The sequence below is a fragment of the Macaca fascicularis genome, chromosome 11, assembly GCF_037993035.2.
Source record: "Macaca fascicularis isolate 582-1 chromosome 11, T2T-MFA8v1.1".
In the NCBI taxonomy this organism is placed as follows: Eukaryota; Metazoa; Chordata; class Mammalia; order Primates; family Cercopithecidae; genus Macaca; species Macaca fascicularis.
The window spans coordinates 52608569-52752747 of NC_088385.1; the positions used below are offsets into that span (position 1 = coordinate 52608569).

The window sequence follows — 144179 nt, forward strand, 5'->3', positions numbered from 1 at the left end:
CTGCTAGTATAAACACTATGTACCCCTAGTTTTGGTGCAGATCTTTTCATTTGTATTTGCCTCATTGTTACTCGTATTTTCTTTCTTTGCATTTTGTCTTTTAAGATTTTCCATAATTCTTCAGATTTCCCAAGTATTTCATTCATTAACTTGGCACCACTTCGTAAAACTAGAATAACTTTCTGGAAATACCCTTGACAAAGGGCCATTTCTAAGACAAAACATTTATAGTAAGTTGAAACCACAGTTTGTAATCAGCTATCTGTCTGGTGCCTAGTTCAAACAACCATCTGCTGACTCCTTTGGAAAGAGTCGTTCCTCCTCAACATTAGTATGATGTTAATGGGATTTTCCCCAGCGTACACTCTTAAATCACCTTCAGCCTGCAATACTGTTGGAGTACCTATGCTGCTGCTTCGGAAGGCGGAGACGTCCTGCTCTGAGGGTAGGCCAGACTTACAAATAATACCCAATGCAATAAAAGGTAAAAACATGTGCCATAAGGAAATTATAAAGACTTTGGGAGTTTAATCATGTAGCAGGCTTCATTTGATGCTGAGTTGGAAAGGGAAAATAGGAAGGGCTTTATGGAGAAGGCAGAATGTCTTTTTTATAAGTACTTTGTATTATTTTTTATCTTTTACTTATTTATTTTTAAGACAGAGTCTGGCTCTGTCACCCAGACTGGAGTGCAGTGGTGCAATCTCGGCTCACTGCAACCTCCACCTCCCAGGCTCAAGTGGTCCTCCCGCTTCAGCCTCCTGAGTTAGCTGGGATTACAGGTGCAAGCTATCATGCCAGGCTAATTTTTGTATTTATTTATTTATTTATTTATTTATTTAATTTTTGTAGAGATGGGGTTTTGCCATGTTGCCCATGCTCATCTCGAACTCCTGAGCTCAAGCAATCCACCCACCTCGGCCTTCCAACGTGCTGGGATTACAGGTGTGAACCACTGCGCCCCACTCCTGAGAAGGGAAAATGTCTTTTAATGAGAGATTCTAAGGGCCAGTAGAAATTTGACACACCTCAGCCAGGCATCTATAATTCCAGCACTTTGGGAGGCTGAAGCAGGAAGATTGCTTGAGCTCAGGAATTTGAGACCAACTTGGTCAACATGGCCAGACTTTGCCTCTACAAAAAAGAAAATTAGCTGGGTGTGGTGGCGCATGCCTGTGGTCCCAACTACTGGAGAGGCTGAAGCATGAGGATATTTGAGTCCAGGAGGTTGAAGCTACAGTGAACTGTATTCGTGCCACTGCACTCCAGCCTGGGCAACAGAGTGAGACCCTGTCTCAAAATAATAATAACATAGAAATGGACAGACCTAATGGTAGAGAGTTTGAGTTTGGAGAGGTCTGTTCAGGATAAGAGGAGGTTATAGGTTGACAAGTGCAGGGGTTAACTAACTAGTAAGAGATCAAAGCTATACACATTCTCCACAAACAAAATATACAAAAATGAAACTCAACAATTTCAGGGAGGAGCAGAGGTGACAGAAATGGCTTGGCCACCAAGTAAACGGAACTAACAGGCCCCACAAAGTGTAGTTTTGAAATCAAATGTAATAAGTTTGACCAACACATTTGGTTGACAGGGGCTTCAGAATCTCTGGACTAGACATTATGACTTCCCTAAACTGCAGAAAACGTTTAGCCTTTGCTTTTGAGAAGATGTATTGATTTGAATTATCAAATATGCGCTGTTTATAGCTAAACTGTGAAAGACAAAACTAGACTGGCTTTCAGGTTGACCTTTTAAACAAAATCACTTTTGCAAGGCAGCTGCCTGGGACAGGCAATTTTCTAACTTGTACAACCATTGAAAATGAGTTTGTTTTTCATCTTTAGGTAAAAATGGCATGGTTAAAGTAACTTAGAAAAACAAAGGACCTGAAAGTTGGTGCAATCTAATACAGAAAGCACTGTTTTCAATTGATTGATTGGCTATAGAGACAAGGTCTCACTATGTTGCCCAGGCTGGTCTGAACTCCTGGACTCAAGCAATCCTACTGCCTTGGCATCCCAAAGTGCTGGGATTTATAGGCGTGAGCCACCATGCCTGGCTGAGCACTATTGGAAATGAACACACAACTTCACTCTTGTGCAGAGTAGGCCCTTGCATGTTTGTTGCTTTATACTTATTTCTGGTTCCAAACAGATGTATGTCTTAATGTGATGCAAAATTATTCTTTGAATGGAGATTTCTTTTTTTCCCCCTTCAAGTTCATGGATTTTCTTTTTCCCACTGGGACTGGATTGAGAGAATGGGAAAATGTAGATTTGACTATCAAATCTAAAACAATGGCTTTGGGTTAACTGCTAGCCCCTTGATACTTTCTTTAAAAACTTTTAAATTATGAAATATAACACATATAACAAAGTGAGTAAAATGTAGAGTAGAGCTTTATTTTTATTTTTTTAGAGACAGGGTCTTGCTATGTTGCTCAGGCTGATCTTGAACTCCTGGCCTGAAGCAATCCTCCTGCCTCAACCTCCCAAGTAGCTGGGATTACAGGCATGATTCACAGTGCCTGGCTTATTATTTTACTGCAAACCCTACGTACCCACTGCCCAGATCAAGAAAAGACCTTGATAGTCCCCCTAGAAGCCTCTCATGTCCCATCTCCATCAAAGCCCCTAAACCCCCATCAGTAACCACTATCTGGATTTTCAAAGCAATTGCTTCTATTCTTTATGGTTTTTTAACTTTTACTATGTCATTATGGATCTCTAAACACTATAATTTAGTTTCGTCAGTTTTTGAACTATTACAGAAATACAGTATTGGATTTATATTTTTTGTCTTTCACCCAGCTTGGTTGTGAGATTCACCTATATTGTTGGATGCAGCAATGGTTCCCTTATTTTTATTGCTGAATATTCCCAACACTGATGGCATTTAGATTGTTTCTAGTTTGGGGCAACTACATATGATGCTATAAACATTCTGCTCTTGTCTCTTGATGCACTGGGGCATGTGTTTCTGTTGGACATTAACTTAGGAGTTGAATTTCCCTTATTATCTAGTAAGATAGTTCCACAGAGCAGTCTGGGAGGGTGCAAATGGCAAGTACAAATACAGTCCAAATTAGGTTCTGAGGGTGAATGGGACTAACCAGAAGTGCCTCAAAGGAAGTCAGATTGAGAGTCATAGGCAAGAGGATGGCTGAGCAGGTGTGCAGTCCTTACCTTCAGCCTGAGCAGACTTATTCCTTTTTAATTAAGATTTTGTTTGGAGTTCTGTAAAGTTTGTTGGCAATGTGGCATATAGGAGTTAAGTGGCTCATAACAAGTACATAATTAATATTAGATAATTAGTAGAAGTCTGCAGGATGATCTGAAAGACTAAATAGGGTGACCACTTAGTTTGTTATAGTTATAATATTTGACTGATTATGAGGATTTCACACACTTTGGAGCAGGATAATGGAAACAGAAATATACTAGAAGTTATTTCTAGTGCCCAAACTGCTAGATAGGTTGGAGGAAGGGTCAGTGTTAGGACCTGGATACTTCACAAAGGAAATATCACTGGGCAGACCATGTAATGAGCTGAGAGGAATATTATAAGATGGTTGAGAGCATTTTTTCCATTCTAAAATGAAGTTAATAATGGGTCCTACCTTTCAAGGTTGTTAGGAAAATTGAAGTAGGTAATACAAATAAAATTCTTGGCACAGAGCCAGTAATAAGCGCTCAGTGTTAGCCACTGCTGTTGTTGGTAATTAAGATTGACTCTACTTATCAGCTATATATAAAGTGCTATCTATATATAGATAGTGCTATATATAAAGTGTTATCAGCTATATATAAACTGTATAAGAAAAAGATTTCTGGAAATTATTTGAAAAAGCAATACTACAATAATTTTAGAAGCTATAACTCCATTAGGCAAGAGTGTAAATAAAAATCTTGTTACATTAAGTATACTCATCCTAACCTTACCAACAGCTGGGTTCGTACAAGAGGTTGATTGCACCGTGAACTACTGTGTGAACACCCTGGAAATGTTTGGCGTCTTGTCTCTGAAGGTGCTGTTTTGCCATCTTCCTAGTGCTTAGTGGGCTCAAAATCCCAGATAATGTGGTAAATTCGAATTTGAAAACAACGTTAAAAAGAGTTACGTGTGTGTACAAACTATCAGGTGCTGTTGATGTTTCTGAGAGCGGGGTAGAATCCACACAAGCTGTGATCTGGCCAGGCATAGTGGCTCACACCTGTAATCCCAGCATTTTGGGAGACTGAGTCAGGTAGATTGCTTGAGCCTAGGAGTTTGAGACCAGCCTGGGCAACATGGGGAACCCTCATTTCTACAAAAAATACAAAAATTAGCATGATAGCACGTGCCTGTATTTCCAGTATTTGAGAGGATCACTAGAGCCCAGGAGGTTGAGCCTACAGTGAGCTGTGATCATGTGGCTGCACTCCAGCCTGAGTGATAGAGCAAGACTGTCTCAAAAAGACAACAAGCTGTAATCTAATTAATTATGTTACTCTAACAGAACAGCTGTGATCTGCAGGGGATCTAAAAAAGTTACATGGTTTGCTTCTTGGCTGCACATTAGACTCCACCTGGGAGATTTTAAAATACCCCATCCCAGAGACAGATACAATTGGTTTGGGAGGTGGGCCTGTGCTTGTGCATGGCCTTTTATAAAACTCTCCATATGACCCTAAGTATGCAGCTAGATTGCAAACCACTTGATAAGTTAAGTTGCATTTCCATCACTGTCCAGCAGGGATGAAAACAGCGAGAAAACAGTCCTGGTTATATAGGCAGGAATTTCCCCAAGTAAATGTGGAGTAAATTTCAAGACATTCCCATCTATTATCTCAATCCTCAGTAACCCTGCAAGGTAGATAGGCAGCACCCCTTTTTATAGGTAATTCAGGTTCAGAGAGCACATACTCACTGTCACAAAACCGGGCCCTCTGTGAGCTTTAAAGCCCAGATACCCTTACTTATCACCAGAAATGGATTATCTTCTGTCGAACTCACAGGATTGGTGGGGAGTATGCTCAGCTAGTTACGGTTTGGGAAGTCCACTGCTTCATGACTAAAGCGTTTCTCACTCCACAAAGCCAGTGGGTGCTGACTATTTACAGACTAGAACTCATCAGTTGCCAGAGAAGTTAAGCTCCTCCCTGAGGAACTGAGTGTGAGGAGACATCAGACAGTTGCCCATCACAGCCAGATGCTCAAGCAACTGAGAACTCAGACCAGTTCCAGCGTGGGAAACTTTCAGCTCTTCAGCCTAGACCAAAGCCTTTACCCCATCTCGCCCTCATACCACAAGCAGCGAGGCCTGCAATTTTGAAGATAGTTTTTCTGATCATGCAATTTTTATTAACTGTGAAATCTGGGAGATAAAAGCATACAGGGGAAAAAATCCTCTGTTACCCAGAAACAACTTCTATTAATAATATATATATTTTTTGCCTTAAAGTTTTTAAAGACGGGAAAAAATCCTCTATTATCCAGAAACAACTTCTATTAATAATATATATATTTTTGCCTTAAAGTTTTTAAAGAAAGTTAGGATAATTGTATATAGTTTTTGTCTATATTTTCTCCATTTAATATTAAAGGAGTACATTCTTCCACTTCCTGTCCCCTGGAAACATTTAAAATAGCTGTAAAATACTTTTATATGAATGAACCATAGTTTATGTTAACCATCCCCCTCCAGTTTTCCACTAATACGGGAAAGAAATATGGGGACCAGGATGTTTATAGTATGAAAAGAATACATAATCCCTTTAAGGTTCTTTATACCTATTTTCAAATTGCCTTTCAGAAAAATTGTACATATTTGCACACCCCTCACAGTAGTGTTTGATCATGGCACTCTTGCCACAATTGGAAATTACCAGTTTGACAAAATTTAAAACACTGTTGTTTAATGTTTTTGGTTGAACACTTCTCATGTTTTTTGTTTTGTTTTGTTTTGAGACAGAGTTTCACTCTTGTTGCCCAGGCTGGAGTGCAATGGCACAATCTTGGCTCACCACAACCTCTGCCTCCCAGGTTCAAGTGATTTTCCTGCCTCAGCCTCCCGAGTAGCTGGGATTACAGGCATGCACTACTATGCCCGGCTAATTTTGTATTTTTAATAGAAATGGGGTTTCTCCATGTTGGTCAGGCTGGTCTGAAACTCCTGACCTCTGGTGACCTGCCCGCCTTGGCCTCCCAAAGTGCTGGGATTACAGGCATGAGCCACCGTGCCCGGCCCACTTCTCATGTTCTAACCGCTTGTATTGAGCCATGAAACATTTTGAGCACTCATTTCAAAAAGTAAATCTCATCATGTCAAACACCTCCAGTTTAAAAGCTTTTCCTTACAAAATATGTTGCCAAAAAACTCCTCTCAATCTTCGTTCCAGCCATTCCAGGCTTAGGGATGCCATGCTCTCTGGCAAGACCCACTCTTGCCCCATTCCCTCTGCCAGTTCATCCTCTCCCTCCCTAGCTACCATCTGGCTCTTAGCTGAAGTGTCAACGCCCTTCCCACCCCAGGGGTCCTCCCTGACCAATCTTAGACTTTATAAACCCATCAGATTCTTGGAGCATCTGGTTGTCCTATTTGCACCCTCATCAGTTATACATGTACCTGTTTTCCCCACCAAGTATATGGTTCCATGATGATATTGTTTTGCTCCCTCTTCTCTACTGTGTAACACACACAGGCTGGCACTATCTGTTGAAGAAATGATGTGGAATAATTTGGCCAAAACTGTACTATTGGATGATTAGTCTATAGTGTCTAAGATGAAACTGGTTTCCACAGAATTTAAGTAAGAGTTAAAACTATTCAAAGAAGTCAAAGGTAACATGGCTGGAAACAAGCTGGAGTTTATTGTAAAGGAGGAATCAATGCACAGGAAACTGAGAAAATGAAAACAGGGCAAGAAAAGCAAAGAATGCACTAAAGATGGCTTCATGGTTAAATATCTCCAAAACAGGAAATATGGGAGTGCTATTAAAAAGTCAAAAATGAGGCCAGGCACCATGGCTCATGCCTATAATCCCAGCACTTTGGGAGGCCAAGGCAGGACAATTGCTTGAGCTCAGGAGTTTGAGACCAGCCAGGGCACCAAAGCAAGATCCTGTCTCCACAAAATTAAAAAAATTAGCCGAGCGGAGTGGCCCATGACTGTAGTCCCAGCTACTTGGAAGGCTGAGGTGTAACAATCACTTGAGTCCAGGAGGTTGAGACTGCAGTGAGCCGAGATCACGCCACTGCACTCCAGCCTGGGCAACAAACCGAGACTGTCTCCAAAAAAAAAAAAAAAAAGTCAAAAATGAGTGGACCTAATTAGACATATGATACATGTCCCTTCCTCTCACTTTCCCCATGCTGTTTTCACTTCTCTATATCAGCTATCATTCCTGCGTTACTATACGAACGTAAGTTTATATATGTGAACTCAATGTAACATCCCCAAGTCTAGCATGGACTTGGATGTGAATCTTGGCTCCACTAAGTAGCTGTGCAACTAGATAACTCAGTTAATCCTTTATGCATCTCAATTTTTTTGTCAAATTACTAGAATTGGTTTTATAAATGAAATGTGGTAATACATATGAAATGTTTGACAGAATGCCTAGCATATACTAGAAGCTTAATATGGTAATATTTACTGTACTATTCAAAACCTGACACGAAGAATCTAAGAATTCCTTATACACAGTAGGTGTGCATCGTTTGATGAACTGAACATTCTGGAAGACCTATGAACAGGCCATGTGCAGTGACTCATGCCTGTAATCCCAGCACTTTGGGAGGCTGAGGCCCTGGATTGCTTGAATCCAGGAGTTTGAGACCAGCCTGGGCAACACAGCAAAACCCCATCTCTACAAAAAATACAAAAGTTAGCCAGGCGTGGTGGTGCACACCTGTAGTCCCAGCTACTCAGGAGGCTGAGGTGGGAGGACTGCTTGAGCCTGGGAGGTTGAGGCTGCAGTGAGCAGTGATTGTGCCACTGCACTCTTGCAAGGGCAACAAAGTGAGACTCTTGGCTAAAAAAAAAAAAAAAAATTGTTCAGTGGTAAGTCACAAAGGGTGTTCATTAAAGTGTTCTTTCTAATAGCCAAAACCTGCACATAACTTAAATGACCAGCAAGAGAGGAACATGATGTAGCCATTATAAAGAACATGGCACATTCATACATACTGACTTTATATCTTCAGTTTATTAAGGGAACTAGAGATGCAGAACAATTTACAATATATAATTCATATGCTGGGAAAAACGATCTGAGCAACCTGCTTTCCTGGAACCTTACAAAACATTGTTTTTGAGATAGTATCTCGCTCTAACACCCAGGCTGGAGTGCAGTGGCACAATTTTGGCTCACTGCAACCTCTGCCTCCTGGGCTCAAGCAATTCTCCCACTTCAGCCTCCCAAGTATCTTGAGACCACAGGTATACACCACCTCGCCTGGGCAACTTCTTGATTTTTTGCAGAGACGGGGTCTTGCTCTGTTACCCAGACTGTTTCCAACTCCTGAGCTCAAGCAGTCCTCCTGGCTTGGCCTCCCAAAGTGCTGGGATTACAGGTGGGAACCACTCTGCCACCAAGTTAAAAAAATTTTTGTAAATGCATTAAAGAGTTTGGAAATATATACAAACAAATCTTTGTAGTGGTTGAAAAATCAGCTTAAGAAAATGAAGTTTCACAGGTATATGTAATTCAGTTTTAGAAAGTATGCATCATGTGTGTATAATCACATTAAAAAATTTTTATAAAATGAGATATTCTATTGGTAGAATCAAGCCCAAGAAAATCTGAAATTGGTAGAGATTGTTTATATGTCTTATTTATATTTTACTAATTTATATTCATAAAAGCAACTTAGGCCAGACACAGTGGCTCACGCCTGTAATCCCAGCTCTCTGGGAGGCTGAGGTGGGCAGATCACCTGAGGTTAGGAGTTCGAGACTGGCCTGGCCAACATGGTGAAACCCTGTCTCTACTAAAAATACCAAAATTAGCCAGGCGTGGTGGCAGGCACCTGTAATCCCAGCTACTCGGGAGGCTGAGGCAGGAGACTCACTTGAACCTGGGAGGCAGAGGTTGCAGTGAGCTGAGATCACACCACTGCACTCCAGCCTGGGTGACAAGAGTGAACCACCGTCTCAAAAACAAAAAAAGGCAACTTAACATCCAACAGTGGAGGATTGTTTTAATGGTACAGTCACGTTATAGACTACTATACAGCCATTTGGGCCAGGTGCAGTGGCTCACGCCTGTAATTCAAGCACTTTGGGAGGCTGAGCAGGCAGATCACTTGAGGTCAGGAATTCAAGACCAACATAGTGAAACCCCATCTCTACTAAAAGTACAAAAACTAGCCAGGTATAGTGGCAGGTGCCTGTAATCCCAGCTACTCAAGAGGCTGAGGCAGGAGAATTGCTTGAACCCAGAAGGTGGAGGGTGCAGTGAGCTGAGATGGTGCCACTGCATTCCAGCCTGGGCAACAGAGCGATACTCCATCTCAAAACAAAAATCAAAAAACAAAAAAACACTATACAGCCAGTATATATCTTTTTGTTTTTTTTTTGAGACGGAGTCTCGCTCTGTCGCCCAGGCTGGAGTGCAGTGGCCGGATCTCAGCTCACTGCAAGCTCCGCCTCCCGGGTTTAAGCCATTCTCCTGCCTCAGCCTCCCGAGTAGCTGGGACTACAGGTGCCTGCCACCTCGCCCGGCTAATTTTTTGTATTTCTTAGTACAGACGGGGTTTCACCGGGTTAGCCAGGATGGTCTCGATCTCCTGACCTCATGATCCGCCCGTCTCGGCCTCCCAAAGTGCTGGGATTACAGGCTTGAGCCACCGCGCCCAGCCCCTATCATTTTTTGACAAAATAATAAGCTATAATTTTTATTAAAATGGAAAATTCTCAGCACATCATTAAGTGAAAATGAAAGGTTACAACATAATTATGTGCAGTTTGTTTGGCATTAGTTGTTACCTTTGGTAGGATTACAGGTGATTTTTCTCCTTTTTCAGTGTCTTTTACACATTTACTAAAGTTTTTCTAATTTCTTACAATAATTATGTAATTAGGGGAAATGCCATTAAAATATATGCTTATAGCTAACTCTAGGCTTGCTTTAGAGCTTGGGTATTATGTAACCATGATGCGAATGACTTTGGTACAAATCCAAGTAACACTTCAACACATTTGTAAGGAATTATAATCAACAAGTCACCATTCCCCTGGAAACTTAATAATAAAATGTTAAAGACATTAGTTTATCAAAAGAATTTATTAGAAAATATTACACACTACATACATATTTATTTAAGAGTATAATTTCAGTAGACAGCACTCCAACTTCATAATAAAAACAATATCTCATGGACCCTGGGGCAATCACTGTGCTTCTGAAGCTACATCTTTTGGATGGAACATTCAAGCAGTATACACTGTGGCCATTTAAAGGAAGGTAAGAGAAAAAAATGTGGTAATTACCAAAACAAATTTTAAAAAAGCACAAAACTTTTAGAATGTTAATGGATAACTACTATTAGTCTCAAAATTCTAGGCATTTCTATAAAACATCGGTCAATGTGACTAGTAAATGAAAGGGACCAAGGTTTCAAAGATCAAGTCAATACTGAACCTTGATAAATAACAAGAGGAAATGTAACTCCACAAAATGTTTCTGATTAAGTTTGTGCCCATGCAAAATTAACATAAATTTCTTAAAGAATGAGGAATGTTAAAGCAATGTATTTTTTCAACATAAAGCATGCATTTTCTAATACATTCTTAAACATTTCAAAATTTTAAAAGTTTGAATTCTAATCAAATAACACTCTTCATTAGCTATTAATGCAGTCTAACCAGTGCCCCAATCAGATATGGAACACACACTTGTTATTGTCATGGAAATAATTCATGGGAGTGCTACTAAAGATATATGAGACTTCAACTCTTGACCACACCACTTTTGCTCCAAAACTTTAGAACTTGTTTGCAAAAGCTAAATGGTATAAAGCACATTTTAAAATGTCACCCAATTCTCAAATGTCACTGAAAGAAAATGCAGGAAAAGTATGTATTGTGTGATTAATCAACTTAGACACAGCAATTTGCTGCAAAAATTTCAAAGTATGAACTAGCCTTAACTCAAAATACTTTGAACATTCACAAAATTGTTTGTAGAGTTCTAACCTAAAACAACTAAGGAGGTGTGCCTTGATATTCTGAAACACTGTCTTAATACTTTATTAGAAGAAATACACTTGAAATTTCTTTATCATAATCTAAATGCAAACTTTAAAAATATATACCAGTAGAATACCATATTACAAATGCCCAGAAATGTAGAATGAAGGTCAAAAACTGCTTGGAAATATTTTTATGATTAAACTCATAACTTAACAAAGCTTATGAACTAGCACAATCATTATGGGGCCAACATTTCAAGATATTTTGCCTATCAAAGCTAGCACCAGGAAAAGTATTATGCACGTAAAATTGAGAAACAGATAATCCTTACTTTAGAAAAGCACAGTTCTACAGAGTATTGCTCTGGCTAGTTTAGCTAGTAAAAGGGTCAGTTTATCTCATGGAGGCATGTATCTCCTTGGATCCATTAACTTATCTGAAGAACTTTCCAGGTACTTGGTATGTACTGAAAATTCCTACTGGAATCAGAGTTTATCATGGAGAAAACGCATTGTTCTTTCAAGATGCCAGTTAAAATAATGGCACGATAAACATTTTAAACTTACCTTTTATAAAAACTGAGATATTCTAGTACTAAAAAGAGGAAAACAAACAAACAAAAAAAACAAAACAAAAAAACAAATCCCTAGTCCCTGAAAGGCTAACCAAGACTCCATTATTCAATTTTCCTCTGCATTTCTAAAACACAGGTTTCATTGGCTAGAATTTTAGAATTCTGCAACATGGCTAATGGCTACCACCTGATCACCAAATTAACACTTCATTCATTGTAACAAGTGTGAAAATAATTTCATCAGTGATTAAACAACGACTTTATGCCAGTGCCATGAGTCTTGTAATTCTTAGTCCCAAGGAAGGGAGGATAACAGCTTAATAGCAATTCTCAAATTGGCACAAATAATTTATCATCTGCAATGGGTAGAAGAAGATACTACGAAAGAACATAATTTCTACAAAGTCAACACTTTTTTTTTTTTTTTGAGACGGAGATTTGCTCCTGTTGCCCAGGCTGAAGTGCAATGGCACGGTCTCGGCTCACTGCAACTTCTGCCTCCTGGGTTCAACTGATTCTCCTGCCTCAGCCTCCCGAATAGCTGGGATTACAGGCATGCACCAACACGCCTGGCTAATTTTTGTATTTTTAGTAGAGACGGGGTTTCACCATGTTAGCCAGGCTGGTCTCGATGATCTAACCTCAGGTGATCCACCCGCCTCGGCCTCCCAAAATGCTGGGATTATAGGCGTGAGCCATCATGCCCGGCCAAAAGTCAACAATTTTTCCAAATCTTTTTCTTCAAAGTCTTCAACAAAGACTTTGAACTGCCAAAGTTGTAATCTAGTAAGTCAAACTGCTTATCTCAATTCAGAGTAAAAAAAGGCACAAAAGAAAAACAAGCAGCATAACCTTTATTTGGTCATACAATAGGTGAAGAGTGTCTCAATGTTTTGAACACTAAATTTTACTCATGTGATAATTTTTTTCTATCTAGGCAATTTATTCAGATATGTGCTTTAAAAATACACATTAGGAACTCTGCAACTGATATGTTCTATTTAATATTAGAAACATTTTTCATGGTAATACATTATTTAACTTTCTATAATTAGAGGGAAAAAATCAATCATAAAGATCATACTTTATATTTTAACCTGACAGAATAAATGCATTTTATATATATATCTCTTTGAAAACCAGTGCACTTAGAAGTTTCTAATTTATGCACTCCATTGCTCTAATCAAAAAGCTATACATCTTTCAGTATCCACACTATAACACAGTCCTAGTAAAGATGCACATTCCTTTCAACACTTTACTTTCCCTTGAATTTTGTGGGGGAGGTTGGAGGGGAAGGAAGGATACAGAAGTTGCAGTGCAGACCTATATTTATTTAGAACAAAACATCATATCCTATGTTAAAAAAATAATTTTATCAAAACCAAATTTCAATCACAGTTATGTATGATTTTCAGTTAATGGTACATGTTGAAATTGCACTTTGCAGATATCCTGATAATGTCTTTGACAGCGTTCCCCATTTCAGCCTATGTTTTTTTCAGTAGACACAGGTTCTTCCAGAGTTTTCTTTTGGCTCCCCTTCCGTGAATATTTGTATTTGTCTACATAGGCTTTAACCAGATTTGCCACTTTAGTAGAATTTACTTCTCCACTCTTACTATGACAAACCTAAGAAAAAAGGGGTGGAGGGTAAACTTTTTTCATGCTTAAAGGGATTAAAGCCAAAATAGAAAGCTTTGTGAAAAACAACCCCAAAGAGATAACCAGACTTATTTTCATGTTTCATTATCTCATACAAACTAGTCAAAAGGCAAAAAAGTAGACAGGAATTAGTAGGAGCTAGCTTTTATTATTTTAATTAAACTTCAGCATTCATTTATTAAAACAGAGGTGGTTCAAAACAATGTGCACATACTCCACTAAAGGCATAACTTACTTTATCTACTGCTTTCCGTACAATTTCTTTATATTCTTCCTTGGTGATATCTTTATTTTGGTAAAATGGCTTAATGGCCAATTTTACCTCTTGTGCTGCTTTTTCTTGAATTTGCAATTTCTGATGAGAAGAAAATGTATAATTTATTATTAACCAGTCATATGCTCTCACGAAATTTCAAACAAGAAATTGAAAATACTTCACATTTACAATAAGAGACTCTCCAACTATTAACGTGACAAATACAAAACAGTTTATTTACTAAAACATATCAAACATTTCTAAAAACAATTGTCAAGTATTACCAGTAATTTACTGGACATCAACTCATCTAGAGAGAATCCTTCAAATAATATTGGCATTTAGACTGCCAATAAGAAATTCCCTTCACCACTCATACAATAAAAAGCTGATATTTTTCACCTTTATCATATACAGAATTATGGAGGTTGCTCTCAACCTTGAACTTGCCTTGTCTGTCTTCGAGCTATCTGCGCTGGCTTCCACTGTAACACTTACTTTGCTTTCTGCCAATTTTACAGCAGCAATAGAGGCTTTGCTGTGACTTGATGACGAAGTATTACCAGAACTTGGTCCCTGAACCGTTCCCGTATTTCCTGGGGCTGCTGTTGGAGCAGGCAAAACTGGTGTACTCATGTTATTACTTACATGAGAAGAACTAGGAATACCCTGTGTTAAAGAGTTATCATCAGTTAATGAATTACTTGTACTCAATAGAAGTCTTTTAGTGATGTATTAGAAATAACATTAAAAAACACAAAGCAAACCAACCTTAGTACTAAAGAAAAATGCATATTTCAGGTAATTATATCTAAAGGGCCCTTTAAAGAAAAATGATTAACACTCTTAAACAGGGCCTTATTTAGATATGTCAAGATGAGTTTTAAATTATATATATGGATTGTAACATTCTGACAGCAACACTAAAAACAAGGAGGAGAAGAGCTTTTAAAGAACTGTATCTTTCCTGCAAGGATCTTCAGGAATATTAATGAAAATAAGTGCCCCCACTTTAAAGATTGGAAAAAATAAGGCAGTAAAATCAAATGGCTTGTAGTAAGTTGATAGGAGAAAAAGATTAAGATACAAAATACTAAAATCCAATTTCCCTATTCTTTCAACTCTATCGTACTGTCAGGATTCTACTTTTATTTATTTATTTATTTATTTATTTATTTATTTATTTATTTATTTATTTATTTTGAGACGAAGTCTCACTCTCTCCCACGCTAGAGTTCAGTGGCGCAATCTTGGCTCAATGCAATCTCTGACTACTGGTTCAAGTGATTCTCAAGCCTCAGCCTCCAAGTAGCTGGGATTACAGGCATGCATCACCACGCCTGGCTAATTTTTGTATATATATTTTTTTCAAGACAGAGTCTTGCTCTGTCACCCAGGCTGGAGTGCAGTGGCACGATCTCAGCTCACTGCACCCTCCACCTCCTGAGTTCAAGCAATTCTCCAGCCTCAGCTTCCTGAGTAGCTGGGATTACAGGTGCCCGCCACCACACCCAGCTAATTTTTGTATTTTTAGTAGAGGCAGGGTTTCACCATGTTGGCCAGGCTGATCCTGAGCTCGTGATCCGTCCACCTTGGCCTCCCAAAGTGCTGGGATTACAGGTGTGAGCCACTGTGCCTGGCCTAATTTTTGTATTTTTGGTAGAGATGGGGTTTCACCATGTTGGCCAAGCTGGTCACGAACTCCTGACTTCAACTGATCCACCTGCCTTGGCCTCCCAACGTGCTGGGATAACAGGTGTGAGCCACCGTGCCCGCCTAGGATTCTAAAATTTTTTAAAGGCAGTCATAAAATTATAAGCAACACAATGTTTGCAAATTATTCAAATTTTCTATGTCTCACAGAGGCACTTCTCCTTTCTTTTCAGCATGATAAATTCATGAAAATGAAACACAGATGGTAATGGATAATGAACAGCTTTATCTAGTGTTTGTCTGAACAAGACAATAAAAACTTCATCATAGTACTTAATCACTAATTCCCACCGCCCCATACACCCCCCATAAACAATGCAAAACAGCAGAAAAATGTAAAGTGCCCACCACTTGATCCTAATTTGGTTTATAATTTGGTTTACTTAATATGAAAAAAAAAAATCCTGTTCAGATATAAGTAACAGCATATATGTAGCTTGGATTTGGTAATAAGTATTTAATTAATTTTCTAATTTGGGAGTTGGGGGGTTTTGAGAAGGATAATGAAAGAGGGACTATGAAGGTTTACCATAACTAAAATCAAATAAACAAATTGTTTTTGAATGCCAGGATGCCTTTTTTTGAACATCTGTCCTGAACAGCTAAATGTTTACAATGGCTATATTGATTAAACTTGAATTGCTAAAAACATACCTGCAATTGCTTTCCATCTGGTTGTGAAGTAATGTAGTTGACTTGTTGGGATGGTGGGGGAGGAGGTGGTGGTGGTGGTAATCCCTGAGATACACCGGTAGGAGCGGCTACCTGCATGAGGGGCACTCCTGTGTGGAGATGCAAGGGTAGCTGAGGATGAACATTAAATGGATTGCGCTGGATGTTCATCAAAGGAGTATGAACACCCACTGGATATGGGAAGATATTCATAGGCTGGTGTTGTGCATTCATTTGTTGCTGCATTACATTCATTTGTGGTTGCATCATATTTATAGGTAGCTGAGAACCATCAACTTGCTGGTTTGTTTGGTCTTTTAGGCTAGAATCTATCAAAAGAAAAAAAGCTTGTGAAAAAAATCATGTTATAAATCTCTATAGACAGAGAAACAACTACTGGTTACAGTAAAATTAAATAGCAATTAATAGGCTCAGTATAACAGTACCAATCTCCAACTGCTTAATTTTGTCCTGTCATTTCTAAATAATGTGAACTGATTTTCTAACTGAAAGAAAACATTTGGCCAGGCGCGGTGGTGCAAGCTTGTAATCCCAGCACTTTGGGAGGCTGAGGCAGGCGGATCACCTGAGGTCAGGAGTTCGAGAGCAGCCTGGCCAACATGGTGAAACCCCATCTCTACTAAAAAATTACAAAAATTAGCTAGGTGTGGTGGTGGGCGCCTGTAATCCCAGCTATTCGGGAGGCTGGAGAATCGCTGGAGCCCAGGGGGTGGAGGCTGCAGTGAGCAGAGATCATGCCATTGCACTCTAGCCTGGGCAAAAAAAGAGAAACTCCACCTCAAAAAACAAAACAAACATTCACCTGAAAATATGTTTTAAGAGTAAGTTCATGCAAAACATACATCAACAATCAGTAGCTCAAGAAACTGACTAGTTAAAAAAATCACATAAAATTTAGTTACTAAATTATAAGATTATTCAATTTTTATATCTTCAACAGCCTTTTTCTTGCAATCTTCTTAACAAGAAAAAAAAAGGAAATATAAATCTTTACTATTAAAACAATGGCTTATTTTATTTGTATGAGAACAATTATCAAAAAAATTAAAAGTATACTATCTGAAATCAACAAATTAAGAGGTTAAATCCTGCATAGGAATATCCCAAACTCTTCTGTTGTAGCAAACAGTGCTGAAAATATTTAAGTCTTTGGCAAGGTCTGGAGCAGAGGTAGCGTTAATAATATACTTATGTAGATAAATGTGCGTGTATATACATTTATATAATGCAAAGTGACCTGCAAACAACTAGGGTTCAGCTTGTTATAAAAACTACAAATAAGGATCATTTCAACTCATACAAATAACATATTAAATTTATAATTATTCGAATAAAACAGTATCAATAAACCGACAAGAATACATTACCCTGTCCAGATGTTTCCTCCTCTTGTTTCATCCATCCAGACTGTGGACCTGTAGAATTTCTGCCTCGTCGCGAGTAGTAGTTTTGTACATCTGCTGGCAAAGTCTTTCTCACAGCCCAGCTAGATGCAGATGTCCATCCAGATCTATCTGCTGGTGTATCAAATGAGAACTCCTGTTCACTTTTCCGCTTATAGGACTGCTGTTCCACAAACTTGAAAGATTCACTCCCTGAACTGTTTGAATTCCCTGAGAGTGGTTTTCGATTTTGCCACCTATTTTCATTCTGATCTTTATAGGCAAAACTACTTCTGTAAGTGCCTCTGCCACGGTTGCCTCTGCCTCTACCACGGTTAGATACCCAACCAGAACCAAAGTTTTTATTCCAAGAATTTCCTGAATTTTCATTTCTATTTTCTTCCCAGTGAGACTCTTTCAACTTTTCTGGATTTCTGGTTCTTGGATCAGGCCCAGAGTTTATTTTTTCTGTTATCCAACTGGGACAGTCATTTCTATGTTTGTCAGCAGAATTTGGATCATCAGCATCTAGATGGATGTCATTTTTTTCTTTTCTTGTATTTTCATTCTGTTTCTCTGGGTCATTCTTTCTGTACCGATCATTTCCTCGTGGACATCTCCAACCATCATTTGCCCATCTTCCCTTCCACCGGGGAGAGTAACTATCTCTGTCAATTCTACCAAACGATGAACTCTTACTTTTTGCTCTACATCTTGAGGGGGACCTAGAATGAGATCTGGACCTAGACCACTTTCTGGTTCTCCTCTCTCTCTCTCTCCTCTGCCCATCTCTATCACTTTCTCGTTCTCTGCTCTGGGACCTGGATTTTTCTCCTGGGGAGGAATCTTTCACTCTTGGCTGAGATCTTTTGTTCTCTCTAGAAGTTTCTCTTCTTGGTGACAGTGATTCAGATCTTCTGCTTTCCCTAGTAGTATCCCTTTTTGGAGACCGAGACTGAGATTGTCTCCTTTCTCTTGCAATATCTTTTTTTGGGGACTGAGAACGGGATTTTTTCCGGCCTCTGGCTGACTCATTCTTAGGAGATGGTGATTGAGACTTCCTGCTTTCTTTCCCAGTTTCTCTTCTGGGAGATGGAGACTGGGGCCGCTTCTTTTCTTGTGGAGTGTCTTTGTTGGGAGACCAAGTTGTAGATGGAGAATGAAATCTAGATCTTCGAGTACGAGGCTTTCTGGCTTTATCTATGGTATCTTTTGGGCTTTCAGATGGTTGAGAAACAGTTTCAACCTTTTCATCTGCAAGATCAGAAGATGGCATATTATTTTCGGAACTGTGTGTCACAGAATTGTCATTCATTTGCTTAAGATCAGCATTTACAGATGGTTCAACTTCACATTCATTTTGGTCACTGCAAAATGAATCACACTCCATAGGTATCATTTCATTGTTGTCCTCACTAAAATGCTTCTGAATCTGTTCAATGTGTGTTTTAGGCAACTCTGTAGATCCAGGATGTTCGGTCAGCGATTCATTCTTTTCTTCTAAAGATTTTTCCAATTTGGTGTTCATAAGATTATTTTTTAATAAATTATTTTCAGAGTCTTGAACATTATTGAAATCTTCATTCCCAAAAGTATCACATGTTGCAATTATTTCTACATCTTCAGTTTCAACATGCCCAAGCAATTGAACCTCTGGGCTCTCAATAGATTGTCCGTCCACCGTTTGTATAATTTCACCCTCAGAAGATTTTAACTTGGGGCTCTCTATAAGCTCCTCTGTTTTTAGTGTAGAATCTTTATGTTCAGTAACTTCTACTATGGAACTCTCTGTCATTTTTTCTTCATTAACCACTGACTCTACATTCTCAGATAACTCACTTAGGGGACTAGATAGAGGTTGGTGCACTTTGCTTTCAGATGTTAAACATGTAGGAAAATCATTTGGAAGATGAACTGCACATATATCTGCCTTTACCTCTGATTCTGAAAGTCCAGATATCGGGTCTTGCTTTTCCAATGGATCACCTCCTTTTTCAAAAATATTTTTAGAAGTCTCACTTTCCAAACACAAAACTTTAGCCTCTATACCTGTATTCTCAAGTTTTTTAACTTCCCCTTCCTCACCAACTAGCATAGGAGGATCCTGAGCACAAGACTCAGAAGATGAAGATTCTACTCTTTCCTCTGTATCATGATTTGCAGTATGCTTCTTACTTTCTTCTATTTGCTCATTGCAACTTTTCAAGCAATCAGCAGACTGGTTTTCTACATGTGTCTGCACAGTACAAATGTTACTACTGTCTACATCTGATTGGTGCTCTTTTTCTAACACAGGTGATGTGTCAGATTCTGCTGTTTCTTCATCTACTGAATCATTGGAAGATGATTTTTCAGGGGCAGCTACAGAGCTCCGAAGTTTCTTTTTCAGTAAAGGTGGTTTTCTTCCTCTTCTTACAGACTTCCGTTTTGGAGCCTGTCTTGTTTGCTTTTCTGACTCAGCTGAAGAGGGAACACTTAAAGATGGATTACTGTTACCTGGGGCATCACACCCAGAATTGTTTGATATTGGGGATCTCTGAGACTGACTGGCTGTTTCGGCTCTTGTGTTACGTGTAGACCTCCTTGTAGGAGTTGTCATTGCAGGTTTCCGTCTTGATCCTCTGGTATTTGATGTACCAGAAGTTTGCTTCTTTTCTTCCCCTTCTTGAGGATGTGCTAATGCATATCCTTTGCAAGAAGTACCTAATATTTTTTTAAAAAAATAAAGGGTAAAAAATATGTGTTTTAAGAAACAGTAATTTGGCTTTAGCTAATTTTAGCATAAAACAGTCTGCAACAGAGTGAAACAAAATACTTACAAATAAAACTATTAATAAATGCACAGCTACTAACCTCTGAGTAATATGAGGTATTCATCAACTTTCTTAATGACACTGAAATAAGTTATAACTAGATTTGGTCCAAGTGGGCAATTTTATAGAGAAAAAAAAGGAAAATAACTTTTGGTCTCGTAACTGCTACTTGCTTAATTTTTTTTTTTTTTCAGAGACAGGGTCTCACTCTGTCACCCAGGCTGGAGTGCAATGGTGTGATCACTGGAGCAATCATCGCTCACAGAAGCCTCAACCTCCCAGGCTCAAGCGATCCTCCCGCCTCAGCCTCCTGGGTAGCTGGGACTACAGGCACGCGCTACCATGTCCAGCTATTTTGTATTTTTAATAGAGACAGGGTTTCGCCATGTTGCCCAAGCTGAAATCAAGTGATCTGCCTGCCTCGGCCTCCCAAAAGTGCTGGGAATACAGGCGTGAGCTACTGCGCCCGGCCATGACCTGGGATTATCTAGGCAAAAGGAGAGAGAAAATGGTCAAGTTATTCATGAATTAATAAAGACTCAAACTATTTATTAATAATTAATTAACAGATGTTACTTCTAAAGATCTATGGTTTGGATATGAAAGCCTGAAACAGGAGACTTCGAATCAGCTCCTCAAAGCCTCCAAGTTGTAATTTCTAAAAACTGTAGAAGAGAGTTTCTAGTTGGAATATTTTTTATTTTTAAAACTGACTGACAGATAAAACTGTATGTGTTTACCATGTACAACATGATGTTTTGAAGTACATAAACATTGTGGAATGACCAAATCTAGCTACTTAATATATGTGCTACCTCACATAGTTACAATTTGTTTAGTGAGAACACTTTACATCCACTCTCCAGCAATTTTCAGATATAGTTGACCCTTTAACAACAAAGGGATTAGGAGCACCAACCCCCCACACAGTCAAAAATTGGCATAGTTTTTACTCCCCGAAACTTAACTGTTGTTCACCAGACTCCTCACCGATAACAGTGAATTAACATATTTTTAATGTTATATGTGTTACATACTGTATTCTTACAATAAAAGAAGCTAAAGGTTATTACAAAAACCATAAGAGAAAATACATTGCAGTGCTGTACTGTATTTATTGATACCCTAAGTTTGTATCTTTTTTTTTTTAATATATCATTTGTTTACAAGATGAATCATCTGTCTGAAATGGTGGGCAATTGTAGCTATAGATCTCGATCAGTTCCTACCAAGGAATTAAACTTCTTCTCATAAAGCCATAACTTTGCTTCTTGGGAGCACTTCCTACATCACTAATGGCACTTCATGTGGGTCCCAAAGGTGTTACTCAAGGTTTACAGTATTGCACTAAACACTATGAAAAATACGCAAGCACTGCAAGAGATCACTTTTTACTGTGATATGCAATCTATTAGAAAGACAAATGCTCACATGGAGATGATTACATTACACCAAGTTTTGCAGGTTTTTTTTTTTTTTTTTTTTGAGACAGGCCCTTGTTCTGTTGCACAGGCTGCAGTGCAGTGGTGCAATCACAGCACATTGTAGCCTCAGCCTCCACTTGAGCTCACCAAAATAGCAACAGGTGGCAGCCACAAAAATTGTTACACTGGTAAATATGCACTATATTTAATTTTACACAGTTATGAATTAATACTGTATCTTTACAGCTGTTTACATTTCTCATGACTGCAAATGGTGGAACCATGTAGTTTGAGTGTGTATATGTTTTGATAAATTTTAACTTTTTATCATAGATATGTATATATTTTATGGTAGTAAATGATGAAATAGACTAGTATCTACATATATTTCATGCATTAATGACATACCTTTTCCTTAATTTTTTCACTATTTATAGACTATGCGATTTGTCTGTTTTTTCATTGTTGCAAATCTCCAAAAATTTTCCGATATATTTATTTTTTTAAATTCATGTATAAATATCGCCACCCAGTTAAAACCTGTGTTTTTCAAGGGTCAACTGCATTATTATAGTCATCACGTTACACAATAGACCTTTAGAACTTATTCTATCTAGCTGAAACTTTCTATCCATTGACCAACAACCTCCACCCCACCAGGATACCCCACGCCCTAGTCTATAGTCTAGTTCTATGAGATCAACTTTTTTAGATTCCACATGTAAGTGGATCATGTGGTATTTCTTTCTGTGCCTGCCTTATTCACTTAGTATAATGTCCTCCAGGTTCATCCATGTTGACACAAAAGACAAGATTTCCTTCTTTTTGTAGCAGAATAATATTCCATTGTGTGTGTATATAGGATACATACAGTGTGTGTATGTACACACACACACTCTAGTTGAAGCAATTTTAAAGTTAAGTCGCTGTCCAAATATTTATAGAAGTATTTACAAGTTACTATGCCTTACTTTACAGCTTTTCTAAGTCATCAAACACACATTTTTATGAAACTGGAAGAAAATAATAACAATTTTTAAAATAGAAAATGATTTCACAAACTTTACCAAAATGTTCTAAAGATATGGTACTTGTTGGAAAAATAGTTCTTGGCAACGTAGAAGAAATGAGAGGAAGGACTTCTGTTTCAACATTCCAGGGTATAAAAGCAATTCTGAAAACATAATAAAAATATTTTTGTTTAAATGGTTTAAAAAATTAAACCAGCAATCTAAAAGTATTAACTCTCTAAATCAGGTTAGCAATATTAAAATACAGTGCTTAAACGTTTTTTGCCCAAATAACTAAAAATGTAAATTCAAGGTTACTCCTTGTCTGAAGATAGCTACCAATTGGCTGCAATTCAGAAAAAAATCTTTAAAACTATGTTTTTCTGATAAATTCATGGCAAAGAAAAGATGAAAGCAACTTAACACAGACGTTTCTCTTTGAAATAATTTATGTAGTATTTTGACAAGATATTTTCCAGCTTTCATCATGTTCTTCACTAGTCTAAAAAAATAAAATCAACTTTGAGGTGTAATTCAACATAAAATGCACAGATTTTAAGAGTACATTTGGTAACTTTTGACCAAAGTGTGTACATATATATATATGTCTGTGTTAACCACCACCCCAATCAAGAAAGAGAACGTTTCCACCCCTGCAGAAAGTATCCTCACACTCCTTTGTAATCCTTCTCCCTCCTTTCCAGGCAACCAAGGAACTGATTTATATCACTATGTTGTATTCTAAAATTCCTCGACCTGGGGATGGCTCTTCAAAGTTCTCAGTGTCCCTAGAGATCTGTTAAGACTCCCTCCCCTTCAAATTTTCTCCATTCAAACCCAAACCACTTCTCAGCTTTTTTTTTTCTTACTCATTTAGGTCTCCTAACAAAAGACTATCTGTTTCAGTATAAGGTGAGATTCTGGAGTAAGAGAAGAGAAGCATGGAGAAAAAAAATGTAACTTGTACATGTATAAAAATATGTAACTATAAGGAAGGGTTTCATAGTACATACATCTGGACTTCTTCATTTGACTTCTATTATGTTCTGCCATCATTCCTAGAGGGTGAATGCCTTATACAGAACTATATTATAGTGACATATAAAATAAAGTCATAATATGTTATAGGAATTAACATAACACTCAGGCAGCGACCCTAATCTTAACTTAGGAGCTTGATTTAAGTATATATTACATATCTAGCACCATCTTAGTAGCTTCAGGACTAAACTAAGAAATAAAAAACGAGATTACAGAAAGTCATGAGTGTCGGGGTAGAGTAGGCACTTGATCAAATAGTTATTTAGAAGAACATTTTTGAGGAGAGGAATATGGTAAAAGTGTGATTCAGCTGACAGCATACAGGTAAGACTAGAACAGGAGAACAGTACAGGAATGGTGACAGATGTATTACTAATAATAAATCTTAATATTCAGGTTCTCTCCCTTTTAAATAAATCTAGCATATACACAGCTATACTTGTTAAACAGATAAATTAAGGGTTCTTTACTTTCTAAGGGGTCCTTTATGTAACAATCTTTGTTGGGCATTTGAAACACCAAAGTTTAATTTGCACAAAACTTCCTTAGGAAAATAACAACTGAATAAGGTACCCCTGTATTTAAGTACTAATGCTATCTTGTTCACGTTAGCATGTAAACATCTGAGTAAATAATATTTTATTTTTACCTTCCAATTCCAGGAAATGTATCAGGAAACCATGACAATTCCAGTTCATGTCTCTTCTGCCTAATCAATGTACTGATTTCACTGGCTTCTATAAATTCTGTACTAAAAGATAAATTTTAGACCTTCATCAGAATCTCACAATTTTAGGTTCAAAAAAACAATTAGGTCGTACAAAGAATAGCAGCTGTTTTTGTACCTAGCATTATGAATCACACTTACCAGAATGTGAGCTTTTTTCTATTTAAACACTTTCAAAATAAACTCATTCCTAAAATAAGTACAATTTTTATATCGCAAATTAGAATTGTATTTATTTGTTAAAAATAACACTTGAATTTCTATCTTAAGTCACATAATTTTTTAAATAAAGTCAAGTCAGAGTAATATCCTCATTATTGAAAGAAAGAAATTCTAGGTGCAATGGTTTCCTACTTGAAACTAAGCCTAAGACAAAAGAAGAAAATAAAGGAGGGTAAGATGACTGCAACCAAAAATGGGCATAGTTCAGCTTTTCAAAAGCCTACTTAGATATTTTGGTACCTTGCCAAGCTCTAAAATTAAATCACACAATCTTATTATGTGCTGCTGGCTCAACTAACTATACGTGATTTTAAAGCCTCAATTTAATCTGCAAATTCCATAAATATCAACCTTGTATCTACATGCCTGTCACTAGGATTCAAAGATGAATGGATCAGCTCTAAAAGGGTTCTTCTTTAGGTAACATCCCCACAATCTAATAAATAACCTACTTCTCTATCATATATAGAGCTTATATAGAACAACTTATTAATGAAAACAAAGCACACTGGCATAGGCAATCATTGCACAATAGAGAAGCTCCCCAAATTAACAGGTTTTCTCTTGGCTAGAGCTACTTTACATTCCAAAAATTAAAAAAAAAAAAAAAAGAAAAAAACTAAAGCAAAAAAACCAAGGTGGGCCTTTCAGATTTTATTGGGCCTAGAGTTTAAATTTCTAGCAAAGTTAATAATTAAACATCGAGTATAAACAGCATAAATTAAAAGTAGAAAATACTAACCAATAAGCTCTATAGGAGGTAAAGGAAGATTCTCCAGGGTGACTAACAGAAGAAAACATATTGCAGAAAAAATTTCTGAAGCACTGATTTGTACTCCAATTTGATCTCTGAGGCTAGAAAAGTAAAAAGTAGTTAGTGAAACCACAAATAAAAATATCTCTAATAGGTAAATAATAGTTATACTTAAATATTTTGATATACCTGAAGCACTGGTTATTTATGGACTAAATAACCCTAAAGTGTTATTATTTAAGAAAAAGATTTTTCTTGGTTTCAACAAACCTTATTTATCTTTATTGCTGCATTTTTCTCTCCTCCTGTTTCACTGTATAAAGAGTTTCCTGTACAAAGACATAAAAGGACTTGGTTACCTTGTATTAATTTTTATTAAAAAGGCTATAAACCAGCACTGATACCAGTATACTGCCAAGGGTTGAAATATGTAGAAAAGCTGCATTTCAAATAATACACATTTTTTACACAATTTTCCCAAATGCCGATTTCATCTTATCTTGTTAAGCTACAAATACAAGTAAAATATAAAAGGCCACAATAGAGAAAACTGGGTGAAGTATGTAAAACCTGCTATGTTTACAACATGTGAGTTAAAATTCTAATCATTTTCTGCCACCTTATGCAAACTTAAACTATCTTGTAACAAAAGGTATACACAAGAAGTCAAGCTATTTAATATCAATAATGCACTTAACATTTCTTATCCAGCTATCATCTAGAAAACAGGTAGCTATCTCAAGTACAGGCTGACTAGGGGGCCTGGGGCCATCAACTCTTGTTAACCATAGATTACCATTTAGCCACTGGCAGCCACTTCAGGTGTGTTCTTTCCTTCAAATTTTATACTAAGAGGGAAAAGCAGACGTGTTGTCTGAAACTGCTTTTTGTTACAACAATGTTGGTGGCTTCACTGCTTACGACCTGTCTACAGTGCATATGACAACTGCCTTTTAATTTTCCCCCTTGCTTGCCTCACAAAGGGCCTATTGACGTAGTTCAAAATAAATCACACTAACTACGAGGCTTGTTTCCTGCACTGCAAGATCATATATATTTTGTTTTACTTCTGTTAGTCCAGTTGGTAATAGCCTACTTTCTACTTAATAGCATACTAATTTCCTTTTTAGTTATTATATAACAGCTGTTTGGTTTTGCACAAGTCCCTCTCAGAACTATTGTAACAAATGTAATTTCAATGTTAGTGGCAGGCGAACAGGCTGAGTTCTGGAACTTACTGCCTTACCCCTTTGAAAATCTGTATCTAAAAATCTGTATCTAAAAGATGATACGCTGATTTTTAAAATTGCTTATGAGGCAAGAAGTAAAAACGTGTGGTAGGTACATAGATACACTCTTAGAAATAACCATGTTCCTTCAGCTAGACATAGAATTGCTGTGCTATACCTACATAGTGTCTTTTATGCCCTAAGGATGCTGAGTTGTTTTGTTTCAGGTTGCATTCACTCAACACTTAATGAGTATGTAGTGTTTACACAGCATTCTTTCACTTGGAAACCTATCTCAGAAAGCCTTCATTAGATAAAACGCTCTCTACTGAAAGAACTGTTAGTTTTCTGTGGGCAATGCTACATGGGAAAATCCAGTCCAAAAGCTATTTCACGTATTTCTGGGTAATTCTCAGATAATTACTGAGCAGCTTCAATGACAATCCCTCAAAGTATTCAATACTGGTGAATTTGTCTAAATTGTGGTTTCCTGAAGATCGTTTCACAAATCCACCCTACTTGTCTGTTTTTGGAGGGCAGTGATACACCTTTTCATTTAGTTTTTATCAAAGTAATGCATGTACATACTTTAAGGTGTCAAACAGTACTTCCAAATTTATAAAGAAAAATTATGGAAATACCCGCTCTTGATTTCCACTTCCCCAAAGCACTCATCAAATCTTTTGGCTGTTTCTTCTAACATTTACTTCTTTATTTCTAAATAACATCGTTATACTACTCTTTTTTTTTTTTTTTTTTTTTTTTTTTTTTTTGAGACAGAGTCTCGCTTTGTCGGCCAGGCTGGAGTGCAGTGGCACAATCTCAGCTCACTGCAACCTCTGCCTCCTGGGTTCAAGCAATTCTCCTGTCTCGGCCTCCTGAGTAGCTGGGACTATAGGCGCATACCACCACGCCTGGCTAATTTTGGTATTTTTAGTAGAGATGGGGTTTCAACATATTGGTCAGGCTGGTCTTGAACTCCTGACCTCAGGTGATCCACCCACCTCCGCCTCCCAAAGTGCTGGGATCACAGGCGTGAGCCACTGCGCCTAGCTGGCTTCAGATATTTTCCTAGGGTTAATAATGGCTTTGTTTTTTCTTTTCCTTTTCTTCCTTATTATCCACCATTAATTTAGCTAACCACAACAAAAGTATAAATCTGAGTTTAATACACTCAGTTACAACAACTCATCCATGAAGTCTGTTCCCCACTCTCCTTGCAAAACTCTTTCTTTGTCCTGGTCCAATATGAACTGGTAACTCTCAAAACTGCTGTTCAATAGTCATTCTGGGATTGTCCTTTGTCATTATCCTAATAATCCTCTTTGTCCTCTTTATCTTTTCCTGAGTTGGAACTCATTTTCTGAATCTCACACTGTTCTTCCATTTACTATCTCATTTAGTGAAGTATATACATCCTCCAGCAGAAGTGGAAAAGGGTGGGAATTCTGAGTTAATACATGATGGATAGTTTGATAGGTTACAGAATTTTCTGGGTTAGTAATCATTTTCCCTAGAGTTTTCAAGGCATTGCTTCACTGCTCCAACTATTGTTGATGACACTGTGCAACCCCAGTCCTCTATGTGGTCTTTTTTTATTCTCTCTCTCTTGTCATCCTCAGACTTCTAGAACTTTATGAAGTACCTGGTATAATTATTTTTTCATTTACTAGGGTATTATTTCTTCATATCTGGACACCTGTGCTCTACTATTACAGAAAAATTCCCTTTGTATTACTTTTTAAAAAATAAATTTTTGCATTTTTCCTTTCTGAAATTTTATTATTTGATATTGAATCACTTAAATGAATATCCTATCATCTCTTTGACTTTAAGTACTACTTTCTGAGACTTATGAGCTTATCTTCTACTCCTGTTGAATTTTCATATTTTTGCTGTAATATTTTTAACTTCTAAAAGGTTTTTCTTAAATATTATTTTTCTTAAATCATTGATAAAACATCCCTTCTTTCAGGCTTTGAAGATATTAAATTTTTTAAAGTTATTCCCTATTTTCCAGCAATGGGTCTGTCCCATCAGGTTCCTTTTGTATCTGTTTTCATCTTTATTATATTGATTTCCCTCAAATATCTGGAGATCCTTGATTGTTGGTGGGACACTAAAATATTGATTGAAAATTATGTAGATGGGTGGTCAGAGCCTTTCAGCTGTTTCACTGTAGGGTGATCAAGCAGACATCTGGTTATTTCATTGGGAGACTCTCAAATGACATTATCTTTAAGTCTTTTCTTTTGGGCAAGTCAGTTTTCCAAAAGATGCCCCTTATCTCCTACTTTGGAAAATAATAATAATAAAGATTGCCAGTGCTTTGAAAAATGATCTTGGGTAGAGGACTAGAAGCCTCACCATTTGACTTAATTTCCCTCTCTGTTGTTTGCTGTACCATCATTTATGCTAAAGTTTAAATCTGGTTCAAATACTCATTTTAGAGAGTAAAAATCTCCAGTCTTTCATTGCATAGTCCCCTTGTTCTACCCTGTTCAGCCAGGAATCTTCAGGATCTAAAAATTTTTAATCAATTCTGTTTTCTGCAACCACCCCATATCTCTGCCTTCACAGATAATGGAGGCCTTCAAACTCAACTTTCTAAGGTTCGATGGTATGTGAACTGTCTTGAGATTCTTAACTCCATTCTCCTCGTGAAATGTCTGTGTATCAGCTTTCTGCTAAGACAATTTACCATCCCCTTCATACCATTTTACTATTTTGTGGACACTTATGTGCTATCCCCTCCTCTCCAGCTTTCTTGTCTTTGTGGCTTAAACTTTGTGGCTTAAAACTTTTCTTTCCAGCCAGGCGCCGCGGCTCACGCCTGTAATCCCGGCATTCTGGGAGGCCAAGGTTGGTGGATCACCTGAGGTCAGGAGTTCGAGACCAGCCTGGCCAACATGGTGAAACCCTGCTCTACTAAAAATATCAAAATTAGCCAGGCATGGTGGCGGGCACCTGTAATCCCAGCTACTCAGGAGGCTGAGGCAGGAGAATCGCTTGAACCCGGGAGGCAGAGGTTGCAGTGAGTCAAGATGGCGCCACAGCACTCCAGCCTGGGTGACAAGAGCGATACCCCATCTCAAAAAAAAAAAAAAAAACAAAAACACCCACACTTTTCTTTCATTCCTTTATTGTCATTTTAGTAGAGATTTGGGATGAGAGGGATCAGAGCATTAAACAAGTACTCAATCTGCTATGCTTAACTAGAAGTTTGTTTCATTTATTTTAATTCAGCATATCCCCAAACATGTTTCATGAAACACTAATCCCAAAGGATGTTTCATTAAAACATCCTTTTGTACAATATAAACAAGTATAATAAAGGCTCAGAGCTTAGAACTCAGTACTTGGCAGGTATCCAATTAAAGTTTGATTAATTGATTCCAAAGTTTAATAAAGATATACTTAGATGGATCTAGTATGTACTTAAAGAAATACTACATTAAGAAATGCCTGAAAGGGAGATCCTTCTGTAAACTATATCAATTATAAACTACTATCCCAAACCAAAGATTAATGTTCATTCCAAGAAACAAAGTGAATATAAAGGAGATTAAAAACAAAAAGGTGTAATTCAGTTACCTAGTATGACAGAAGAAAGTGGTATTTCCTCAACAAATTTGCTAATAGGTTTGCTGTCTAACCTTTCGCAATACCTCTAGTGTGGCAACATCATCTTCATTATATGAGAAAACTAGACAGTTTATATAATTTTACTAAAGTCACAGGTGTTTTAATGGTAAAAAAACTGTACAAAACTCAAGGGGCTTGACTTCCAGTAAAACCATCTATTAGACCTGCTGAAGTTTTAACTAATATACTATATTTATAGGCTATAATAATTTCTAATCAAGATATAAGAATTCACAACTTCATAAGCTCTACTCATTAGTTTGATTACTGTATAACAAATGACTTCAGATAGAAAGTCACACACCTATGTTTAAAGAACAGTCCCATCCTGCTTCACAAAACTTGAAGAAATTAAAGAAGTTTGGCCAGGTGCAGTGGCTCACGCCTGTAATCTGAGCACTTTTGGAGGCCGAGACCAGCAGATCATCTGAGGTCAGGAGTTAGACTAGCCTGACCAACATGGTGAAACCCCATCTCTACTAAAAATACAAAAGTAGCTGGGCATGGTGGTGCATACCTGTAATCCAAGCTACTTGGGAGGCTGAGACAGAAGAATTGTCTGAACTCAGGGGCAGAGGTTGCAGTGAGCCAAGATCGTGCCATTGCACTCTAGCCTGGGCAACAAGACCAAAACTCCATCTCAAAAAATATATGTAAATAAATAAGAAACCAAAAAAAGAAGCTAGGCTAAGCAGAGTTGCTTCTAAAATCTAACCAATCAATCCTAGATAAAGAGACAGACAATAGTTTCTCAAGTAGTTCTTTTATTAAAAGAAATTTAAATTATCCTTAGGCTATATCATGGTTTCTGTTCAGTGTAACTGGGCAAACAAAGATGTATTCAATTTGCACAATCCCTCACTAACTCTACCTTCACCTTGACTTTGTCTCTTGGTTCCTTGCTTAGTCATCAAATGTCAACATTTAAGGATACAAGCTGTCTTTTCTGTTGCATGACAGGCTCATTTCTGCCCCTAAACTTTGCAATAATTCCAAGTTACACTTACAGGTTCTCTTGGTCTTCTAATTAGTCCATTTGTTAATAAATACTGTCGAAGAAACCTTATAAGAAATGTGAAAATTAAAGGAAATATTTGAAACAAAAAAAATGTCCAAATTAAAGGTGAAAACTCTTAAAAGTTCTAATCTTACAGCTATGATTTATGACCTTTAGCCTGAAGGAACAAAAAATTACAGTTAACTGATAAGTGGCAAGCAGACATTCTGTTATCAAAATCAAAGAGAGCTAATTTTACATTAAAAATTATTTTTGAGCTTGAAAGTACATCCAAACAAGATCCATCAGAATGCCAATAATTTAAGTTACAAAGGTTGCAGACAACCATAAAGTGAGAGGCTTAATTAAGGTCGGTAACACTAACAATATCATGCTTTAGTATTATTTTGTAGTAGAAAGTGGCATTGGATATGGAGTCAGAAGACTGGATCAAATTCTGGTGGCTCCAATTATTAGCAATGTGATCTTGCACAAGACATTTAGCCTTTTAAAAAAGACTTTACAAAATGCTGTTAATACGCAATCTCAGAAAACAGAGTTAGTTTATTAACCTTCTCTTTTGACATCTTTAGGAACTTTCTAACAGATACTTGGCTTCCCATCCTTTTGGAATACTTTAACCAGGTTAGTTTTTCTACAACAGTTTCACCGCATTGTATCTCAATGAAAAAAAACTTTTGTGTCTACCTGCATAGCAATCTTCCTTTTCAGTCTCATTTCCTTTTATTTATTTATTTTTTTGAGAAAGGGTCTTACTCTGGCACCCACACCGGAGTGCGGTGGCATAATCATGACTCACCTGAAGCCTCAACTTCCCCAGGCTCAGGTGGTCCTCCCACCTCAGCCTCCCAAGTAGCTGGGACTACAGGTGTGTATCACCACACTTGGCTAATTTTTGTATTTTTTGTAGAGGTGAGTTTCACCATGTTGCCTCAGTCTTATTTCTGATCATCATAATCTTAAACATTCTGCCTGAACTCAAGAGTGAGAAAAGAAATGACAACTGGAAGAAACCATCAATTTAACTGAGGAGTCAAGCATAAATAAACATATATATCAACAAAAACTGTTCATTAAAATAACATGAAGATGAATAGATCTTATTTGTACATGAAATGTAAACATCCAATTTCTTCAGAGCATCTCTATGGTCGTAGACACCTTACTTATCGAAAAACGAATTTGCCCCTCATCTTTACTGAGGTACAATTGACAAAAATTGTATATATTTAAGGTATACTACTTAATGTTCTGATGTATGTACACATTGTGAAAATAATCACAAAAACTAAACATATGCATCCCCTCACAGTTACCATTCTCCCTTTTTCTTGTAGTGAGAACACAAGATCTACTGGGTCGGCGAATTTCAAGTGTACAATACACCACTGTTAATTATATCCACATTGCTGTACATCTATACATTAAATATCCAGAATTTATTCATCTTGCATAACTGAACCTCTGAATCCCTTGACAAACATCTCCCTATAAATCACCACCATTCTACTTCCAAAAGATAATTCTTCATTATACCCTCCCAGACGTTCTCCCACCAGCCTTCCCCATCTCAGTAGCTGGCAACTCCTATTTTACCAGTTCCTTAGGTCAAGACCTTGTAAGTCAACCCTGACTTCCTTCTTTCTTGTAGCCTATATCCAATCCATCAATGAATCCTGTTAGCTTCATCTTTCAAGTACGATGTAGTTGACCCTCGAACAACATGTGTTTGAACTCCAATGGTCTGCTTATTCATGAATGTTTTTCAGTAAAAGTTACACTGAGTGTGCTTGCCTCTTCTGCCTCCCCTTCCACCTTTTCTGCCATTGCCATCCAAGACAGCAAGATCAACCCCTTCTCTTCCTTGGCCCACTCAATGTGAAGACAACAAGGATAAAGACCTTTATGATGATCCACTTCCGCTCAATGAACAGTAAATATATTTTCTCCTCCTTATGATTTCTTAAAAACATTCTTTCACTAGCTTACTTTATTGTAAGAATACTGTATATAATACATGTAACATATAAAATGTGTTTATCAACAGTTTATGTTTTATCTGTAAGGTTTCCAGTCAACAGTAGGCTATTAGTCAAGTTCTGAGGGAGTCAAAAGTTATACACTGATTTTTGACCTAACTCTTGTGTTGTTCAAAGATCAATGGTACATACAGAATTGAACCACTTCTCATCCACTAATATCTTCCTGGCCCAAGCCACTATAATTTGTGGCCTTCACAGCCAGAGTAATCCTTTAAAAATGTACCAGATCATATTACTCCTGAAAACACTCCCTAGCTCACACTGGCCCTAAATGATCTCCCCTTATGTTTTACTGTTTCTCCTCCATCGACCTAATTCAGTCATTCTAGCCACAATAACCTCCTTGCTATTCTTTGGAGACATTCCAAGAATATTCCTGTCTCAGGCTTTTACACTTGCTGTTCCCTTGCCCCGAACAATCTTCCCTGAGATATCTTCATGGCTTAAATTCTTACTTCTTGAAGGTCACTGCTCAAATATATCTTTATTCAAGAGGGTTTCCCTAACACTTTAAATAAACGGTCATCTCCACAATGTCATCACCCTTTAACCTTTTACCCAGCTTTATTCTCTTTAAAGCATTTATTACCACCTGTTTTATATATATTTATATTTTTGTTTGTCTATGAGATCTCATTGGCAAGCACTCTGTTGTTTTTGTTCACTACTATACCCCTAAGAGTCACTGTGCTCAGTACAGTTAGGTATTTGTTGAATGTATGAGTAATCTCAATTCCCTTTTGCTTCTCCGAGTATGAACATCCAATACTGAGTATGTACTGAATATGAATCTAGAATTTAAACCTGAACAATTTTCATCAAATGTAATACCTAAATATAAGCTACTTCATCCAATAAATAATCTATTTCAATACAGGAAGAAAAACTGACCATGTTAGACTTATCAAATTTACCCAGTAAAAAGTAACATCATAGCAAAAGTATTAATAACTAATTGGATAATCAATGAGTACAGTGGTCCCCCCTTATTCACGGTTTCTCTTTCTGCAGTTTCAGTTACCTGTGGTCAACTGCAGCCCAAAAATATTAAATGGAAAATTCCAGATATAAACAATTTCTAAGTTTTAAATTGTACACCATCCTGAATAACATGATGAAATCTTGTGTCACTCTACCTTCATCACAAGAAGAGTAAGTACAGTAAGATATTTTGAGAGATAGCCCACATTCACCTTTTATTACAGTATATTGTTATAATTGTTCTACATTATTATTCATTATTGTTAATCTTTCCACCACCTAATTTATAAATAAAACTTTATCATGGGAATGTACATATAGGAAAAAACATAATATACACAGAATTAGGTACTATCTGTAGTTTCAGGCATCAACTTGGAACATACCACCCATGGACAAGGGGTAACTACTATACCCAGTTCCCTTCAAATCAGTCCAGGTTGATCAGTGAAGACATTTGCTCATAATTACCTCAGCATCAGCACTCTTGTATTATCCACTCAAAGTATAATCAGTATTTCTGCCTATCCTAAACCAAACAAATGACTACAGGCATCTTAAGTAGATACAGCATTGAGTTACAGGCCTTAGACAATGTTAACCTTCTGGCAGAAATGGTTTTTTTCCTCACTATCATTTTAAAATAGCTATCCAATCTAATATTCCACATTCTAAACAGTAAAACAAAATCTCAAATCAGAATTAATCATAGATGCTTATAAATGACCTTTACTATGTTGAAGCATATGGAATTTAAGATTTTCCTATATTTCACCTTCTAAAAATGAGCCCAGGCAAGAGATACATACTTTAAGAAAATTACAGTGGGCAGTGGTCTTAAAACTAAGACTAGCATAATTTAGTGGGCCAAATTATCTAGAGAAAATCTGTAACATCATTTAATCTTCCTCTGCAGCAAATTTTATTTTGGGTCTTAGAACTGGCAAGCGAATGCTATTCATAAAAAAAAGAATGCTAATCTACAACAATGACATAGAAAAGCAAAGACTGTTTTCATATCTAAAGCTGACAAAAGAAAAATGCCTTTTCAACCACAAAAGTCCAGAGATCAAAACAACTTTCATTTCAATTTCACTTTAATAGTAAAATTTCAAAGGTAGAACGTTTGTTAATCTATAAATCTAACCTGAGGGATCATATTAATTCTAATCAAAAATAAAACCAACAAAAAACCAACAAAACTTGGTATTCATAATGCATAAAAAATGAAGTTATTCACTTTTTAAAACAATTAATTCTTTCACAGCTCACTAATTCACTAGTTCTAGCTGTAAGCGGAAATTCACTGTGACTTAGTCTGGAAAATAAATGCCCACCTCCTTGCTTACAAACAGACCATAGTTAGATGTTCTCTGGGACAGAATAAACAGCCTGAATCCCCAAGGAGGAATCACAAAGAACTATGAATGTTGTCATTTTTATGCAGGCTCTGGTGCAAAGCCTTCCTGTATATTAGAAAATCATGTACCAGACAAAAACAGAAGACAGGAATATTTAACTGCTCATGTAGATAAACATGTTAGAGATGCTTTATTTTTAAGTTTCAAATTAAAAGTAAGGCTAGAGGCCAAACTACAATTTCCTTCGGGAACTGTGAATTACTTTCTTGCTGTCACAGTCTTCCTTTGCTACTGCTTACAGTTACTGGCCCACAAGGTATTTAATCTCATCTCCCCTACGGACTTCTGCACTAATGGGTGGAATAAGGCCACAATATGAGCTGGTCAACACCAAAAAATTGTGAAACACTCTTTTCTCCACACACACACACACACACACACACACCCCTACCTTTTAAGAGGAGCAAGAAGAAAAAAAGGGCAGAAAACAGTATAAATGGCTCCATGAAAACAAAATTTATGTAGGATTTAACACAATGTACAGACCTCTGAGGACTATTTTCCAGCCCAAGATGTTACTGATGAGAACTCTGGCACAACCATTAAATTAAAAAACAACAAAAAAGGTAGAATACACAGGCAAAAAGTCACTTACTATGTATCAACTTCAAATCACAAACTTTTGCACTTAATAGATCTTCTCTTATGATGGCTTTTCTTCTGTAAACATTAATAAAGACAGGAAAGAATTAAGAAAAAAAACTGTCATTTTGCCCACTTATTTTCAACTCATTCTCCTCCATCAAAACGAAATCTATTATGCACTGATTTTAGTAATTATGCTGAAATCTGGTAAATGGTTTAAGGATATTCTCACAGACTCCCATGAGATATTAGAATGTCAAGTTAGGTTTCAATAACTATTGAGTTGTATTATCTCAGTCTTTTTTTTTTTTGAAGACCAGATTTTGCTGACACCCAGGCTGGACTGGTGTGGTGCAATCACGGCTCACTGCACTCTTGACCTCCTGGGCGGAAGCAATCCTCCCAGCTCAGCCTCCTGAGTAGCTGGGACTACAGGCATGCACCACCTTGTCAAGTTATTTTTTTCTATTTTTGCAGAGAGTTTCCCTTTGTTCCTGAGGCTATTCTTGAACTCCTGGGCTCAAGTGATCCTCCCGCCTTGGCCTCCCTAAGTGCTGGGCTTACAGGTGTAAGCTACCATGCCTTGCTAGTATATTTTTTATTCTTTTTTTTTTTTTTTTTTTTTTAACTAGACATGAGGTCTCACTACGTTGCCCAGGCTGGTCTCAAATCCCTCATTTCAAGCGATTCTCCTGCCTCAGCCTCCCAAAGTGCTGGGATTACATGCATGAGCCACCACGTCTAGCCTCATCTCAGTCTTTAAACAATAATCTTATTGGCTGATCATGACTGACTGGCTACAGAGCCATGCAGAGTAGAGGTAAGCAGATATTACATTTTTTAAAAAGACCATTAGGAAATTTTAGCAAAGAAAGCATAATTAGTTCCACTCCTCACTTAGTTACCATTCTCTACAATGACTTAAAATGGAGGTTCACTACCAAGAAACAAAATACCACTGTAGTGCCTTCTTTGGAACTGGTAAAAAGTATCAGAAAGAGAGAGGTCCCAGGGTTTTATTGCTTTGGAAGGGAGAGGAAAATTGAATGGAGTTTGTCTGCATGTTGGAAGACCAAGCATCCAGTAAACAGAAGACTGAATGACAGGACTACTAAAAACATCCAAGACTCCAAAAGAGTATAATGTAAATATCCAACAGCTGACAGAGATTTTCCACCTTGGGAAAAATTGTTAAGCTAAGCCTTGGTGGGCAAAGGCAAATTATTAATGTTGCAGCTGTTATTTCCTTACGACGAATCTCTGAGAAAAAGCAGTTAAATATGGGGACGACTTTTGCTATGTTAGACTAAAATAAGAACTGTGAGCCTTATAGGTCATTTTGTGATGACCACTACACTCTTGGTAAGAGCCAAGAGAATTGGGTAATTTTGAGGGAGCAAACAAACAAAAAAAAATGCACATCTATGATATTGTCACAGCCAGTGATATGAGTTGTACCAAGAATTAAAGTATTTCTACCAAAAGGCATTTCTTCACTACGCCTGGGAAAAGTGTACTAATACAAGAACCAAAGCTGATAAGTATTTTTCAGAAATAATTATAAAATTTGGTCTAATGCAGTTACTAACTTTGGGGCTCATGGGTAAACTCTTGGAGTGGGTATTCCGTGAATACCCTGAAATCATATACAAAGTTTTACGTCTGTAAATGTGTATTCTTCTAGCAGAAGGGATCTGAATCATTCTTCACATTCTTAAAGAATACCATAACTACCCAAAAGTTAACATCTAAGGAGCTACAGTGTTATAAATTAGTCATAGGTTCAATAAACCTCAGTGACTATTGCCAACTGTTTTGGGAACTAAATAAACTTACTCTTTTAAGAAATTAGTATTCTGATGAAAAGTACTAATGAATCATATATTTAATTATGAGTGTGACAACATGTTGACTTAAAAATTCAACTTTTGGACAGCTCTAAACACATTTCAGATCAAAATGAGCTTATGTTTCAAATGTATTAGAACAAGTTATTTTAAGCATTAATTTCCAGTGTACTACTCATATTCAATTTAGTTCAAAAATGTGTTAAACACCTATTAAACTCAAGTACTCAACACTGCATTTCTAGGCATTTATGTTAAAACAGGCAATGGTTTTAATAGCAGCCAGAAAAAAAAAAACATATATATATACAAATGTTTTAACATAAACACTTGTTATAGCAGATAGCAAGTGCCTGCTGCAACACAGGAAAGCAATATGTGAAGGTTAATAAGCAGTTTAAATTATAATTGATGAAGAATGTTGTGCTATACCATTAGGTAGTCTCTACTTTTTGTCCATAAATAACTTGGTCAGCGCTGTCGGCCGGGCGCGGTGGCTCAAGCCTGTAATCCCAGCACTTTGGGAGGCCGAGACGGGCGGATCACGAGGTCAGGAGATCGAGACCATCCTGGCTAACACAATGAAACCCCGTCTTTACTAAAAATACAAAAAAAATTAGCCGGGCGAGGTGGCGGGCGCCTGTAGTCCCAGCTACTCGGGAGGCTGAGGCAGGAGAATGGCGTAAACCCGGGAGGCGGAGTTTGCAGTGAGCCGAGATAGTGCCACAGCACTCCAGCCTGGGCAACAGAGCGAGACTCCGTCTCAAAAAAAAAAAAAAAAAAAAAAATAACTTGGTCAGTGCTATTTACAGTGTGGTATGAGCACCAATGCTTATCTATTAGGTGTTTAATATTGGTATGTGATTAAGTACAACAATGAGGGTAAGCATTCAGAATTTTGGTTTGTTTTTGAGACAGAGTCTTGCTCTGTTGCTCAGGCTGGAGTGTACTGGTGTGATCATAGCTCACTGCAGCCTCAGATTCTTGGGTTCAAGATATCCCCCTGCCTCAATTTCCTGAGTAGCTGGGACTGCAGTCATGTGTCACCATGCCCAGCTAATCTGTAAATTTTTAGTAGAGACAGGGTCTCATTATGTTGTCTAGGCTGGTCTTGAACTCCTGAGCTCAAGCGATCCTCCCACTTCAGCCTCCCAAAGTGCTGGCCTTACAGGTGTGAGCCACCACAGCTGGCCAGCATTCACAAATTTGACATTGCTGAACATTTTATTTTACAAAAGGTTTGGTCTAAAACAGATTCAGAAATAAACCTAAAAGAACAAATTCTTTTAATTATTTTTATTTTGTGTTATTTTTTAGTAGAGACAGAGGAGGAGAGGACGGTCCTCACTATGTTCCCCAGGCTGGTACCAAACTCCTGGTCTCATGTGATCCTCTCACCTTAGCCTCCCAAAGCACTGGGATTACAGGAGTGAGCCACTATGCCCGGCCAGAACCAGTTCTTCACCAAAAACCAAGTATAGCTCAAATTAGATTCTCAGATTTCAGCTAGTCCCTCCTTAAATTATCAAGGGTGTGCTTTTGAATAAATGATTAAACACATTTAAACCCCACTTCATTTTTTTTAAATACCCTTTTGGTACTAGTTAACTTCAGTTCCACTCGTTTGCATTCCACTTCTAAAGTTAATCACTAACCTTATACAGCTTTTAGAATTTTCATGACAGGAGAACTGTTTCTCAAATGAGTTTTCATTTTTCCTGTTTTTTGTTTCTCTCAGCTGTTTTTTTACTTGAACCTATGAGAAAAGCAAACTTAATTTAGAGCAACAATCTAGCATTAGAAATAACTTTTTAATTCTTCCTTGAAATGATTAAAATTACAGGAACAAAATTGTCTGATTAAAAAGTGTAGTCCAAATACATATGCTTATTCATTCAAGCATGCTAAACCATAAGCTTAGCGAGTGTGCTTAGCTCTGGGGAAACAAAATAGTGAGAGCTAAGAATAAACAGATTAAGTGCTTATAACAGAGATATGAACACAGATTTGTATATACATATAGGACTCAGAAGTTAACTGAGGATGTCACAGAAGACTTTAATGAGTAAATGATTTATGAGTTCGTCTTAAAGGATAGTTAGGAATTGGTCTAAGAAAAAAATATTCTAGATGGAGGAAAGAACAGAGTTGTAAGGAATAGTGAGAAGCCAATGTAGACAGGGAAAAAGAGAGTAGCTAGATATGAAATTGGTGAAATGTGTTAGGACTCAACTGTAAAGGTTCTTGAATAAGAAAATAATTCTACAGGCATCAGAGTGGACTTTTTAAAGAAAGTAAATGCGATGATCAAATTTGTTTTTAGGAAAATAACTTTGGTGTGATATGGAGAATCAACCAATTAAGGAGAGACTATAAAAACCAGGAAATCAAAAAGAAAGCTCTTAAGATAGACTAGATCTATGCTGTGCAAGACAACAGTCAATAGCCACATATGGCTACTCAGTGCTTGAAATGTGGCTCGTCTAAATTGGAATGTGCTGCAAGTATAAAATAGACACAAGATTTCAAAGACTTAGTATAATTTTTTAAAAGAATGTAAAATCTCTCAATAACAATAATTTTAAAATATTACATGTTGGGCTAATACATTAGATAAAAAATAAAATATATCACTCAATTTATTTCATTTGTTTTTTTTTTATTTTTTTAGGATGCCTACTTAAAAGTTTAGTTATTTAGTGGTTTATAGTATACTTCTATTGGACAGCACTAGTTAGATGACAGAATAGGGGTCTACAAACAGGGATCAATGGAGGGATAAAGAAGAAACATATTGAAGACATTGAGCAGAAAAAAACAGATGAGGGAGCGAAAACTGGAAAAGTCCCAGATATTTCTGATCTTGGTGACTGGGGTTGTGATTCCATTAACAATTGGGGCTGGGGAAAGGGGTAGGGAATGTGATTAATTTGGAGTTTGTTAATGTTAGATTTTCTTGGTATTCCAGAAGGAGACGCACAAGTGGCTGTAAATACAGGTCTGGCTCTCAGTAAAGAAGTCTAGGATAGTGACAGAATTGTAGAAGCATCCAAATATAGGTAGTACTTAAAGCTACTGAAGTATAATAGCTGAGAAGACTTAGAAAGAAAGTATACTGAGAGAATTTAAATGAAGATCCTATGAGCTCTAATGATTAAGAAAAGGAACAGGAGCGTAAGGATATGACAAAGAAGATTGTGAAAGGATGGAGAAGTAAAACAATCATTCATACATACATACATATATACATAACCACAAGAGAAGGATGTTTTAGAAGCCGAGGAAGTAAAGGGTAGTCAGCAGCACTATACGCAGAAAACAAACCATGGAATGTGGAAGTCTGAGTCTGGACCTTGGTGAGGGTAGTGTTTGTAAAATAAGGTAATAGAGGTAAATGTTCTATGGGAACTGAAAAGTGAGTAAGAATTGAGAGGAGGGAGTTGTCTCATTCAAGAAGTTCAGTTGCAAAGGGAAAAAGATAATGAAGTGAAGATTTGAAAGAAGTAAAGGTCTAGGGAAGGCATTTAAAAGAATGTGGAAGATATCTCATGTGCCAAGAAATACCTTTTAAGTTGAACAAAATTAAATTAGCACTGTACCAAACTTTTAAGTAAAATATAAACTCTATCAAATAAACAAAATTTTATTCTAAGCAAGAAAACATAATTTCATAGAAAAATATATTTGGAATCTAGTTCACACTAATGTATCTTTTGCAACGTAATTATACACACACACATACATAGGGTTTGGAAAAATGGAGAATATGTCTTCAGGAAAAGCCACACTTACTATATTACACTTCTATAATGTTTTATCTTTTTTCCGAGATATAAACTAATTTGCATTGATAGCAAAGTTACACAATTACAATAAGCAAACCATTTTATTTGAATTGCAGTCCTGTTTGTACCTTGCTTCAAGATTCATCTGGTAAAACTATATCAAAACAAATTATAAGAACTACACTAAGACAAATAATAGTTGTACGTTGCTTCCATCTCCTTTTCTACTTACATAGACAGTAACCAAGTGGACATAGACTAACAGTGCTACCTAAAAACGGTTTGTTTCTCCTATTAATGGCATCACTTACGTTGATATTGAGTACTCTCACTTTTAGCTATTTTTCATTCATGACTTGGTAGTGATACATCAAGAAATCTTTCTCATATACTTAACTCTTCTCCTTTTTTCTTCTCTTACTCACCTCAGACATGTTTTTTTGCTTTTTTTCAGGTAAGCAAAAAATTAACTTAAATACAAATCATCATAATCATGGCTCACAATAGTAACATTAAGGAGGCAAGCAGAATTTAATTTTACTGGCTAATTTCAAAATTACGTTTTTCAGGAAAACACAGTTTTCAGGTACTTTGGACTTAAGGTTTTGTGGGAGTTGGTCTTATTTCAAACTTTTTTCCAATGGAAAACATGTATTCAAAGTGCTATCCAATTAAATTGTTTGAAATATGGGAAGTCCTCACATTCAAGATATTCTAAAATGTTAAGTATTTTATAATTAAGCCTTAGTATGAAATGTCCTTTAGATTATCAGAGATCTAATGCATTTTGTGGTATATTACAAGATGATCATTATGGATATGCCCTCTTTAGGGGGCAAATGAGTAAAAGGTTCAGAATTTAAGTATCCTAGTTGAAAGGTATAAATTTATCATGCTAAGGAGGATTAAAATAACATATTAAACCTTAAGTTGAACAATTTTCAAATATACACAAACTGGAAATCAAAGTCAAACAACTTCAATTAATTTTTACATAATTCATGTTGCAGAATAAAAAGACTTACCTTAACATAACCTTCCAATGCACTGAATTTAAACACTGCCTGAAAAGGTTTACGGTCAATAGGACATGAAGCCAGTGTCTGAAAAGTGATTAACAAATTATATCTTTACAAATGTTTCTTTAGATCAAAATTATAAATACAATTATAAATTTTCCATAAAAAAGAAAAATTGTTTTCGTCTCTATCTTCCAAAGAAAAAAAATATTTTATACCTTAAATTTGTTTCATTCAAACATTTACTGAATACCTCCTGTATGCTAGGTAATTGGAATACAATGATGAACGAGACAATCTGTTATTAAAATCCCATTAAGATATGCTGCCCAGTTGAGAATTACTAATATAGTGAAAGACGAGTTGGGCTGACAGCAGCAGTTCTGTGATATAAAGCTGGCTGTTATGATAAACTTGGGCCACTCCAAACGGCTCCGAAAGGTCCCTCACAAATTTTAATATTCTATGACTTAATATTTTACCCCCCAAACTAGTTACAGTAAATAGGCAGTTGTGCCAGCAATAAAAATATTTAAAAGATATGAAGAAAATGAAGTACTCCTCCACCCCTCCCTCAGTCACATAACCTTTTGTGGATATCCATTGCATATGCATATATGTGTATATTTTTAATATATAAACTTAAGATTGATTCACATTAGTAATTCAGAGCTGCCTTATCCTTAACAGCGTAATATGAATGAGTTTTTTAGTTTACATTTCCTTTTATAGGAGTAAGGTTGAGCATATTTTCCTATTTTTAAGGACTATTCAAAGTTCCTTTTCTTTAAGTTGTCTATTCAAGTTCTTTGCTTAGGCTTTTATTAAGTTGCTACTCTTTTTCAAATTGAGCTGTAGGTGCTCTTTATTAAGAAAATAGCTCCTTAAATCATTCTATGATTGTAAGTCAACATTATTATCCTGCTTTATTTCCTGTCCTTTTAAAATTCCTGTGCATCAACTATAAGAGTTTCTTCGATAAAACTATTAAATATTTGTATAAGAATGGGTTTACATTATTTAAAGTATTTAAAATGAAGTGTATTTTCTATTAGGGTAGGAGGGAAAACTGCAAAGAGAGTACCAAAAGGTGATATTATTAATACTTATGGTTACAAAAATAAAACAGAATTTTAACAATCTAATGGCAATACTGTCAAAGACCAAAGATAGTAATGGAATCTAGATATATTATTCCTATATAAAAAATGTCATCTTTGACCGGGCGTGGTGGCTCAAGCCTGTAATCTCAGCACTTTGGGAGGCCGAGACGGGTGGATCACGAGGTCAGGAGATCGAGACCAGCCTGGCTAACACGGTGAAACCCCATCTCTACTAAAAAAATACAAAAAAAAACCTAGCCGGGCGAGGTGGCGGGCGCCTGTAGTCCCAGCTACTCGGGAGGCTGAGGCAGGCGAATGGCGTGAACCTGGGAGGCGGAGCTTGCAGTGAGCTGAGATCCGGCCACTGCACTCCAGCTTGGGCGACAGAGCGAGACTCCGTCTCAAAAAAAAAAAACCAAAAAGTCATCTTTGCCTTTCTGGGTTTTATCAAGACATGCTTACACAAGTAAAAGTAGAGCAGATTGTGTATGGTCCTTGATCATTTAATACATTTTCACAAAGCTCACAAGTCACTTTGGGAGCCGCCAAAATATGAGCTGAGTTACTATTTTCTTTCTCTTTTAAGTGGGCTTCAATGGGAAAACAGCTTTACCACGTCGGAATTAGGAAATGTGACGTTACTATATTAAATTGGTTCAGACTGGAAGAAGCCAGTTCAGCCTACTTTTAAGTACTATGGATTTTGGAGGCTATTAGTTTCCCTACAGAAAACTTGACCTTAAGAAGCTTTGCTTCAGCAACAAAGTAGTTCATATATTTTTAAATAATGCATTGTCTAATTCAAAGAACTTAATATCATAACTTGTTGTTTATCTCGGTGGCATACACTGTATGAAATTTCTTAGATATTATATTAATGCTACATTTACGGTTTTCAAAAATATTTAAAAGTTAAAATCTGGCTGAGTATGGTGGTGCATGCCTGTAATCCCAACACTTTGAGAGGCCAAGGCAGGAGTGTCCCTTGAGCACAGGAGTTCGAGGCTGCAGTAAGCCATGATCACACCACTGTACTGCAGCCTAGGCAACAGAGTGAGATCCCATCTCTGAAACACAGATAAATAAAATAAAAAGTGAAATATTTCTAGTACTTCCTATTTTTACAAAAGCTTCAAAATATATTTTTATTCTTAAAGGTAAATTTAGAGAAACATTAATAAAAAGGCTATACAGTAAAAAATGAAAAAAATTTTTTTTTAAACTAAGGTGTATAGGCTGTGAATTTACTGTACTACTTTTGTATCTTGTCTTTTGCGTAAACTTGAGCAAGTTACAGTCTCTCTGTGCCTCAGTAATCTTATTTGTGAAAATGAGAAAAAAAAAACAACTTACCTCTAAGGTTTTTATGGGAATAAATAATTTCTAGAAGTGTGGCATATACTAAATATTATGTAAGGTCCTGTAATCAACTAATTTTAGTAACAAAAAAACTTGGTTAATTAACTAAAGACAACCACAATATGATACACGTGAGACATGAGTTCTTAAGAATTTTTATTGGAATTTGCAAAGTTTATGACGTAGATGGAAATCCAAGTACTTTATTATTTTAGCTATTTTAATTTGGGACACTAAGATCCAAAGAAAGTCACGTGTTCAAGAAATTTATATCAGATGCATCAAATCTTTCAAAGACTCTCAAATCATACAATCTCATTTTTTCTTCACTACATTTCCTCTATTGACATTAGCTAAATTACATTCTTTCCTTTACAATTTTTTCTTTCATTTATTTTATTTTTTGAGACAGGGTCTCGCTCTGTCACCCAGGCTGGAGTGCAGTGGCACTATCATGGGTCACTGTAGCCTTTGCCTCCCAGACTGAGATCAGATGATCCTCCCATGTCAGCCTCCTGAGTAGCTGGGACTACAAGTGCATGCCACCATACCCAGCTAATTTTTGTATTTTTCGTAGAGATGGGGTTTTACCACGTTGCCCAGGGTGGTCTTGGACTCCTGGGCTCAAGCGATCAACCTGCCTTGGAGGGGTTAATGGCACGAGTCGCTGTGCCCAGCCTTCCTTTACAATTTTGAATTATGACAGTTTTAATCCAAGCTGTTACTTTTTTTAAGATAGGGTTTCACTCTGTTGCCCACGTTGGAGGGCAGTCACCTGATCACAGCTTACTGCAGGCTTGAACTCCTGGGGCTCAAGCAATTCTTCCACTTTCGCCTCCCACACCGTGCCTAGCCTTTTTAACTTTTTTCATAGAGAGGGTCTCACTACGTTGCTCAGGCTCGACTTGAACTCCTGTGCTCAAATGATCCTCCCACCTCAGCCTCCCAAAGTGCTGGGCTTACACCACGCCTGTTCTGAGCCATTCCATATCTGTTTCAAAAAACAGAGTTCTGAGTAAGATTTCCCCCGCTTTTTTTTCCCTTAAGCATAATTGCCTTGGATTTGTCTAAAGTTTCATTTTAAGAAAAGGTTCCACTGGTATTACAAAAACAAAAGGAAAAACAACAACAAAAAAAGTAGAAGTAATAGGAAAACTGCTGCCATATATCATCAGTCTATATAATTTCTTAAAGATAATTTAGTTAACATCAAAAAATAAGTTAATTTTCTTTGTGACACAGGCTCAGCCATCAGAATTTTTTTTTAGACAGGGTCTCACCCTCTCACCCAGGCTGTAGTGCCGCAGCATCATGGCTCACTGCAACCTCAACCTCCTAGGTTCAAGCAATGCCCTCACCTCAGTTTCCCATGTAGTTGGGACTACAGGCACACACCACCATGTCCAGCTAATTTTTTGTATTTTTTGTAGAGATCAGGTTTTGCCATGTTGCCCAGGCTGTTCTTGAACTCCCGAGCTCAAAGGTATTGGCCCACCTCAGCTTCCCAAAGTGTTCGGATTACAAACATGAGCCACCACACCCAGCCCTGACTGGCCTAATTTTAAGGAACTCCCAAGGATGCCTCACTCTCATATCCGGCAGATATCCATCCAGAAAGGTCTGGAAGATGTTTTTAGTTTTCAGAGTAAAATTTATGATTAAATTTCCAAGTTGTGAGGTTTTAAAAGTTCACATTTTAAACTAATGCAGAGAAATTTTAACTAATACTCTATTTTTTAAAAGTTATTTTAATTTTGAAGAAAAGTATCTCAAATTTTGTTTCCTTAAATACAATAAAAATATCCTTCAATTATTTACCATTTTGATTCCTTATATACAACAACATATCCTTCAATGATTCACTTGTTTGAATTACTTTCATTTCAATAATTGTGAAAGTACCTAATTCAGTTTCATAACCAAGTAGTCTAATCATTGGCTTTATGATACAGCTACAAAATTAATGGAATTTGCTCACTGCTTTACAGTGTAATGTGTATTAAACAGAGCATACGTTTTACTGTGAATGCTCTGTACTAAGGTTGTATCAGTTAAGGAGGCAATTTTGATAGAAAAAAAAAATCTTCCTAATGATTTCAGTAAAACACACCCTACTATTCTGAAGCATTGTAAACTCTCAGCTCAGACAAACCCACATTTAAATGTAAGAACAAGAAACCTTCCTTATTTGGGAATTCAGGATCCTCCATTTCTAATTTCTTGCTTCCTGCTGCTGCTCTATCCTCAATCACATAGGCTGCTTATAGATAGCTCCTCTTAGAGAGAGAGAAACAAGTGTTAAGATAAGTGCTTAAAGATTACATCTGAATACCTATGCTTATAGGTAGGTTTGCCTGTTTGTGGGAATCTCGAACATCTATCTATCTACTAACAAAATAGAGCATATTATATAAAATTCTAGTTCAAAATCAAATAAAGATGACTTAAGAATGCATACCATTAGTGGCTAACGCTTATTTCAAAGCTATTTCCCAGGACCTATCTTTTTTCATTTATGGTTCCAAGACACTTCACCTGGACTTCCAAATTAATTGTTCACCTGCAGTCAGCCTACATGTTCCCTATCACATTTAACCAGTTATTTCAAGACAGTCTTTGTCAATCAATATTAGTGAAACTGTGGTTCTTTATACCAGTATTCAAAAGTGTATCCCTAAAGGACAATGGCTGTCAGTGATAAAATTAACCCCCAGTAAGAATGCATTTCATCAAACTACTTAAAATCCTTTCATGTTCTCCAAGATAACAGTTGGGGAGAATTACATTTAATCTTAATTTCTTCTGACAATTAATAGCTAACACTTTATCTAGTGTAAAAACAAAAAACTCAGTAAACTACCCGTATAAATCATTTTACATATTCTGACATTTAAAACTAGGCACAAAGAAATGCATGTTAATTTACCTTACTGGTAGACATAGTACTTGACACTCTTATAGATACATGCTTTATGTAATGGGTGTTCGCAAAGCAAAAATCCTCTTTGCTCTACTAAAAAATATCCCAAAGGATTAATTCACAGGGAGAAAATAGTGGTGGAACTGAAGAAATTAGCTACAAGTTCAAGTTCTTGTGGAGCTAGCAATCACTCCACCTCACACTAAGGATGAAGATGGAGAGAGCCCTGATCATCTAATGCACAGGTGTAATAAATTTAAAAAATGTATTTCATAATACTTTATAAATTATAAAGGACTAATGTTAGTGGTACTACGCAGGTACATTTACATTACTGTCCACAGAGAGCTACATAACAGAGGAGTCTGAGTTAGTTCTGACTAATTTTATTTAAATTAAAATTTGAGGAAAAACTGATTGAAAATTCCAGACAAAGCTTTACTGAATTATATTACTTAAAAGTAGTCTAATGACCAGAATGGACAAATGTCTACTTACTGCATAAAGAAACCTGCATATAAAACACATTTGCAGTCCAGATATAAGTTCTGGACTTAATGATAATCATAAGTTCAGACATAAGAACTCACATCTTGATTTTTTGGTATTATTAATTCAAAAATATAATCCTCATCTATGTTGAACACTGTTGTCTGACTTCTTCAAGGACTGAATGTCACCTTAATAAGACACTTCATTTCTAGTTTATGAGAGAAACCATGCCTTTGCCAACTGCCCAATTTTGATTTCATTAACCTTACTCATACTGAAGCTGTCAGCATTTGATACAAAATAGATGACTGAAGTAAATAAATTGAGGGAGAATACTTTGCTTATAATGGGAAACTAATCACATTTTTAAAAATAATACTTAAAAGATAAGGGAAATATTTTATATTATGTAAAAGGGAAAAGAATGCCAGCAGACATCCAGAACATCCTCATCACATATACTGCAAGTTCCATTAAATAGTGTAAGAACTCTTAAATGCTTTAAACATGTGTCTTCAAACCATGACCTTTGAAGGGCCAAATTTTTAATCACTTCTTGGCAACTGTGGGAATAATGAATCCCACTTTCTCTTTTTTTTTTTTTTTTTTTTTTTGAGACAGGATCTTATTTTGTCACCCAGGCTGAAGTGCAGCGGCATAATCACAGCTCACTGTAGTCTCAACCTCCCAGGCTCAAGTAACCCTCCAACCTTCCCACCTCAGCTTCCCAAGTAACTGGGACTATAGGCATACTCTACCATGCCTGGCTTATTTTATTTATTTATTTTTTTCTGGTAGAGATGAGCTCTTGCCATGTTGCCCAGGCTGGTCTTGAACTCCTGGGCTCAAGTGATCCGTCCTCCTTGGCCTCCCAAAGTGCCGGTATTAGAGGCGTGAGCCATCATGCCTGGCCAATAAATCCCATTTACTCAACCTGTGTGTGTTGGAGATTATCTTGTCCGTAGGAAATCATCATCAATTGTCGCTACTACAATGTGTGTCAAGACTTCTGTCCTTTACCTTCCTAAAGTATGCAAACTCAGACACATTTATTAAAAGCTATCAATAAGCACAGATTGTTTTTGCCCACCATATGGGTAAAATAAATAACTTCCTAATGAATAGCAGATATGCTTTAGCATACTGGCTCTATATACATTTCATCAGTTCAAATATCTTTTGTTTAATTTCAGATTGTTGGCTCTAACAGTGATGGTTTAAATTAACAATTTCAGCCTTCCTTAATGTCAATTATTGTGTCATTGTTTAATATTCTATTTCTATATAATCATCATTATTTTATAAATCAACAGGCTTACCATGTATGAATTCCTTGAAACTAAAGATAATCATAGTGGACATGATTAATTTCAATTTGCTCTAGTGTCCCTAAGGGCAGGCAATTAGGCTATGGGCCATGAAGGCTACCACAGGTTCACTCTGAAACCTTTTGCCCTAAGTAAAGAGGACTGTGACATACCTAAAGACTTTTACTCAATCACTTTAAAGTTCTTACATAGGTTTTGTTTAACCACAGAACCAAAATTTTAGAGCTTGAAAAGACTGAAACTAACTTTGATCTACGTGTCCAAAATACATATACTAGACCACAACACACTTTAATTTCTCAAAACACCAGCTTCTTACAGACCAGTGTTTGTAAGAATGTGTTCGATGCCTAAAACATTAAGGTGAAAGTAAATACATGAGTCCTTTTTTGGTGCTTAATATCCACTCTGAATCATATTTCAGTGAACCTTGGGTACAAATCTCAGAAAGCACAGAAATTTTGAAAGATACAGAAATCTAGAAAGAGGATCCTAAATGCAAATTGTACGTTCTCTTATTATGCAGATTTCCAACCACTGTAAATCTCACTTTGATTTCTACTCTACTACTATAAGTGAACATTCATTCCAGCACTTTGGGAAGCTGAGGTAAGTGGGCCACTTGAGGTCAGGAGTTTGAGGCCAGCTTGGCCAACTCGACAAAACTCTGTCTCTACTGAAAATACAAAAAATGAGCCTGACATGGTGAAACGCGCCTGTAATCCCAGCTACTCAGGAGCTGTGGCACAAGAATCGCTTGGCCTGGGAGGCAGAAGTTGCAGTGAGCTGAGATGGTGCCACTGCACTCCAGCCTGGGTGACAGAGTGAGACTCTGTCTCAAAAAAAAAAAATAAAAAAAAAAGTGAACATTCGTAAAATTGTAAACCACAGAGCAATTTTTAAAAAATATTTTAACTTCAGGCTATCCCTTGAGGCACTTAAAAATCGTAAGTTTAGACTCCTTGTCTTGTATAGCAAACAAATATTAACATAGTGAATTAAATGAAATGAAACGTTAGAATGTGTATGAAAGCCTAGGCATAAGGCATGGCCTGTTAGAAGACTGAAGACACTTATTCCTGATCCTGAAATCCAAAGTAAACCGTAAACTTTGCTTTCAAGATGGAAGGAGATTGACGGAAATGAGAGGATGGAACTTAATTTATAATGATGAAAAAAAGGAATATATTCCTGAATTTGAAATCTGATTCTATTTGTGAAAGCACTTACATACTTCAAACCATACCTATTTTTATCACTGCAATAAAAGATTCAAACTGAAAACTTAGTCTACGTGATTTTTTTTAGCCAGCATTCACTTATAATTTATAATAAGAAATTTATTAATAGATTGTTCTCTTGTTATCGCTCAACTGAAAGGTTTATTTAACTGATGACTGCTATCCCCATCAGGAACAATGAAATAATTCAGAATGTTCTGTTTATTCTCCCCTTTAAAGGTTAATTACCTTTGTTTAAACACTATCACAACTCCTCCCTGCCTACCCGGCATTACAGTTTATGATAGCAGTATAAAGATAAGCACTTTCTTTTGAAAATTTGAAAAATATTACATGCGGGAAAGGTGTTGGCTGCCATACCATGTATGCTATCCAGTATTTTCAATTTAAAAATATTCAACAAGAGTTAAAAATATAGACAAGTTTGCAAGTATCTAGTAGAGTTGAGGATGTGCATCATCTACAACCCGTAATTCCACCTCTAGATACATACCCTAAAGAAACGTGGAACATGCACATCAGGGTAAAAGTTGTGTGAAAGATGCACTTGAAGTTGCAAGAAAGGATGGAGAACAATTATCTACTTATTACATATACATTATAATTTTCTTAGAGAAAAACATATACTCAGATTAAGTTGCTGAAGTTCACAATTATGTGGTCACCAAATACAATCTTATAAAAAGCACTGTATTGAAACCTTCCACCCATCCAGCAATATTATTTCTTTACCCGAAGCAAAATCTCTAAAAAAAATTAACCACAAAGCAACCATATGCACTAAATTCAACACAGATAAAAATCTTTATTTGGGTGGCAGAAAAAAAAATATGCATTATTTCATTAAACAGTGATCCTACAAACAGAGAGATTTTTACCAACCATATGAATTCAGCAAAACTCAAAATACTTTTCCCCAAAATACATTTTCACCTATCCTTAGTGTCACTTCTTGCTAAAGATCAATTTAGGTTTTACTAAATTAAAATAGTTTCTATGTATACTATTATTAATTCAATTTGTATAATAAATCTTCTCTTCCCTCTTCTGAGAACTCAGCCAGAGTCATTATACAGTTATATTCTCCTTTCTACACTATTAATGAAAATTTAAGCAAAATATAGCGCTTTGAAAACCCCAATTATGTAATATGCAATTAATTCCAATGTATTTAAGAACATTAACAATTTGAATGCAGCTAATGTTAAAATATTTTTAAGATATTATCTTCTTTACTAATTTTTACAGACAAATATTAACTCAGAAAATATAGCATGATTAATATGAACAATAATTTTGTACTTAACATTTCATAATAAGGCTTATATTAAATTAATATTTACTTCAAAGTATTTGGCCCAAATTGAGTCAACATAATACAGTAAAAGTCACGAATGTCTTGTTTCTTATTTGCCGTCTATGACGGTAATATCTCTATCTGAAATTAGTCCATACTAAATTAAAAACAGGAATTAAAAAATCAGTTCTAAATTCACTTCTGCCTCTTAAACTATGAGATCTTGACCAAGTCATAGAACATAAAATCCAAGTTTCCTCATCTGTAAAATGGAAGGACACTATCGTATATGCTCTGGTTATTCCACAAGGCTGATATAAAGAAGAAATCAAATAACCTATGTGAAAAAGTCCCTGAAAAATACAAAACAAAAAGCAGACAGAAGGTGTTATTAGTGATAAACAGATATTATCCTATTAAGTACAGAGTAAAGTACACTGAAAAATTAATTACTGCATTTCTACCAGAAAAAAAATGGTTTGATCTGTTCTTCCTGTAAGGTTATTAACTTTTTAAAAAAGAATATGCATTTAAAATGTTATTTGCAAAGTAAAAAGCTGATAAAAGAAAATTAGAAGAAAATGACTGACAGAATTTGAATAATAAAAGGAAATTTGTCCAAAGTAGGAAGAAAATACATTACTGTGAAATAATTTATGAAAGGCAGTATCAACTTTTTAGGTGAAATAAAATCATGCTAGGAAATTAAAATACATTAATGTGTCAGACTTACCTCTGCCCATTTAAGAATACAAGTCATACAGAAGACATGATTACAGCTTTCTGGAAAACCAACTTCCTTTTCTAATAGACAATTAAGACATATTGGGCATCTGTCAGCCTCACTGTACAACAGACCAGTGGGAACAGTATTATCTCCGTTTTCTTCACCTGTTAAGGTAAAACAGCCATATGTGCTTTCAAGTTCTCCAGACCAAAAATCTTGCATTTCTAAGAGTATAGTGGATTAGATACTCTAAAGGGTCCTCCTACTATAAAGCAAATAGATCTTAAATAAATTAAAACAAACATACTGCTTGAGCCCAACATTTTCTTGTATATTTTTTTTAACAGGGGAGTGAAACAAACTTTTCATTAATTAAATTTAAAGTGAGTAATATTCACACAGTTCAAAAATTTAAGAGCAAATTTCTCATTCAAATTTATCCCCATCTACTAACAACTAATCCAATAAGTAACAACTGTTAAATTTCTTTTGTGTTCTTCCTAAGAATTTTTAATGTACAGAAAAACAAATGCTAATGCAAACTCTTCCATATTCCTTCCTTTACACAAATGCAAGAATACTATACACACCAGTCTGCTTTTTCCTTCATTCAAATCTACTGATGGACATTCACTTGTTTTCAACTTTTGGCTATGACAAACAATGTTGCAATAAAAATTTAGTTATTTCACATTTTTAAAAGTATATCTGTAGCGTAAGTTCCTAAAAATGGAACTGCTAGAGTAATGTGTGTATACATTTGTATTATGAATAGGTATTGCCAAATTATTGTCCTTAGGATTTGTACTACTTTAAACTCCCACCAGTAATGTAACCAACTCATACAAAAGTATGCATCACTGGCTCATAAGAAAATAAAAGATACTCTGAAATTGAAGATAAAAATAAAACAAAAATAAAGGAATGGTCAGCTGAAATGTGAACAGTAAATATCAAGCAAAGTTGGAATTGTCCTGAGCACAATTGTCCAAACTAGTGTTTAGATCTGGAGACTAAGCCTTAGAACCACTCCAGGAAGGAAAACTAATCCTGATAGACTCCAATGTCAAGCCAAGACTCTTAAATGGGGCTAAAGAGGGCCCAGCATGGACCTGGGAAGAAACAGATACAAATCCTCTACAGGAAAGAATACCTAAATTAGGCCCTTATAGATTTAATTTATCAAATGTGAGCTCCTAATCAAACATTACCAAACCTAAGAAAATAAGCTGTCTTGCATGAGAAGCAGCAGGAAACACATTTAGAAATCCACTAACTTCAAATATCAGAAATTTCAAATATCACATAAAATGGACAATCAGCAGATTAGATCCAAGAAAAATACTTGTGAATTAGAAGACAAATCTGAGGAAACTAACTAGACTCTAGCAGACAGAAAAGGAAATATAAGACATAGCCTGTGAAACAGAGGTTAAGAAATGAGGTTACAGAAAGGTCTACCATACTAATTGAAATCCAAAAGAGAATAAAGGAAAGGCAGTAAAGAGGTAATGGTTGGGAAATGATTAAAAACATGAACCAACAGACAAAGGAAACACAATGTATACTGTTAAAACACATAAAAACAATTCATGTCTAGAAACAATGGAGTAAAACTGTAAAATATCAAAGACGAAACCAAGACCTTAAAAGCAGAAAATGGGAAAAGATCACCTACGAAAAAGAATGATAATTAGACTGCGAAGAAATTTCCAGACAGCAAGGAAAAAAAAAGATTAAATAATATCTTCAAAGTGCTAAGAGAAAAAAAACTATCATTCCAGAATTATATATCCAGTAAAACAATCTTTGAATAGTTTTAAGTGGGTAAAATAGATACAAAAACTTAAAGAGTTTACCACCAATAGACCTTGACTACTGAAACTTCTCAGATTTATTTTCAGAAAGAAAAGAAATAAAGAGGAAATAAACTCAAGCAAACACAGCATAAAACATCATCTAACTGGTGGCGTCTGAAATAAAAGAACTCAAATAATGGAACTATAACCTATAAATTGAGATTAGGATGATCAGAGTTAAAACATTCTTGGGTTCTTCTGTTGGTAGTGAAAATTAAACTAGCTTTAGAAGCAGAGGACAGTATTAAAGCTAACTTTTTTCTTTTTTAAAAAGACAAGGACAAAAACAAAAACAGTAATTCCTAAACCAGTAGAGAGTAAAGCTTTAAGAAAAAAGTAACAAATCAAAAAACTTGATCAATTGAAAATAAGATATGGGAAGAAAAAAACATGTATATTTAGCTTATTTTGGAATTTAAGAACAACAACAACAAAAAACTCCTGTGTATTTTGAAATGTATACAAGTGAACAGTTTGGAAACAACTGTTTTGCTTTCAACAAACTCTATAAAAATGAAAAGTTACCTTCCATGTCTTCATACTTCTTATCTCCCATATTTAGGGTATATACAGTTTTCTTCTTCATTTCTCTTTGGAAAAGGGTTTCCTGTAAGATAAATCAGAGAATTTTTATGTTTGCCTTCTTCCAATAGTATCAATTAAAAAAAAAATCCTAAACTGTAAGAAATTATTTTACACAAAAAAGAACACAGTACGAGCCAAGCCAAACAGTTTGTGGATAATCCAGTACTCTTTACACTCCTTGCTATCCAAATGCACAGTCTTATCGAAATGAAAAGCCTTGGCCATGCACGGCGGCTCATGCCTGTAATCCCAGCACTTTGGGAGGCCGAGGCGGGCGGATCACAAGGTCAGGAGACTGAGACCAGCCTGGCTAACACGGTGAAACCCCATCTCTACTAAAAACACAAAAAATTAGCCGGGCATGGTGGCAGGCAGCTGCCCGGGAGGTCTCAGCTGCTCAGGAGGCTGAGGCAGGAGAATGGCACGAACCCAGGAGGCAAAGCTTACAGTGAGCCAAGATTGTGCCACTGCACTCCAGCCTGGGCGACAGAGCAAGACTCTGTCTCAAAAAAAAAAAAAAAAAAAAAAAAAAAAGAAAGGAAAAGCCTTATATAACTATTAAGCAACAAAGCCTAAATGATACATTTTGTGGCACAGACATAAATGCAATTGAAGCTTAAGGAACAGAGATCAATTTGGAATGGAGTTTTCAGAGAATGTGATAGGTTGTATGTGTTGAGGAACTTCAGGCATTCAAGGAGCAACATAGTATGGAGAAATAAAGTAGCATTTAGCTAGGCCAATCTCACAATTGAGTGGGTGAGAGAAAAGAGTGGGTGAGGGTGAGAGAAAGTGTGTGTGTGTGTTTGTGTGTGTGTGTATCTACCAAGGAAACAGTTGTGTATGTGTATGTGTGTGTCTCTATTGAGGAGGGGGTTGGCATGTAAGCCATGAATTTTATCTGAAAATCACAGTGAGAGGTAATAAAAAAGAAATAAGCAGAGCAATGTAAATCAAGTGTGGCTAGATTATAGATGGATCACTAATGACTGAGAACCTCAGATTCAATCTTACAGATTCTCTGAAGAAGAGTGACAAGATAAAAGTGATACAAGTGGATTTTTTTAAAAAAAGATTGATATGCCAGCCAAGTATGGATTGGATTACAATGGAAAGAGATTATAAGCAGAGAGATTTGCATAGTTAAAGTAACTGGCTGTGAAGTAAATTTGAAAAGCACGAAATTAAAGGGCTGAAGAATTTCTGAGATTTGGTGAGCAAATACAGTGAAGGAGACAATATCTTGACCTAAAAGACTAGGAAAATGGTGCTTATAAAGAGGTAAAAATGAGAAAGTGGGAAAGGATGTTAATTTGGCAGTCAAGGGGAAGAAATTTATACAGTAACATTTTTTTTAATCAACTCTTTCTTCCTAAAAGATGGGGTCTTGCTATGTTGCCCAGGCTGGTCTCCAACCCCTCGGCTCAAGCGATCCTCTTGCCTCCACCTCCCAAAGTGCTGGAATTACAGGCATGACCCACTGCATCTAGACTTAAATCAACTCTTACTATTCCTTCCTGAACTGATGAAAGACATAATTGCAATGAAATTCCAAATATGCATTTATATCTAGGCACAAGAAATCCCTGATTTCATCAGTTGTGATTCTCCTATATGTATGTGAATTGATTTTTCTATTAGTTTCTAAAATAATTTACATATGGTAGTTTCTATATTAAAGGTATGAACTGCCCAGGAAAATTCCCTATTTGGTTAAATAAGGAGAAATACAAAGTCCCACACTTATAGTTCAAAAACCAACTGTAAAAGCAGAAGAAACTTAGTAGCATATGTAGGAATGATTTAAAGGTTGTGGCAGATTAAATACAACCTCCCTCAAAATGAGTGAGCATTAGAATCTAAAAAATTTTTTCAATCCAATCAATCTGACAATAAAGGTTGGATGAGGAATATTTCCCACTCTTAGCCTATGTGTGCAACATTTGTTTTAGTTCTGGTGCAAACTCACTTGTTTTAGTTCTGGTATTTAAGGACAAACAACATAATGATAAATGTACAGGGAAGATGACTAAAATGGTGACAGCCCTGGAAACCCTATCACATGCAGAAAGGTAAACTAGTAAGAATGTTTAGTTTGGAAGAACAGAAAGCTTAAGAAGAACATTAGCAATTATATTCAAATAAAATGAACTGTTCTGAAGGGAGGTAGAATAATCTATCAATGAAAGTATTCAAGCAAAGGCCCAATGACCTTTTGTGGGATTTTTTTTTTTCTTTTTTTAGCTCCAAGATTTATAGAATACTATAGGTATACTAGTCAATTCTCTTAGTACTGAACAAGGCAGAAATCTACCTTTATGCTCTAGTGGTGAAGACAAAATAAACAAAATAATAAGTAAAATATCTAATATGTTAGATGTTGAGAAGTGCTATTGAGAAAAATTAAAAACAGTGTGGCTATTAAGGAATAAAAACAGAGGAAGCTGTTGTTTCATACAGAATACTCAGGGAAAGCTTCTGTGATAAAGGGACATTTGAACCGGCAATCAAAAAGCAGTAAGGGAGACAGGTATGTGAATATCATCCAGTGCTTCCAGGTTGAGCTTTCTTGGCAGAGAATAGCCAATATGAAAGTCCTAAGGCATGTCTGGTATGTTCAAGGAACAACAAGAGATGAATGACTAGAATACAGTGAAAGAAGAAAAGTAGTAGATGAGGACAGAGAGGTAATATAAGATCATGAAGCACCTTCTAGGCTAAGGTAAGACTGGCTTCTCTGAGTGACTAGCGGTTTCTGAACAGAGGAAGCAAGGGAAAAAGCAGAGGCCAGCAAGGAGACTACTGCAATAATCTAGGAGACAGATAGATGTGGCTCATACCATAGTGGTAGCAAAGGTGATGAAATGTACTCAGATGTCAGATGTTTTGAAAATACAGCCATCAGGATTTGCTGGTAAATTCAATGTGGAATATTTGTTAGAGGGCAAGGATCCAGGATAACTCCAAAGTATTTTGATCTAAGCAGCTCAAATGATACAGCTGATTGAACAGAAGATTATTTTAAAAATTTAGATATGAAATTAGTATGGCTCCTCAAAAAAACTAAAAATAAGCCAGGTGCTTATAGGTGTGCACCTATAATCCGTTACCCAGGAAGCTGAAGTGGGAGGACAATTTGAGCCAAGTTGCTCAAGACCAGTCCAGGCAACAGAACAAGACCCCACCTCAAAAACAAAAACAAACCTAAAATAGAACTACCATATAATCCAGCAATTCCACTATTGGGTATATATCCAAAAGAAAGGAAATCAATATAATGAAGAGTTATCTGCAATCCCATATTTACTGCAGCACTATTCACAACAATCAAAATATGAAATCAATCCAAATGTCTATCAATGGATGAATAAAGAAAATGTGGTATATATACACAAGGGAACATTATTCGGCCACAAAAAGGAATAAATCCTATCATTCGCAGCAACATGAATGAAACTGGAGGTCATTATGTAAAGTGAAATAAGGCAGGCACAGAGAGAAATATCGTATGGTCTCACTCATATGTGGGAGCTAAAAAAGTGGATCTCATGAGAACAGAGAGTAAACTGGTGATTACAAGAGGCTGGGGGCCAGGGGATAAAATGAGGTTGATTAATACAAAAGTACAGTTAAGATAGAAGAAATGAGACCCAGAGTAAGGTCTATAGGGTGACTATAATTAATCTACTGTATATTTCAAAACCAGCTAGAAAAGGAGAATTTGAATATTCCCAGCATAAAGAAAAATGTTTAAGGTGATGGATATCCCAATTACCTTGGTTTGATCATATCTTATATGAATGTATCAAAGTATTATATATGTACCCCCAAAATAGGTACATGCATTTTGATACACCTATTATGTATCAAGAAAAATGATACATCTATTATGCATCAAGAAAAACTTTTTTAAAAATTCAGAGTTACAGGTTAATCTCCTTGCTATTCATGCAGAAAGGCAACATCAGTACCACCTAGGAACTTGTTACAAATGCAGGATATCTCAGGTACCATCCATACCAAGTGAATCAAAATCTGCATTCTGTCAAGATCTCTACATAATTCACATGTGCATTAAAGTCTGAGAAGCACTGCGCTAGACAACTTCCCAATTTAGTTGCTTTTAGAGTTATATTGCACTGCTGTATATTAAGTATAATTTTTTATTTGGGGAAATTCACACTATACTATCTCCTTCATTATCCTAAATATCTGAGAATTTAAAAAAATTAAGGTTGGAGTTAATTCAATGTGATAAAATGTCATTTGAAAGTTAACACAATATTTTAAAAACCTAAGAGATGTTCAGATGTAATATACTATCCCTTTACGTAACTCAATGATTTATTTGTCCTATTTAATAGTCTAACCTATGCTATTTTCACATTTCCTCCTTTGGCATACTAACCTCATATATAATTTATAATTTATATTTTAAACTGGGGTGTGTTGTGTATGCTTGTAATCCTAGCTACTTTGGAGGCTGAGGTGGGAGGATCACTTGAGCCCAAGAAGTTCAAGACCAGCCTGGGCAACACAGCAAGACCCTGTTAAAAACACACATACACATACACACACACACACACAAACCTATAATTAGTATTTTATAGTAAGCACTGTCTTCTCTATTTTAAGACCCATATAGTGAAATACATATGAGACATTGAGAAACCTCAATAAAGTTACAGACTGCCTTTGTTAGAAATCTGCTTTAATGGCCAGGTACAGTGGCTCACACCTGTAATCCCAGCACTTTGGGAGGCCAAGGCAGGAGGAGCGTCTGAGATTAGAAGTTTGAGACCAGCCTGGCCAACATGGCAAAATCTTGTCTCTACTGAAAATACAAAAATTAGCCAGGGGTAGTGTCAGGCACCTATAATCCCAGCTGCTCGGGAGGCCAAGGCAGGAGAATTGCCTGAACCCAGGAGGCAGAGGTTACAATGAATCGAGATCGTGCCACTGCACTCCAGCCTGGGCAACAGAGTCAGGCTCCATCTCAAAAAGAAAGAAATCTGCTTTCAAAACTGTTAAAGCATTCCAAAGTTTTAGAAGTTGCATGCTTTTTTCCTTAACATGTCCTGTATTAACTGTTTTTATACCTGAAAATGATTACGCCATGTTACTAATTTAGTCATTTAAAATGACAGGAACTTAGCATTTTGCTAGATAAAAGTCCTAAGTCTCAGTTCAACAACTTATAAACTTGCAACTTGTCCTGTTTATCTTTTCTATCTGCTTGGACTCAAGTTTTCAATCTAAGGATCCACACATATTTTTGAATAAAAGCTTTGCTTTGAATATCCCGTAACAGGAACACACTAATACCACACAGTCATGGTCCTAGCCAGTAATTTGTAGTCAACAGACCTAAGAGGTAAGATGTGGTTAGGTAGCACTACCCTTCCGTGTAGTTACCTGAAAAGTTAGATACATCCCAATTTTGTGTTATTAACTATTTATGGCTCTATAATCATAAGTTATTTTCTACCTATACTACTTATTTGTTCTACTAAGTTCTGTAAGTTAATTATCTGTAAGTCAAATTGTATTTTCTTTTAATGGTTCTAAATTTACTAAATGGATGGTTAATTCTAGATTTTCGGTAAACTTTCCTTTTCCGATTATTTTAATTTACAAATGTCAATCTTTAATGTTTCTTCCTAGGCTTTATCTTTCCAAGCTAAAATATCTTTTTAGTCTGTTACCCCTAATATAATGATCTAACATACTTCTGTCTTCCAGTTGCTCTTTTCCATTTCATAACATATTGTTTCTGCTAGATACTGAAAGTGATACTCCAAATATGTTCATATAATAATTAGGGAATAATGGTCTAAGTTTTTTTTTTTTTTTTTTGAGACGGAGTCTCACTCTGTCCCCCTGGCTGGAGTGCAGTGGCGCGATCTCAGCTCACTGCAAGCTCCGCCTCCCGGGATCATGCCATTCTCCTGCCTCAGCCTCCTGAGTAGCTGGGACTACAGGCACCCGCCACCGCGCCCGGCTAATTTTTTTGTATTTTTAGTAGAGACGGGGTTTCACCGTGTTAGCCAGGATGGTCTCGATCTCCTGACCTTGTGATCCGCCCACCTCGGCCTCCCAAAGTGCTGGGATTACAGGCGTGAGCCACCGCACCCGGCCAAATGGTCTAAGTTTTGAATTTTATTTATCATATAAGAAATTTTTTTAAATTTGAAATTAAAAAAAAAAAGCACTGAAACAAATCAGTTTTTAGGAACTCAAAACTCATTTTCACACAGTAGTATACATGGAAATGAGAGTCCTAGTCCAGCCACTACACCGCATTCAAATAATGGTAGTGAGGCAGGGCACAGTGGCTCACACCTGTAGTCCCAGCACTTTGGGAGGCTGAGGCAGGTGGATCACTTGAAGTCAGGAGTTCGAGACTCGCCTGACCAACATGGTGAAACACCATCTCTACCAAAAATACAAAAAGTTAGCCGGGTATGGTGTAATCCCAACTACAGGCTGAGGCAGAAGAATCACTTGAACCCAGGAGGTGGAGGTTGCAGTGAGCCAAGATCGCGCCACTGCACTCCAGCCTGGGCGACACAGCGAGACTCCATCTCAAAGAAACCTCCCCCCCCCCCCAAAAAAAAACAAATAATGGTAGTGTATTAACACATTTCAGTTCTCTAGAACAGTGCTGCCCAACAGGGAATTCTTCTATCAAGCACTTCAAGTATGTACAGTGCATGTGAGAAACTAAATTTTAAATTTTTGTGAAGTTTTATTAAATAGCCAATGTGCTACTGTACAGCTATTTAAAAATATATTTAATAACTGCACTGCTACTGTAGAGCACAGCTGTTAAAAACCTGTTTTAAGTTATATTTGGGATGCTAAGAATGTACATTCCATTTGAACAGCTGCTGGGCACCTCTAGCCTCAGGGAATCAGAAGTAGTCAGGGGTTCCTAACAATGTAAACTATTCTTTAGCCTAGTCTGGTTTGGTTTCAAATTACTACCCTTCTTTCCTTCTTTTTTCTTCCAAAGTGTGTTTCTTTCTGCTATTACAAAACAAAGCTCCTTTCCCTTCCAGTTCACTTCAAAACTCCCTCTCCCTGCTTGCTGTTCTTCAAGTCAGCCCACGGTACCTAAAGATATCTACATCCTGGTTAATACCACAAACTTTAGAGTCCAACAGGTCTAGATTCAAATCCTAACTCTACCATCATTCAACAAATGGCTGTTATCAAGATCATTATTATTCTTATTGTCAGAAACAACAAAGAAATAGGAAATAGTAATAAAACTGTTGCTTGCCGCTTTCTTTGTTTTCTCTAAAGCAAATGCAAGGACTGAAAAAAGACAAATCAACATTATTAAATAACAACTAAATTGATCAAGTCTCCTACTAGACAGAGAGAGAGAGAGAGAGAGTGTGTGTGTGTGTGTGTGTGTGTGTGTGTGTGTGTGTGTTTTAAGAGAAACAGTCTTGCTCTGTCATCCAGGCTGGAGCGTGGTGGCATGATTACAGCTCACTGCAGCCTTGAACTCCTGGGCTCAAGCAATCCTCCTGCCTCAGCCTCCCAAGTAGCTAGGACTGCAGGTGCACAGCACCACACTCAACTTTTGTTTTGTTTTGTTTTGTTTTTTTAGACAGAGTCTCACTTTGTCACCCAGGCTGGAGTTCAGTGGCGCATCTCAGCTCACTGCACCCTCCGCCTCCTGAGTTCACGCAATTTTGTGCCTCAGCCTCCTGATTAGCTGGGATTACAGGTGCCCACCACCATGCCTGGCTAACTTTTGTATTTTTAGTAGAGATGCAGTTTCCCCATCTTGGCCAGGCTGGTCTTGAACTCCTGACCTCATGATCTACCCGCCTTGGCCTCCCAAAGTGCTGGGATTACAGGCATGAGCCACCGTGCCCGGCCTCAACTAATTTTTTTATTTGTAGAGATGGAGTCTCACTCTGTTGCCCAGGTTGGTCTCAAACTCCTGACCTCAAGCAATCTTCCCACCTTGGTCTCCTAAAATGCTGGGATTATAAGTATGTGCCACTATGCCCAGCCTCCTAGTGATATTTTGTCAAAAGGGTTGAATCAGATTCTTTGGTTACAAACAAAGAAGAGGGATATAAATGGCCATGAGGAAATATCACACTATTACCAACCCTACTCCCAAGCGCAATCTTGCCATGACAAACCCTACTATGGAAGAGTACTGATATGATAAATGAGAGACAGAGTTGAATAAAAGGGCAAGTAGGAGCAGTCTCTATGTTGGGCACACTTATGCCAAGGGCATATCAGTTCCCGGAATTACTTTCTAGTTCAGTTTCTAAAAAAGATTATCAGTGATCTGACTGCTTGTTAGCAGTTGATCAACAAAAGCAATTTCTAAGAATCTTTCATATTCACTTCCACCACTGTGGACCTATATTAAGAAAAGGACCAAGCACCATTCACTGAAGAACAAATTATCCTATTATCTTGTGGCTTACCAGATAAATGGAAAATTAAAATTAAAAGCTGAAGTCACCTACATTTACAGGTCTTTTAATAAAATCAGTTTCCTATATCAAACCAGGAAGTAAGGATATGTTTTAGAACGTCTCTAAAATTCCTGTGCAGTGTTTTCAACAGGAAGTGAGTGCCAAAATAATCCATAATGATGCACGTCACCTCATACTATGCTCTACAATGGTCAAAAACCTAATTATTGAAACAAATCATGTTTTAAAGAGTAAAATGAATAAAGAATAAAACATTTCCAAAGTGAAAGGCAAGCCAGAAATCCTCAGCCAGACAATTAAGATTGAATTGAAAATAGGACAAGTTTTTCAAAGCTAATATATTTATTTAGAAAGTTCATCAAAAGTGTTCTAAAAAAAGAAATTAATTTTCCTGCTTCCTTCTTCATTTAATGTAGCATCATCTCTTTAACAGAAATTGTACTGTTGCATGCAGCAGTGTCACATATATGCTGAAAAAAATTACTGAATATAATTCCCAAACTGTATTTAATATGAATATGAGGTGATTAAAGTTGGCATTACATTCTAAAATAGATCAAAAGTGAGATCAGGGAGTTCCAGTTCCAGGTAAGATGGAATAAACACATCCCACATTGTTAATCTCACTGAATGAAACTACAAAATACTGACAGAATGAATGGAGCAGTTATCTGAAGACTCAGAAGTAAATAATAGCATTTGGACTAGAGAAGACACCAGAATCTGATGCATCATCAAACTGTCAGTAAGTTTACCACCTTTTCCCCATCCAGAATCCCCTGGCCTGGGATTAATAAAGCCTGAAATCTAGAAAGTAGGCATTGGTAACGACAGAGACCAAGCTCTAAGAGAATCCCTCTAAATATAAAGCAAGGTGGGTAACGGGGAGGAGAGTTGGCGGGGAAGGAGTGTCTCCTAATGTTCAGAAAGAGAGGGGTAAACTGCTCCTTTTTTTTTTCCTTTCACTGTTCCCCATTCCGCTCCTTTTTTTTTTTTTTCCTTTCTCTGTTCCCCATTCCTCATGTCCCTATTCCCAAATGATCTGGTGGTAGTAGTGGGTACAACAGTGGCAGCAGCAGGAACCTAAAACTCTTAAGAAAGAGAGGAACCATTCTCACCAAATAAACTCTGGGCCAATCTTGTTGACTTCTCTCTGTCTTCCTGATACTTGGATCCAGACACAGTTGTGGGAAATGGAGTAAATGAAAACCAATTTTCTGGCCAAAAGACAGAAAAGAGTGTCCCAGGGATCTAGAAAATACCATGGATATAACAGACAGGAAAGAACTCAAGAAAGTAACAGCTGTTTTTGGACTCCTAACTCACCCAAGCTGAACATATGTGGATTTAAACCCAAGCAGCACACCACAGACTCTGAAATCTAAAATATAAGATAAACCTCCACACACATCACAGACTGGCTACTGGGTAGTATATACTGAAAAAGTATAAATAGTAATGTAAAGTTTTGAAAACAGAACTGAAGTTAAAAAAAAATACAACCCACAGAAAGCCGGTTGGAACTTGTGACCAACCTGAACCCAGCTGGATCAACTGCCTGTAAAAATAAAAATATTAGCTGGGCACAGTGACTCAAGCATGTAATCCCAGCACTTTAAGAGGCCAAGATGGAAGGATTGCTTAAAGCTAGTAGTTTGAGACCAGTCTGGGCAACAAAAGGAGATCCTCTCTCTACAAAAAATAAAAAATAAAGTAGCCAAGCATAGTGGTGTGTGATTGTAGTCCCAGCTAATCAGGTGACTGGGGCAGGAGGATCCCTTGAGCCCAGGAGTTGAAGGATGCAGTAAGGTACAATCATGCCATGCACTTTAGCCTGGATGCGACAGCAAAACCGTCTCTTAAAAAAAAAAAAATCCAAAAAACTAAAACAAAAACATCGACATTTTCCAGAGCATTTAAACAAAAAGACAAAGTTTTGTAACATAATGTTCAAAATGTACAGAACACAATCCAAAATTACTTGGCATAGAGAGAGCTGGAAAAAATAACACTCTCATGGGAAAAGACAATTAAAAGAAAACACCGAGATGACACAGCTGGGTGAATTTTCTAAAATGAATTCTCTAACAAGTAGACAAAGATGTAAAGCCAGTATATATATTCCAACAAGTATAAGCAAATACTTTTGAAACAAATGGAAAGCCAAAAGATCACAGCAAACAAATGGAAGATATAAAGAACAACCAAATGGAAACTAAAAAAAAGTGAAAACGGAAATAAAAATACATTGGATAGACTCAACAGTAGAACGGAAATAAGAGTAAAGAGTCAGTGAACTTGAAGATAAACCAACAGAAATTACCCAATCTAAAAAACAAAGAGAAAAATATTGGAAAAAAAAACAAATTAAAGGCTTAGGGACCTGTGAGGCAGTACCAAAAACCCAACATTCACATCAAGAATGCAAGGAAAGGAAAATCACCGCAGAAAAGAAGAAAAAAGTAGACAGAAGAAGAAAAAGAAGAAAAAAGAAAGAAGAAGAAATAATGGCTGAAAACTTCCTGAAATTTGGTGAAAGGCATAAACTGCTACATTTAAGGAGTTCTCACAAATCTCAGACAGAATAATCCCAATGAAATCCATGCCTGGACACACATCAGAGTCAAAGTGCTGAAAATTACAAAGGAAAACCTTGAAAGCAACCAGAAAAAAAATGATGCATTACTTACGAGGGGGAGGGAGTTTAATGATTTGAATCACTGGTGATTTCTCATCAGAAACCATGCAAGTCAGAAGAAAGGGGAACAACATCCTTCTAATGCTAAAATGGAAAAGAACTGTAAACTTAAAATCCTTTATCTAGTGAAAATATCCTTCAGGAATGAATGTGAAACAAAAGCTATTCAAAGTGGAAGAAAAATGATGAGAATTATTTTCCAGCTCTAAAAAATTCTTAAATGAAGTTGTGTCAGAAGAAAAACAATGTTAGGAATGATGGGAGATCAACAGAAACAGTAAATGCCTGAGTAAACATAGTTAACTATTCTCATCTTAAATTCTTTAAAATATGTTTGGCATTAAAGCAAATATTTGTAACACTTTCTGATAAGATTTCCAATACAGGTATACCTCAAAGACATCATGGGTCTAGGTCCAGACCAGAGTAATAAAACAATATTGCAATAAAGCAAGTCACACAAAATTTTTGATTTCCCAGTATATATAAAGGTTTATATTACACTGTAGTCTATTAAGTGTGCAACATTATGTCTAAAAACTGTACATAGTTGATTTAAAAATAACTTATTGCTAAAAATGCTAATAATCATCTAAGCAAGCCTTCAGCATGGTGGAGGGTCTTGCTTTGATATTGATGGTTGCTGACTAATCACAGGATGGTAGTTGCTGAAGGGCAGGCTGGCTGTGGCAATTTCTTAAAATAAGATAACATTCAAGTATGCCACACTGACCGACTCTTCCTTTAGCAAAAAAATTCTCTGCGTATGAGACGCTATTTGACAGCATTTTACCCACAGCAGAATGTCTTTCAAAATTGGAGTCAATCTTCCCAAACTCTGCCACTGTGTTCTCAACTAAGTTTATATACTATTTTAACAATGTTCACAATGTCTTCAGCAAGAACACATTCCATCTCAAGAAACCATTTTCTTTGTTCATTCCCCAGAAACAACTCTTCATTCAATATTTAATCATAAAATTGCAGGAATTCAGTCATGTCTTCAGGCTCCACTTCTAATTCTATAATAGTTCTCTTGCTGTTTACACCACACCTGTAATAGTTAGTTCCTCCACACAAGTTTCGAATCCTTAAAAGTCATCCATGAGGGTTGGAATCAACTTCTTCACAATCCTGTTCATATTTTAATCTCCTTCCATGAATTACAAATGTTCTTCACGGCATCTAGAATGGTGAATCCTTTCCATTACTTTGCCCATATCCATCCAAGAAATCACTGTCTAAAGCAGCTGTAGCCTTATGAAATGTATTTCTAACAGAATAAGACTTAACAGTCAAAATTACTTCTTGATCACTGGGTTGAAGAATGGATGTTGTGTTAGCAGGCATGAAAACAACATTTATCTCTAAATATTTCCATCAGAGCTCTTGGATGGCTAGGTGTCAATGAGTAAGTACTATGTTGAAAGGAATCTTTTTATCTGAGCATTTGGTCTCAACAGTGAGCTCAAAATATTCAGTAAACCATGCTGTAAAAGGATGTGTTATCATCCAAGCTTTGTTGTTCCATTTATAGAGCACAGAATAGATTCAGCATAATTCTTAAGAGTCCTGGAATTTTCAGAATGGTCAATGAGTACAGGTTTATAAATTTATAGTCACCAGCTGCATTAGCTCCTAACAAGACAGTCAGCCTGTCCTTGGAAACTTTGAAGTCAAGCACTGACTTCTCCTCTCTACCTATGAGTCCTAGATCGTGTCTTCTTTCAATAGAAGGCTGGTTCGTCTGCATTAAAAATCTTTTGTTTAGTATAGCCACTTTCATAAATGATGTTGGCTAGGTCTTCTGGATAACCTGACGCAGCTTCGGCATCAGCACTTGCTGCTTTATCTCGCACTTTTATGTTATGGAGATGGCTTCTTTCCTTAAACTTCATGAACCAACCTCTGCTAGCTTCAAACTTTTCTTATGCAGCTTCCTTATCCCTCTCAGATTTCATAGGCTTGAAGAGTGTTAGAGCCTCACTCTGGATTAGGCTTTGAGTTAATAGAATGTTATGACTGGTTTGACCTTCTACCCAGATCAGTCAAACTTTCTTCATATCAGTGATAAGGCTGTTTGGTCTAATTTCAATATTGTGGAGAAATAGGGAGGTCCAAAGAGAAGGGGAGAGACGAGGGAACAGCTGGTCAGTGGAGCAGTCAGCACAAAGGCAAACATAAATTATCTGTCTTATATGGGCGCTCTTCGTGGTGCCCCAAAATAATTACAATAGTAACATCAAAGATCACTGATCACAGATCACAACAGATATAATAAAAACAAAAATATCTGAAATACTGTGAGAATTACCAAACTGTGAAAGAAACATGAAATAAACACAAGTTGTTGGAAAAATGGCGGCAAACCTGCTTGATGCTGAACTGCCACAATCTTCAATTTGTAAAATATGCAGTATCTACGAAACACAATAAACTGAACTACAATAAAAAGAGGTATGCCTATATATGCACATTTAACACAAGACAACTGCAACATAAAGGGAGGAAGGTAAAGGGACATACATGGTGGTAAGACCTCTATTTCACTTCAAGTGGTAAAATATCAATTCTAAGTAGACTAAAATGTTAAGTATGTATAATTCTTAGAGCTACCACTAAAAACATTAGTCAATGTCTTCTGTCACTCTACCTTCATCTCAAGAAGGGTGAGTAAAATACAGTAAGATATTTTGAGAGAGCCCGCATTCACATAACTTTTATTGTAGTATATTGTTATAATTGTTCTATTATTCATTAATGTTGTTAATCTTTCCTGCACCTAATGTATAAGTTAAACTTTATCATGAGTATGTACATATAGGAAAAAACATGATATACATAGAGTTTGGTACTATCTGCAGTTTCAGGCATCTACCTGGAATAGCTCCCACATGGAAAAGGGGGTAACTACTATACCCAGTTCCCTTCAAATCAGTCCAGGTTGGCCAGTTAAAATGGAATACTAAAAAAATGTTTACATAGGCCGGGCGCGGTGGCTCAAGCCTGTAATCCCAGCACTTTGGGAGGCCGAGACGGGCGGATCACGAGGTCAGGAGATCGAGACCATCCTGTCGAACACGGTGAAACCCCGTCTCTACTAAAAAATACAAAAAAAAAAAAAAAAACTAGCCGGGCGAGGCGGCGGGCGCCTGTAGTCCCAGCTACTCGGGAGGCTGAGGCAGGAGAATGGCATAAACCCGGGGGGCGGAGCTTGCAGTGAGCTGAGATCCGGCCACTGCACTCCAGACCGGGCGACAGAGCCAGACTCCGTCTCAAAAAAAAAAAAAAATGTTTACATAACCCAAAGAAGGAGCTTACAGAGGAACAAAAACAGAGGGAACAAACAGAAAATAGACCTGAACCCAAACATACCCATATTTAAAATATGTGAGATGCAGCAAAAGCACTAGAATATTAAATTTCTTCTATCAGAAAAGGTCTCAAATCAGTAATTTAAACTTGCACCTTAAACTAAAAAAGGAGCAAACTATATACAAAACTGGCAGAAGGAAAGAAAATAAAGGAACAGAAATCAATGAAATCAAAAACAGAAAAACAGATAAAAATCAACGAAACCAAAAAAAGCTCATTCTTTGAAAAGATCAATAAAATTTAAACCTCTTGCCAGACTGCTGATGTAGATAGCCTGAATAGCCTTAGGACTATTTGAAGAAATTGAATTTGTAGTTAAAAGCCTCTAGTTAAAAAAGAGACCTCTAGACCCACGTAATTTCCCTGGTGAATTCTAACAAATATTTAAAGAAGAAATTACACCAAATCAACACAATCTCTTCCAGAAAATGGAAGATGAGCACTTCCCAAATCATTTTATGAATCCAGCATTATCCTTATACAAAAAAAAAAAAGTACATGAAAAGAACAAATTTATATTCTGCTCCTTATCAAAATAAAAACTATGGTACATTCAATCATATAATGAAATACTGCTCAGCAATAAAAAGGAATGAACTAGCACTTCATTCAACAAATTGGACGCATCTTAAAGGCATTCTATTTTGTGAAAGAAGCCAGTCTCAAAAGGCAACATATTCTAGAATTGCATTTACACGCAAAACTATAGTGATAGAGAACTTGTCAGCAGTTACCTGGGTTAGGGGAACGTATGACTACAGAGATAGAACAACACAGTTTTTTTTGGGGGGGGTGATAGAACCATTGCAAATCTTGACTGTAGTGGTAATACAGATCTATACATGTATTAAAACTCACAGAACTATATACCTCAAAAAGCTCAATTTTACTGTATATAATAAAAGTTAAATTTTCTTAAGACTAACATGAGAGCAATTTTTTGAAAATATTATGAACTAAAATATAAATTGTTAACATTTTCAAGAAAGGCACTTTTTCACCGTCAACTTCATACTTTCAGTTGTTCCAATTCTTATAACTACTGCCAACACAGAAGCCACCCAAATTATACCGCCACAAGATGAGCTTGGGAGGGGGTGTTTGAATGTTTTATCTCTGCTTTCTCCATTTCTACAGCACTGACAAGTCTGAGACACAACAGATATCCATAACCTGTCGAGATACAGAGATGAAAAACAACAGGCTCAATTTAACAACTCCACTAAATTCTAAGGCAGAGGTGCAGAAACAGATCAGTTCCAAAATCCTAATGATAGCATGGGTGATCACCGAAGGAAGACATCTATTATGACTCCCAGTTAGGTTACACTCTTATGTGACAGTCATCCACTCTATGGGAAGAATGTATTTACAATGCAGTACTTTATTTAAGAAAATAAAAATGAGTGCCTTTTATGTGCCTGGATAGTTTACCATGACAGTCTGAAAAATCATTATATGAGACAGGCTTCCATTATTTTCCAAATAAGAAACAACTGTAAACAGTAGCATATGTCCTTTGATACCTTCAATATATTTATGCAATTGTTGTCTAATAACCCCACCCCTGCTTAAGGTATGGAGAACAGAATACAAAGAGTTGATTACATAATCTTCATTTATCCTCAAGATTCTCATCCCCATTTACTAAAGTACAATGACATAACTAATTTATATGCTAAGGGCAAACCTAAAGCTCTCTTATTTTTATTTCCACCAGGCAATTTCTGAATGCATGTTACAGGTACTTTAAAGGAAAGAGTTATACGTGTGGAAAAGTAGAGTTTACATGTAGAAAACTAAACTTTATGCCTATTAGAGACAAAAAGCAAAAGAGCAATGAGATGTTACAGACTCATTTTATAACCAAACCTCCCAAGAAGACTACAGGAGCACTTGGGATCAACAGCACTGTATTTTCACATCTGGGAGGCAAAATAACAAAGACAAGAAAGGCATCCTGGGTGGAAGTATGGAAGTAGAGGAAGAACTGGTGAATTTTTGTCCTTTTAAGAAAAACAGGAAAACTGTCAACTGTATTTTTACTTTAACACTTGGTGTACCTTGGAAAGACTTCTGAGCAGAAATGATAACGCCTGTCCAAATAACAAACAAAGCTCTCTTAGTTCATTTGTGCTGCTGTACCAAAAAAAAACAAAAAAAAAAAACACACTTGAGACAGGTAATTTATAAAAAATAGAAATTTCTCACAGTTGTGGAGGCTAAGAAGTCTAAGATCAAGGCATCAGCAGGTTCAGTGCCTGGTGAGGATCCGGTCCCTGCTTCCAAGATGGCACCTGTTACTGCATCTTCAAGTATTAAGTGGGGGCCTTTCAGGAGGTGATTAGGCTGTGAGGGCTATGCCCTCATGGATGGAATTAGTGCCTTATAAAAGGGCCCTGTTAGTTCTCTCCAGCCCTTATAGAAGGCACTAATTCCATCCATGAGGGCAGAGCCCTTACAGCCTAATCACCTCCCAAAAGCCCCACCACTTAATACTGTTGCATTCAGGATTAAGTTTCAACAAGAATTTTGGAGAGGGCATAAACACTGAAACCACAGAAAAATCCTAAGAGTTAAAGGGTGAGAATTAGTGAAAATAAATGACCACATAAAAATGCTTGTCACAGAAAAATGAGAATGGATTTAATAGGAAAAAAGGGATGATGTTCAAATCACTGCTTCTGAAATTTTACCCCGTTCTGTTTAAACAAGATTTCTAAAACTTTACAGAGTTTCAATTCCAGAAATTAGTTTCTTTTGCAAAATGCTGAAAGTTAACTTTCATTGGTTTCTCGAGAATTGATCACTTTCTTCATACTAATCCCTTACAAATTGGTACAAGTAGCTATTATAAAACCCAGATGGAAAAAAGCAATTATCTTGCACAGTATAAACACAACATCTACTCTTTTCTCTAGCTATGCCTATTATATGAATTTCTGAAACACAAACTCATCCTGCTAGCTATCTCAGAGATAAGTACAATTATGTTACATAAATGTATATGTATCAATGTGTCCTCATATGAATATTTTACACATAATTTAAAGAAGAATTTCACAATCCTGCTCCTATGAAATACTACAACTCTAACCCAGATACTGGTCATAAGTTACCCAACAACTCACCTGAATACCATCTCCTTACAGTATTTAAGTAACTAATTAAGTAACATTTATCTGAGTCCAGTGGTAATAAATAGCAGTTAACTCTATGTTCCATTCTCTTAAATTAGCTCTATTTAGTGAGTGATTTTCATGCCCTTTTAGTGCAAAGAACCTGAGAGTAGAACGACTGGATCAAGACTGTCCTGCTCCACCAGGTTCCAAAATACCATTAGCATTCCTCTTCCCAAAATACACTAATAGGAAAAACTAAACTGATATTGGTAAGATACCAGTTGTCAATGTCTTAAGACATAACCTAATGTATCAAATCATTTAGAATAGTTTGCTTTAGGGAAACAGGGCAGCTGATTTATAAATTAACAAAATAAAGAAATAATTGTTAAAGAGTATATATAGTTTGTTTTTGGAAGAGACAACTCAGACCAAAATGATGCTGTTAGAGATTGAGTGATATTGGGATTATCTCCTAAATGTAATCTTATTATAAATGCTACAAACTGCCAACTACTTTTTCAAGTGAAATCTCTAACTGGTAAGTCTTCTGCTATGTTCGCCATGACTAACACAGGATATGATTTGTTCGACACCATAAAGTGTATCAGTAAGACATGTTAACGAGAAAGGAAACAGGGATGAAGAGTCAAAAATGATGAATGAACACATCCCTAAAACAAACTATTCTAAATGATGTGATAATTTAGAGAAGTTTTACAAATCCATGCCAAAAAATAACCTTGATATTAATCCAAGTCCCTTAAAGTTGTATCAAAACAACCCCTAAACAAACAGCCCCTTAGAGCTCTGAGATTCCTGTCTTCCAAAAAGATCAAAAAACTGAAACACCGTTCTCCCATTTTCTGAAGAATAAATATAATCTGTCATCCTTGAATAAATACGTTTTTGTTTTTTATTTCATTTCCCCTAGTTATTCTAGCTACAGATTAACTTTAGGCTGTTTACAGGGCTATTCAGTCTGAAAATTTGGAGTATTCTCCCTAGTCTACTGGTTTTCAAATTTCTTAAGTTTTATAAATATTTGATTCAAATTTTATTTTCAGATATATTTTAGAATATGGTTTTGGCTAACACAAAGTAGGCCCCATTATAGCCTACCTCAAAAAATCTGGGCAGAATACTAAATAATTCATCTAAGTACTATACTCTGAAAAGTAAATTAAAGTGGGTGAAATGTGGAGGGGAGTAAAAACCTAGAGAAGCAAACTGCATTGAGTCTTCCCGTTTTATTTTTCATCTTTTCTCTGATAGCTTTGTCCTTAGGGTGGTTACATGGTGGCAGTGGCACAGGCGGCTAAAAGTCTGAGAGAAGCCCCATTTTTCTGGGCATTTCTAGCCAAAGGAACCAGGAAAAGGGGACACTGCAGGGTAGAGAAAAAATCCTGGAGAGTCTGATCAAGAGGATTCCTTAATTCTCTGCATGAATCTACACAAGTCCTAGCTGAGCTATGCAAGCATTCAGTTAGCACAGGACAGACCCAGGGCAATACAGCAAAGGCTGTGAAAACTAAACTAAAGGTGAACTATCACCCCCAAAAGGTAAGAAAAAGTTTGCAGTCTGAGGCCAGGCATGATGGCCCATGCCTGTAATCCTAGCACTTTGGGAGGTAAGGTGGCAAGACTGCTTGAGCTCAGGAGTTCAAGACCAGCCTGGGCAACATAGTGAGATCTCATTGCTACCAAACAAACAAACAAAAAAAAATTAGCCAGGTGTGGTAGTGCACACAGGCAGCCCCAGCTACTTGGGAGGTTGAGCTATGGTCATGCCACTGCACTCCAGCCTATGCAACAGAGATCCTGTCTCAAAAACAAAACAACAACAACAACAACAAAAAACCCCACCAAAATGTATGGTCTGAATCTAATGGGCTATTTGCTAAAACAAAACATCTCTAGAAGGCTATTTACACAGCCTAGAGTCGATATAACATAATATTATCCAGGATACAGTTCCAACTTACTTGACATTCCAAGCACCAGAAAATGTGACCAATTCTCAAGGGAACAGACAATCTATAACTGCCAACACCAAGATAACTCAAATATTGGAATTACTGAGGACTTTACCTATTATAACTATGCTCTATGGAGAAAAAAATAAACACTTTCAAAAAAAGAAAAGACAGAATTCTCAGCAGTGAAATAGTAGGTATAAAAAATTAAAATTTTAGAGGTAAGAAATATGATGTCTAAAAAAAGGGTACAATAACAGAATAGAAATGCAAAGAAGTCAGTGAACATGAAGCCAAATTAAAAGAAATGATCTAATCTGAAGAAGAGAGAAATAAAAGAAGAAAAAAATAAAGAGTCTCAGGGTCCTGTGGACAACATCAAAAGTTCTGTCACTTGAGTACCAGAAACAGAAAGAAATTGGTACAGAAAAAAAATACTGGAAGAAATAAGGTTCATAAGCCTCCTAAACTTGAAGAAGGGCACAAATTTAGAAATTCACCAAGCTCAGAGAACACCAAATAGGATAAATGCAATAGAAAAACAAGCTTATAAACTATAATCAAAGGCCGGGCACAGTGGCTCACACCTGTAATACTAGCACTTTGGGGAGCTGAGGCAGGTGGATTGCCTGAGGTCAGGAGTTCAAGACCAGACTGGCCAACATGGAGAAACCCCGTCTCTACTAAAAATACAAAAATTAGTTGAGCATGGTGGTGGGCACCTATAATCCCAGCTAGTCAAGAGGCTGAGGCAGGAGAATCACTTGAACCCGTGGCGGCGGAGGTTGCAGTGAGCTGAGATCGTGCCACCGCACTCCAGCCTGGGCAAAAAGAGCGAAACTCCATCTCAAAAATAAACAAATAAATAAATCATAATCAACTGCAACAAAGCAAACATGAAGAAAAAAATCTTTTTTAAAATTTATTTTTATGTCAATAGTTTTTGAGGTACAGGTGGTTCTTGGTTACATTAATGAGTTCATTAGTGGTGATTTCTAGGATTCTGGTGCAGTTGCCACCTGAGCAACGTTACACTGTACCCAGTATGTAGTCTTTTATCCCTCACTCCCTGCCAACCTTCACCCTGAGTCCCCAAAGTCCACTGTATCCTTCTACTTACTTATTTTTGAGACAGAGTTTTGCCCTGTTGCCCAGGCTGGAGTGCAGTGGTACGATCTCAGCTCACTGCAATCTCCACCTCCCAGGCTTAAGAAATTCTCATGCCTCAGCCTCTGGAGTAGCTGGGATTACAGGCACACACCACCACACCTGGCTGATTGTTGTATTTTTAGTAGAGACGGGGTTTCACCATGTTGGCCAGGCTGGTCTCAAACTCCCGGCCTCAAGTGATCCGCCCACCTCGGCCTCCCAAAGTGCTGGTATTACAGGCATGAGCCACAGTGCCCAGCCCAAAGTCCATTATGTCATTCTTATGCCTTTGCATCATCATAGCTTAGCTCCCACTTATAAGTGAGAACATACAATATCTGGTTTTCCATTCCTGAGATACTTCACCTAGAATAATGGCCTCCAGCTCCATCTAAGTTGCTGCAAAAGACATTATGCCTGAGTAGTATTCCACAGTGTATATATACTACATTCTCTTTATTCACTTAGTTGATGGGCACTTGAGGTTGGTTCCATATCTTTGCAATTGCGAACTATGCTACTATAAACATGTGTGTGCATGTGTGTTTTTCATCCAATGACTTCTTTTCCTTTAGGTACTGAGTAGTGGAACTGTTGGATTGAATGGTAGATCCCCATATGTCCAAAATATTATCATTTCAACATGTAATAAATTTAAAAATTATTACAGATGTAATCGATTTAATAATTGTTTAATGAGCTATTTTACATTCTTTTTGTAAAATCCAGTGTGTATTTTATACTTACAGTACATCTCAATTCAAATTAACCACATTTCGAGTGCAAGAGTCACATATTTAGTTACTGGCTACTCAACTGAAGCATGAAGCTCTAATGCAACCACTAAAAAATAATGCGAAGAGATAAGAGTTAAAAAACCAAGGGATACATTGAAAATAAAATATCAAAATATATTCATATAATCTAAAAAAGGACAGACACTTTGGGAGGCTGAGGCAGGAGGATTGCTTGAGGCTGAGTTCAAGACTAGCCTGGGTAACACAATGAGACACCTACCTCTACAAAAAATTTAAAAAATTAGCCGAGTGTGGTGGCATGCACCTGTAGTACTAGGTACTCTGGAGGCTGAAGCAGGAGAATTACTTGAGCCCAGGAGATTAAGGTTGCAGGGAACTACGGCCATCCCATAGCATTCCAGCCAGGGGACAGAGCGAGACCTTGTCTCTCCCCACACCTCCCAAAAAAGGAAGAAAATAGAGGAGCAAACAGTAATAATTATATTAAATGTAAATAATGTAAATAATTGTGCACACCAATTAAAAGATATTATCAAACTGGATTTTAAAGAAAGACTGAATTATATGCCTGTCTACAAGAAACTCCCTTTAAAAATAAAGATAGGTTAAACGTATAGACCAAGATACGCCAAACAATACAAACAATAATAAAAGATGGTTGGAATGGCTATATTAATATGAACTATATTTTAAACCTTTTTAAAGAGTCTAATTGGATTTGTTTACCCTCCATTCAGTTTTAATTATATCTAGTTCTGTGGCAGTTTTGAAACAACGAAGCTATTTCCTTTCATGCATCTCCCTCACATTACTCATGTTGATGCATTAAGTAACTGGACACGCACAGCAGTTCCTAAAGAAATATGACCTATTACATTAAAACTGTCCTATCTGATGGGTTTTCTATGATGAGGTTTTCAGGTGAATGATAGCTTATAAATTTTTTGAGTCATTAATATTTATTCCCCATTATAACAGTTTACCGAAACATTCTTCTTGACAAGCCATCTAGGCATACAAAATAGTGCTATAAGTATATTTACATTTAAAAAAGTCACCTATCAGGGCTGGGTGCGGTGGCTCATGACTGTAATCCCGGCAATTCAGGAGGCTGAGGAGGGCAGAGGTCAGGAGTTCGAGATCAGCCTGACCAACATGGCGACACACTGTTTCTACTAAAAATACAAAAATCAGCCAGGTGTAGTGGTGCATGCCTGTAATCCCAGCTACTCAGGAGGCTGAGGCAGGAGAATTGCTTGAACTTGGGAAGCAGAGGTTACAGTGAACCGAGATTGTGCCACTGCACTCCAGCCTGGGTGACAGAATGAGACTGTGTCTCAAAACAAAAAAAAAAAACAAACAAGACCTATTATTTGTAAACTGTTTGATCCCAGAGAATTTTTAAAACAGTGTTGTTTTGGCTGCTCTCTTTCATGTTTGTATTTCTGTTTTGGTTTGCTTTAAGCTGCTAAATAACTACTGTGGTCAGGGTACTAAGCCTGGTATTGGAATAAAAAGACAGATTAAGATACTGTATCCCTTCCTGGTACAAAGAGTAGACTTGGAGACATAGGATACAGAAGATGAACAAGATAGCATATGCTAAGTGCGAAATTTAAGAAATAGGCAAAGAGTTCCTAAGACATTTTTTAAATGTACCAGTGGGGGAGTAACTAACGACTGAGGCAAGTAAAGAAAAAGAAAAATAATAAAGTGCAAAAAGTTAATGTTCTTCAGTCTAAATTAGGACTTAAATTGTGTTTTCTTAGGTGGACTTCAAGTCCACCTCTCTCCCATTTATCTGTTTTTAAAGTTGTTTATAAGATGTTTAAATTGGGGATTTTGAGCTTAATGCAGTAGCAGAAACGTGGCGGCAGTGGGGAGATGGAAAGTAGGGGAAACCAGTCAGGAGAAAATGGAAAGAAGACTACATATCAATAAAGAAGGCCTGATTAGAGCTAAGCTCCCCTAGGGCACAGACCTAATAGACACATAGACATCAACAAACCTGGAGTTCAGAACTATGGGTAGAGTGAATGCCTACAACATACTAGGTAATGAACTACACATTCTGGCATGCCTTTCCACGTTTAATCCGCAAAATACCAGAACACGGTACATTTAAAAACTTAAAACACCATCAATACTGAACAATAGAACACCGCATTAAAAAGGCTTAAAAATCACCCATTAAACAGAGCTAACTTAAGAGTATGAACAAGAGACAGAGTTAGTTGCTATTACCACTGGACTTAGATAAATGTTATTAAAAAATTAGGTGAGGAAATTGAGATACTGATTAGATCGCCTATAAAAGGTGACAGTCATCTAGGACAACCAGAGTTCGAAACCAGGTCTGACTCCTAAACCTACACACACATACACAAACACACACACACACGCACACACAAAAGACTAAACTAATTTTTACCTTATTGTCAAAATTACGATAAAAAGACAACCCTAAAAGTACATCTGAGAAGTCTAGAGTAAAAAAAGGATAAAAAAGGAAGTTTAGTCTTATCCCTAACAGAGATGTGAGTCTCAAGAGAGTTTAAATGTACTCTAAAGGGTTTAAATTTGAAGACTGAGAACACTTTTAATTTTCACTAAAAGTGTTGGTATAATAATCTTTTACAAAAAGGAGTAAGTATAAACTTTAAAAGAACACGTCTGTATGCTGCTATTCTGGCTAGAGGCATTGGAGACCAAGTTAGTGAGCAAAATGCCCATGTTAGGAATAGTGAGGGAACCCAGATTAAGGTACTAGAGCTCAAACAGAATGGTAAAATCTTCAGTATGGGGTATCTAAGAAGTATGGAGTAAGGGGTGCATCCCAGGACAGGATGTCAGAGCCTAAGTGGAGAAAAAAGTTAAGGCAATGGGAAACTGGCCATATGCAGGGGATTTATCAAATTTAGTAAGTAATGACAATGAGTCAGAGTTCTCCTCGTGAGAAGGGAGTTATAAATTTGGTAATGGAAAAAAAGAGAACAAATCTTGTGGACTGAAATTGGAGAAATTAGTACCAATTCATGGTTTTCTACCCACAGACATCGAAATAATTAGAGCATCCAAATCTTGTTTGCTAAATACCTTTCTCCACTAAAAGCAACCACTCTTTGGAGGAATGGTTGATTCCAGTGCTGGGGCAGGGAAAGTACAAGGTAAGCTTCATTTTCTTATGCCCAAAAGGAAGGAAGTGGCTGGGTATGGTGGCTCACACCTGTAATCCCAGCACTTTGGGAGGCCAAGGCAGGCAGATCACTTGAGGTCAGGAGTTCAAGGTCAGCCTGGCCAACATGGCAAAATCCCGTCTCTACTAAAAATACAAAATTTAGCCAGGTGTAGTGGCCCACGCCTGTAATCCCAGCTACTTGGGAGGCTAAGGCACAAGAATCACTTGAACCCGGGAGGCGGAGTTTGTGGTGAGCCAAGATCACCACACTGCACTACAGCCTGGGCAACAAAGCAAGACTCCACCTCAAAAAACAAAAAAGGAAGTATGAAGAACAAGTCAAAAGAAAACAGAAACTATCTTGAAGGGCTTTCAATAGCCAAAGCTAAGACAATCTCGGAATAAATAAATAGCAAGTTTAACAAGGAATGGGCTATTTTTACAGTCTCAAAATACTTTTCCACAAAAATACATGTTAATTACCAATGGGACAAAAGTAACTTTACAGTGAAGAAGCTTGGATGATATTACCTCAATCAAGTTATCATAGTGCACACTATGTGATATCAAGTTACCATGTCATCAGTAATGAGGCAAACAGAAATTGTATGCCATTTGATCGGACACAATGAGAAAAATGCAACATCATTACTGTCAAATAGCGTACAACCTGAATCTAAACATAAGGAAATATCTGGCATCCTACAGAAAGAAAAGTACACCTGGAAAAAAAAAAAAAAAGAAAAAAAAGAAAGTATCATGCAAACCCAAATGGAGAGACATTTTGGAACAGAACTAATCTATAAGCTTTAAGGAGTACAAACAAGGTCATGAAAGTCAAGACTGGGGGACTGTTCCAAGTAGAAGGAGTCTAAAAAGATGTTACAGTTAAATGCAACACAGAATTCTGAATTATTTTGTTACAAAGGAAATTACTGTGGAAACTGGCAAAACTTGAATGTGGTCTGAGGTTAGATTCTAATAATATAGGAAGATTAATTTCTTAATTTTTTTTTTTTTTTTTTTTTTATTTGAGACAGGGTCTTGCTCTGATGCCCGGACTGTAATGCAGTGGCACAGTCTTAGCTCACTGCAGCCTTGAACCTCCTGGGCTCAAGTGATCCCCCCATCTCAGCCTCCTGAGTAGCTGAGACCACAGGTGCATGCTACCACACCTAGTTTTGTTTCTTTTTTGTAGAGACAAGTTCTCACTATGTTGCCCAGGCTAGTCTCAAACTCCTAGGCTCAAGTGATCCTACTGCCTCTGTCTCCCAAATTTCTCGAACTGTGAGCTACCGCACCATGCCAGTTTCCTAATTTTGATGGTTATACTGTAGTTGTGCAACACAAAATCCTTGTACTTGTTTGAGGTGATGAGACTGTACCTGCAACTTACTCTCAACTGGTTTAGGAGAAAAAAGGTCTTTGTAGAGTACATGGAGCTTAAGTGGGATTCTACAATTTACTCTCAAAAGACTCAAGGGGGAAAAGTTCTTTGTACTGTACTAGGAACTTTTCTGAAACTTTGAGAATTTTTTTTTACAGTTACCTATAAAATTCACTTACAGAAGATAAGCAAAGCAGTGTTCCTTTTAAATGAAGAACAGTATTACAGTATGTATTTTCACCTCTTCTTTTTATAAGACCCTGCTTTATTATTTAGGAGATTGTCAATGACCTTTGGTCTCTATCTGCATCGTCCAATATGATAACCACTATTCAGTACCTCAACTGCACTACCCACTTTGCAAGTGCTCAACAACCACGTCACTATCAGTTACTACACCGGGCAATACAGATTCAAAACATTTCCATCATTACAGAACTGTCTACTGGACAGCACTGATCTAGAGGTTGACAGGCCTCTAGATCAGTGAAACAACCGAAGACTGAAAGTCAGATGGACCCAGGTATAGATACTTAGCAACTTCTCTGACACTTAAGTCATTTAACTTCTCCAGAACCCCAGACTCATTTCTGTAAAATAGACTAATACATTCAACATTGCAAGGCTACTGAAAAGATCAAATGAAAATTTATGTAAAATGTCTACAACAGAGTGGCTGACACATAGTAAATATCTGATAAACATTAGCTGTCTTCTGTAATATGGGTGATAATTAAACTTTGATCTCAATACTTTTAGATCTAGTTAAGCAATTATAGAAGCATCACCTTACTGTCCTGCTTGTTCAAAGGGCCAATGAACTTCACATTGTTACAGTCAACAAATTTTTTTTTTAGTTCTTACCTTATTAAACTTTTATCAACACTTGACCCAACTCTCTCTTCTTGACTTCTCTCTCCTTGTAACACTCTCTTCCTTTGGTTTCTGTAACACCCCACTCACCCTCTACTTCTCTGATCTTCACAGTATTCTCTGGGAGCTCACATTCTTCCAGCCAAGTTTTCTAAATGTTAGAGGTCATTGTGGTTCCATCCTAAGCTTTTTTCCCCCCAAGTTATATTCCCTCACCTAGGCAATTTCATCCATACCTATAGTTCCAATTATCTGTATGGGTGACTCCAGTTTTCCATTTCCGGCCCATATTCCTCCTCTGGATTTTAGAACCATACATCTAATTACTTACAGGAACTTCTACCTGAAAGCTCCAAAGGTACTTTAAGCCTGGTATATTAAAACCAAAAGAGCTCTTGTCCTTATCTGGCACAACCTAGGAATGTAATCCAGAAGTCATCTTTCAAATTTCTTTCTCCCTCACTTTCAATCTATTAACTGAGGCCTGCTGGTCTCAAATCCCATCCACTGAGCCCATCTCCACAATTATCATCCTAATTCAAGTTATCCTCATCTCTCCCAGACTACTAGAAAAGCCTGCTAACTAATTCTCCCAGATCTCCTCTGGCTGCCTCTCTCCTCCCTTTCAATACATATCACCACAATCCTAGTTCTGCCTTCTGGAACTATAAGAAATTAATATGGCTTCTAAATGACAACATTTTTAACAATAAGATAGTTATACTGCTTGATATGGTTTGGCTGTGTCCCCACCCAAATCTCATCTTCAATTGTATTCCCATAACTTCCACCTGTTGTGGGAGCAACCTGTTGGGAGATAATTTGAATTACAGGGCAGTTTCCCCCATACTGTTCTCATGGTAGTCTCACAAGATCTGACGGTTTTAACAGGAGTTTCCGCTTTTGCATTTTCCTCATTTTCTCTTGCCACCACTATGTAAGAAGTGCCTTTCTCCTCCCACCATGATTCTGAGGCCTCCCTAGCTATGTGGAACTGTAAGTCCAATTAAACCTATTTTTCTTCCCAGTCTCAGGTATATTAGCAGCGTGAAAACAAACTATTACACTGCTCTACTCTTAGCTGAGGCATTCTTAGCTCCTTCTATATTAAGACAAATGATAGTTTCAAGGTCACATACTGTCACACTCCTCTAAAAACACACACCCCTTAGGCTGGGTGTGGGGGTTCACTCCTGCAATCCCAGCACTTTGCGAGGCCAAGGTGGGAGGATTACTTAAGCCCAGGAATTTGAGACCAGCCTGGGCACCATAGTGAGAGCTGTGATCACACCACTGCACTCCAGTCTGGGAGACAGAGTGAGATGCTATCTGAAAGCAAAAACAAAACAAACAATAACAACAAAAAACAAGGACCCCTGAAATGGACATGGCTCATGTGCATGGATATAAGTAACTGGGCAGTTTATGCCACAGAGACTTGCTTAGTCTAAACTTTCAAACCACAGTCACTATTTGTAATGTTTATAGCTGAAAGCATGTTAATTCATTAACTTACATGTAAGGCACTGTTCAGGTGTTTAGGGACAAAACAGTGACCAATACTGACAAATGCTGACCTCACAGAAGCTAAATTAGAGTGAAGAAAATAAACAATAAACCTCAGTTAGTAAATTACACAGCATGTTGCAAAATGATAAATGCTATGGAGAAAAATCTGGTATAAAAACAGATACGAAATACCGGGGGGAAGGCTGTTGTTTTACGCATAGTAGTTAGAAAAGACCACAACAGCATAGGGGAAAGGAGATTGGAGAAACAGTGAGGAGATGAAGTCAGAGAGAAAGAAGACACTCAAATCATAGAGCCTTGTAGACCATAGGAGTATGGAATTTACTATGACTGAGAAGGGAAGTCATCTGAGAATAGAAGTTACATGACCTGACATTTTATCAGGATCACTCTGGCTATGGAGTGTTAAAGACTGTAGATCAGCAAAGATCACAGTGACTTTTTAGGAAGATATTTCTGAAAGCAAAATAGTGGTTGTGTTTTTATGCTTTGTATTGAATTTTTATGTGTCTATGTACTAGGAATTCATATATTAAGTTGATAGATACAACTAAAAAATATATATAATGCAAAGATGAGTTTTGGGAATAGCAAGAAAATGATACTGGATATTTTAACTCTGGGCTCTACTCAGTATTACTGCTGAGTAATAGTATTACCAACAGTATTACTGCTCAGAAGCAAGACAAGGTGCAAGGCTATTAATTTATTTTGGGGGACAGACTATAATTAAAAATCTGGATTTTAAGTTTATTTCACTGGGCAAGGTAAACCTTGTCAAGGTACAATTTACATCATTAAAAGACAAGAGCAGGTGATAGCAGGGTTTGCTAAAGGGAAGTTACAATGAAAATTAATCTACAGTTGACTTCCCTTTTATTACTTTTATGCCTGCTACTCTCTTTAAGATGCTACGACTATCTCCGATAGTATACTTTAAAAGTTCAGTATTAAGTTGATGGGTAGTATAATACTGCACTTTCTGATTACTAAAAGATGTTATTGATGATGAATCAACAGTATCATGTAACTGCACTGATTCATCCTATCTCTGTGAATAAAAGCACAGGTTTTCAAGAAAACTGTCTAAGCCCTAGCTGGTGCCAAACGACGATAGGGAGCTAAGTAACTCCTGAAAAGTTTTGATCTTAACACACTGGTCCCATTACCACACGAAGGTATTAACAGAAAAAGTAAAAAAACTCTCCGTAATATATCCTCCATGACATGTTTTCAGGCAACATATTTAGAAACTTTAAATTTTCTTCTACAGTTTTCTTCCCCTTTATACTGAAGAATGTCTTTAAAGCATGAGTATACTTACAGTAAGCAAACATTCAAATTTTACCCCAATGAAATCTTAAAATGTACTCAAACTCTCAGGCAAAAAGTTCACTATCTGAATGTGAAAAACTGAATGACTGTTAAAATATTTGCAAGCACCAAAAAATACTTTGCAAGCACCAAAAAATACAGCTAAAATACAGCTACCCTAAGAACTACTATTTTTAAAAAACTCACATTGCATAAAAAATGTAAATTCAGATTATCCGATAGGATAATATAGAACACAAGAAATCCAAAGACAGTTTCAAGATTTCATTTCTCTTGCCCACCGAGTTAAAACAACAAAAACAAAAGGCCCATGAACTTTTTTCTTGCATCTTTTGACCAAAATAGTGAGATGATCAAGCCAACTGCCAAAGAAACAGGAAAGAGAAAGCAATTGTTTAGAAACAGACTTGATTACATGTCAAAATTTTAATACAATTACTAATAAAATACAAAAACCGTTATTTTAAAAAGTACTGCCCTGATATTCTGCTGCTGAGGCAGGTAGTGATATGTAGAAATTAATTTTTCTTTTTAAAATGAAAAAATAATGCATTTATTAATATGCTTTTCCCAAATTTCGGGGGAAATTCCCAAAGCGGAGAAAATGTAACATCAGCATCTACTACACAAAGCATTAAAAACATTTTTCAGCAGTTTTGCTTACGTATCTTAGGTCAGTGGTAGCATGTTAGCCAAAATGTAACCCAAAATGAATGAACAACAGTCATTCACTGTATGTAATACAGTGTATGTAATACATACATACACTGTATGTAATACAGGTAGACACTGTATGTAATACAGTACGGAAATATATTGAAGGTATTTCAAAATTCAATATTTGAATCTGTGAATGTCTAAATCTAGTACTCTAAATCGAGCGTCTACTTTTGAAACAATACTCCAAAATACGTGTTGGTGGCAAGACCGCCAGCCATCTGTAAGAAATCTTTCTAATGGTTCAAAATTCCTAAGTCTGAGGAGGGGCGACCGATTAGGCTAAATTTATATCTCCCGGCCCCGTAGTTGTCAGCCCAGGTAGCGAATTTAAAACACTGGGGGTGGGTGAGTAGTTTGAAGTTCAGATCACGGAGTGAAAAAGGCTGATGCTTAGAAGCGCCGGCTCTTCCCCATTCGCGCACACGAGAGGTCACGGCGTAGTAAAGTTTGGTTTCACTAGCGGGCTTGGAGGCTCGCGACCAAAGTCTCCCAAGAAAAGCCCACCCCGCGGTCGGGAGCGCCCGGAAGCTCAGCAGGACACGTTTCCACCGAAGGGAGGAGAGCGTCTGCGGCGGTTCTGGCGTGGAGCCCCTTGTCCCCCCGTAGGACCCTGCACTCGGGCGGGGACGGGCTTCGCCGGCTAAGGCGGCGGGAGGCGCGTAGGCCACAAGGAGGAAATGGGACGGAGTGCGACAGAGAGGCGGCGGCGGCCCAGGGTCGGGCCGGGCCTCCCTCGCGGGGCAGCGAGAGGGAAAGCGGCCCTCCCGGCCGCAGCCTCCCCCACCTCGAGAGGCAGCTCCAACTTTCCTCCCAGCGCACGACGTCGCACGGGCCGCGCGAGATTCCGAAACTTTGTCAGCCCTCCCGTCGCCCTAGGCCCGCTCCAGCGCTCTGCGCCGGCCGCTAACCCTCGTCTAGCCCAGACAGCTGCCCAAGCCCATCCACCCCGCGGGTCGACCAGTGTTTACCTCAGGCCGAGGTCGAGGCGCTCGGTCTGGCCGCGGCCACACAGCAGGTTCCCAGGTCCCAGTCACTCCGCCAACAAGTTCCCCAACATGGACTCCTTCGTCCGCTTTGTGGTGTTATAGGATCTCTGGGACACTGACTCCGCTGGCTCGGTCCGGAGGCGGCGGCGAAGCAGGGAGCGACCCGGGTTGCGCTGCTCCGCGCGACTTGCGCCACCGCTACTCCCCCTTCCCCCGCCTTGTCTAGCCTCCTCCCTCCCCTCCCCTCCCCTCCCCGCGCGTCTCCCTCCTCCTCCCTTCCCTCGCTCGCTTGGCTCACTGTCGGCGCGCTAAGGTGACGACGGCGGCTGCCGGACTCGCCGCGCTCGGCCTACTCTCTCGCTCTGGCCCTGAGTGCATGTTCGCAGTGCCCAGCCGGGCCGCAGGGGGGCGCTGGCAAACTGCTGTTTGCGACCGAGAAGCGTGGTGGGTGGAGTCACGTCGCGCGGCCTGTGAGCGGGAGGAAGGGCAGCTGCGATGGAGGGGCCTTCTGGGAAACGTCCTTCCTGCCCCGCCTTTCGCCAACGCTGCGGATGGTGCGCCTGCGCAGCGCGTGGACTTTGGCCTCAGCGCTCCTTTGGCAGTTTTACAGGCTGCGTCGCGGAGAACAATGAAAGAGGCTTTAAGGTGACTGGACAGGAAGGATTTTGCTCAGGGTGTGTTCCTCTATCTTTATGGTAATCTGATATTGAAAAGAGTGTTCGTATGTTTGCGGTGGATTGAGTGTTCACCTGGCGGCGCTGCCCACCTGAAATGCAGCCAGTGGGGTGAAGAGTAGGTAACTTAGAAGCCCACTTTTCCTCCTTTCTGGTGGGCATTTTTTTAGATGCCGGAGGGAGAGCTTTCCCCTCTGACTCCCCGAGCCTAGGGGCTTTCCCCTGTCTTAACCCCACATCACAAAATTAAATTTGGACCAGGTGCGCGGTCTTTTACGCCGGTAATCCCAGCACTTTGGGAGGCCGAGGCTGACGGATCCCTTGAGCCCAGGAGTTCGAGACCAGCTTCAGCAACGTATTAAGGCCTCGTTCGGGAGGTTGAGGTGGGAGAATCGCTTGAACTCGGGAGGCTGAGGTTGCAGTGAGCCGAGATCGTTCCACTGCACTCCAGCCTGGGCGACAGAGCGAGACCCTGTCTCAAGCAACAACAACAAAAACTTTATCATGATTTACTTTAAAGACCTCCACGTTGTGGTTAGTGACGTGTGTGCCAGCCTCCACTTTTTTCCTCGGCGGGTTGTTAAATGTTTTGTTTTACCTCAGAAGTATTTTGACTTTTTCAAAGCCAGTGACTATTTAACCTCCTAGTTTCTCTTGTCGGTTGCAGCAAGCTTCCAGTTGCTCTGTCCGCCCTCAGTGTCCCCCATCTACCAGCTGACCTTCCAGTCCTCCCACCCACACCCTTGTCCTGCTTGCGGCTTCCGCAGGACTAAGCTCTGCTCCCTGCGCGCGGATCACCCAGGTCCCAGTCGCTTTCAGCCGCGCGTTCACACCTTTTCCTGTCGTCTGCCCCCGTTCTGTCCGCGCGCGCTGCGCTCTCCCAGCCACGCTGACGCCTGCCCGGGATGAGTTTCCTCCCCACTTTGTCGCGGCCCTGCCTACCGGCCGCTTCGCTGCCGCCTTCCCGCATTCTCGCAGACTACGTTGCCGCATCCCCTGCTCCCGCCCTGAGGACGTCGCTTTTCTGGCACTCTCATCGTGTGCATTCTGTTGAGTCTGCTCACTGTCTCACACTGTGAGAATTGGGACAGTGTCTTATCACTTTCATAACAGCGTCTGGCACTTGCTGAAGGAACACATGAATGGCAGCCTTGTCGCTGTCAAAGTCTTTGGAGTTTTTCAGTGTACTGTTTTTGATACGGGGTTAGGGAATTTAGATGGCTTTACTGTATTTGGGATATTGGAGGGAAAAATGAGCTAGAGACATTAAAATGCTTTCTTCTCATGGAAGAACAAAATTCTTATGAAGGACCTTTCCCTGTCAAAATCAGAGCAAATAGTACAGGATATATACTATTTGGATATAAAGAATGATTATAAAGGATGATTGTTAAGAGAAATAGTGAAAATTAGTGTAGAAAGATATAACCGGATCAACACTTAGGAGCCATCCAACAGAATAAGGGTGTAGCTTTGCTATGTATACAATCTCTAGGACTCACTCTAGAGAGTCCTGCCTCTAGGAGTGTAACTCCTGAAATGGACTCCTGGTGCAACATGCTTCTGCGTATGTTTTATATTTTTTAAAAATCTCAGTTTTGTTTTAGGAAAGTGTTTTTTCTCAAAATTTAATTAAAGCCCAAATGATAAAATCTGCCAAATAGAAAACTATTTTAAATTGATGATAACAGTATGGTTTCATCAAAACTAAAAAATACCAAATCTTTCGACGTATTTATTTCCTAGCAGAGACTAAGTTTTAACGTTCTTACCAGTGGCCTCCTAGATATCATGTGAGCATGTCTTAAGGAAAAATGCTCTTAATGCCACTGTGGTTTCTACCTTCATGTGCAAATAGAAGAGAGTGGTGGTTTGCAATAGGCCATTCTTCCCAGAGAAAAGATCATGTGTATTTCTCCGTATGCAGCAGTAGCATCATTAGGTTTGGACGTAAAGATTTATTATTCTCTCTGATGTTTTCATATTTTTAAAATGTACAATTTAATGAAGAGGTACAGAGTTCTAAATATAAAAGATGAGCTATAAAATGGAAGAGTAAAGTTGATATACCAACCATTGTTGTCAACATTTTAGATTTGATTTTAACCATAAAAAGCACAAATGATACGCATCATAAAACAGCCTTCAACTGAATGTCCACTTGGTGTATTGCACTTTACCAGGCACTTAAAATATCAATCCTGTCACATAGCAACAGAAACCTACAATGGCACCTTTAAAAATGGGTAATCAACGTATTAATTTTGATGGAGCTTTTTCAGAAATAACTGCTGTTTTAATTTAACTGTTATGAATAGAATACAGTATAAAAATCAAATTAAGGGAGGAAATCATGGTATAAATATACTGGATTGAAAAACATGGTTCTGGCCAGGCGTGGTGGCTCACACCTGTAATTCCAGCACTTTGGGAGGCTGAGGTGGGTGGATCACTTGAGGTCAGGAGTTCGAGACCAGACTGGCCAACATGGTGAAACCCCATCTCTACTGAAAATACAAAAATTAGCCAGGCGTGGTGGCATATGCCTGTAATCCCAGCTACCAGCTACTCAGGAGGCTGAGGCAGGAGAATCACTTGAACTTGGGAGGTGGAGGTTGAAGTGAGTCGAGATGGCGCCACTGCACTCTAGCCTGGGCGACAGAGTGAGACTCCATCTCAAAAAAACAAAAAAGAAAAAGTATGGTTCTAATACTGTCACTTAACACCTTTTCAGTTTTGAACAAATCACCTAACTTTTTGGTCCTTAGTTTCTATAAGAGAGGATATTTTTATTTTAATGATCTCTGGCATTTTTATGGCAATAAAAATGTGTGAATTCAAAGGATATACTGCCTGGGCAACACAGTGAGACCTAGTTTCTACTAAAAATAAAAAAAACACCAGCTGTAGTGGTGCGCACTGGAAGGATTGCTTGAGCCTGGGAGGTCAGGGATGCAGTGAGCTGTGATCACGCCACTGCACTCCAGCCTGGATGACAGAGCAAGACACTGTCTCAAAAAAAGAAAGGAGTGATATAAATTTTAAAATTCATATAAGGAAAACATGACCAAATATACAATATCCATGTGAGGAAAAAATAGTTTGCAGGAATTTTTTAAAAACCTAATGGTGACCCGGCATGGTGGCACACACCTGTAGTCCAGCTACTTGGGAGGCTGAGGTGGGAGAATCGTTTGAGCCCAGGAGGTTGAGGCTGCAGTGAACCATGATCATGCCACCTCACTCCAGGCTGGGCAACAGAGTAAGACCCTGTCTCCAATAATAAGAAGAAGAATAGTTATTTCATGTCACAACTATGAAGTGTTTTAATCAGGATGATACTATCCAATTATTTTCTATGTGGAATTAAATTTATTTCAGCAACAATTAATTGGACATCTATTTGGGAGGTGCTTTGAGAATGTATATAAATGAATACAGTGTCTCAGACAGTATAGTGGTTTCAAATATGTACAAAAACAAAATTGCATTCCTTGAAAAATTCCTTAGCAAAAAACTAAGGAAGAATATAAATATAAAAAGAATATAAAATAATAAAAACAAAGCCTGGGGAGGGAGATGAATAAAAGAAGGAGAACATAGAAAGGAACTGTGATGGTTAATTTTAGATGTCAACTTGACTGGATTAGGAATACCTAGAGAATTGGTAAAGCATTATTTTTGGGTATGTCAGTGAGGGTGTTTACAGAGGAGATTGGCATGTGAGTCTGAGTGGACTAAAAGGGAAGGATCCACCCTCAATGTGGGCAGGCACTATCCAATCAGCTGGGAGCCTGGGTAGAACAAAAACGGTCTCTCTTCTGGAACTGGGATACACTCCTCTCCTGGCCTTGGACATCAAAACGCCAGGCTCTCTGGCCTTTGGGCTCCAGTGCTTAACACCAGCACCCCCACCATCAGGTCTTCAGACTTAGACTGAGCTGCACTCCCAGCATACCAGCATCTCCAGCTTGCAAATAGCCTGTTGAGGGACTTGTTAGCCTCCATAATCACAGGAGCCAATTCCCGTAATAAATCCCCTCTCATGTATCTATATATCCTATTAGTTCTGTTTGCCTCAGATCTAAAAATAGTTTAAATTCTAAGAGTACTTCTTCTTTTCAGTTTATATTTACTCTTTTTTAAACGTAATAGGCATTCATTTTAACAATTCAAACACAGAAGTATGTAAAATATACTCAGAAGTATATAAAGAAAAAGATTGTTTTCTTCTCCATATCCCAGTCCTAGACAAAACCAATGTTAACAGATTGAAGTTTCTCTCAATACTTTTTCTAACGTTTTAAAACACATGGAAGTTTTCATTTGTGTATTTACAAATAATCACACCATATATATTTTTCTTCAACTCTTTCTAACTCAACAGTTAATTATAAATAGCTCATTCTTTTAACTAGCTGCATAATATTATGTAGAATTAATGTACCATAATTTTTTTTTTTTTTTTTTTTGAGACGGAGAACTCTCTTTGGAGAACCCTAATACAGGAACCAAAGACAATTTCATTAAAGGGCTGGTAACCCAAACCAAATACAGACAGGTATATCCAAATTTGAAGACTCTAGTACACTCTCAGGTTGGTCTTCCATCCCCAACAGCACCTCTTCTACATGTTTATCACTCCCCTCAAGTCTCAGCCTCACAGCCACTGCTGCTGAGCCCCTTAACCCTGAACCCAGCAAACGATCTCACCAGTCATTGTAAGAGAGAAACTCCTCAACTTCTTTCCCTCTACCAACAGTCTATCTACAACTGTGTACATCCGTGCCTAGTTGTCTTCCTCTATCACAGAGGAAGAACTATCTATTCTCTTGTTTAACCCATTTATGCCTGAGGTTGCAATTTTTTTTTGAGACCGAGTCTCACTCTGTCGCTCAGGCTGGAGTGCAGTGGCGCGATCAGGGCTCACTGCAACCTCCGCCTCCCGGGTTCACGCCATTCTCCTGCCTCAACCTCCCGAGTAGCTGGGACTACAGGCTCCCGCCACGATGCCCTACTAATTTTTTGTATTTTTAGTAGCCTCGGAGTTTCACCATGTTAGCTAGGATGGTCTCGATCTCCTGACCTCGTGATCTGCCTGCCTTGGCCTCCCAAAGTACTGGGATTACAGGCGTGAGCCACCACGGCTGCAATTTTTTGAATTTTTGCAATCAGACCTAGGCGATGACCTTGAGCAGTAGGATATAACTCCCACATGCTTAGCGTTCCAATAATGGAACACTAGGCATGGCTTAGCTTTCTACTTGTGCCATAGATCTGTTTTTTTCAGACTTGCTTTATAGGCCATTCACATTTCTAACAATTTGAAAGCAGATATAGGGCTGGTATCTTTTTAATCTTGACAAGTAACAGTATATATTTGTGAAGTCCTTCCATCTTTTGTCACCATGATTTCTTTAAAAGAAATACATTTTCCAGATCACGAGATCAGGAGATGGAGACCATCCTGGCTAACACGGTGAAACCCCGTCTCTACTAAAAAATACAAAAAATTAGCCGGGGGAGGTGGCGGGCACCTGTAGTCCCAGCTACTCGGGAGGCTGAGGCAGGAGAATGGCGTAAACCCGGGAGGCGGAGCTTGCAGTGAGCTGAGATCCGGCCACTGCACTCCAGCCTGGGCAACAGAGCGAGATTCCGTCTCAAAAAAAAAAAAAAAAGAAAAGAAATGCATTTTCAAGCCAAAAAACTAAATGTTATGTAATACTATTCTGTTTGTTTACATTTCCCTGTGGAACAGTGAAACCATCACAGCCCTTGTACATTGGGACTCTGATCTGAAACAGCTCCCTTCTGTCCCCTCAGGATGTGGCTCCGTGAGTTAGTTGGTCTTCGATAGGTTTAATGTCTCCTTTACTGAAGACTATCTTATGTCTCTTTCTTCCAGGTTTAAACACAATTTAAATTCTAAGACTGCTTCTGCATTTCAGTTTCTATTTACTCTTTTTAAAAGGTAATACGCATTAATTTTAACAATTCTAACCACACAGAACTATATAGAATATATTCAGAAGTATATAAAGAAAAAGATCATTTTCTTCTCCCTATCCCAGTCCTAGACAATACCAATGTTAAAAGATTGGCGTTTCTCTCAATACTTTTTCTAATGTGTTTTAGAAACACATAGGTTTTTATTTTTATTTTTACAAATAATCACACTATGTATGTTTTTCTGCACATTTTCTAACTCAATAGTTAATTATAAATATTCAGCTCATTCTTTTAACTAGTTGCATAATATTTTATAGTATTAATGTACCATTTTTTGGGGGGGAGGGATCTTTCTGTATCATCACCCAGGAGTGATCATAGCTGACTGCAGCAGCCTTGAATTCCTGGACTCAACTTTGCCAGTAGCTGGGACTACAGGCATGAGCCACCATGCCTGGCTAATTTTTTTTTTTTTTTAACTTTTGGTAGAAACAGGGTCTTGCAATGTTGCCCAGGCTGGTGTCCAGCTCCTGGCCTCAAGTGATCCTCCTGCCTTAGCTTCCCAAAGCACTAGGATTACAGATGTGAGCCACCATACTTGGCCTGTTGTACCATAATTTTTGAAACTATTTCTGTATTGATAGATAATACAGATTTATAGATTTTGTGTCATTACAAGTGATGCTGGAATAAATATCCTTATATGTATATCTTTTTAAAATTACGCATTTTTGTATAGAATTGATCCTAAAAGTGAGATTGTCAAAACCATAGATATGTGCCTTTAAAAATATATTTTAATAGATACTGCCTGTAGAGGGTTGTGGGTTTTATGTTTTGTTGTTTTGTTGGGTTTTTCCATAACAGTTTTCAGATGAATTAGTCTTCTTCCTCTCAATCTGTAGGTTACAAATGGAATTGGGTCCTCCGTTGGCTTCTACATTGGACTTTGACTCAGGACTGGCTAATAAGAATGTAGTACCCCACTAGTTTTAATGTTCTGTAGTTCAGGGATAGGCACATGAATCAATTCAAGCCAAGCAGAATTAGATCAGAGACGTTTGTTCTGTGCTGGACTTGTCGATGGGAATATGTAACCTCCCTTCACAAAAAGAGACCCTTACTGAGAATGACTTCTCCTCAGAGGACAAAAGTAAGACATGAAAAGAGACTAGGTTCTAATGATACCATTTAGGTAACCTAAATAGGGCTGTGTGTAGACTTTCAATTATGTGACTTAATAAGTAACTTTTTTGAGTTGAGTTTGCTGTTACTTGTGACCAATGCCGTTATGACTGACACACTGCCAGATTACCTCTACCGCTAGAATTATTTTAGTTCATATTCCAATCTAAATGTAGAACAAACCCATTTCCCACACCCTTGCCAGGACTAACGCATGAATCTTAAATTTTTGTCAGTCTGATAGGCATTAAATGCTATTTCACTGTTGTTTCAATTCGCTTTTTGCTGACTGCTAGTGGAGTTGAATTCTTTTCATATTTTTGGACTGTTCATAGTCGTCGTATTTTGTGTTGAGTTTTCATCCTTTTCTGATCTATCTATATGATCCCTTGTGTATTACAACTCTTAACTCCTGGTGTTCCATATGTGCAGGTACTATTTTTTTTTTCATAATCATCTTTGGACTTTGCTCATGGTAGCTTTTGTCATAAGGTTTTAATTTTTATATTGTGAAGTCTGACCTGGAAAAAGTCACTGTGACCTCGTAAGTGCCAAATACACTGAACTCTTTTTTTGTTTTGTTTTGGTTTTGGTTTTTTTGAGAAGGAGTCTTGCTCTGTCACCCAGGCTGGAGTGCAGTGGCGCAATCTCGGCTCACTGCAACCTCCTCTGCCTCCCCGGTTCAAGCAATTCTCCCTGCCTCAGCCTCCCGAGTAGCTGGGACTACAGGCATCACCACCACGCCCAGCTAATTTTTGTATATTTAGTAGAGTCGGGGTTTTGCTATTAGTTAGCCAGGCTGGTCTCAAACTCCTGACCTCAGGTGATCCGCCTGCCTTGACCTCCCAAAATGCTGGAATTATAGGTGTGAGCCAGCACCCCTGGCCTACAATGAACTCTTTATAGTCTTCAACAAGAGTTATCTCATATTGAGTATCTACTGTGTACTGGGCTCTACACGAGGGATGTTGTCCCTGCCCTTAAAGAAATTACAATTTAGTGCAGCAGTCAAGCAGATGAACATAATATGTAATTGATGCTGATGTTGGGTTTGTGTTACGGGCTGAAATGTGTCCCCTGAAATTCATGTGTTGAAGTCCTAACTCCCAGTAACTGAGAACATAACCATATTGTATATAAGGTCTTTAAAGAGGTGACTGTTTTAAAATGAGCTCTTTAGGGTAGGCCTCAATCCAATATGACTGATGTCCTTTTAGGAAGAGGAGATACAGACACAGACATGTGTGCACACAGAAGGAAGACCATAAAAACAGAGACAAGACAGCCATCTACAAGTTAAGTAGAGAGGGTTCTGAAGAAGCACTCCTGCCAACACCTTGATCTTGGACTTCAAGCCTCCAGAACTGTGAGAGAATAAATTTCTGTTTGTTGAAGCCTCTTAGTCTGTGATTTTTTTTTTTTTCCTTATGGCAGCCCTAACAAACCAATAGACTTTGCCTCCACAACATCACTTCCATTCTAACACCTTGTGTAGTAGTCATGTGATTGTTGGGGGCAAAGATTAAAACACAACACAAATTCCAGGAAGCAGCTCTGACTATTTCAGACCATTCAAGGTAATCCTATACTTCTTGCTACAGTGGATAGTTTAGGAAACCCAAACATTCCTTTGGCCAATTTGTGTCACTAACACTCGAAGAGCTGGTGACTGAGAAAGACTTCCTTGTTCTTCAGATAAAGCTACTAAAAGCGTGCTCTCTTCCTGTTTGGATGATGAGAGGTGAGAATTTAAACCTGGAATTACTGTAGCTACTCTGTTATCATGAACTAGCCTAGCTTTGGAATAATGCTGCCTCTGTGGAAGGCCCAGAAAGCAGGTGGAGCAAAACTAGGTTCTTGTTGAAATTAGTAAGCCCCTGATCAAATAAATCCTGATACCTGTCTAGTTATGTAAGCCAATAAGTCTCCTTCATTATTTAAGCAATTTTGATTTTTTAAAAATTTACAATATTAAGGGTCTTCACAGTTAAGGGATATGTGGGGAAAGGAAACTGTCACAGGTCAAATTCCATGGGAAATATTTTGAGATAAAGATTAGAGTGCAGATATTTCATTGGTGGGTGCTCTTAGGATCCACCTGTAGAACAAGTAAAGAAAGCAGGCTTAGGCAAAGGAAGAAGTTGACCTGCAGTGAAGTCCAACAGAGGCCTCAGCCATTCCTGCAGGGAATTCTGAAGACTTTATGCCATCTCATTGACCAATCATTTTGGCTGTACCCAGAAAGGTGAGAAGGCCTTCTTCAGCAGAGGGTAAGTGATGGTGAAGGATTCAGTTGAGAGTTGTCAGCCTTGAACACTTTCAGCATCTGGTGGAATGACTGCTTCATTCCTGGATTGGGGGAAATCTGTAGTACACCACGCATGATATCCGCTACTGTCTACCTCTATGAATATAAGATCTAGGAGCAGCTCTTCCAAAATTCTGTGGGGCTTCCAAGAAACTGGAGAAACTTACTAGAGGAAGGTTGGTGGGATTAATTACAGCCTCGAAAGCTGCTCTTGGGGCCATAATTGGTGCAGTAATTTCCTTCCTCCACTACCCATTCTAGATTCCCCTCACTCTCTGCTGGTCTAGGTAGCTGCTATGGACTGAATGTTTGGGTATCCCCAGAATTTGTATGTTGAAACTAGTCACCAATGTGATAGTATTAGGTGGGTGATTTGGAAGTGATTAGGTCATGAAGACAGAGCCCTCGTGAATACAATTAGTGCCTTTATAAAAGAGGTCCCAGACACCTGCCTTGCCTCTTCCACCATGTGAAGACACAGCAAGAAGGTACCAGGAAGTGAGCCCTCATTAAACACTAAATTTGCTTGTACCTTGATCTTGCATTTTACAGGTTACAGAACTACAAGAAATAACTCTGTTGTTATAGGCCATGTAATTTGTGATACTTATTATAGCAGCCCAAACACACTAAGACAGTAGCTTACCTAGTGGAATAACTCAAACCCTCTTCAGTGAGGGGCCCAAGTCCTTCATCACCAAATTCTTCTCAGGTTGTAGCTGCTACACTTTTCCATGGACCATGTAAATTGGGCAAGCAAAAACCAAGAGAAACACAAATGGGTCACTTGGGTATCAAACATATTCTTTCGTATCCCTTTTGTGGAACAGCTACCCTACTGAAATCAGGATCAATTACCCTTGCCAGAATGGTGACTCCTCTCCTTGTCTCCTTGTTTCTTGGAATGAGAAGTCTAAAATGACCAGGCAGCAGCTTACACTCCACTCCATGGGACTCTTGTTGTGTCCGCTAGTGGAAACATTTTCTCTCTGGTAGCCGAAATCTCTAAGTTAAGGAGAAAGAAGGTACGACTTCCCTAAGCAAATCTCTGGGAATCATAATATACAGAGATATTCCTATTTCTACTCTTTAGCTCCTGGATTCTTGTATTCTCACATTTGAGAATATCAGTTTAGAGTGTACACTGAGTCCTGGGGTATGGTGCCTCCTCACAGGGTATCCTTTGCAACCTAGCACCCCAGCTGAACCTCTAACAGGTCATCCCAGTGCTCAATCAGTACCAGTTTCTAGGTGGTGTAGTATATAGTAGGACCAGTGGAGCCCATGGTCCTGTGCTCACTGCTGTACCAAATCCTAGGTCAGTGGATCAAACACTTTAAGCCCTCAGTGGTACTACCTGAGACCCTTCAGGCAGGAGATCCAACTTGGAATATGTTTCAGTTCCAATAAAGATAAATTGATACTACTTCCAGGATGGAATGGGTCCTGTGTAGACAACTTGTCACCAAATAGCTCGTAGGTCTGCTGAAGGAATGGTGCTGCCTTGGGGGCCAAGCATTGGCCTCTGTTGCTGGTAAATTGGACATTTGACAGTGGTGATAGCTAGATCAGCCTTGTTAATTGGGAGCCATGCTATTAGGCCCATGTATAACCTCCATCTCTGCACCTATGGCTACCTATTGGGCCAATACTAGTGTAGCCAATGGCAGAGACTGGCTGATGTCATCTGGCCGGGACATCGTTCCTTATGGTTATCTGGTGCTTCTTTGATGGATTCTCTCTGTTGGGTATTAACACATGAAGCAAAGATCTTCACATTTCATGTCCATTTTATAGGGTCATCCACATGCCTCTTTCCCAGACCTCTTCATCCCCAATATTTGTCCTTCCAGCCCGTGACCAAACAGGAAGCCTTTTGCTAGTGCCCATAAATTAATGTATAACTTTACTTTGAGCCATAAACCAAAGCTCTGCCCACTTACAGGTATTCCCCTCACTGCTGTCTTTCAGGCCACTCCTTAGTGATTGCCTGTGGCACTTGGACATCAGAACTGTCACCTTTGGGTTCCCCCAAAAACTAGGGCAGCAACGGAAAAAGGGCAGGCTAGGCCAAGAGTGAGGAATAAATACTCTTTATTGGGTTCGGACCAGGAGTCCATGGGTCTTGAGTACCTCTGTGTATCTGCCGATACTCTTCTTCACATTCTTCTCAGCCTGTTTCTGCAGCCTCATAAACTGCTCCTTCCCCCTTTGCCCCTCCCCATTCTTTCTCCTAATGGATCTTGACTTTCTCCTTCCTCTTCTCTTGCAGAATGGCTGTCACTGCTTGGTTCTTCCAGGCAAATTTATGAACCAGGCGCCCCAGGTAGGCAAACTTCTGTGTGGGCTTCAGGTGCACAACCCTGAGTAGAGCAGAAATCACCATCCACTTTTGCAAAGGGCAGGGCACAGGGAGTGTGGATCCCATCAAATACCTTGAGGTGGTCCAAGGTGGCCAGGCCTCACTTGGTTTTATGGGGCAATATGCCACTCATGGTTCAGCCAAAAGATGCAGTTAGGTGCCCGAAAGTGGAAGAGACTCAGAAGTGGTAGGGTCTAAAGAGAGAGTTGGTGCTCATGGTCTTGTGGAAGGTTAGATACTGAAACTTGTTCCTGTAGAAGTTGACAAAAATGCTGATGTCCTTGCAGTGCAGGACCTCCAGCTTCCTGCCCAGCAGTACCTGCTTGGCCATTATGACCACCAGGCAACTCAGGAAAGGCCTAGGCCATCCGATTACCAGAACCTGCCCCTTCAACATCTTCAACAGCCACTTGGAAAAGGCCAGAAACTATTTTACCAAAGGGGTTTAAGTCTGCACTGCAGATGGCATGACCTTCCTCCATAACCATAGAGATCTGTGTTGTGATCTTCAAATGGGACTTGATGCAAACTTTTTAATTTTTACAAAGGCAAGGAAATTCAAACATTGAAATGCGTAAGAAAATAAAAATCTTTCCAAATCCCATAACTGGAGACAATTTGTCGATTCATCAATATCCTAGTGAGCATTCTTTTAGACCTTTTACTATATATTTATACAAAGAGAACTACGTCTGTAATTGCTGCTTTTTTAAAATTTTGTTTTTTATTTATTACTTACTTTGTTTATAGAGACGGGGTCTTGCTCTGTCACCCAGGCAGGAGTGCCGTGGCATAATCAAACTCACTGCAGCCTCCAACTCATGGGATCAAATGACCCTCCCATCTCAGCCTCCCCAGTAGCTGGGACTATAGGCACACCACCACATCTGGTTAATTGTTTTCTGTTTGTTTGTTTGTTTGTTTGTTTGTTGTACAGACAGGGCATCGCTATGTTGCCCAAGCTGACCTTAAATTCCTGGTGTCAAGCAATCCTCCCTCCTCAGCCTCCTAAGGTGCTTTGGTTATAGGCATGAGCTACTGAATCCATCCAAATTGCTTTTTTTTAAAAACTAAACACTATGTCAATGAATTTAGACATACATCTTTTTTTTTTTTGACTATTTACACGATGAAATGCATATTTTGTTATAAATTCCTTTTCACATTACAGTTAGGTATATTTTGTTGTATGTACCTATGACTTTCATTTCAGGACTGTAAGGGAGTGTTACAAAGTATTTATTATCAAAAGGGCATGAAGTCAGCTGGGATTGAGAAGCACTGCTTATAGATGAACACAGAGTATCTTCAATTTTCAATACTAAAAATATTCTGATGAACACCTTTGTATACTCATGTTTTGCAGTGGGTTTGTTAGGCCAGATGGTCCACATGTGCAGAAATTCGGCACATTGTACCAATTCACCTATATACCAACAGGGCATCAGAGTGCCAGTTTCCTCATATGTTCACCAACAATAATGTTGCCATGGTTTGGATGTGATTATTTTGCCAAAACTCATATTGAAATTTGATACCTAATGTGGCAGCAGTGTTCAGAGGTGGGACCTACTTGGGGATGTTTAGGTTACAGGGACACCACTGTCATGAATGACTTCTGGCTGCAATGAGTTCTTCCTTTCTCAGGAATGGATTATTTTACATCAGAGACAGCAGCTTGCTAAATAGTGCCTGGGTTCCTCAGTTTCTCTCTCTTGCTTCTTCTCTTACCATGTGGCCTCTTTGCATACACCTGCCCCACCTTCCACTCTCTATCATGAGTGTAAGGAAGCAGTATGAGGACCTCTCTAGATACAGCTGCCCAATCTTGAACTTTCCAGTCACCAGAATCATGAACCAACTAAATCTATTTTCTGTATAAATTACCCAGCTTCAGGTATTCCATTACAGCAACACTTAAGTGGGGACTGTGACAAATGTAGTCCTCTTCCATATGCAAGTCACTCTTCCCTTAAAAGCTAGTTAAGATTTTCTTAAAATTTCTATTCTGTGTCCTAGGGTAGAGTCCTTCATGTGATTCTGAAAGTTCCAGGATTTTACTTTATTTCTAGTAATTTCTGGTTTTAATTTCTGACTTTAATTGATTTCTCTTTTCCATTTTTTAAAAATAACAGCTATATTGAGATATACTTCATACACTACACAATTCACATATTTAATGTGTACACTTCAGTGGTTTTTAGTACATTCACAGAGACATGCAACTACTACTACAATCAATTTTAGAACATGTTTTTCTCTTTTCTTTTCTTTTCTTTTTGTTTTTTGAGACAGGGTCTCACTCATTTGCCCAGGCTGGAGTGCAGTGGCCAGTCTCAGCTCACTGCAACCTCCACCTCCCAGGCTCAAGTGATCCTCCCACCTCAACCGCCCAAGTAGCTGGGACTACAGGTTCACACCACCATGCCCAGCTAATTTTTGTATTTTTGGTAGAGATGGAGTTTCACTAACTCCTGGGCTCAAGCAAACCACTGACCTCAACCTCCCAAATTGTTGGGATTACAGGGGTGGGCCACTGGGCCCTGCACAATGGTTTTCTCATCACCCTCTAAAACCCCATATACCTCAGCAGTCACTCCCTATTTTCTCATAACCCCCCAGTCCTAGGCAACCACTAATCTACTTTTTGGGTGGATTTACCCTTTGTGGATATTATATAAAAATAGAATAGTCAAGTATGGGGGCTTTTGCCATGGCTTCTTTTACTTAGCATAATGTTTTCAGGATTCATTCATCTTATAGCATGTAGTAGTACTTCTTTTCTATTGTTGAATAATAGTCTGTTATATATACATATCACATTTTATTTATCCATTCATCAGTTAATGAACATTTGGATTGTATCTACTTTTTGGCTGTTATGAATGATGCTGTTATAAACATTCATGTACAAGTTTTTCTATATATCTAGGTATATATATTGGGTATATATCTAGGAGTGAAATGTCATATGGTAACTCTGTCTAACCTTTTGAGGAACTGCCAAACTGCTTTTCCAAAGCAGCTGCACCATTTGACATTCCCGCCAGCAGTGCATGAGAGTTCCAATTTCTTCATGCCCTCAACAATGCTTGTAATAGTCTGTGTTGTTGGTTATTGCCATTCCATTGAGTGTGGATTGGTATCTCATTGTGGTTTTAATTAGCCTTTCCCTCATAGCTAATGATGCTGAACATCTTTTCATGTGCTTATTGGTCATTTGTGTATCTTCTTTGAATGTCACTTAGATCATTTGTGCACTTTTAATTGAGCTATTTGGTTCTTTATTATTGAATTGTAATAATTCTTAACGTATTCTAGATACAAGTCTCTTATTAGATATGTGTTTGCAAGTATTTTCTCCCATTCTATGGATTGTCTTCACTTTCTTGATGGTGTCCTTTGCAAAACACAAATGTTTTTAATTTTCATGATGCCCAATTTATCCTTTCTTTTCTTTCCTTGAGTGTGCTTTGGTGTCATATCTAAGAAACTATTGTCTCATCTAATGTCACAAAGAGTTATAGTTATGCCTATGTTTTCTTCCAAGAAAGCTCATACAGTTAGCTCATACAGTTAGGCCTTTGATCCATTGGTTTTTGCTTATGTATATGCATAAATTTTGTGTACATGCAACTTTATTCTTTTGCTTCTGGATATGCAGTTGTACCAGCATCATTTGCTGGAAAGATTATCCTTTCCCCATTGAATTGTCATGACAGCCTTGTCAAAAACCAATTGACCATGAATTTGAGAGTTTATTTCTAGACCCTTAATTCTCTTCCATTGCTCTTTATTTCCATCTTTAATGCCAGTACCTTACCATTTTGGCTAGTGTCGTTTTGTAGTAAATTTTGGAATTGGGAAGTGTGAGTCTTTCAACTTTGCTCCTTTTTTTTCAAGGTTGTTTTGCTTATTCTAAAGCAAATTCAAACTTATTCTAAAGGAAATTCAAGAGAATTTCCATATAAATTTCAGGGTCAGCTTGTCAATTTCTATAAAAAATTTAACTGGGATTTTGACAACGATAGGTTGAATCTGTAGATCAACTGAGAAATACTGCCATTTTAACAGTATTAAGTCTTTCAATCTAGCACCTGGAGTGCCTTTTCATTTATTTAATTCTTCTTTAATTTATTTTAACAATGTTTTGTAGTTTTTAGGGTATAAGTTTTACAGTTTTTTGGTTTAATTTATTCCCAACTATTTTATACTTTTTGATGCTATTGCATCAGTTTTCTTACTTTTATTTTCAGATTGTTCATTGCAGCATATAGAAATATAACTAATTTTTGTATATCAATCTTGTAGCCTGAAACCTTGCTGAACTTGTTTATTAGTTGTAATGATGTTTTAGTGGATTCCTTAGGATTTTCTACATACAAGATTGTGTCATCTACAAATATAGTTTTACTTCTTTCTTTCCAATCTGAATGCCTTTTACTTCTTTTTCTTGCCCAATTGCCCTTTCTACAACCTCCAATGCAATGTTGAATAAAAGTGGTGAGAGCAGACATTCTTTTCTTGTTCTTGATCTTAGGAGGAAAGCTTTCAGTCTTTCATCATTAAGTATAATGTTAGTTGTGGCTTTTCGTAGATGTCTTTTTTTTTTCTTTTTTGCGACAGGGTCTCACTCTGTCACTTAGGCTGGAGAGCAGTAGTCCAATCTTGGTTCACTGCAGCCTCAACTTCCCAGGCTCAAGCAATCCTCCTACCTTAGCCTCTGGAGTATCTGGGATCACAGGTGTGTGCCAGCATGCCTGGCTTTTTTTTTTTTTTTAAATAAAGAGGTCTCACTGTGTTGCCTAGGCTTGTCCTGAACTCATGGGCTCAAGCAGTCCTCCCACCTTGGCCTCTTAAAGCGTGGAGATTACAGGAGTGAGCCACCATGCCCATGCCTGTAATCTTAACACCGTAGGCGGTTGAGGAGGGAGAAGTCCGATGCCTGATAAAACACACATCTTTTATCAGGCTGAAGAAGTTCCTTTGTATTCTTAGTTTGTTTAATGTTTTCATCCTGAAGGGATTTTGTCAAATGCTCTTTCTGCGTGTATTTATATAATTATGTCATTTTTGTTCCTTATTCTAATGATAATGGTATATTAAATTAATTGATTTTCTGATATTAGCCAGCTTGCATTTCAGGGATAAATCCCACTTAGTCATGGTGTATAATTCTTTTTATGTGTTTCTGGATTCCGTTTGCTAGTTCTCTTCTGTACTTTGCAATTGATTCTTTGTCAATGTCCAGATATTAGGCCAAATATGGGGCATGTCCACTTTTTGATATTTTCCTAGATAAGACTGTTTTGGTCATTTTTCACTCATTCTGGTGCCTGGAAATGGAACTCTTTATGAGTCTTGCTAGGGAACAAAGTCCATTTCTTACTGTAAGAATTAAAACAAATTATTATTACTGTATGAGTTTAATATTATTTCTTACTATAAGAATTAAAAGCTAGGCATGGTGGCTCATGCCTGTAATTGGTAGGCCAACATGGGCAGATCGCTTGAGCCCAGGAGTTCAAGACTAGCCTGGGTAACATGTTGAAATCCCGTCTCAAAAAATAAAAAGGAAAGTCAGGTGTGGTGACTTGTGCCTGTAGTCCCAGCTACACAGGAGGCTGAGGAGGGAGGATTATTTGAGCCCAGGAGTTGGAGCTTGCATTGAGCTGTGATCACACCACTGCATGGCACTCCAGCCTGGGCAACAGAGCGAGAACCTAGCTCAAAAAAAAAAAAAAAAAAAAAAAAGAATGAAAAAAAAATTTACTTTTGCTATCTTCCTTGGTGCTAGGGAAGAGGCATATGGTCATTCAGACACACATTAATTAATATTTAATTTGGTAGTGAATGACACCTAAAGTAAGGTCTTTCTTTCTACAGCGATACTGTTTGCATAGCAGAATCAGGCTTGAGGCATGATTTAGGGTGTTTTATTCAGCTATTTAGTCTCAAGCCTAGTTCTCTAGCTCTCTTAGTAATTCATGGCACTGCCAAGTTTTTTTTACTTTTATTTTTCTTTTTGATCACCATGAGCAAACAATTTCCTTTTAATAAGTCCCTTTTTGCTTAATTCAGCCATAGTCCACTTTTATTAAGAGCAACTAGTAGCCTTGTCAGATAAAACACTCACATATGGCATTGTTGTTAGTTGACTAATAGCAGTAATTCAGGAGATGATGTCAGAGATTACATCAATGACGAACCATACAGAAAATAATTTAATATTGAATATTTGACTTTCATTTTGAAAAGAATAGTGTTGTCCATTTCTCCCAACATGGCCCCAGCCTTCCACAAAGTGCTTTACTCCATTCTCTTTACATTTGATTCTCCCGGCTCCATCCCTAAATCCTTGATCATTTCTTAAGTAGAGGAGTTTATCTAACTCTTTTTTCTTGCCAATCCCAAGTAAGTTTTAAAGAACTTTTCACAAATAAAGGCACCTCTTTTCCCTAAAACAAAATGGTTCCCCTTTTGTTTCATCCCACCTGATATGGTTTGGCTCTGTGGTCCCACCCAAATCTCGTCTCAAATTGTAATCCCCACATGTCAAGGGAGGGACTTGTAATCCCCGTGTGTTGACTGAGGGAGGTGATTGGATCATAGGGCTGTTTCCCCCATGCTGTTCTTGTAAGAGTGAGTCCTCATGAGATCTGATGGTGTTTTTTGGTTTTTTGTTTTGTTTTGTTTTGTTTTTGACTGAGGCTCGCTTTGTGCCCAGGCTGGAGTGCAGTGGCGCGATCTGGGCTCACTGCAAGCTCCGCCTCCCGGGTTCACACCATTCTCCTGCCTCAGCCTCCCCAGTAGCTGGGACTACAGGCGCCCACCACCACGCCTGGCTAATTTTTTGTGTTTTTAGTAAAGATGGGGTTTCACCGTGTTAGCCAGGATGGTCTCGATCTCCTGACCTCGTGATCCGCCTGCCTCGGCCTCCCAAAGTGCTGGGATTACAGGCGAGAGCCACGGCGCCCGGCCGATCTGATGGTTTTATAAGGCAGTTTTCCCGACTGTTGCTGGCTGTCTCTCACCCGCTGCTATGTAAGATATGTCTCTTCCCCTTCTGCTATCATTGTAAGTTTTCTGAGGTCTCCCCAGCCATGCCGAACTGTGAGTCAATTAAACCTCTTCCCTTTATAAATTACCCAGTTTCGGGTGTTTCTTTATAGCAGTGTGTGAACAGACCACTACATTACAATTGCATGTTGCTTTGTCATTGCCAATCTGACAGGTAACAAAAGATATCACACTTACACAAACTCAGATTTGTTGCATTTATTGTTGTTGTTTTTGGACAGAGTCTCACTCGGTCACCCAAGCTGGAGTGCAGTGGAGTGATCTCAGCTTACTGCAACCTTTGCCTTCTGGGCTCAAGCAATTCTCCGGTCTCAGCCTCCCAAGTAGCTGGGATTACAGGTGTCCACCACCATTCTTGGCTAATTTTTTTGTGTTTTTAGTAGAGACGGGGTTTCACCATGTTGACCAGGCTGGTTTCAAACTCCTGACCTCAGGTTATCTGCCCGCCTCAGCCTCCCAAAATGCTGGGATTACAGGCATGAGACACTGTGCCCAGCCTATTGCATTTTTTTAAATTGTGGACTAGGATTTCTTCTTTTCTGAATTGTCCGTTATTTTAACTATTTTTCCACGTTGAAATATTAGTCTTTTTCTTATTCTTTTGTAGATTCTTTTAAGCTCTTCATCTACAGGGAATATTAGTACATAGCATAAATATTGCAAATAGTTTCCCAGGTTGTTATTTGACATTTGACATTGTTTATGATGAAGTTTTGCTTGTTTTCCTAAAAAGCAAAACAGACTTTTTCATTTTGTTTCTAAGAAATAAAAGCTTTCTTTATGACATCTAGATTTCATGTCATCTTTAGATAAGCTGCCCCCACTGCCTTTGGCACAAAAATCATATAACTGTTTATGTGTCTTTTTTCTCCACCTGTAATTCATTAAAAATTAGAAAACTGATGTCCAGATTGATAATATGACTTGCCCAAAGTCTTACAACTAATTAAAAGAAATAGGCTACAGAAAAGATGGTGGTCCTACTCAAAGCATTAATGCATAATTAGCAGTACCTTTCTTAATTAAAAATTTTAATGTTAAGTGAGTTTTTTTACCCTTTAAAAATTATGACTATTTTCTGGCAGCTCTCTTAGGAAATAAAAAGAAATACTCTCTTAAACACTGATAATTGAAAAGACACATTAGGACTTATTAGACAAATGTATATTCACATTCATGATTTTCTTTATTAAAACATGGGAGACCAAGCACAGTGGCTCACGTCTATAATCCCAGCACTTTGAGAGGCTTAGGCAGGAGGATTGCTTGAGGCCAGGAGTTCAAGACCATCCTGGGCAATATAGTGGGACCCTGTCTCCACAAAAAATAAAAAATGAAAAAAATTTAGTTTAATTTACTTTTTTTAAATTTTTGTTTTGAGATGGAATCTCACTTTGTCACCCAGGCTGGAGTGCGGTGGTGCAATCTCAGCTCATTGCAACCTCTACCTCCCAGGTTCAAGCGATCCTCCCACTTTAGTCTCCCAAGTAGCTGGGACTACAGGCATGCACCATTATACCCAACTAATTTTTGTATTTTTAGTAGAGACGGGGTTTCACCCTGTTGCTCAGGCTGGTCTCGAACTCCCGACTGCAAGTGATCTGCCTGCCTTGGCCTCCCAAAGTTCTGGGATTATGGACGTGAGCCACTGTGCCTGGCCTGATTTCTAGTTTTATTTCATTGTGGACAGAAAAGACTTGTCATATGATGTCTGCTTTTTTAAAATTGTTGAGACTTGTTTTATGACTTGAGATATGGTCTATTCTGCAGAATGTTCCAGGTACTGATGAAGAGAATGTATATTCTGCAGCAGCTGGGTAAAATGTTCTGTACATGTCACTTAGGTACTTTGATCTCGTGCGCAGTTTAATTTCAGTGTTTTTTGTTGTTGTTGTTGATTTTCTGTTTGAATGATTTGACCATTACTGACAATGGAGTGTTAAAATCCCCTTCAATAATATTGCAGTCTATCTCTCCCTTTATATCTATTAGTGTTTGCTTTATACTTTTGGGGGCTCCATTGTTGGTTGCATATTTATTTATTTTTTTGTTTTGTTTTGTTTTTTGTTTTTTTTGAGATGGAGTTTCACTCTTGTTGTCCAGGCTGGAGTACAATGGCCCAATCCTGGCTCACTGCATCCTCTGCCTCCTGTGTTCAAGCTAGTCTCCTGCTTCAGCCTTCTGAGTAGCTGGGATTACAGACATACGCCACCACACCCAGCTAATTTTGTATACGGGGTTTCACCATGTTGGTCAAGCTGATCTCAAACTCCTGACCTCAGGTGATCCTCCCGCCTTGGCCTCCAAAAATGCTAGGATTACAGGCGTGAGCCACTGCACCCAGCCGGGTGCATACATATTTATAACTGTTAGTTCCTCTTACTGTATTGACCCCATTATTATTATATAGTGATCTTTGTCTGTCTTTACAGTCTTTCATGTGTAGTCTATTTTATCTGACATACATATAGCTACTCCTGCTTTTTCTTGGTTTCCTGTTGTGTGGAATATCTTTTCTATCCTTTCACCTTCAGTTTATATGTGTCCTTATAGGTGAAGTGGGTTTCTTGCAGGTAGGATAGAGTTGGGTCTTGTTTCTTTATCCATTCAGCAACAGTATACCTTTTAATTGGAGATTTGAGTCCATTTTACATTGTGTTATTATGGATAAGTAAGGACTTACTACTGCTATTTGTTGCTTGTTTTCTGATTGTTTTGTAACGCCTTTTTTTCCTTCTTCCTTTCTTGCTCCCTTACTTTGTGGGTAAGTGATTTTCTCTGGTAGTATGTTTTAACTTTTTGCTTTTAATTTTTAGTGAATCTTTATAGGTTTTTGTATTGTGGTTACCATGAGGCTTACAAAAAACATCTTATAGATATAACAAGTTGTTTTAAAAAGACAACTTATCTTAGATCAAAAAGACAATAATAGAAACAATCAAATATAAAAAAATGAAAACAATACACTTTAGCTCCTTGCATCCCACATTTTGACTTTTTGTTGTCTCAATTTACATAATTTATATATAATTATTATATTACATTCTATATTAGTAACAATATATATCATTATGCATGTTATATATAATTATTATATTTTTATAAATTTTTACTCGAGTACATATTTTTATATTACCTATCTCTTAACAGGTTGCTGTGTCTTTTTTAAAAAATTAGATTTGCATTTTAGACTTTGTACTAGAGTTGTGAGTGGATTGATTGCACACCACAATTACAGTATTATTCTGGGTTTGTGTATATGCTTAATTTTTACCTTGGATTTTATACCTTCAAATAGTTTTTTTGCATGTTAGTGTTTTTCTTTTCCTTTCAGACTGAATAATTCCCTATAATAGTTCTAGTAAGATGGGTCTGGTGGTATTAAATGTTCTCACCTTTTGTTTTTCTGTGAAGGACTTTATGTCTCCATATTTGAAGGATAGCTTTTCTGGATATAGTATACTTTGATAGCAGTTTTTAGAATTTCGGCACTTTCAACTTACCATTCTGCTTTTTCCTGGCCTATCTGATCTCCATAGAGAAGGCCATTGCCAAACAAATTGGAGCTCCTTTATATGTTATTTGATTCTTTTATTTTGCCACCCTTGGCTCCTCTCTTTGTCCTTGATGTTTGAGAGTTTGATTATTAGATGCCTTGGGGTAGTCTTATTTGGATCAAATCGGTTTGGTGTTCTCTGACCTTCTGGTACCTTGATATTTATATCTTTCTCAAAGTGTGGAGAGTTTTCTGTTATTATGTCTTTCAATAAGTTTTCTAACCCTGTTCTTGCTCAACCCCCTCTTGAACACCAGTGATTCTTACATTTGGTCTTTTGAGGTAATTTTCTGTATCTTGAAAGCAATCTTTGTTCCTTTGTATTCTTTTTCATTATTTCTACTTAGACTATGTATTTTCAAATATTCTGTCTTCAAGTTCACTAATTCTTTTAAAATTCTGTTTATTTTTTATTTCAATAGCTTTTGAGGTACAAGTCATTTTTGGTTACATGGATGAATTCTATAGTAGTGAGTTCTGAGATTTTAGTGCACTCATCACCTGAGCAGTGTATGCTGTACCCAATAGTTAGTCTTTTATCCCTCTCCGCCTCCACCGAGTCCCCAATGTCATTACATCACTGTGTATATCTTTGCATCCTCATAGCTTAGCTCCCATGTATAAGTGAGAACATATGGTATTTGGTTTTCCATTTCTGAGTTACTTCACTTAGCATAATGGCCTCTAGCTTCATCCCAGTTGCTGCAAAAGTTACTGCAGAATACATTATTTCATTCTTTTCTTTGTTTTTTTTTTAAGACAGAGTTTCACTCTGTTGCACAGGCTAGAGTGCAGTGGTGTGATCTCCGCTCACTACAAGCTCCGCTTCCCGGGTTCACACCATTCTCCTGCCTCAGCCTCACGAGTAGCTGGGACTACTAATTTTTTGTATTTTTAGTAGAGATGGGGTTTCACCGTGTTAGCCAGGATGGTCTTGATTTCCTGACCTCGTGATGCACCTGCCTCATCCTCCCAAAGTGCTGTGATTACAGGCATGATTACCACGCCTGGCCTTATTTCATTCCTTTTTATGGCTGAGTAGTATTCCATGGTATGTGTGTATATATATATACACATGTATATATATGGTGTCTATACATACATACCATGTGTATAGTGTCTATACACACATACCATGTGTATATATGGTGTCTATACACATATACCATGTATATATATGGTGTCTATACATACATACCATGTATATATATGGTGTATATATATACCACATTCTCTTTACCTACTCATTTGTCAATGGGTACTTAGGTTGGTTCCATATCTTTGCAATTGTGAATTGTGCTGCTATGAACATACTTGTGCATGTGTCTTTTTCATATAGTCTTCTTTACTTTTGGGTAGATACCCAGTAGTGGGATTGTTAGATCGAATGATAGATCTACTTTTAGTTCTTTAAGGGATCTCTATGCTGTTTCCCACAGAGGTTGTACTAATTTATATTCCTACCAGTAGTGTAAAAGTGTTCCCTTTTCACCACATCCACACCAACATCTATTGTTTTTTGACTGTTTTATCATGGCCATTCTTGCAGGAGTAAGGTGGTATCTCACTGTGGTTTTAATTTGTATTTTCCTGATGATTAGTGATGTTGAGAATTTTTTCATACATTTTTTGGCTATTTGTATATCTTTTTTTGATAAATTTCTATTCGTGTCTTTTGCCTACTTTTTGATGGATTATTTGTGTTTTTTTTCTAATTCATTTAAGTTCCTTATAGATTCTGCATACTAGCCCTTTCTCAGATGCATAGTTTGCAAATATATTCTCCTATTCTGTGGATTGTCTGTTTACTCTGATGACTATCTCTTTTGCTGGGTAGAAGCTTTTTTGTTTAATTAGGTCTTATTCATTTATTTTTGTTATTGTTGTATTTGCTTTTGGGGTCTTAGTCATGAATTCTTTTCCTAGGCCAATGCCCAGAAGTGTTTGCCCAGTATTATCTTTTAGAATTTTTATTGTTTCAGGTTTAAGACTTAAGTCTTTGATCAGTCTTGAGTTGATTTTTGTATAAGGTGAGAGATGGGAATCCAGTTTCATTCTTCTACATGTGGCTTGCCAGATTTCCTAGCACCATTTATTGAATGGGATGTCCTTTCCCCAATTTATGCTTTTGTATGCCTTATCAAAGATCATTTGGTTGTAAGTATTTGGCTTTATTTCTGGATTCTCTATTCTGTTCCATTGGTCTACATGCCTATTTTTATATCAGTACCATGCTGTTTTGGTAACTGTAGCCTTCTAGTATAGTTTGAGGTTGGGTAATATGAACAAATCCAGATTTGTTCTTCTTCCTTAGGGTCTCTTGGGCTATGTGGGCTCTTTTTCGGTTCCATATGAATTTTATAATTGTTTATTCTAGTTCTGTATAATTTGAAATCCAGTAATGTGATGCCTCCAGTTTTGTTCTTTTTGCTTAGTGGGGTTATTTGGGCTCTTTTTTGGTTCCATATAAAGTTTTGGATTGCTTTTTATAGTTCTTTGAAAAATGATGATGGTATTTTGATGGAAATTACATTAAATCTATAGATTGCTTTGGGCAGTTATGGTTATTTTCATACTATTGATTCTTTTCATCTATCATCATGGGATGTGTTTCCATTCATTTGTGTCATTTATGATTTCTTTCAGTAGTGTTTTGTGGTTTTCTTTGTAGATATCTTTCAACTCTGGTTAAGTATTTTACTTTTATTATTATTTTTGCAGCCATTGTAAAAGGGATTGAGTTCTTGATTTTATTCTCAGCTTGGTCATTGTTGTTGTATAGTAGGACAACTAATTTGTGTACATTGATTCTGTAACCTTAGACTTTGCTGAATTTATGCATTATGTCTAGGAATCTTTTGGATGAGTCTTTAGGGTTTTCTAGGTATACAATCATATCATCAGCAAACAATGCTAGTTTGATTTCCTCTTTTCCAATTTGGATGTACTTTATTTCTTTCTCTTGCCTGGTTGCTCTGGCTAGGACTTCCAGTACTATGCTGAATAGAAGTGGTACAAGTGGGCATCCTTGTCTTGTTCCAGTTCTCAGAGGGAATGTTTTCCACTTTTCCCAATCCAGTATAATGTTGGCTATGGGTTTGTTATGCATGGCTTTTATTATTTTGAGGTAAATCCCTTCTGTGCCTAGTTTATTGAGAATTTTTAATCATAAGGGATACTGGATTTTATCAAATGTGTTTTCTGCATCTATTGAGATGATCATATTGTTTTTGTTTTTAATTCTGTTTATGTGATCTATCATATTTACTGACTTGCATATATTAAATCATCTCTGCCTCAATGGGATGAAACCCACTTGATCATGATATATTTTCTTTTTAATGTGCTGTTGGATTTGGTTAGCTGGATTTTGTTGAGGATTTTTCCAGCTCTGTTCATCAGGAATATTGGTCTGTAGTTTTCTTTTTTAAATACCTTTCCTGGTTTTGGAATCAGGGTGATATGGGCTTCATAGAATGATTTATAGAGGATTCCCTCTTTCTCTTTTATTTATTTATTTGGCATGTGTCTCAAGATATTACCCCTTTTCTCAATCTTTTTGAATAGTTTAAGTTTAAGTAAAATTGGTACCAATTCTTTCTTTGAATGCCTGGTAGAATTCAGCTGTGAATCCATCTGCTCCTTGGCTTTTTTTGTTGTTGGCAATTTTTTTTTTTATTATTGATTCCATCTTTCTGCTTTTATTTATTTATTTTTTGATCTGTTTAGGGTTTTTATTTCTTCCTGATTTAATCTAGGAGAGTTGTATGTTTCCAGGAGTTTATACATTTCCTCTAGATTTTCTAATTTGTGCACATAAACGTGTTCATAGTTGTCTTGAATTATCTTCTGTATTTCCGTAGTATCAGTTGTAATGTCTCCGGTTTCATTTCTAATTGAGCTTATTTAGATCTTCTCTCTTATTTTCTCGATTAATCTTGCTAACGTTCTATCAATTTTATCTTTTCAAAGTACCAGCTTTTTATTGCATTTATTTTTTGTATTTTTTGGTCTCAATTTCATTTATTTCTTCTCTGATTTTTGTTATTTATTTTCTTCTGCTGGCTTTAGGTTTAGTTTATTCCTATTTCTCTGGTTTTTTGAGGTGTGACCTTAGGTTGTCACTTTGTGCTCTTTCAGACTTTTTGATGTAGGTATTTAATGCTATGAACTTTCTTCTTAGCGTTGCTTTTGCTGTATATCAGGGGTTTTGATAACTTGTGTCACTACCATCATTCATTTCAAATAATTTAATAATTTCCATCTTGATTTCATTGTTAATCCAAAAATCATTCAGAACCAGATTAATTTTTATGTATTTGTATAGTGTTGAGGATTCTTTTGCCATTGAGTTCTAGTTTTAATTATACTTTGATCTGAAAGATACTTGAGATTATTTTGATTTTCTTAAATTTATTGAGACTTGTTTTGTGACCTATTATATGGTCTATCTTGGAGAATTTTCCATGCGCTGATGAGAAGAATGTATATTCTGCAGTTCTTAGGTAGAATGTTCTGTAAATATCTGTGAAGTCCATTTGTTCTAGAATGTAGTTTCAGTCCATTGTTTCTGTGTTTACTTTCTGTCTCAGTGATCTTTCTAGTCCTGTCAGTGGAGTATTTAAGTCCCCCACTAATATTGTGTTGCTGTCTACTTCACTTTTTAGATCTAGTAGTAATTGCTTTATACTTCTGGAAGTTCAAATATTAGGTGCATATAAATTAAGAATTGTAATCTTGTTGGTCTTTTAATCATTATATAATGACCTTTTTCCTTTTTGCTGTTGTTGCTTTAAAGCCTGTTTGGTCTGATATAAGAATAGCTCCTCCTGCTCACTTTTTGTTTCCATTTGCATGGAGTATCTTTTCCACCCCTTTACCTTGAGTTTATAAGAGTCCTTATATGTTAGGTGAGTCTCTTGAAGACAGCAGATATTTGGTTTGTGAGTTTTTTTTAATCCATGCTACCATCCAGTATCTTTTAATTGGAACACTTAGGCCATTTACATTCAACATTAATATTGAGATATGAGGTACTGTTCCATTCATCATGTTAGATGTTGCCTAGATACTTTTTTGTTGTGTTATTGTTTTATAGGCCCTGTTTTATGCTTTCAAGAGGTTCTATTTGGATGCGTATTAGGCTTTTGTTTCAAGATTTAGAACTCCTTTTAATATTTCCTGTAGCGCTGGTCTGGTAGTGGCAAATTCCCTCAGCATTTACTTGTCTGGAAATGATTTCATTTCTAGAGGCTAAATGTAGGATTCTAATCTCTTCTAGTTTGTAAGGTTTTTGCTAAGAACTCTCCTGTTAGTCTGAAAAGTTTTTCCTTTATAACTTACTTGCTGCTTTTGTCTCACAGCTCTTGGCATTCTTTCCTTGTTGTTGACTTTAGGTGGCCTGATGGTCATGTTCCTTGGTGTAATCTTTTTACAGTGAATTTCTCAGTATTTTCTTTTCTTTGAGGTTCTTGTATTTGGAAATTTAAATCTTTAGCAAGGCCAGGGATGTTTTTCTCAATTATTTCCTCAAATAAATTTTTCAAACTTTTAGCCTTCTCTTTTCCCTCAGAAACACCAATTATTCTTAGGTTTGGCCATTTTACATAATACCGTATTTCTTAGAGACTGTGTTCTTTTATTCTTTTTCCTTTATCTTTTTCTGACTGAGTTAATTCAAAAGCCTTGTCTTTGAGCTCTGAAATTCTTTCTTCTACTTGTTCTAATCTGTTGTTTAAACTTCCCACTGCATTTTATATTTCTCTAAGTGTGTCTTTCATTTCCAGAAGTTCTGACTGGTTTTTCTTTCTTTCTTTTTTTTTTTTTTTTTTTTTTGAGACAGAGTCTCGCTCATCACCTAAGCTTGAGTGCAGTGGCACGATCTCGGCTCACTACAAGCTCCACCTCCCGGGTTAACACCATTCTCCTGCCTCAGCCTCCCGAGTAGCTGGGACTACAGGTGCCCGCCACCATGCCCGGCTCATTTTTTTTTTTTTTTTTTTTTGTATTTTTAATAGAGATGGGGTTTCACCGTGTTAGCCAGGATGGTCTCCATCTCCTGCCCTCATGATCTGCCCGTCTCAGCCTCCCAAAGTGCTGAGATTACAGGCGTGAGCCACCATGCCCGGCCTGGTTTTTCTTTATGTTATCGATCTCTCTAACACACTTTTCATTCTATCCTCCTTTCTTTTTTTGAGACAGAGTCTCGCTCTGTTACTCAGACTGGAGTGCAGTGGGTATGATCACAGCTCGCTGCAGCCTCCACTACCAAGGCTCAATTAATCCTTCAACCTCTCAGCCTCCTGAGTAGCTGGGACTACAGGCATGTGCCACCATACCCAACTAATTTTTCTATTTTTTGTAGAGATGGAGTTTCACCATGTTGCCCAGGCTAGTGTTGAACTCCTGAGCTCAAGAAATCCACCACCTTGGCCTCTCAGAGTGCTATGATTATGATTACAGGTGTGAACCACTTATACCTTGGTCTGAAAGATACTTGAGATGATTTTGATTTTCTTAAACTTATTGAGACCTGTTTTGTGACCTATTATATGCCTGGCATATATCCTGAATTGTTTTTAAAATTTCTTTATGTTGATTTTCACCGTTCTGTGGTATCTCTTCAAGTAGCTTAATAAATAACCTTCTGAATCCTTATTTGGTATTTCAAAGATTTCATCTTGGTTTGGATCCATTGCTGGGGAGCTAGTGTGATCTTCTGTTATAGAACCCTGTTTTTTGGGTTTTTTTGTTTTTTTTCGTATCACCAAAATTACTTTTCTGATTCCTTCTCATTTGGGTAGATTATTTCTGTTAATTATTCTTGAATTTAAGATTTTTTTTTCTTTCTTTCTTTCTATCCTTAAGGATGTGACTTTAATGTGTGCAGTTTATTATAGCATAATTTGGTTCTTGGTGCTTTTAGGGTGACGACTCTGTATGAGTTCCTTGGTTATGAAGAGTGTTTGTATGATGGCTTCCTCAGATACTGGTTGTAGAAGCTGTGTACTTGGTGTGTGGGTAAGTTCACTGCCTCCTATGGGGTTGGAATGGCAGAGGTCTCTTGAAGCTTATCCCATTTTCCTGTGGTGTGCACTTATTTATTTATTTATTTATTCCCCAGTATTCTGTTTACTGAGTCGATGATTCAGGTCTCAGGTGAGTACTGTAAATTTTCCTAGGTAGAAAGTGGTTGTAGCTAAAGCAGGTGGGTAAGTGCAAGAGCCAGTGGTGGGCAGAGATCCCAGCCTTGATAATGGTAGCTGGGAGGGCTCTCAATTAGATGCACTGAGCTCTTAACAGGGAAAAGGGTAGGAGCCACCCCAGCTCACCTGCCAGGCCAGCAGGAAAGCTGTCCACCTCCAAGACTCACTCCTGTCCCAATGTTTCAGCTATTCAGATTAGACAGGCACCCCTTTTCTTTTGCATGAATGTTGACATTCCACGTAAAGAAGAATTGTGACTCTGCCTCTCATGGAAGCCTGAACCTGGAAGGTGCTCCTGTGGGGATGCAGTCACCCTGAAATGTTCCAGAAAGGATATCTGTAGGTGCATCCATGCTGAGCTACCACAGAAGAAGCCTCAGCTGTGTCTCCAGTGGTGGACAAGGAGAGAAAGAAGACCCTTCATGAGCACCAAGGCTGCCTGACTGTTGGGATAGAACTGCAGACTTTCCCTGCTGAACCCAGCACTGCAATAGCATTTCTGCAGAAAGAAACTTCCCACCAGAGTGAAGATCTGGAACTCAAGGCCTGCTGTACAGATTCTTTTGTCCTATGAGGTGTTCCTTTCATGTAATGTTCTGCCCCTTCCCCTAGGAGTAGGAGTTTCTGAGAGCAAGACTGCAGTGATTGCTATTGCTCTTCTGGGTCTAGCCACCTGTGGGGCTGCCATACTCCAGGTTGGTGCTGGGAAATGTCTGCAAGCGATCTGGTGATGTGACCTGTCCTCAAGTCTCCCAGCAGTGAGTGCCAGCACCAGCTCCAATGAAGGGGGCAGGAGAGTAATGTAAACTCTGTGATATTCCTTGGTTATAGATAGCCTTAGCATGCTGGCTTTCTCAAATGCTTGTTACAATAGTAGTAAACTAGTCATGTGGACAGACTCAGGACCTCCTGATTAACAATGATGATACCTGAGGTCACACACTGGTTTTCTTCTTCCTGGGTACTATGTTAGTGTGCCTGCAGATGTTGTAATGAACTGTCAGTTACCCTCCAGCCAGCAGGTGGTGCTTGCAAAAGAGCAGCAGCTGCAGTAGTAACTGTGGGATTTGAGCTTACCTTATGTTGCCCAGGGAAGGTATTTTGGGTTCTCAGGTGATGGGTGAGGACATAAAATTCCCCAAAGTTCTGTCCTTTGTGTTAAGCTACCAGGGTGGGTGGAGGGCCACAACCAGGTGGGATCTGAGTTAGGTGGGTCTGTGTTCTGACTGTCTGTGTGTGGGGCAAGCTGTGACCCCTGTTGGGGGCAGGAAGGTGGTTCTTAAGCCTCTGAGGTAATGTTCCATAGGTGAGTGTAATTGCATCTACTGTTCAGAAGAACTTTTACAAGAAGTGGGGAATAGCATGTGACAGTAAGCCTCACTTAGATCCCACACAGTTGGCCAGGCAGATCTCACTCCCACAGTGCCCTGCTAGTAGCACTGGGCTAAGTTTCAGGTAGCCTGCACTCAGAACTCAAACCTTTCTCAGGCCATAAACTTTCCCCATGAGGATAGCAACCACAGCTTTCAGGCCACATCCTTCCCCATCCACCTGCAAGGATGGATGCCTGGCTCCTGTGCTCATGAATATAGCATACTTTATGCTTGCCACCCCCACCTTTCCGGGGTTCTGGCCAAGACAATTTGTCCCCACTCAATGTTATATTGTGAAATTCAGCTGGGAGTTGTGACTACTACCTGAGCTTGTTGGTTGACTTACCTGAGGTTCCTGTGAGATATAATAAGAAATGGTTTCCCTTGGTCTGCACTAGAGATTGGGGATGCCTGCAAGGCACTTCCCACTGCTGCTTCTAGTTTTATATTTCACTGTTCCAGTTCTGTGTTAGATTAAGGCCTTCCCCTGTGGCCTGGATTTTTAGGTTCCCTGGTGGGGATGTATATCCTGGAGGCAGTCTCTCCCACTCTAACACTCTGGGGACTTAGTTTTTGGCCTGTTTCATGTTGTAGGCTGAAGCCTGCCACTTCTTTCAAAGAGTCTGTGGATTCTTTCACTTTTCCTGTGAAGTTCCTGCGTTGCTTCTTGGAAAAAAAGTTCACAATGTGAATCTCTACACACTATTTTGTCCTTCCAAGTGGGAGAGGCATGCTAACATTGCCTCCAGTTCCCCATCTTGGGAGCAGGGGAGGGGAAGCTCACTGATTCTTTCCTCTGCATGATCTATTCCGCTATTGAGGACCCCTTAATGAGTTTTTTAGTTCAGCCAATGTATTTCTCAGTTCCAAGATTTCTTTTTGATTTCATTATTTCAATCTCTGTTAAATTTTTTGATAAGTTTCTGAATTGCTTTTCTGTGTTATCTTGGAGATCACTGAATTTTCTTAAAACTGTGCCTTGGTGTGTGTGTGTGTGTGTGTGTGTATGTTTGGAGACAGGGTCTCACTGTCACAGACTGGAGTGCAGTGACCTGAACCTGACTTACTGCAGCCTTGACCTCCTGGGCTTAAGCGATCCTCCTGCCTCAGCCACCTGAGTAGCTGCAACTATAGGCACGCATCACCATGCCTGGCTAATTTTTACATTGTGTGTGTGTGTGTGTGTGTGTGTGTGTGTGTGTAGAGATGAGGTCTTACCATGTTGCCCAGGCTGGTCTTGAACTCCTGGGCTCAACTGACCCTCCTACCTTGGCCTCCCAAAGTGCTAGGATTACAGGTGTGAGTTGACACACCTAGCAATTTGCTCTTTTGAATTCTTGGTCAGAGAGCTTACATATTGCCATCTCTTTAGGGTCCGTCACTGGTTTCTTGCTTCATTAGTTTGTGGAGGTCTTGATTCCCTGTTTGCTGTTGTTTATTGATGATGTACATCTCTGTCTTTGCACGGATTATTTATTTTTCCAGTTTTCTCTGACTAGCTTGTTTTTTTTTTTTAATTGGATATTTTTCTTAGACCTTTTTTTTTTTTGGATAATTTTCCTGTTGAATTTATTTTTTTTTTCCATTTTTTGTTTTTTGTGTGTTTTTTTTTTTTTTTTTTTTTGAGACGGAGTCTTGCTCTATCGCTTAGGCTGGAGTGCAGTGGCATGATCTCGGCTCACTGCAAGCTCCGCCTCACAAGTTGACGCCATTCTCCTGCCTCAGCCTCCGAGTAGCTGGGACTACAGGTGCCTGCCACCATGCCTGGCTAATTTTTTTTGTATTTTTAGTAGAGACGGGGTTTCACCATGTTAGCCAGGATGGTCTCGATTTCCTGACCTCGTGATCTACCTGCCTCGGCCTCCCAAAGTGCTGGGATTACAGGCGTGAGCCACAGCGCCTAGCTTTCGTGTTGAATTTCTTTCTCTTTTTCCCACTAGATTGCTGTGTCCATTTAGCAATAGATAGTATTTTAAGCCCAGGTTTGTTTCAGGTCTAGAAAAGGATTAAAGTGCTGCCTGTCCCAAATGGAGAATGCCCCAAAGGTACATCCTAGCAGTGTGGGAAGGCTGGTTAGGGGTGCATGTCCAGGAGACCTATGGAACACATTTCCTATAGCATGGTGCTGCTGAACATTCATTCTGGTTTAGTATTGTCTTTGGCTGAGTTACACAGCAGTTTCCAGGGTAGGGGATGGTAGTCCCACCATCTCCCTTTGTCTCTGGTTGTCCACAGGGCTATTTCTCCTATTAGGCATTTGCAATGCTTCCTCTGGGTTGGGGCAGGGACATGTCTTCTGTCATGGAACTCAACATAGTGGGGAAGCTGGTTATTCATCTTGATCTCACTTTTTCCAGTGTATAAATTGTGAGTTGGGTAGAAATTTTCTGCATGTTTGGTGTGGGGCAAATCGAGGGAAGGGGTGTTATGGACATGGAAGTCTGATTTTCTTATCATCTCCTCAGAGTTTTTTCACTTCCCTGTGACCCCAGGAACTGCTTTATCTTCATTTTTGAGTTCTGGGATATTGCTGGTGGTAATCTCAGCCCTGTATGCCACTTTTGGAACTGGAAGCCCCTTTCTGTCTCAGAGTGTCTTTATCTCTTTTTCATTCTTGAAGGATAGTGTTGCCATGTATATTATTATTTGATTGTTTGTTTGTTTTTTCCCACAGCACTTGGAATATATATCATCCCATGCCATTCAGACCTGCAAGATTTCTGCTAAAAACCAGTGATAGTCTCATGAGGAGTCTCTTGTATGTGATATGTTGTTCTTCTCTTGGTGTTTTTTCAAAAATCTTTCTTTATCTTTGACAATTTAATTATAATGTTTCTTAGTGTGGATTGTTAAGGTTCATCTTAAGTTGGGTTCCTTAAGTATCCTGCATCTAAATGTCCATTTCCTTTCTCACATTTGGGACTTTTTCAGCAATTATTTCTTAGAATAAGATTTCTGCTTCTTTTTTCTCTCACTGTCTGTCTCTCTTCCTCTTCTGAGACTTCTATAATGCTTGTATTGGTCTTTCTTAATGGTGTCCTATATATCCCTTAAGCTGTCTTTGCTCTTTTTCTTTTTACTCCTCTGATGAATAATTTCATGTGATCTTTCTCCAAGTTCCCTCTTTCTCTTCTGTTTGCTTTACTCACGTTTTACCCCCTTTTGATTTTTTTGATTTTTCCAATTCAGCTATTGTATCCTTCAGCTCCATGATTTGTTTGGTCCTTTAAAAAATTTTCTCTCTTAGTTGAAATTATCCTTTCGTTTTTACATTTCTCCCCCAAGCTCATGAAGTATTTTTTGTGACACTTATTTTGATTTTTCTCTGAAGTAATTTGTATATTCCCATTTCATTATGATCATTTTCTGGAATTTTATCTTTTTCTTTTGTTTGGATAATGTTTCTCTCTGTTTCTTTTTTTTTTTTTTTTTTTTTTTTTTAATTTATTTATTATTATTATACTTTAAGTTGTAGGGTACATGTGCATAACGTGCAGGTTTGTTACATATGTATACTTGTGCCATGTTGCTGTGCTGCACCCATCAACTCGTCATTTACATCAGGTATAACTCCCAATGCAATCCCTCCCCCCTCCCCCCTCCCCATGATAGGCCCCGGTGTGTGATGTTCCCCTTCCTGAGTCCGAGTGATCTCATTGTTCAGTTCCCACCTATGAGTGAGAACATGCGGTGTTTGGTTTTCTGTTCTTGTGATAGTTTGCTAAGAATGATGGATTCCAGCTGCATCCAAGTCCCTACAAAGGACTCAAACTCATCCTTTTTTATGGCTGCATAGTATTCCATGGTGTATATGTGCCACATTTTCTTAATCCAGTCTGTCACTGATGGACATTTGGGTTGATTCCAAGTCTTTGCTATTGTGAATAGTGCTGCAATAAACATACGTGTGCATGTGTCTTTATAGCAGCATAATTTATAATCCTTTGGGTATATACCCAGTAATGGGATGGCTGGGTCATAATTTTCCTTGATTCTTCCTGTTGGTATCTGTGTATTAGAAAAAAGTTTACCATCTCCCAGTCTTTCTGGATTTACCTTGTATAGGAGAAGAGCTTCACCAATCAACCTAGTCCAAACTTTTGCAGGCCTCTCAAACCTTAATGCTAGTTCAAACTTCTGTCTTTGTTCTAAGTGATTTCCAGGCCTTTAGAGTTCGCCAGGTTCTGTCAACACTCTTGAATAGCTGGAAAAGAAGCCAAGTCATCAGGTAGCTCCTATAGAAGTTGGAACTCTAGGTGCATGGTCCAACTCTTTCCCTCTCCAGGAATAAGCTGGTTGCTGAAGTTTTTGGGGTTTTTGTTTTTTTACCCACTTGCTCTGAATTGAGCCATAGAGAGAATTTGTGCTGACTGCCTGGATACTAGTTCAAACCGCTGCTTTGTTCTCTGTTACTCCTAGAAGACAGTGTATGCCAGGCCATATCAAGTTTCTAAGACAGGAAGATGGAAGCCAGTTCCTCAGGTAGCACCTAAATACTTTGGGGCACTAGATGTGCAGTCCAACTCTTTTACTCTTCTGGAAGAAGCTGTGAGCTCGAGTTTATTGCCTACTCTTTCTGTGCTAAGCTAGGGGGAGGACCTCTGGTGATTATCTGCAGGTTAGTTATAGCCACATTAAGCATATTAGTCATAGTTCTAAATTCCCTTTCTGATAATTTCAATATCCCTGCCATGTTGAAGTCTGGATCTTGTGCATGTTCTTCTCTTCAAAATGTATCTTTTGCCTCTTAGTGTGCCTTATAATCTTTTTTTGATGTATTGCAGTTAAAGAATTGCTATAAATGAGACCTTAGTAATGTGGTGGTAAATTGTGGGAATGGGATGTGTTCTGTAGTCCTACGATTAGGTCTCAGTCTTTTAGTGAACCTGTGTCTCTAGACTATGAATTTCCCAAGTGCTTCTCCGTCTCCCACACTCTCCCCCACCTCTTAGATTTGGAGACAAGATGGTTAGAGTAGGCTGGAGTTGATTATTTTCCTTCCCTCAAGTCAGTTAGGCTCTTGCAAAGCCTCAATAATTTAGGCTCTGGTAAAATACTTTCTCTGGAGAGTGCAGACCTTCTTAAGAAGAACAAAAGGTTCTGGCAAATTTCAAAAGGTTTCTTTCCCCCTTCACCACCATAAGCATGAATGAATTTTCCTCCAATATTCACTGTGAAAACCGGGTCAACCTTCTGGATATTAAACTTCACAAAACTGTGGCTTCAGCCCTAGGACTGGATTGCACTGGAGTTTTTCTACACTGAGCCTCCAGCAATTCATCAATTACAGTTCACATTTTGCTACCCAGGCATTGGTTCCCATGGAGATTTTTTCTTAAGAGTTTCAGTTCCTATAAGTTGTGATTCTCTGTCTCTCCAATTTGTAGGACGATGGTTTGCCCTATGACCTTACTCCTCTGACAGATCTAAGAAGAGTTGTTCCTTTTTCAGTTTGTTCCGGCTTTTACTTGTAATTAGGATGGCATGGTGACTTTCAATTTCTTTACATGCTAGAGCAGAGACCAAAAGTCTTATGATAGCTTTACAGTGATTAAAACAAGAACTTGAAGGAATAATAAATAATTGCCAAATCAAAAATAAAACAGTTGAAAGTTAGATATTATCCCTTTGAACACTATATTTAATAAGAAAAACAACAACTTGTTGAAGTTTCTCTCTAATTGAGCACAGAAGATTCTCAAATCTCAGCTTGAGATTTGGCCATATTTTCTTCTGAGAGAAAAAAGATTCTGCATAAAGCTTGATGGTTGTTGATCAATCTGTCTTCAATCCAGCCTTTTGGATACATTTCTGGGTTTCAGGCAGAGAAAACTACATATTTAAGTAAAACCCAAAACAGCTGTTTCATTAAAATTTTTAACCCATGGGTTCCCAAATGTCTTTAGTATTACACTCATAGAGTTGAGTTATAATGCTGAGGAAACATCTGCTAATCCCTGATATGCACAGCAATGCAGTTTGCACACCTTGAGGTCTAAGTGTACCTCTGGAGAACTGCTGCATGTGGCAAAGTCTCAGTAGGTGGATTATATTGAATATAGGGGAACAGTGTGGGATGGCGTTAAATTTCCATAAGTGCTTGATAGAGTAGCACTAGTCATCAGTAGAGAATTACTTTGCTAGATGGAACAGCAGGAGATTTTTTTTTGTTTGTTTTTTTGCAGTCCAATGAAATAAATATGGCAGAAGTTTAGGACAAATGAGATGTTTCAGGAATACTTAGAGGACACTTTGTAAGAAATCAGAGACTGTGCATCATCATCAGGGAGTAACCAGGAGATAAATGTGGGCCTTAATAACATTGTGTCATAATTTGTGATGCCAAATGAAATTTAGGCTGTACTATATTAATATCCATGTAATACCTTGACTTGTGCCCTCCCTACTCTTGTTACCATAAGTAAGAAGATTTTTTTCTTAGACTGAAGTGCAATCATTGAAGGAATGAGGCAAATAAGGTGAAAGAACCTCTGCTAAAATCACAACTACTCATCTGCTGAGAGGATGAAGTATCATTCATGGGCTTACATACAGCGTGAAAGGGGATAGAGCAAGCCAATATTTATTACCCATAAATCACATTATTCCTTCTTCACAATGATTTTTTTTTATATTAATCTATATTGAAGAAAGGACTCTTCCTAATTTCTTCTAAGGAAATTGAAGAACTTCCACTCCCCCACCCACAGCACATTTTAAAATAAAGTACAAATCTAATTTAAAGACCACCAACCTCGACACTGTCTCTTCCAAATTAAAACACACAAAGAAAATTTTAATAGCATCAAACAGAAAAAGTTTCTTCATTACAGAGCCCCAAAGAAAGAACTCCTGTGTTCTGGAGGTACAAGGAAGTGAGATGTTAGATAATTGCCCATGTAATGCTGTCCTGCTATATTGTCTCCTGAGGAAAATATTGGATAGACAGTTTCCCTTAAGTAGAGATAAAGTTATTTCAAGTGGAATCCTCATTGATTATTTTAATATCATATTGTTTTAGTTCTAACATTTAACATTTCCTGAAAATTCTGAAACATTTTTTACTAAAGAGAAGACATTTGAAATTTATATTACTCAAGGGAAGAAGTGAGAATTATTGTTTCTTTTTAAATTATAATAAAAATGAATTTCCCTGAGATTTCTTGCTTGTTTAAAAAATCCATCATTCTGAGTACCTTGACTAATTTAGAGGCAGGAACATTAATTCGTTTGCAGCCTTGAATTGTCCCTGAAGCTGAAAGGGTTTTTACAGTCCTTTAAAAGAGCCTACTCTCATGACTTTTTCTCAGATTTACTCACGTCTTCCAGAGACATCAGGGATCAATATGGGGCATTTGTCCATATTAGCAACATTTTCTTAAAAATTTATTCATTGGTAGAGGGCTGGCAAGATGGCCGAATAGGAACAGCTCTGGTCTGCAGCTCCCAGTGAGATCAACGAAGAAGGTGGGTGATTTCTGCATTTCCAATTGAGGTACCTGGCTTATCTCATTGGGACTGGTTAGATAGTGGGTGCAGCCCACATACGGCAAGCCGAAGCAGGGTAGGGTGTCACCTCACCTGGAAAGCATAAGGAGTCGGGGAACTCCCTCCCCTAGCCAAGGGAAGCCTTGAGGGACTGTGTCGTGAGGAATGGTGCATTCTGGCCCAGAAACTACTCTTTTCCCATGGTCTTCTCAACCCTCAGACCAGGAGATTCTCTCGGGTTCCTATGCCACCAGTGCCCTGGGTTTCAAGCATAAAACTGGGAGGCTGTTTGGGCAGACACCAAGCTAGCTACAGGAGTTTCTTTTCATACCCAGTGGTGACTGGAATGCCAGCAACACAGAACCGTTCACCCCCCTGGAAAAGGAACTGAAGCCAGGGAGCCAAGTGGTCTAGCTCAGTGGATCCCATACCCACAGAGCCCAGCAAGTTGAGATCCACTGGCTTGAAATTCTCACTGCTGGCACAGCAGTCTGAAGTCCGCCTGGGACTCTGGAACTTGGTGGGGGGATGGGCGTCCACCATTACTGAAGTTTGAGTAGGCGATATTTCCCCTCACAGTGTAAACAAAGTCACAGGGAAGTTCGAACAGGGTGGAGCCCACTGCAACTCAGCAAAGCTGCTGTAGCCAGACTGCCTCTCTAGATTCGTCCTCTCTGGGCAGGGCATCTCTGAAAGAAACGCAGCAGCCACAGTCAGAGGCTTATAGATAACACTCCCATCTCCCAGGGACAGAGAACCTGGGGGAAGGGGAAGCTGTGGACGCAGCTTCAGCAGATTTAGAAGTTTCTGCCTGCCAGCCCCGAAGAGGGCAGTGAACCTCCCAGCACAGTGCTCAAGCTCTGCTAAGGGACAGACTGCCTCCTCAAGTGGGTCCCTGACCCCCATGATTCCTAATTGGGAGACACCTCCCAGCAGGGGTTGACAGACACCTCATACAGGAGAGATCCTGCTGACATCTGGCGGGTGCCCCTCTGGGACAAAGCTTATAGACGAAGGAACAGGCAGCAGTCTTTGCTGTTTTGCAGCCTTCACTGGTGATACCCAGGCAAACAGGGTCTGGAGGGTACCTCCAGCAAACCCCAGCAGACTTGCAGCAGAGGGGCCTGTCTGGTAGAAGGAAAACTAATAAACAGAAAGGAATAGCATCAACATCAACAAAGAGGACATCAACACAGAGACCCCATCCAAAGGTCACCAATAACAAAGATCAAAGGTAGATAAATCCACAAAGATGAGGAAAAACCAGTGCAAAAAGTCCGAAAATTCCCAAAACCAGAATGCCTCTTCTCCTCCAAAGGATCACAACTCCTCGACAGCAAGGGAACAAAACTGGACAGAGAATGAGTTTGATGAACTGACAGAGGTAGACTTCAGAAGGTGGGTAATAACAAACTCCTCCGAGCTAAAAGAGCATGTTCTAATGCAATGCAAGGAAGCTAAGAACCTTGAAAAAAGGTTAGAGGAATTGCTAACTAGAATAACCAGTTTAAAGAGAACATAAATGACCTGATGGAGCTGAAAAACACAGCACAAGAACTTCGTGAAGCATACACAAATATCAATAGCCAAATCGATCACGTAGAAGAAAGGGTATCAGAAATTGAAGCTCAGCTTAATGAAATAAAGCCTGAAGACAAGCTCAGAGAAAAAAGAATGAAAAGGAATGAACAAAGCCTCCAAGAAATATGGTACTATGTGAAAAGACCAAACCTGGGTTTGATTGGTGTACTTGAAAGTGACAGGGAGAATGGAACCAAATTTGAAAACACTCTTCAGGTTATTATCCAGGAGAACTTCCCCAACCTAGCAAGATAGGCCAACATTCAAATACAGGACTTACAGAGGACACCATGAAGATACTCCTCAGGAATAGCAACCCCAAGGCACTGAATGGTCAGACTCACCAAGGTTGAAATGAAGGAAAAAATGTTAAGGGCAGCCAGAGAGAAAGGTCGGGTTATCCACAAAGGGAAACCATCAGACTAACAGCCGATCTCTCTACAGAAACCCTATAAGCCATAAGAGAGTGGGGGCCAATAGTCAACATTCTTAAATAAAAGAATTTTCAACCCAGAATTTCATATCCAGCCAAACTATGCTTCATAAGTGAAGGAGAACTAAAACCCTTTACAGACAAGCAAATGCTGAGAGATTTTTGTCACCACCAGGCCTGCCTTACAAGATCTCCTGAAGGAAGCACTAATCATGGAAGGAAAAAAAGAGTACCAGCCACTGCAAAAACATACCAAATTGTAAAGACCATCAACACTATGAAGAAACTGCATCAACTAACGGGCAAAATAAACAGCTAGCATCATAATGACAGGATGAAATTCACATATAACAATATTAACCTTAAATGTAAATGGGCTGAATGCCCCAATTAAAAGACACAGACTGGCAAATTAGATAAAGAGTCAAGTCCCATTGATGTGCTGTATTCAGGACACCCATCTCTCACGCAAAGACACACATAGGCTCAAAATAAAGGGCTGGAGGAATATTTGCCAAGCAAATGGAAAGCCAAAAAAAAAAAAAAAAAGAAAAAAAAAAAAGCAGGGATTGTAATCCTAGCCTCTGATTAAAACAGACTTTAAACCAGCAAAGATTAAAAAAAGACAATGAAGGGCATTACATAATGGTAAATGGATCAATGCAACAAGAGGAGCTAACAATCCTAAATATATATGAACCCAATAAAGGAGCACCCAGATTCATGAAGCAAGTTGTAAGAGATCTACAAAGAGACTTAGACTCTCACACAATAATAGTGGGAGATTTTAACACCCCATTGTCAATATTAGACAGATCAACGAGACAGAAAATTAACAAAGATATCCAGGAATTGAACTCAGCTCTGGACCAAGCAGACCTAATAAACATCTACAGAACTCTCCATTTCAAATCAACAGAATATACATTCTTCTCAGCACCACATTGCACTTATTCTAAAATTGACCACATAATTGGAAGTAAAACACTCCTCAGCAAATGCAAAAGAATGGAAATCATAACAAACAGTCTCTCAGACCACAGTGCAATCAAATTAGAACTCAGGATTAAGAATTTCACTCAAAACTGCACAACTACATGGATACTGAACAACCTGCTCCTGAATGACTACTGGGAAAATAACGAAATTAAGGCAGAAATAAATAAGTTATTTGAAACCAATGAGAACAAAGACACAATGTACCAGAATCTCTGGGACACAGTTAACACAGTGTGTAGAGGGAAGTTTATGGCACCAAATACCCACAAGAGAAAGCAGGAAAGATCTAAAATCGACACCCTAACATCACAATTAAAAGAACTAGAGAAGCAAGAGCAAACAAATTCAAAAGCTAGCAGGAGACAAAAAATAACTAAGATCAGAGCAGAACTAAAGGAGATAGAGACACAAAAAATCCTTCAAAAAGTCAATGAATCCAGGAGCTGTTTTTTTTTTTTAAAGATCAACAAAAAAGATAGACTTCTAGCCAGTCTAATAAAGAAGAAAAGAGAAGAATCCTATAACGCAATAAAACATGATCGAGGGGATATCACCACTGATCCCAAGGAAATACAAACTACCCTCAGAGAATTCTATAAACACCTCTACACAAATAAACTAGAAAATCTGGAAGAAATGGATAAATTCCTGGATGCATACACCCTCCCAAGACTAAACCAGGAAGAAATTGAGTCTCTGAATAGACAAATAACAAATTCTAAAATTTAGGCAGTAATTAATAGCCTACCAACCAAAAAAAGCCCACGATCAGATGGATTCACAGCCAAACTCCACCAGAGGTACAAAGGGGAGCTGCTACCATTTCTTCTGAAACTATTCCAAGCAATAGAAAAAGAGGGACTCCTCCCTAACTCATTTTATGAGGCCAGCATCATTCTGATACAAAAACCTGGCAGAGACACAACAACAACAACAATTTCAGGCCAATATCCCTGATGAATATTGATGTGAAAATCCTGAATAAAATACTGGCAAACCAGCAGCACGATCAAGTCAGCTTCATCCCTGGGATGCAAAGCTGGTTCAACATATGAAAATCAATAAGTGTAATCCATCACATAAAGAGAACCAATGACAAAAACCACATGATTGTCTCAATAGATGCGGAAAAGGCCTTCGATAAAATTCAACTCCCTTTCATGCTAAAAACTCTCAATAAACTAGGTATTGATGGAATGTATCTCAAAATAATAAGAGATATTTATGACAAACCCACAGCCAATATCATACTCAATGAGCAAAAGCTGGAAGCATTCCCTTTGAAAACTGGCACAAGACAAGGATGCCCTCTCTCACCACTCCTATTCAACATAGTATTGGAAGTTCTGACCAGGGCAATCAGGCAAGAGAAAGAAATAAAGCATGTTCAAATAGGAAGAGAGGAAGTTAAATTGTCCTTGTTTGCAGATGACATGATTGTATATTTAGAAAACCCCATCATCTCAGCCCAAAATCTCCTTAGGCTGATAAGCAACTTCAGCAAAGTCTCAGGATACAAAATCAATGTGCAAAAATCACAAGCATTCCTATACACCAATAATAGACAAACAGAGAGCCAAATCATGAGTGAAGTCCCATTCACAATTGCTACAAAGAGAATAAAATGCCTAGGATACAACTTACAAAGGACATGAAGGACCTCTTCAAGGAGAACTACAAACCACTACACAAGAAAATAAGAGAGGACACAAACAAATGGAAAAACATTCCATTTTAATGGATAGGAAGAATCAATATCGTGAAAATGGCCATACTGACCAAAGTAATTTATAAATTCAATGCTATCCCCATCAAGCTAGCATTGACTTTCTTCATAGAATTAGAAAAAACTACTTTAAATTTCATATGGAACCAAAAAAGAGCCTGTATAGCCAAGACTATTCTAAGCAAAAAGATCAAAGCTGGAGGCATCATGCTACCTGACTTCAAACAATACTACAAGGCTACAGTAACCAAAACAGCATGGGACTGGTACCAAAACAGAGATATAAACCAATGGAACAGAACACAGGCCTCAGAAATAATGCCACACATCTACAACCATCTGATCTTTGACAAACCTGACAAAAACAATCAATGGGGAAAGGATTCCCTATTTAATAAATCTTGTTGGGAAAACTGGCTAGCCATATGCAAAAAAACTGAAACTGGACCTTTTTTTACACCATATACAAAAATTAATTCAAGATGGATTAACACTTAAATGTAAGACCTATAACCATAGAAACCCTAGAAGAAAACCTAGGCAATACCACTCAGGACATAGGCATGGGCAAAGACTTCAGGACTAACACACAAAAAGCAATGGCAACAAACCAAAATAGACAAATGGGATCTAATTAAACTAAAGAGCTTCTGCACAGCAAAAGAAACTATCATTAGAGTGAACAGGCAACCTACAGAATGGGAGAAAATTTTTGCAATCTATCTTTCTGACAAAGGGTTAATATCCAGACTCTACAAAGAACTTAAACAAATTTAAAAGAAAAATCAACCCCATCAAAAAGTGGGCAAAGGATATGAACAGACACTTCTCAAAAGAAGACATTTATGTGGCCAACGAATATGAAAAAAAAGCTCATCCTCACTGGTCATTAGAGAAATGCAAATAAAAACCACAATGAGATACCGTCTCGCACCACTAAGAATGGTGATCATTAAAAACTCAGGAAACAACAGGTGCTGGAGAGGATGTGGAGAAACAGGAATGCTTTTACACTGTTGGTGGGAATATAAATTTGTTCAACCATTGTGGAAGACAGTGTGGCATTCCCTCAAGGATCTAGAACCAGAAATACCATTTGACCCAGCAATCCCATTACTGGGTATATACCCAAAGGATTATAAATCATTGTACTATGAAGACACACGCACATGTATGTTTATTGCAGCACTCTTAACAATAGCAAAGACTTGGAACCAACCCAAATGCCCGTCAATGATAGACTGGATTAAGAAAATGCGGCACATGTACACCATGGAATACTATGCAGCCATAAAAAGGATGAGTTCCTGTCCTTTGCAGAGACATGGATGCAGCTGGAAACCATCATTCTCAGAAAACTAACACAAGAACAGAAAACCAAACACTGCATGTTCTCACTCATAAGTGGGAGTTGAACAGTGAAAACACATGGACATAGGGAGGGGAACATCACACACCATTGCCTGTAAGGGGGTGGAGGGCTAGGGGAGGGATAGCATTAGGAGAAATACCCAATGTAGATAATGGATTGATGGGTGCAGCAAACCACCATAGCACGTGTATACCTATGTAACAAACCTGCACATTCTGCACATGTATCCCAGAAATTAAAGTAAATTTAAAAAGTTAAAAAAAAATTCATTGGCAAAACTAGCATGGAATGTGACAGACTATCTCTTGGGTGCATTTTGTCACAGACGTTACTTTTAGATAAAAATCCCAATACTCTTAGTTATCCTAATTTTAAAGCATAGGCTTGGGTCAAAGCCTTTGTGTGTTAAATCTAGTAAAGTTAGATCTCTATCGTGATCAAGGTTTCATAGTAGTTCTGGTAATAGTAATAGTTTTTTTTAATAGTAGATTCACAAATTCAAACATTGATCTAACTAAATCTTTTGTGTGATAATCATATATGGAGTCTAGGGATCCAAAATGGTGGTGTTAATAACTCCACATTCTCCACAGTTTTTTAGGGTAGCAAGCTTCACACATTTTCTAATGTTTCATACATTTTTAAATGTCTTTTCAACAAATCCTTTTATTGTTTTTCATGTTTGACTAACAGAGGACAATTGGTACACCTTTATTCCTCTTTCTCAAACACATTTACCTAATGCATAGTTTAAAGGTCACCATGCTTGGTGGTGGTTCTTTTATGAGGTGTTTAAAAAAGACAATGCCAAAGATATAGATCTGATCCCAGAATAGCCAACACAAGACCCCTCCCAGAAAAAAAGAAAAAGAAATGGGAGGACTCACACTGACCTATTTTATTTTATTTTATTTTATTTATTTTATTTTAATTTTTTGAGACTGAGTCTTGCTCTGTTGCCAGGCTGGAGTGCAGTGGCACTACCTTGGCTCACTGCAACCTCTGCCTCCTGGGTTCCAGTGATTCTCCTGCTTTAGCCTCCTGAATAGCTGGGACCACAGGTGTGTGTCACCACACCTGTCTAATTTTTGTATTTTCCGTAAAGACAGGGTTTTACCACATTGGTCAGACTGGTCTTGAGCTCCTGACTCAGCTGATCCACCTGCCTCAGGCTCCCAAAGCATTGGGATTACAGGCGTGAGCCACTGTACTCAGCTGACACTGCCCTATTTTAATACCTACTCCAACGCTGCAATAATCAAGCAGCATGTATTAGTGAAAGAATACACACATAGATAGATGAAATAGCATATATTAATAGAATAAAGAAATATATTGGCACAAATATAGTAAAATGATTTTTGATAAAAACACAAAGTCAATTCAATGGAGAAAGAATAGTCTTTTCACAAATAGTGCTGGAATGATCAGGCAACCATGTGCAAAAAGAAAAAAAGTAAACCTAGGCACAGGCCTTACTCATTACACTCATTATTTTAAGTTAACTTAAAATAGATTATAGACCTACAAAGTGAAAATTTATGAAGCTTGAAGAAGAAAACATATGAGAAAATCTACATAATTTTGAGTTTGGTGATGAGGTTTTAGATACAATACCAAAAGCATGATTTGTAAAAGAAAAACTTTGATACATTAGTTTAATACAATTACAGACCTTTGCTTTGCAAAAAAGCACTGTTAAGAAAATGAAAAATGAGTCATCAACTAGGAAATAATATTTACAGATTACATATAATATAAAGAATTTGTGGCCGGGCGCGGTGGCTCAAGCCTGTAATCCCAGCACTTTGGGAGGCCGAGACGGGTGGATCACGAGGTCAGGAGATCGAGACCATCCTGGCGAACACGGTGAAACCCCGTCTCTACTAAAAAATACAAAAAAACTAGCCGGGCGAGGTGGCGGGCGCCTGTAGTCCCAGCTACTCGGGAGGCTGAGGCAGGAGAATGGCGTAAACCCGGGAGGCGGAGCTTGCAGTGAGCTGAGATCCGGCCACTGCACTCCAGCCTGGGCGACAGAGCCAGACTCCATCTCAAAAAAAAAAAAAAAAAAAAAAAAAAAAAAAAAAAAAAATTAAGAATTTGTATCCAAAATGCACAAAGAACTCTTAAAACTCAACAATAGGAAAACAAACAAACCAATTTGATGATTGGAGAGATATTAGTGAAAATGGCAGAAAAGGGAACTCCGAAAGTCCATCATTCCACAAAAGCAATGAATAAGCTGGCAAAAACTCAGAATTAACTGTGTGTGTGTGTGTGTGTGTGTGTGTGTTGCAAGGGTGGGGGTGGAGATTATGGAATCTAACTAAAGATTACAAGAAAGGAAACCCTTAATAAATTATACACAACTTGGTACAATTTTCCTTGGAACCATTGATATCATTTCTCACTCCCCAGCATGGCAGTGACCTTTAAGAAGCACAGCCCTCATTCCTAGTACATATTGCTGGTACCTGAAAGAGCAATATAGGCATTATTCTCAAAGAATTGTGGCTGTTAGTTTTGACCTGTGGTGGTCTTCCCAAATACCAGTTTAGAACTTTGCCTTTATTTTGCCTAACTTACAATGCAAAGGTATTTGCTGCTGCCACTTGGAGCAAGGAATACTAGTTGGCATGAACAACAGAGAAGCTAAAAAGCCTGGAAGGCAAGGGTAGAGAAGAGATGCTTTGGGGAATAAGGACTTTGATAAATTCCTGCATATTGTTGGCAATCTAGAAGGTCATATGATGCCCAGTGATGGGTGCATTTTAGAAAATACCTTAGGAGGCCTTATGTCTTCATCTCTATCTGACCCTCAGAGTCCACACAAACAGAAAGGGAAGGCCAAGGTAGAGTTGTAAACTGCTTGGCTCAGTGCCCTAACCAACACAGGGAGTGTTGGCAAAGTCAAAGAGAGTTTTGTTGTTGCTGTTCCAGTTGTTTAAAGAAATCTCTATCAAATCACTAGCTGACCACTAAGTTAATGAAACAGAGACTTCAGTGACTACATATGATAAAGGATACAGACTTCAGAAAATTAGTTTGGACAGCTATTAATTGAATAAACAAGCAATGACTATGTAAACCAAAAATAAAATTTTAAGGCCCTCCAACCATCTGAACAGACCCCTTCTTTCAGCCAAGGGCATTCCAAAGTTAACCTAAAAAACTAGTTCAGGCCATTATGGGAAGGGAGGCAGGACGTGCCTCATTAAACCCTCTTCCCTTTTGGAATTCGGGAAAAACCAAACAGCATTAACATCAACCTAGACCTTAAGTCTGACAAGAAACATTTGCAATCTATTCTTTCAGAAGCCTACTACCTGGAGGCTTCATCTGCATTATAAAACTTTGGTCCTCACAACTCCTTATCATCACACCATTCTTTTCTGTTGATTTCAGGTCTTCAGATAGTAACTTAACTCTTTCAACCAATTACCAATCAGAAAAAATTTAAATCTATGTATAACTTGAAAGCCTGTGCTTCAAGTTGTCCTGCCTTTCCAGATTGAACCAGTATGCATCTTATAGGTATTGACTGATGTATTATGTCTCCCTAAAATATATAAAAGCAAGCTGTGTCACAACCACCTCAAGCACATGTCATCAGGACCTTCCAAGGCTGTGTCATGGGCACATCCTTAACTTTGGCAAAACAAACTTTCTAAATTGATTTGGACCTGTCTCAGATACTTTTGAGTTCACAGCTACAACAAGCAGCAATAAGAAACCTGTTGAGGGAGGAGAATGTTATAATATTGCTACATTTTAGATTTTGAAATGTCCAGTTTCAACACAACATTACAAAGCATGCAAATAAACAATATGGTATGGCCCATATATAAGAAGAAAAAAAAATAGAAATTGTCTCTGAGGAAGCTCAGTTATTGGACTTACTAGACTTTAATTCAAGTAATTTTAAGTGTGCTCAAAGTGCTTAAGTAAAAAATATATACAGAATGAAAAGAAACCACAAGAAAAATGCCTCATCAAAGAACATCAAAGAGTAAGAAATGTATTCTTTTTTCTTTCTTGGGGTCTTGATCTGTTGCCCAGGCTGAAGAGCAAGTGGTGTTATCACAGCTCACTGCAGCATCAAACTCCTGGGCTCACGCAATCTTCCAGCCTTAGCCTCTTATGGAACTGGGACTACAGGTGCATGCAACTGCACCCAGCTAATTTTTCATTTTTTGTAGAAACGAGGTCTCCCTATGTTACCAAGTCTGGTCTTGAACTCCTGAACTCAAGCAATTATCCTGCTTTGGCCTCCCAACATGTTGGGATTGCAAGTGTGAGGTCCTGCACCTAGCCAAAGAGTAAGAAATCATAGAAAGGTATCAAATAGAAATCCTGAAGTTTAAAAGTACAATAACTGAAATGAAGCAATCACTGAGGCGTTCAACAGCAGATCTGAGCATGCAAAAGAAAGGATCCCTGAACTTGAAGACAGGTCCATTGATATTATCCAGTGTGAGTAGGAGAAAAGAAAATGAATGATGAAAAAGTAAACAGAGGTAATGATACTTCTGAGTCACCATCAAACATCTAGAATTAAGGCAGAGACAGGACCATGAGAAGAAGTAATACATGAGCTTTGTTAGGCAGTGCTTAGATAGGGCTGCATGAAAGATGTTCCTCCCAAGAAGAAATCTTTGAGACAACATCATGAACCCACCAACTAGAAAGGAAATAGGACAAGAGCACTCCCAGGGAAGAAGTGAAAATAGGAGAAGGGGCTTAGATGTCTAGGTGATGTTGCTAAGTAGCAATGTGGGAAGTCAGAGAGCTTCAAAAAGTAGCAGTGGGTTTGTTGGGTTTTAAATATAGTTATAGGGTTTGTCTTATCTATGGTTAGAAAATATTGAGAGCAGTTTCAGGGAATGTGTAAGGTGAGTAGGTTGTAAATGGCTAAAAATTGTTTGGACTATATCCAAAGGAACTGGATGTGTGAGAATTTGTGTTTGGCACCAGTGGGCTTTGGGCTAATGGTCCTGGGCTGCTGTCAAAAGGTAAACAACATGGGAATTATTTTAGGCCAGAATTGAAGGGCCATCTCCAACCCCTTTACATAAAATAAAAAATGTGTTCCAGAGGAGAGAAGAGAAAGAGGCAGAAAGAATAATTGAAGAAGTAATGGCCCAAAGGGATGAAAGACATGAATATACACATCTAAGAAGCTCAAAAGAGTGTAAGATAAACTCAATGAGGTACACACCAAGACACATTATAATCAAATTGTCAAAAGACAATTCTTACAGACTGAGTTGTAGTCCCTTACAAAATTCATATATTAAGTCCTAACTCCTAATGTGACAGTATTCAAATATAGGGATTCTGAGGAGGTAACTAAGGTTAAATAAGGTCATAAAGGTGGAGGTCCTAATCCAATAGGACTGATGTCCTTATAAAAAGAGGAAGAGACACCAGAGACCTCTCTCAGTGCACAAACACAGAGAAAAGGCCATGTGAGGGCATAGTAAGAAGGGGCCACCTGCAAGCCAAAGTGATAGGCCTTACCAGAAACCAACCCTGCTGGCACCTTGATCTTATACTTCCAGCCTCTAGAACTGTGAGAAAACAAATTTCCGCTGTTTAAGCCTCCCAGTCTGTGGTTATTGCAGTCCTAGCAGACTAAGACAAGCAAAAATTCTATATTTTGCAAGACTATGCTTTAAAAATGAAGGAGAAATTAAGATATTCCCAGATAAACTTTGACAGTGCTATAGACCTGCTCAGATCCACATGAAGAAATAAAAAACACTGGTAAAGATAACTAATGGCTGGGTGTGGTGGCTCACACCTGTAATCCTAGCACTTTGGGAGGCCAGTGTGGGCAGATCACAAGGTCAGGAGATCAAGACCATCTTGGCCAACATGGTGAAACCCTGTCTCTACTAAAAATACAAAAATTAGTCAGGAATGGTGATGCACACCTGTAGTCCCAGCTACTTGGGAAGCTGAGGCAGAAGAATTGCTTGAACCTGGGAGGTGGAAGTTGCAGTGAGCTGAGATCACACTACTGCACTCCAGCATGGCAACACGGCGAGACTCCGTATCAAAAAATATATATAAATTTTAAAGAATAGGTAAATACAAAGTCAGTTTTAATGTATTTTTGATTTGTAACTCTCTTTCCTATATGATTTAAAAGGCAAATGCATAAAACAATAATTATAAATATATGTTTATAATTTATAACCCAATGTACAAAGATGTAACTTATGACAATAGCAACATAAAGGCTAAGTTTTTTGCATACTGCTGAAACTAACTTGGTATGAATTTGAACCAGGTTGTTATAAATTAAGATGTTAATTGTAATTGCTAGATGACTAGTTAGAAAATAACTAAAAAATTTGTAGTTAAAAAAACAGGAGGGAATAAAATGGTACACAAGAAAATATCTATGAAGCAGAAAAAGCTTTTTTCCCCCAAGATGGCAGATTAGAGACTTTCAGCATGCCTCAGCCACTTAGAAACAGCAAGATAGTACATGAAGATCAACTCCGTGAGCTTTAATTTAAGAAGGAAAATAGGAATCCACCGGAATCATGAAGGACAGTCCGAGTCCTGGAAAGGAGAATGCCAGCAAAAGCTTCCATAATGGTGTCCAGCTGATATAAGTGAGTGAAGCCCCAGTACGTGAGACAGGCAGAGGGCCTCATTCTGTGACTCACCTTGCCACTGTGGAGCTCAGCATCCCAGACCATAGGAGAGCACTTTGTTTCTCCCAAGCCCTGCAGCTAACTTGGGGAGGAGGCTTGGAGACACTGAATGAAAAACACCAGGAAGAGCTGCAGACATTTTCCTAGACCTAGGGCTGAGAACAGGATGCCATTTTTAATCTGGACGCATACAAAAATCAGCCGTTCCTTGGTGAGCCAGCCGCACGGCTGTGCAGGCATTTTAGTCCCAGGCCACAGATTTTTGCACTTGCTTTGGAGCTGAGTAGGAGCTTCCATAGCCAGAAATGAGGAAAGTGTCTCACCAGTAGGCTCTGGAATCATATTCTCCCCTATTGCAAGCCTAGGGTGGGAGGAGAGCTGCTGTAGCTGCAGTTTCTCCTGAGTGGCAAGACTTGCAGCCAGAGCCAGCTTGGTGACCTGGAACTGGTCTGTGTGTGCCATTGCTGGGTCCTCCATCCTGCTCTCCTGAGATAGCAATGGAGTGGGGCCCTCTCTGCTCTACCCCTAGGCTGAAATCCAGGCATTTGGAGCACCTGCTTGCCTGGATGAGCAGCCTGAATTTTCCCATCATTCCTGGACATAGATATTTTGCAGTGGGCTCTTTCTGCTCCATACCCAGGTAGATCTGCAGGCATTTGGAGCACCCATTCACCTGATTCACCAGACTGACCCACCCTTTCTGTGCAGAGGTCATGGTGCAGTGGGGCTCTCTCTGCACCATGTCCAGGCAGATCTCCAGGCATTCAGAGCATTCACTCGCCTGTATTACCAGCCTGACCCACTCCACCCTTCCTATGAAGAGATCATGGTGCAGTGGGGCTCTCTGTGCTCCACACCAAGGCAAATCTTCAGGCATGCGGAGCACCTGCTTGCTTAGTCCAACAGCCTGAGCCACCCCATCCCTCCTCTGCAGAGATCTTGGAATAGGGGGCCCTCTTTGTCCTGTGCCCAGGCAGATCTCCAGGCTTTAGGAGTATCCACTTGGAATGGTTCAACAGCCTGAGCCACTCCACCTTTCCCAGACATAGATCATGGTGCAATGGGACTTTCTCTGTGCCACACCCAGGCAGATCTCTAAGCATTTGCAGCATTGTCTAACATGGATCAGTAGCCTGAGCCATCCTACCCTTCCTATGCAGAGATCCTGGTACAGGGTGGCCCTCTGTGCTACACACCTAGGCAGACCTTAAAGCATTCAGAGCACCTACTTGCTTGGTTCAGCAGTCTGAGTCATCCCACCCTTCCTGTGAAGAGATCCTTGTATGTGGGGCCCTCTCTGCTACACATCCAGGCAGATCTCTAGGCATCTGGAGTACCCACTCTCTTGGATTAGAACTTTAGGCCATCTCCAAACCCCTTGCAGTGAACCTGGAGCCAAGGTTTCCCAACGTCATGCCTAGGCACACCTCTGGGCACTTAGTGGACTGCGCACTGGATTCTCCCTCAGTGCTGGTGCCGGTGCCTGCTATTGGGGGAAAAGAAGGTGTACCTGCTAAGCCTGGCCCTGCCCTTCATAGCCCTACACCTCCCCAGGGTTGAGCAGGGAGCTCAGACCACTGTGCATTCCATGAGTCAGACCATTTTCCTGAGAGCTGCCAGGAAACAAGGATCAAGTATATACCATGTTGGCTATAGCCAGCTCTTACCTATAGCGCCATCTATGGGCTTTCAAGCTAAACTGCACAGCCCAATATAAAACATTCTGAAAGAAGTGCATAGGGCTATAGAACAAAGTCAAAATACCCTACCCGGCATTCACTACAGTTACCCCTCCCCACTGGGAGCGGGGGAAAAGGAAAAGGGAGAGAAAAAAAAAAAAATAACATTATAGGGAAAGAAAAAAAAAAGAAAAATCCTACCCACATGAAAATATATTACAAAAATCAGAAGTGCGAGTGTCTCCAGATGACAAGGAACCAGGGCAAGACTTTTGGCACCATGAAAAATCTGAATGTAGTGACAGCACCAAAGGATTCCACTAGCTCTCCAGCAATAATCCCTAGTAAAAATGTAAACTCAGAAATGATAGATGAATTCAAAGCATGGATTGCAAGGAAGCTCAATGAGATCCAAGGCAAGACTGAAAATCAACACAAAGAGACTTATAAAGCAATCCAGGAAGTGAAGGAAGAGAAAAGCGTCTTAAAAAGAAATCAATAACAGCTTTTGGATTTTAAAACTCACTTAAGGAATTTGAAAATACAATAGAAAGCTTTATTGATAGATTGGACCAAGCAGAAGAAAGAATTTCAGAGCTTGAAGATTGGTGTTTTGAACTAACCCAGTCAGACGAAAATAGAGAAAAAAGACTCCAAAAATGAACAAAGTCTTTGAGAAATATGGGATTATGTAAAGTGATGAAACCTATGAAATTATTGGCATTCTTGAGAAAGAAGGAGAAAAAGTAAACAACCTGGACAATATATTTGAGGGAATAATTTGAGAAAACATCCCTAATCTTGCTAGAGAGGGAGACATTCAGATACAAGAAACACAGAGAACACCTGAAAATACCATACGAAATAAACATCACCAAGGCATACAGTCACCAGATTGTCCAAGGTCAACACTAAAGAAAAAACTTAAAGGCAGCTAGAGATAAAGGGCAGATCACATACAAATGGAACCCTATCAGGCTGACAGCAGACTTCTCAGCAGAAACCCTATGAGCCAGGAGAGATTGGAGGCCTACATTCAGTATTCTTAAAGAAAAGAAATTCCAACCAATAATTTAATATCTTGCCAAAATAAGCTTCATAAGTTAAAACTACATAAAATCTCTTCTAGATAAACAAGCACTAAGGGAATTCATTACCACTAGACCAGGCTTACAAGAGATCCTTAAGGGAGTTCCACACATGGAAGCAAAAGAATGATACCTACTACCACAAAAGCACATATAAGTACATAGCCTACAGATCATACAAAACAACCACACAATAAAACTACAAAGCAACAAGCTAACAACTTCATAATAGGATCAAAACTTCACATGTCAATACTAACCTTGAATGTAAATTGCCTGTACATCCCACTTAAAAGGCAGAGGGTGGCAAGTTGAATTAAAAAAACAAACAAGAACCCAGGTGGATTGCTTGAGCCCAGGAGTTTAAGATCAGCCTTAACAACATGGCAAAACCCTGTCCCTATGAAAAATACAAAAATTAGCTAGACATGGTGGCATGCACCTGTAGTCCCAGCTACTTGGGAGACTGAGGTGGGAGGATCACCTAAGTCTGGGGGGCTGAGGTTGCAGTGAGCTGAGATTGCATCACTGCACTCCAGATTGGGTGACAGAACAGGACTCTGTGTCAAACAAAACCAAGACCCATCTGTCTACTGTCTTCAAGAGACTCATCTCACATGTAATAACATCCATAGGCTCAAAGTAAAGGGTTGCAGAAAGATATACCATGCAAACAGAAAACAAAAAAGAGCAGGAGTTGTTATTCTTACATTGGATAAAATATACTTTAAACCAACAACAGTAAAAAGGGGCAAAGAAGGGCATGACATAATGATAAAGAGTTCAATTCAACAAGAAGATTTACCTAGTCTAAGTATCTATGCACCCAACATTGGAGCACCCATATTTATAAAACAAGTACTTCTGGACTTACAGAAAGACCAAAAGAGCCACATAATAATAACAGGGGACTTCAAAACACCACTGGCAGTGTTAGACAGATCATCAAGACAGAAAAGTAGCAAATTCTGGACGTAAACTCGACACTTGACCAATTGGACCTAATAGACATTCACAGAATACTCTGCTCATCAAACACAGAATATATATTCTTCTCATATACACATGAAACATACTCCAAGATTGACCACTTATTCAGCCATAAAGCAAGTTTCAATAAATTCACAAGACTCAAAATCATAACAATCATACTCTTGGATCACAGTGGAATAAAAATAGAAATCAATACCAAGAAGATCTCTCAAAACCACACAATTTGCCTATAATCCCAGCACTTTGGGAGGCCAAGGCAGGTGGATCATGAGGTCAAGAGGTCGAGACCATCCTGGCCAACATGGTGAAACCCGATCTCTACTAAAAATACAAAAATTAGCGGGGCATGGTGGCACGTGCTTGTAGTCTCAGCTACTTGGGAGGCTGAGGCAGGAGAATCACTTGAACCCAGAAGGCAGAGGTTGCAGTGAGCCGAGATTGCGCCACGGCACTCTGGCTTGGTGACAGAGCAAGACTTCAATCTCAAAACAAACAAACAAAAAACAAAAACAAAAACAAAACACACACACAATTACATGGAAATTAAATAACTTCCTCCTGAATGACTTTTTATAAAACAACAAAACCAAAGCAGAAATTTAAAATTTCTTTGAAATTAATAAAAACAGACACAACGTACCAAAAATCTCTGGGATGCAGTAAAAGCAGTGTTAAGAGGAAAGTTTATAGAATTAAATACCTATCTCAAAATGTTAGAAATATCTCAAATTAATGATCAACATCATAGCTAGAGAAACTAAAAAAGCAAGAAAAAACTAACCCCAAAGCTAGCAGAAGAAAATAAATAACTACAATCAAGCAAAACTGAATGAAATTGAGAGACAAACATTCATACAAAGAATTTTTTTAAAAGTTGTTTTTTAAAGAATAAACAAGATTAATAGAACATTAGTTAGATTAACAAAGAAAAAAGAGAGGTGATCCAAATAAGCACA

General features: G+C 38.2%; 2 protein-coding genes, 1 long non-coding RNA gene and 1 pseudogene across 6 annotated transcripts; 1 reads left to right on the plus strand and 3 right to left on the minus strand.

Annotated features, from left to right (window-relative positions):
• Window positions 1–10256: 10256 nt before the first annotated feature.
• Window positions 10257–87728, minus strand: SCAF11 (SR-related CTD associated factor 11). Of its 4 annotated transcripts, none has more exons than XM_015430804.3 (15): window positions 87487–87728; window positions 55881–55962; window positions 53503–53660; window positions 43036–43113; window positions 39881–39981; window positions 36389–36453; window positions 25728–25786; window positions 25446–25558; window positions 24404–24505; window positions 22771–22877; window positions 17452–20169; window positions 16046–16392; window positions 14177–14347; window positions 13658–13777; window positions 10257–13389 (listed from the first exon to the last, which is right to left on the minus strand). In XM_015430804.3, the coding sequence occupies exons 2-15, from the start codon at window positions 55939–55941 to the stop codon at window positions 13243–13245; spliced, it is 4347 nt and encodes a 1448-aa protein (XP_015286290.2). In that variant the 5' UTR covers window positions 55942–55962; window positions 87487–87728; the 3' UTR covers window positions 10257–13242. The 4 variants fall into 4 exon arrangements, with proteins under 4 accessions (XP_015286290.2, XP_005570693.2, XP_045221038.1 ...); XM_005570636.4 differs by having other exon boundaries at window positions 14129–14347; XM_045365103.2 differs by lacking the exon at window positions 53503–53660 and having other exon boundaries at window positions 14129–14347.
• Window positions 47122–52029, minus strand: LOC141408050 (uncharacterized). Its single transcript, XR_012420156.1, has 2 exons — window positions 51966–52029; window positions 47122–47767 (listed from the first exon to the last, which is right to left on the minus strand). It is a non-coding gene; the product is annotated as an uncharacterized lncRNA (long non-coding RNA).
• LOC107126692 (uncharacterized) lies at window positions 87196–96706 on the plus strand. Its single transcript, XM_074007692.1, has 5 exons — window positions 87196–87597; window positions 87731–88149; window positions 94084–94149; window positions 95033–95280; window positions 96530–96706. The coding sequence occupies exons 1-4, from the start codon at window positions 87196–87198 to the stop codon at window positions 95115–95117; spliced, it is 972 nt and encodes a 323-aa protein (XP_073863793.1). The 3' UTR covers window positions 95118–95280; window positions 96530–96706.
• A 2993-nt stretch (window positions 96707–99699) lies between these two features.
• On the minus strand, window positions 99700–100313 carry LOC102146783 (large ribosomal subunit protein uL13-like; annotated as a pseudogene).
• Window positions 100314–144179: the final 43866 nt, after the last annotated feature.

Coding starts and splice junctions, on each gene's coding strand:
- SCAF11 (XM_005570636.4), bottom strand. CDS start 55,941: ATGAAGAAGAAAACTGTATATACCCTAAATATGGGAGATAAGAAGTAT. Junction 25,559..25,727: donor CAGCAATAAAGATAAATAAG/GTTTGTTGAAAC, acceptor TTACTTTTCTAG/CCTCAGAGATCAAATTGGAG. Junction 24,506..25,445: donor ACCTCCTATAGAGCTTATTG/GTTAGTATTTTC, acceptor TTTATCTTTTAG/TACAGAATTTATAGAAGCCA.
- LOC107126692 (XM_074007692.1), top strand. CDS start 87,196: ATGGGACGGAGTGCGACAGAGAGGCGGCGGCGGCCCAGGGTCGGGCCG. Junction 88,150..94,083: donor ACAATGAAAGAGGCTTTAAG/GTGACTGGACAG, acceptor TCTTTCTTCCAG/GTTTAAACACAATTTAAATT. Junction 94,150..95,032: donor CTATTTACTCTTTTTAAAAG/GTAATACGCATT, acceptor CTCAATCTGTAG/GTTACAAATGGAATTGGGTC.